This window comes from Rhinoderma darwinii, chromosome 5, assembly GCF_050947455.1.
Source record: "Rhinoderma darwinii isolate aRhiDar2 chromosome 5, aRhiDar2.hap1, whole genome shotgun sequence".
Lineage (NCBI taxonomy): Eukaryota > Metazoa > Chordata > Amphibia > Anura > Rhinodermatidae > Rhinoderma > Rhinoderma darwinii.
In genome coordinates this window covers 326824562-326955545 of record NC_134691.1, presented here as the reverse complement: position 1 = coordinate 326955545, position 130984 = coordinate 326824562, and the positions used below count along the sequence as shown (strand labels likewise).

Sequence of the window (130984 nt, the reverse complement as noted above, 5' to 3'; positions counted from 1 at the left end):
TGCCCTTACAGGTAAATTGTATATACTTTTCTCAGCAAGACGTGTTGTTGACATTGAAAGGGGAGTTATTAGTGATATTTTTAATATTAAGCTTTCTTTAAAATGTAACAGGAAACTATAATAATAATAAGAAAATTAATAATACGATAATAATGATAATAATAACAATGGTATAATTATAATAAAAAATATATATTCTAAAAATATAGAATAATTTCCCTCTATTATTTCGTAATCGCTCTTCAGTGTCACTGTAATATTTAGTATTTGTTTCTCCGCTGCTGATCAGGGGGCTCCGGTTGCGCCTCCGCTAAACATAGATTATTTACATTTTTCTGTTTAATCATCTCTGATTTGCCTCTTTGTTATACAGCGGGGAGATGCGCTTGTTTGTTGAGCATGGCTGTAAGTGTTAAGGATGTTATATAGGGCTCAGCCCCAGAGAGAAGCGTTCTGACAAGGATTTATGTGAGTAGCAGCTGTGTATGCCGTGTACTACAGTAAATATGCTCAACAAACCAATGTGGCTTTCTGCTCGGAGCCCTATGGGACCCCGGCAAGGGTTTTGCGGTGCTAGATCTTTTAAATAAGATATGGAAAGGAAAAAAAATCCTTCATCTTCTGCTTATTATTGCATTATGGGTTGTGCACTATGGGCCTCATTTATGAAAACTGGCCTTGTAGCCAATCAGAGCTCGGCTTTGATTTTCTAAAATGGTCTGGAAAAATGAATGCTGCACTCTGATTGGTTTCGATGGACAGTTTTTATGAGGCCCCTATGTTTATTTTTGATATTCATTGTATTAAGACAACTCTTTTGCATATATCATAATGGGGCCACAATTTTTGCGCCACAACTTGGGACCCCCTTTTATTAGGCGTACTATTAAACATACTGCCTACATTTCAGCAGTAACATCAGGGAGACAACGCAAAGAGCTTTGATAGACGGCAACATTTTTCACCTATGCCCTGACGGTTTATATAGTCCATTTCATAAAGCTCCGAATACACATTTTTTGTGCTGATGTCACATCCAGAGCCAGTGTGGATCTCTGTATTGAGTGATACAACAGATAGGAGATTTTTACACATCCCACACTTTAGCGCTCTCCAGGGGTTTGCGTGGTCTACTTCTTCGTGGCTGATTTAATGTTGCTACTAGACGCATTCACTTTACATTAATAACACTAAGGGCTCAGGGCTGAGGGGGGTCCTCACTGAGTATTATGCATTTATCAAAGTCTAAAATTCTGTGCTAATTAATTTTTTAATAGATATGTTTTGTGTTTCTATTTTTCTGAGTTGATAAATTATATATTTCTGGCTACATGCATGCATTTACCACTAGGGGGAGCTGACTGCAAATAGGTTTGTACAGCAAGTATTGAATCCAATGGGATCTATATAAATCTGTATACAGTCAGCTCCCCCTAGTGGCAGCGGCAGGTAGTAGCTATGACAATAAATTAGTTCAGAGATGGATCTCCTTCCACCATTGACCCCAATGCAGTCATCTGCTCTCCTTCTATGGTAGTCACCCCACTGATCCAATAATAGCAGTACCAATATATTCCATGCATTGTGTTGTCGAAATATTTTGAAATGATACCAGATTCTTCCTTGAACTTGAGGCAAACATTCTTTAAATGAATAATTACTGTGTTAGATGCAAGCAACTTTGATTATTCAAACGGCAGCCGATGTATCAGAGGTAATGTAGCTATTAAGATTCACCATCTATTTGCAATAAAAAGAGAAGCTAGGCAAATAACTCTGATATTCTGCAAAATAATGTCATGCATTCTTAATTTCCAGCTCGGCTAACAGAAAGAAATAAAAGGAGCATTGTGCAAATAAGAATTTCCAAATCATACTGTTGAATATTAATGTTGCACTTCAATGTTAACATTTTAATATGTTTACTTTTCAATGCACGTCTGTGGAATTATCTAAATTGGATATTGGAACTGAACACTTCATTCTGCCGCATGTCTTAGAACAAATTGTAGATAACTAAATCCTTTATTAGGATATGAAAAAAAAAATCTGTATTTAATGCCATGATCCAAACGGCTTCTGCTTTGTCCGGTGTCATGATCCCTCAGACATACAAATCATAGATGTGACAGACCCACCTTATAAGTGAGGTCGCCTTGTCGTGGCGGATGGGCTCACATAATTTGATCAAAATGTGCACTAAGAACCTCACTATTGTAAGTAGAATCAGCAGCAATGCATATTTATTTATTTATAGTGTTTAGGAGCCATTAGTGTTCACAGTGTGCGGTCACTATTTTCCTGTGTATTGTTTTGCAGTCACAGGCGTACCTGCACCTGTATACACGTTTTGTTATTTTGCTGGAATGTGGTGATCAAACTTTCTTGTGTTCTATCTATCTATCTCATATCTATCTATCTATCTCATATCTATCTATCTATCTATCTCATATCTATCTATCTATCTCATATCTATCTATCTATCTATCTCATATCTATCTATCTATCTCATATCTATCTATCTATCTCATATCTATCTATCTCATATCTATCTATCTCATAATCTATCTATCTATCTATCTATCTATCTATCTATCTATCTATCTATCTATCTATCTATCTATCTATCTATCTATCTATCCATCCATCCATCCATCCATCCATCCATCCATCCATCCATCCATCCATCCATCCATCCATCCATCCATCCATCCATCCATCCATCCATCCATCCATCCATCCATCTGTTGCGTCGCTAGCATTGGATCCCCGGGCAACTGCTACATTCAGTCGAGTGGCTATTGAGATCGCAGCGGTCACAATTGAGACCGTGCCCCGAAGCCAAGGGGGTCCGTGGCCCCCAACACCGCATCTAAAAAAAGTTACTGGGGCCTTTGTAATAAAATATATGAAAAAAGGGGGGGGGGAAGGGATAGAGGGGAAAGTAGTATGATCGTGTTGAATTGAAAAATAATAAATACTTTATTGATAAATGGTTAAAAATGGCAATGTTAGATGTGGAATATGTAATAAAATACATGTGCCCCTGTTACTATAGTGATGACACTATACTTACCCTCCTCCTTACGTCGTGTGATCCTGTCTGCTGGGCCCCCTGTATCTAAGCCTATCACATGGTAGGCTTAGAGATACATGGCCCATGTGTAATCCTCTCCTCCGTTAGACCTTTGTATATACATAGTAGGCTTAGATGAAGGGCCCCAGCAGACAGTAACCTTATACTGTATAAGATTACTGTCTGCTGGGACCCTGTATCTAAGCCTAACATGTGGTAGGCTTAGATACAGGGTCTAATGGACAGTATCACACATGGTAGGCTTAGATACATAGCCCATCAGACAGGATCACACATGGTACTACGGAGCCACACAGCCTTAGTGTGCTGCTTTTAGGTGACTTATGTATGGAGATATTCTCCTCTAGATGCAATGCAGGAAATATCTCAGTATAAAAGGAATCCAATGGAACATTTTTTCACAGACAGATCCGGACAGAAAAAACTCCCTATGGCATATGGGGGTACAGTGGAGGCCTCATGCACCTCAATCAGAGCCCTATTATAGCCATGTATATAAGGCAGGGGCGTAACTAGGAAAGACTGGGCCCCATAGCAAACTCTTGACCGGGCCCCCCCCCCGGGTGCCACAAGCAGCCCCCCTTATAAGAAGTGCCCCCTGAAGAATGTGCCATACAGCCCCCCTGTAGACAGTGCTATATATCCCCGCCTATAGACAGTATAACACCCCATTTGTAGATAGTTCCCCCACCTCCCCCTTGTAGATAGTGCCATACAGCCCTCCTGTAGATATCGCCATAAAGCCCCCACTGTCTATAGCGCTGTACAGCTCCCACTGTATATACTGCCACACAGCCCCCTCCCTTGTATACAGTGCTCACAGCCCCCCTTAGTAGAAAGTGCAGCACACAGACCCCTGTAGATTGCGCCACACTCAGCCCCCTGTAGATAGAGCCACAGCGCTCCCTCTTGTAAATAGTGGCATACAATTCCCCCATGTGTATAGTGCCACACAGCTCCCCCTTGTGTATAGTGCCACACAGCTCCCCCTTGTGTATAGTGCCACACAGCCCCCCCCCTTGTGTATAGTGCCACACAGCCCCCCCTTGTGTATAGTGCCACAAGGCAATGGCGCATCCGAGAAAGTTGTATCAGTCAGAGAGATGTCACTCAAACATAGAAAGGTGAGTTTGGAGGCAGGACTATGTGACTCTTCAGGATAGCGGCACCGCCCCATGACCCTCTAATGAGTAATTAGCATATGGTGTGTGTCGTTTTAAAAGTGGATTTTAAGGATTTTGCGGCATCTGAAAAAAACATACAAGGGAATGTTTGGAAATATTGTCACGTCATGTATTACCACATGGTGGCGGTTCAAGGGGTTAAAACTACCTGACAGATTCCTATTAAATTTACAATGAATTGAGAACAATTCCATCTGCCCTGCAATTTTGTTATTATAAATATATCCTACATAACTACAGATCCAGAACCAAGCTCTGACATATATACAGTACCACAACCAAGCTCAGTACATAAATACAGCACTAGAACAAAGCTAAGTACATATATACAGCACCAGAACAAAGCTCAGTACATACATAGAGTACAACAACCAAGATCAGTACATATATACTGCACCAGAACAAAGCTCTGACATTTATACAGTACCAGAACAAAGCTCAGTACATATATAAAGCACTAGAACCACCCTCAGTACATAAATACAGCACTACAACCAAGCTCCGTACATATATACAGCACCAGAACCAAACTCATTACATATATACACAGCACCAAAACCAATCTCATACGTATATACAGCACCAGAACCAAGCACAGTACTTACATACAGCATCAGAACCAAGATCAGTACATATATACAACACCAGAACAAATACAGCTCAATTTAGTGCAACCACCTCCGTATAGGTTTGTATGGCGTAAAACTACAGCTCCCAGCATGGCCCGAACAATGGTAAGGATATGCTGGGAGATGCTGTTTCACAAAAAAATATCATATCATAATCATCTCGCTGCAGATCGCACAGTGACTACAATGCTGATTAGAGGCAGAATCAACATTTACATTAAGTGACTCACCGGTGACGTCTCAGATTCTAGTTCTTTTCTTCTCCCTCCGGTCCAGACCTCTATGATGGATTTCTACCGGCCATGACCCATTTCTGTCGTTTTCCGCTCAGATGTCTTCAGCTTCTCACTTTTAAAACATTTCTGCACCTATAAACAAAGTTAAAATTCTCAACACCTCTAAATATAATAAAGCACCATACACTGCACCTCTGACTATAATAGCGCCATACACTGTGTCCCTGATTATAATAGTACCATACACTATGTCACACACACCGTGCCCCCTGTAGATAGTGCCCCCATAGCCCCCTGTAGATAGTGACCCCCATAGAGCCTCTGTAAATAGTGACCTACATAGAAGCTCCTGTAGATAGTGCCCACATATGGACTCCAGATCTGCAAGGCAATAGTGCTAACCACTGAGCGACCGTGCTGCCCTACATATAGCTTCCCCTGTAGATAGTGCTCCATGTATAGCCCACCTCTGTAGATAGTGTCTCACATATAGCTCCCCCTGTATATAGTGTCCCACATATAGCCCACCACTGTAGACTGTGCACTACATATAGCCACCTTGTTGCTAGTGGCCCACAGGTAACCCACCCCTGTATATAGTGTCCCACATATAGCCCACCCCTATAGAAAGTACCCTAAAAATAGCTCCCCTATAGATAGTGCTCTACATACAGCCCACCCCTGTATAGTGTCTCACATATAGTGCCCCACATATAGACCCCCTGTAGATAGTGCCCTGCATATAAACCCCCCTGTAGATAGTGGCCCACATATAGAGCCCCCTGTATATAGTGGCCCACAAATAGAGCCCCCTGTATATAGTGACCCACATCCCCACATATAGACCCCCCTGTAGATTGTGCCCCACATTCCACATACAGACCTCCCCTGTAGCTAGTGCCCCACATATAGACCCCCCCTGTATATAGTGGACCACATATAGACCTCCTGTATATAATGGCCCACATATAGAGCCCCCTGTATATAGTGGCCCACATCCCCACATACAGACCTCCTCTGTAGCTAGTGCCCCACATATAGACCCCCTCTGTATAGTGGCCCACATATAGACCCCCCCTGTATATAATGGCCCACATAAAGACAACCCCCCCTGTAGATAGACCCCCCCACTATAGATAATGCCACTCACATTTTTATGAGAAAAAAATATATAAACTTGACATACTCACATGATCCCGTTCCCATGCTGTTCACTAACGATGCAGACATGCTCTCTTCTGAGCATGTCTGCTGGAGCTGAACGAGCGTCGTCCAATGCTGCAGATTGGTGGGGCAGAATGACTTGCCCCGTTATTTAGCACCTTCCAAGCATGGAAGCGGCGCGATGATGGCATCGCGCCGCTAGCCAATCAGTGTCATTGTAAGGCACTGAATGGTCGGAACATGCCCGGCCATTGGGTGCTAATGCATGTATTTGGCTGCCACTAGCACCGGGGCACCCTCCGGTGCTAGCGACACCTATAGGCATGAGAGGGCCTGTGTCGCTCAGCCCATACTTGGAGGCTCGGCCCCCATAGTAGCGATGCTACTGCTGTAGCAGCCATAACGGCTGCTAGCGGCGCCACCGAGCATATGGGGGGAGTGTTGGCTGGCGGCACGGGCCCCCTCAAGCCCCGGGCCCCGCGGTAGTTACGCCACTGATATGAGGCTTAATGTTCAGAGAAGGTTCCGGATTGTTCTGATGTCGTTGTTCTACTATAGAACAAGTACAAACTAAACCTATTTGTCCTTTTATGAAATAGTGTGAATTATAATTATTGTTATGATAATGACGATGATTATTAACTATAATAATGTATATTAACAAATCCTCTAAATCTGGGTCTAATGGGAGCAAATTATTTAGCGTTATTGAATTAATTGTCCTCAGAATTCATTCTCTTTCTGTTGGTGAAGTACAATGAATAACATTATAGTAATTATGTTTTGTAATGAATTATGGGTCAATTATGTATTTTGTGTGGCTTTATTCTTGAGTTGTTTGAGTGAATGCCCTTTAAGATAATTTTCCTAGGTTTAGTAATTATGTGCAAACGCTTACATTTACTTCTCAACTTATCTTGTAGAAGTAATTGTACTGCGTAATGGATCAGATTTTCTGCCTTAGGTTCCAACAGGAATTATTCCATTTTCTATTTATTAAAGGATCAGGTCATTCTGATAAACTACTGTACATGGAAATTAGGTATTACTCCAAAAAAACTATAAAACAGGGCCGGCGCCAGCACTCGGCTTGGTCGGGCAAATGCAGGGGGTCCAGTGCAAGTGGAAGGCATCACTGCTGTCTGTTCTGCATTTTATTTAAAGTCTATGTACACCATTGAAAGTGATTTTTTTAAAATTAAAATGTGTGTTGGGTGCAACTTTCAAATTAGTTTTTATTAAAAATTATTTTTACTTTTTGAGATACAGCTGCTTTGTATCCTGTATATAGAGCAGCTGTATCTAGTGCTGAGACCTGAATCCGTCAGTCCTGCAGACCTGACGGGTTCACTGTCAGCATGTCCTGCGTATCTCTGACACACAGGATCCACCTGTTATCCATCACATCTATGTTTTTTTGCAATAAAGATCACGTTTCTAAAAAATGACGGTACTAAAATATACAATAAATGCATTTGCTTTTAAGACACATTGTTAAAAAACATCACAAAACAGTAAATGACATAAAGATATTTGGCATCCTTGTACCTACCCGTACAAAACAGTTCTCGCTTGATTTATAGGGATTGTAAATGGCATAAAATAAAACGGCAGAATTGCTTTTTTCTGCATTTTCACCATAAGAGAAGTCAATATAAATGAAACACTTACTTATCTGTAACAGAAAATGACGCTAAAAAAAACCCTACCGCTTGATTCATAAAATACAAGACTACATATAACCTACGTAAAAATATAAAAGTCATAGCTGTTGTAATGTGGGAAGGCAAAAGCAAAACAAAACAAAAAAAAAATACAGCACCCAAATTTCCAGCAGTGATAGTGTTAAATTGTAAATGTGTATGTGTATGTAGCTACCTCTTTCCCTCTTAGGATATATTCACACATTTTTGCTGTGTTCTTTAGTAAAAATTACAGGAAAATATTTTTAACAATTTGTAAAAAAGCGTGGCAAAAACACCACGTGTGAACATACCCTTAGTGCCACTGGTGTCATTATTGGCATATACAGCAGTATACGTGGTAGATGAAAGATGCTGAAGCATAAGTGGGCCCACTGTGACTCTATCACCCAAGGGCCCACATAAAGTTAGTGCCGGCCATATTATCAGATAAGCAGGGGAGGGACGAGCTCTAGTTGTTAAGATTGTGTGGATTAGAAAAATAATTTTAATTACCCTATTAGTGAATTCTGAGTTATCCGAGGGGGATACCCTATTCAGGATTCTCATCTATCAGCCAGAGTGACAAGAGTGCCTCTTGCTCTGGAGGTCCCAGTACATCCATGCATTATATGGACACGTCATTGATTTGAATGTAAACTGTGTAATGCTTTGTTTCTCCTGTGGTGGCGCTGCAAGGGGAATTGAACACTTATTGCTGGATTCCCCTACAGATTACAGATGTTTGTGGGTGGTCCTAGCAGAGGGACACTCTGTGATCTGCTTATCTTCAGGGGACTCTTTTAAGAATGGCCAAATCAGACCACTCCTTTAAACAAGATTAAATATCATGGGTGTCTCCAGGACATTTACCATGGATGAGACATACATTTCTAATATACTTTATGATATAAGCTGATCTTCATGATCGCTGGGATACTACCATAAGGATCTATGTACCTATTCCATTCTTATGGTCTGGCTCAAGGGAATTCATACCATAACAGGATCTATATGGAACCTGGAAAGAGAGGGTCTCGCTAAGGTTGACTCCATACTTTTCTACTGATGGGTGGCGAGAATCTGTACAGTACTTCTCTCTATATAGGCACTGTAAAATCACAATACAGGGAGAAGTCAATTAACCCAATCAGGTGTGGTGTGGTGGAAACAAGCACTAGCCACCACCAACCCCCCTCTGTTCTGGGCAGCGTAGAGTTGTCGTGGCTGGAACCCAAATTTTGTTCTGGGTATTTCATAATACAACTTTTTAGTAGCCAGAGCCCTGTTTTTGTGGCACAGAGGTCCAAATCTACCGCATAGCCATAGGGTTAAAATATACAATTCTGTCTGATTGCAGCCACTACTAGGGGGAGCTTAGGAGCTTACCGCATACTATTCGGAAAAATACAATAGAGACCCTGGGTAGTTGGCGGGCATAATATACAACTAACAACAAATTGCCTTTAGGAAAAGAACCCTATTTCCCAACTACCATAAAAGTAAAATAAATTATTTATTATGCTATATATAGCAAAGAGACAGACCACACATAAAGATTAAAATTGTCACTGCATGGTACCGGACAAAAGTGTAAAGGGTTACTGCATATGCAGCGGTGTGCAACACCTAACGACCAGTGTGAGGACCGCTATTATGGCAGTCAATTAGTTGAGTTTGTCCAACAGTAGGTCCGGCAACAGGCAGGAATTAAAATAAAAGAAGCCCCCCCGACATGTTTCGCTACTGCTGTAGCGTCCTCAGGGGTAAACGGGGCTAATGGCGGCGCGCCGAAAAAACTCTTCCTCTTGTAAACATTTCCTATGACGTACATCGGAAGTGTGTCAATGCGGCTGGCCAATCAGAAGAGGTAGAAGAGGACCGACCCCCAGAGAGAGTGGATTGGCAAATAGGGAAGAACATGAGATGAACCAATCAGAAGCAATAGAATGCCCGTGCGCAAGCATGGCAAATAAGGACATAGTATGAGTTGTCCATAAGCCATTAGCGCATGCTCAGTGAGTATATTAGAATCAACGAAAGGCACGCATGCGCAGACGGGCAGTAGCGGGACTTAGATTAAATCAGGTAAATAATAAAAAGTCAAAAGTCAGCGCATGCGCATCAATAAGATATAGGACTTAGTGTGACAATACTCAAATATTGCGAGGTGCCACAGGTAAGTATTATAAGATGATTGAGTCTATTTAAATAAAACAATATAGGGGCCATGTTGAAAGGAAGGAACAACCCGTGTGTGTCAGCATTCAATGTCAAGGATAATCATTCAATGAAAGGTGCACATGGTCTCCCCTATAAAGGCACGGGTGGGTCCTAAAAACTATAGGATGTACAGAAACATCTGATTAGATGATAGCTGATCGACGGGCATGGGGTACGGAACATGTGGAAGAGACAGGGAGCCGCCATACTTGTGTGGTCTAAAGTCATAAAATTGACTATTTCTAATGTAGGAGAAAAACTTCTACATAATTATAAGTTATATATATATATATATATATACATTTTTTATATATATTTTTATGGTATTTAAAGCAGGTGCAGGGTTAGGCTATCCAACAAACTGTGTTCACAGACATGGAAATAAACACGATATACACACCAGAGAAAGATTTCAGATCAAAGAAAGGAAGTAAAGGTGAAGCCTTCATTTAGACCCAAAGGGGTCATGGTGTTCAGGCGGTGAATCCACCGTGCCTCTTCTTGCAAAAGTGTCCGATCTGGGTTACCAGCACTGGGACCCAATTTGATTTGGGCAACACCCCAAAATTGAAGTAATCGAGTGTTGCCGCCATGAAAATTGTGAGTATGTCTTGATAAAGTGGTGTCTTCATTATTATTAATGGTACTGAGGTGTTTGGAGATTCTTCTCCTCAGTTCCTGGATAGTCTTACCCACATATAGCTTGGGACAGGGGTATTTGGTTATGTATATGACTCCACTGCTTTGGCAGTTCATGAACTGTTTGATCTTGTATGATTTGACATCAACTGGATTGATGAAGTTCTTGACTGTTGGCAAAGGGGGCAAAAGGAACATCTGCCACAGGGATGAAATCCCTTAATTGGCAATTTTAGCCATGTGTGTTTGTTACTAGGTCGTCTGCAATAGTGACTGTGTACTAGAAATTTCCGCAGATTTTTCCCCCTTCGGTAAGTGATGCTTAGTCTTGTCGGAATGGCATCTTTCAAATCAGGATCGGCAGTGAGTATGGACCAATATATTTGTAGAATATCAATGACCTGAGAAGAGCATACATCAAAGGTACCTATACATCGTATGGCACTGGATGATCCGGGCACTACAGGTTTGGTTCCCCTATCTGAAAGTAAAACAAGCCTATCAGACGCCCTGGCCCTGGCATAGGCTCTATGTAACCACTTTTTAGGATATCCTCGTGCCAGGAATTTATGATAAAGACCATTACATTCTGCTTGGAAGGATTGTTCATTAGAGCAGTTTCGCTTAGCTCTAAGGTATTGGCCTATTGGAATTCCTTTTTTTGAGGGCAGGTGGATGATAACTTTCCCAATGTAGGAAACTATTGGTGGCCTTTGCCTTCCGGAAAATGTCAGTTTGGACACTGCCACCAGGGTCCAGGGAGATCTTGAGGTTGAGAAAATTGATCGCATGATCATGTATCTCATGGGTGAACCTCATTCCAATGGAATTACCATTAAGTATAGACATGAAATCAGTGAATGTATTGCCATCCCCATCCCAAAGAATGAGAATGTCGTCAATATATCTCCCCCAAAATAAAATGTGGCATGTGAAAAAAAGTAAATTGTCAGAAAAAACAATTGTCTTCCCACCACCCCAAAAATAAGTTTGCGTAAGTGAGTGCACAAACAGTACCCATGGCCGTGCCCTTTGTTTGATGATAATATTTTTTATCAAAAACAAAAAAATTATGTGTAAGCAGAAAACGTAAAAGTGATAACACAAATTCATTGTGTGACTGAAATTGGGTGCCTTTTGTACTCAAGAAATATTGGACTGCAGAAAGACCCAGATCGTGCTGAATATTGGTATATAATGATTCCACGTCTATACTGGCTATCATGGTAGTAGAAGTGACGTTGATCTCCTGGATCCTGGTGACAGTCTCCTTAGTGTCCTTTAGATAAGAGGATAAGGAAGAAACAAAGGGTGACAATATTTCGTCCACATAGAGACTAATTCCCTGTGTTAAGTTATCGTTCCCTGACACAATAGGCCTGCCACGGAGAGGGCGAGTGGCCCTATAAACTTTTGGCAAGGTATAAAATGTTGCTAAGGTTGGAGTAGGATTATATAAACATTTAAATTCATCCATAGTAATTAGGTTATTCCTTTTAGCTTCAGTAAGAAGAACATGTAGTTCTGATAGGAAACCAACAGTGGGGCTACCCCTCAGAATGACATAGGTGGTGCTGTCATCAAGTAATCTACGGACCATGATCACTATATTTCTTCCTATTATAGAAATAGTAAATTTTATGACTTTAGACCACACAAGTATGGCGGCTCCCTGTCTCTTCCACATGTTCCGTACCCCATGCCCGTCGATCAGCTATCATCTAATCAGATGTTTCTGTACATCCTATAGTTTTTAGGACCCACCCGTGCCTTTATAGGGGAGACCATGTGCACCTTTCATTGAATGATTATCCTTGACATTGAATGCTGACACACACGGGTTGTTCCTTCCTTTCAACATGGCCCCTATATTGTTTTATTTAAATAGACTCAATCATCTTATAATACTTACCTGTGGCACCTCGCAATATTTGAGTATTGTCACACTAAGTCCTATATCTTATTGATGCGCATGCGCTGACTTTTGACTTTTTATTATTTACCTGATTTAATCTAAGTCCCGCTACTGCCCGTCTGCGCATGCGTGCCTTTCGTTGATTCTAATATACTCACTGAGCATGCGCTAATGGCTTATGGACAACTCATACTATGTCCGTATTTGCCATGTTTGCGCACGTGCATTCTATTGCTTCTGATTGGTTCATCTCATGTTCTTCCCTATTTGCCAATGCACTCTCTCTGGGGGTCGGTCCTCTTCTACCTCTTCTGATTGGCCAGCCGCATTGATACACTTCCGATGTACGTCATCGGAAATGTTTACAAGAGGAAGAGTTTTTTCGGCGTGCTGCCATTAGCCCCATTTACCCCTGAGGACACTACAGCAGTAGCGAAACATGTTGGGGCGGGGGGGGGGGGGTGTTCTTATATTTTAATTCCTGCCTGTTGCCGGACCTACTGTTGGACAAACTCAACTAATTGACTGCCATAATAGCGGTCCTCACACTGGTCGTTAGGTGTTTCACACCGCTGCATATGCAGTAACCCTTTACACTTTTGTCCGGTACCATGCAGTGACAATTTTAATCTTTATGTGTGGTCTGTCTCTTTGCTATATATAGCATAATAAAGAATTTATTTTACTTTTATGGTAGTTGGGAAATAGGGTTCTTTGCCTAAAGGCAATTTGTTGTTACTGCATACTATTTACACATTGAAATCAATAATACAATAGTATGCAGTAAGATCCTAAGCTCCCCCTTGTGGTGACTGCAGCAATCCATAATTGTATCTTAAGATACAATTATGGATTGCTGCAGTCACCACAAGGGGGAGCTTAGGATCTTACTGCATACTATTGTATTATTGATTTCAATGTGTAAATAGTATGCAGTAACAACAAATTGCCTTTAGGCAAAGAACCCTATTTCCCATGGCTATGCAGAGGATTTGGTGTGCTGAATAAGAAAAATTGAGCTCTGACTGCTATAAAGATGCATTATGGAATTATTCATATCAGAATGTTGGATTTAAAAACAACATGTTGTTAAAAGGTGGAGATTCACTTCAAGGTAGAATGAAAAAAAGGAAAACAAACGGCTGCATTCAACCTTAACAATATAGTGTAATGGGAATATTCATCAGTGCTGTTAATGCTACCTAACATTCTACTTAACAATTCTACTTAACAAATTCACTTTTTGGGAATGTCTCATAACGGATATTGGTAGCATGTCCCTGGGAAAGCTAAAACGATATAGCAGTGCCGCTAGGAAAGCACCATGCCACTTTATGCCCTGTTGGCTCTGCTTTCCAAGTCAATAGCTGACCATGTGGCCCCCAGAGATAAAGTGGCACATTCCTAGCACCACTGATACGTTGTCCTAACAATCTGCATTTGTCACAGGGATCAGACCCCTCTGATCAGATATTAATGGGATTTCCACACCACGGTCTATGCTGAGACAATTAGGAATGAGCTTGGACTATGTATCTACATCTCTGATGACTGTGCATAGACCGGGCTGACTTATGCAAGCAGTATGTTCACTTTCTATGTTTTTTGGCACAACGATACTTTAGGGTGCAGTCCACTTGTGGGTGTACCTCTTGGGAGTCTAGAGTGGGTGTGTTTGGCCCTTAGGCAGCATCAGACTGGGGTCCCTTAGGCCCACCAGAGGGAATCATTCTGAGGGCCCACAAACCATCTCTGCAGAAAATGTGCTCATCCACCTGTTATTATACACATAGGACATATCGTCAGTAAGGTCTAATAGGTTATTTGTGAATCACTAATAAGAAATAGACTCTAGTGGCAAGTGGTTGGATCCCAAGTCAGCCCCAAATGGAGTTGTCTTCTGTTAGACCTTTTGAGACCCATTATTGCATCAAAATCTGGGCCCACCGGAGGATCCTCTGGTACTCTGGTGGGCCAGTCTGACCCTGCTCATAAGACCCCTACTCACCCTCCAACCCATCTTCCTCTGGAGGAACCAAATCTAGATTGAGATCTCCGCTTCAGGGAGGGGAAACCACTTTTTTCCTGATCCCTGGGGGTCTTATGGCTCAGAGGGTTGGAGAATAAGTCGGAGACCCTTCTCGATTTAGAGATCCTGCGGTAGACCGCAAACTCATGTACTTTTTTCAGTTGCCACAAAGCACTATCTCTGTAAACTATGATACCTATATTCATACATAAGCCGCAATATGTTGCATTTCATACCGTACATGCATTGTATATGCTAAAGTCAAAAACAACCACAAGATGTCTCCCTTCAATAAAACAAACGCTGCTATTCATTCTAGTAGCAGTAATTGTACAGATCAATGTTTGCATTATCCATCTGAGCAGAATTAGTTTAGCCCCGTAGATGGATATTATTACTCATACTGCAATGAAGTTGTATGTATTCTTCTAATGAAAGCTGCTGTACTTTAGTGTGAGTCAGCACTAGATCTACAGGTTGATATTGATCGTCTGCTCTCTGTTCCGTTACTAATGAATTGACTTTCTTACAGATTAAATATCAGCATGAGTTTTCTGTAATTGTAACAGAAATAATATGTTTGTATTGTTTTTTAGCTGTAGCCTTTTATTATTTTATTTTTATAAAACGTCTCTGGAGGCTGCTATATTAGAGGCACACACTTCAGTCCTATATTATCTATGTGCGCTGTATGGCAGTTGCAATAAGTGTTAGTTGAAAAGTGTCAATAGACTAATTTAGCCTCGAGGAAGTGATCCCCTCTCCTAGAAACCAGTGAGTGACATGGGAGCTGCATATAGAGCCTTATCTGTGTATATAGTGTTGCTGTCCTGCCTTATCTAAACTTCCAGCAGTACAATAGAGCTGTCATTAAATCTTTCACCCTCGAATGAGAATGAGATGACTCTGCTCATTGTGTTCCAGTCTATACAGCAAAGCAGACAAGTGAGCTGCAGAAAACAGAAAATGTCAGCTTATTGTGTGTGATCCTGTGGCTAGTGCAAAAGCTGAAATAAACATCTAAAACACTTTGTGCATGAGCCCATAATGTTAATGTCTGAGTTTTCGAAAACTAAAGTGTCCCTGGGACATGAATGCCTGTTTGATGGTCTGTTTCACTTGCATTGAGAGCTCCTTTGACCTCATGTTGTGGGTTTACAGCAACAGCTTCGAAATTCAAATGCCACACCTGGAATCAACTCCAGACCTTTTACCTGCTTAATTGATGATGGATTAACGAGGAAATAGCCAGTGCAGCCCATTAAATAGCTTTTGAGATAATTGTCCAATTACCCTTGAAAAAGAGGCAGCTACATATTAAATAGTTGTAATTCCTAAACCCTTCCTCAAATTAGGATGTGAATAACCTTAAATTAAAGCTGAGAGTCTGCACTTTAAGCCCATAATGATTATATAACTGTATATTCAATATGTTTTGGTAAACAGCTAAAATGCCAAAACTTGCGTCCAAATAATTCTCGTCATAACTGTATGTAATTAACCTACCTTTCACTAGCAAGAATGCAGTTATAATATTAATTTTCACAGCAGGCTGTAAAACAACTTCGTTTTTTTTTTTGTTAGTCTGGAAAGTATCATTCTGGAGTGTTGCTGACCTCTAGTGGTCAAGATGAAAACTGTAATATTCCATAATTCATGGTCAATATTTCATTGTCACATTTTTATTGTAACTATGAAATAGAAAAAAAAATACAAAAATGTAATCTAAAACTCTGAAACATTGTGATGATATTGACCTTATAAATCATTGGGTTAGGGATGGAAATGTACATATAGTGGCTTGCTAATATTTTGTTTTTAATAATGACTAAACCTTAGCCAGAAGGACAAGAGTTATTCTATGACAAGATATTTGGCGTAACCAAACACTATAATATTGTATCATAATGTTCAATGTCTGATCCAAGCGCTTTCATGTATTACTAAGTTCTCTATTATATTATTTTATATTTCATAGCCCCCTCTAGTGGAGGCCGCAATAATTGTATCATTTCACTCCATGACTGTGTGACGGGAACTTACACCTCTATAAAGATGTATTATGTAATCGCACTGTCGCCAGTGACTAATTTCCCTACATGCACCTTCCGATTTCACAGGAAACCAATTAATCAGCATGTTTTTGAAGAGTGGGAAGAAATAAGAATACCCTGAGAGAAACCCAAACAAACAGTGAGGACATACAGATGTAGCACAGTTGAGTTTGTCACTTGGTGATAACACAATGGATCATAATTGGTGTTTAGGCTCAGCGCCATATTTATCAAACTCCCCTTCCTCCCACACTCACACTTTCTCTGACACTAATTTTCCAAAAATGTCAGAAAAGGGAACATATTTACAAAAGATTTCCACCACTTTCCTTACAGAAACATGGTTTTAATCCGATGTAGCTCAGTAGCTGCAACATATTCTTTAATCAGTATGTGTTATGTTGAGGAATATGACACATGTTACTCTACGATTCCATAATGGCGTGCCACGTACTAGTGAATATGCCTGAATGTGTTATATATTTGTCCACTCTTACATTTGCTTGAATGTGGTTAAGTAGACCAATTCCTAATGAAGCAAATTCACTACAATATCGTGACATGCTAGGAAAACCCTTGACAGGCTGCAATTCACATCACAACCACTGGGTTACCAAACATGGACGCATATAGCATAGACATCTCGTGACATAGTATCACAAAATATATATATATTTTTTAAAGTTGGTTATCTCAGGATATATTCAGATATGAGGAAAGGTAAGGAAGGAAATATCTGTATCTGTGGTTTTACATAGGACTGCATTTAAAGCTGTTAAGTTCTGATAGTTATCACAGTGCATAAAATATTTTTTACATAACTAGCTAAACTCTATAGGGGGTGCAGAGGTAGGAGTCACACTTCGGCCCTGGCACCTGAATGGGCCCAAAGGTCTCTATGCCACATAAGACTACGCCAGTATTACAAAAGGGAAATAGTAGATGCCGGACCCCCTCCCTGCTCAGTGACCTCTGCACGTGTCACAAAGCATGCCCACTACACCCTTCCATAGAAGTCAGTTTGATTCATTGAACTCTTCTGCTCTTCGGTATCACATGTAAACTTTATAAATTAAAGTCATCATGTACCTTACAAACTAAAGACCACCAGAAACATTGCCGTATTTATTCTAATTAATGCTCTGTTAAAGCTGCTAAATAACGGTTGTTCAAACAATGTAACCTCATTATTTTACAAAAACATATACCCCAACAACAGGCTGGTGCCGAATCAAAGCCGCATATTTCATTGTGCTTTCAATTTGTCTCTCGCCATCTGCTTTAGTCATCTGTTCTTATATTATTTTATTATCTCTATGTATTATTAAACTGTAAATGAATCAAGAGAAGAGAGACATCTGTGGACAGTTAGTAGTTAATATCATGACATGCAGCTAGAATTGTAATTAATTAAATTTCGCTGCTGTGTGTGTTTGTAATTGTATAATGAAGACACATCTGCATAATTGCATATTAAAATCTGCTTGAATCAAGCCGTTCTAAAATAATCTTGTTTTTACAAAAATGATGGAGAAGTCTGAGATTCTGGTGGATTGTCTAAGAGGTGTCAATCGCGGAGAAGAAGGATCAACAACGTAGAGTCACCACAAAGAAGGAGCGCCGGTTTGAGCCGCAGGTTGCCTTAAAGGGAAACTGCCACTAGGAGAAATCATTGTCCTATCACGGTTTAACTACAGGTTACAAATGAACATATGTGAGGACCAAAAATTATTAGCAGTCTAGTCCCTGCAGTATGTGAGTACATTACACTCACTAATATACATTCCGGTCCCCCATGTCCCTGATTCTGATATTTTTATAGCGCTGCCGAGGGAGCGGAAGTTTAGTTGCACAGTGTTCTTTGATGACTATACAAATCTTCCAAAAAATACAATATTTGAAGCAGCACAAATCCCGTTATCAGGAGCGGTGTCACGCTGTAAGATTAGACAAACCCAGTCTGACGTAATGTAATCTTCCGAAAAAGCGTGGTGAACAGCAGCACACGGCTCCCAAGTTTCAATCAATAAGTTATTTTATTGGTCAAACATCCAGTAAAAAAATGGCCATCCTGTTTCTATGGTAGTTACAGCAGAGGAAGCGTAATCTCGCGAGATCACGCTTCCTCTACTCTAACTACCACAGACAGAATAACGAAGTGCAGAGATTGTGAATAGACATCCCGTGGAATGTCTATTCACTGTCTAAACACTTCAGTATTCTTAATGTGTAAGTATAAGACAGCACATAAGGATCTAGCAGGATCCCTATGCGCTGACTAAATGAATGGAGAGGAGTGCATGATGCTGATTGGTCAGCGTCATACACTCCCCTGTACAACGCCCACTTGGTCTAAAGTAAAAATACGCCCACTTGGGCATTAAGCAACTCATTAGCATAAATCTAAAATCGCTAATAAAGTGGTAAAAATAGATCGTTTTTTTTAAATAAAAAGCATTACTGTCACCTACATTACAGCGCCGATCTCCTTATATAGGAGACAGGGCACTTATAATGTGGTGACAGAGCCTCTTTAAATATCACCCCCCTCCAAAAAAAAAAAGGGGGATATAATATAGGAATCCTTCGGACAGTTTTGCACCAGCATAGTACAGGCGCATTTCTGAGCTTGTATAACGACACCAAATCCCGGCCGATCATCACGGGTCTGATGTCCGGAACGATCAGAATTATAGGGATCTATGATGCTGTTAGTTAAGGTCATCAGACCAGTGGTCAGGCCAGGATTTGCGGCCATATTAAACTGATGAGAAACTTGCCTTAAGGAAATCTATCACTAAAAAATGACCTATTGCTTAAATCAAGTTTTTGACATATTCTTTAAAAAAAAAATAGAATTTTATTATTTTCTGTGTCACTTATATATATATATAACACTTAGGCCCCATGCACACGACCGTGCCCGCAATCACGGCCCGCGATTACGGGCACGGCCGGCCGCTGACTGACAGCCGCATTTTCGGGCCGTGCTCCCATACAAAGTATGGGAGCACGGCCCGCAAAATGCGAAAGAACGGACATGTTCCATAATTCCCGGAACATTTCCACGGCACGGACACCCTTCCGTAGTGCTACGGAAAGGTGTCAGTGTTCAATGAAAGTGAATGGCTCCGTTTTTGCGGACCGAAATTGCGGTCCGCAAAAACTGAGGTTTTTTACGGTCGTGTGTGCATGGGGCCTTACACTGTTTGTAGAGTCAGCAGTCATCACATTATCATCTGCGGGCAGAATTACAACAAATAGAGATGATTTTGCTAAATTAATTTCGGGCCAATTCGAATCTGATACGATTTATATCGGCCGCCTTATTCGATCTGAATACATTTTGATGCAAATCGAAAGTGCCCAGATTGCCCTGAAAACTCGTGTCTGACTCTCTGATATCTTCTAGGACTGTATCCGACCCCTTTCAAGCTCTTTAACTCAGCATTAGTAATGTTATCCACCTACGCCCCTCAAGATTGGCTGTGCTAGAGGGAGGGATAACCAAAATGCATTATGAGGAAGCCACTCCAAGGTCATCTGATTCTTTTTATAATCTGTAAAATGGTGACTGGCGCTTTTCGGGGCTGCCATTTTGCCGTAGACCTCAAAAGTTTCGGATTCCGAGGAAACTTTTGGGAAATTTGGACACAATTTGATTCATGTCGAATCGATTTGCTCGTCTCTAGCAACACAGGTTACATCTCTGTTATAAAGATGGAGGCAGATTACACAGGATCACAATACTGACAGTAAGTGATAATGACAGCTCAGCTCCTCCTCCCTCCTCCGTACCCTGCACAGTGACTACTGCTCATGATATAGAGCATGCTCACTGCACTCCCCTGTAGAAGTCAATAGGTTGTTTTGTTTTTTTACTTAGTTTTCCTATGTCCAGGTGCCAGTCTTAAAGTAAACCTCTGGAATTGCTGTTGCGGCTGCCTCCATAACTATGTAAAGAAAATAGAATGAAAATATACAATCATAAAATATAAAACAGATTACAAAATAAGAGTATGTTTCAGTATAGATTTTAACTAGTAAATATTTAAACATAAAGTGATACTGTACTTTCCCTTTAAAGAAACCCTCAAGCTATTTTATTTTGCTCCTCTAAGGGAAATTATTATAGTTACATATCCCATTTCATACCTATGCAAGGGCTCGAGCATTCGCATGGAGAGGACACAATGAATGCACATGCTGTGATAGGTTTGTGACAGTCACAGTCCACCGTAGAAGAGAAGGCCACAGCCACCCATGATGACAAGTATTTACAAAAAAACAAAGCAAAAAACTTCACACACACTTCCTCCACTATAAAAACAGATTCCTTTTTCTTCCAGGAAGTGAATTGTCAGTGGCCTATCAAATGGCAGTCAAATCCTTCCTCTTCAGGTGCCGATCAGCAGAGGTCAGACTCAGCACCGATCAACAGAGGTCACACTCAGCACCGATCAGCAGAGGTCAGACTCAGCACCGATCAGCAGAGGTCATACTCAGCAACGATCAGCAGAGGTCAGACTCAGCACCAATCAGCAGAGGTCAGACTCAGCACCGATCAGCAGAGGTCAGACTCAGCACCCATCAGCAGAGGTCAGACTCAGCACCGATCAGCAGTGGTCAGACTCAGCACCGATCAACAGAGGTCAAACTCAGCACCGATCAGCAGAGGTCACACTCAGCACCGATCAGCAGAGGTCATACTCAGCACCGATCAGCAGAGGTCACAATCAGCACCGATCAGCAGAGATCAGACTCAGCACCGATCAGCAGAAGTCAGACTCAGCACCGATCAGCAGAGGTCATACTCAGCACCGATCAGCAGAGGTCATACTCAGCACCGATTAGCAGAGGTCAGACTCAGCACCAATCAGCAGAGGTCAGACTCAGCACCGATCAGCAGAGGTCAGACTCAGCACCCATCAGCAGAGGTCAGACTCAGCACCGATCAGCAGTGGTCAGACTCAGCACCGATCAGCAGAGGTCAGACTCAGCACCCATCAGCAGAGGTCAGACTCAGCACCGATCAGCAGTGGTCAGACTCAGCACCGATCAGCAGAGGCCAGACTTAGCACTTATCAGCACAGGTCAGTGCTGATCAGCAGAGGTCAGAAGTGAGGGGGATTATTGTTGGGGTAGGTGTGGTTAGCAATGAACAACTTTAACCAAACAACTGACAGGCAATAAAAGAGCAATTGCCATTCAGGGTCTGTAAAAGATGAGTGACCATTTCTACCAGAACTGTAATTAGTCGTTGTCCTCCATTATCTGTCATCTACATTATGTAGATAATTAAAGGGGCTCTCCAAAACTTAATGACCTATGCTTAGGTGGAGCTATCAATGTTTGACTTATGGGGGTCTGACCTCAGGGACCTTCGGCGATCAGCACAATCCGAGAACCGAATCTCCATTATTGTTTACACAGGCACAGCAGCTCGTCCATGCATATCGGGTGAGTACAGTTACAGGTCCAGCCTGTGTAAACAATGAAGGGGACGCGGAGCTCGCAAGAGAGCTGTGGCCTCATCGTTGTGCTGATCGGCGGGAGTTCCAGTGGTCGGATCCCCACCAATCAAACATCAATGTTTACATCCCGGAAAACCCCTTTAGTAACTTCGTTAGTATTTTAATAAAAAACGACTGTAAAAAGAAGACAACCCCTTTAATGAGTTATATTTCTTGATATTTTTTCTTTATATTTGGGGAAATGACATGAAAATCAGAAGCACGTTGGTGGCGTTAAAAATGCAAGGGCTCGAGCATTCGCATGGAGAGGACACAATGAATGCACATGCTGTGATAGGTTTGTGACAGTCACAGTCCACCGTAGAAGAGAAGGCCACAGCCACCCATGATGACAAGTATTTACAAAAAAACAAAGCAAAAAACTTCACACACACTTCCTCCACTATAAAAACAGATTCCTTTTTCTTCCAGGAAGTGAATTGTCAGTGGCCTATCAAATGGCAGTCAAATCCTTCCTCTTCAGGTGCCGATCAGCAGAGGTCAGACTCAGCACCGATCAACAGAGGTCACACTCAGCACCGATCAGCAGAGGTCAGACTCAGCACCGATCAGCAGAGGTCATACTCAGCAACGATCAGCAGAGGTCAGACTCAGCACCAATCAGCAGAGGTCAGACTCAGCACCGATCAGCAGAGGTCAGACTCAGCACCCATCAGCAGAGGTCAGACTCAGCACCGATCAGCAGTGGTCAGACTCAGCACCGATCAACAGAGGTCAAACTCAGCACCGATCAGCAGAGGTCACACTCAGCACCGATCAGCAGAGGTCACACTCAGCACCGATCAGCAGAGGTCATACTCAGCACCGATCAGCAGAGGTCACAATCAGCACCGATCAGCAGAGATCAGACTCAGCACCGATCAGCAGAAGTCAGACTCAGCACCGATCAGCAGAGGTCATACTCAGCACCGATCAGCAGAGGTCATACTCAGCACCGATTAGCAGAGGTCAGACTCAGCACCAATCAGCAGAGGTCAGACTCAGCACCGATCAGCAGAGGTCAGACTCAGCACCCATCAGCAGAGGTCAGACTCAGCACCGATCAGCAGTGGTCAGACTCAGCACCGATCAGCAGAGGTCAGACTCAGCACCCATCAGCAGAGGTCAGACTCAGCACCGATCAGCAGTGGTCAGACTCAGCACCGATCAGCAGAGGCCAGACTTAGCACTTATCAGCACAGGTCAGTGCTGATCAGCAGAGGTCAGAAGTGAGGGGGATTATTGTTGGGGTAGGTGGGGTTAGCAATGAACAACTTTAACCAAACAACTGACAGGCAATAAAAGAGCAATTGCCATTCAGGGTCTGTAAAAGATGAGTGACCATTTCTACCAGAACTGTAATTAGTCGTTGTCCTCCATTATCTGTCATCTACATTATGTAGATAATTAAAGGGGCTCTCCAAAACTTAATGACCTATGCTTAGGTGGAGCTATCAATGTTTGATTTATGGGGGTCTGACCTCAGGGACCTTCGGCGATCAGCACAATCCGAGAACCGAATCTCCATTATTGTTTACACAGGCACAGCAGCTCGTCCATGCATATCGGGTGAGTACAGTTACAGGTCCAGCCTGTGTAAACAATGAAGGGGACGCGGAGCTCGCAAGAGAGCTGTGGCCTCATCGTTGTGCTGATCGGCGGGAGTTCCAGTGGTCGGATCCCCACCAATCAAACATCAATGTTTACATCCCGGAAAACCCCTTTAGTAACTTCGTTAGTATTTTAATAAAAAACGACTGTAAAAAGAAGACAACCCCTTTAATGAGTTATATTTCTTGATATTTTTTCTTTATATTTGGGGAAATGACATGAAAATCAGAAGCACGTTGGTGGCGTTAAAAATGATATCTAAATAATTTCTTATTTTTTTCAGTCTTGGCTGCTTCTTAGCTTTACTCTATATGGGCACAGCTGTGATAAGTGACTAGTAATCTAGGCTGAGAAGCAAGTCTAAGGTGGACTGAATACACCTCCTATTTTATCACCGGCTGTCCTATCTGTCCCCCATGCTTTACACTGCATCTCTGCTGTGTATAAGCTCAAGCTTACCAGCCATTCCACAAATCCTTATGTAACATTTTCGCATCCTATTCACCATCATGCTTTATGGCAAAGAATCATACTCAAACAAATGCCACTGCCCCATTTTCAGTCGCTGTCACTTTTTTTGCCTTCTTTGGTTTCCTGGGTTAAGAATCTGCAGTGCGGGTGATGTTTATATTCTGATTAATGTGAACAATGAGGCTCAGACGCCGCATGATTTTTACAAATAGGCAAATTTAATTGAATCTTTACTAATGGTTCACGTTCCAGTGAAGGTGAAGCTGCAGCAGCGATTTTATGTTTTGCTATTTTTATCGCTTGAGAAGTTAATATGTAACCAATTCCATTTTCTCACTTTTTGGTGATTAAGTAACTGCAGGAAAATGTGTCGCTTCTATTGACTGGAAGAAAAGCACGCAGTATAGACTGTAAGTCTGAAGCTGCAGAGTCTGGTTCAATATCCCAGTCTGCTTGTTTGTTACCTTAGACAAGTCACTGTATATTTTTATGCCTGAGCCTACTGAGATGTATGTCCAAAGGTGCTGAACTCTTCATCATTCCCTAGCGCGTTACACAACCTCATTATGAGTCATACCCACCCTCCGAATACAGACATCAATTCCGTGATCTTGTTATTGGCATGCAAAGTATAGATGTAGCAGAGCTGAGTTTATAACTTAACTCTGTGGAACTCTATTGCTGTGCACCATGATAACTTTAAGTTACAGGCAGTCATATGTAATACTACAGATAACACATGGTAGAGCTGTAAAAAAATAACAAACTCAGCTCACCTTAATCTTAAATTTAGAACTGCTACATCTGTAAATTATATGGAAATACAACCCTGAATGAATCACTGTAACATATAACAACTATCATAGCAGTAGACGGTCAAGTCCCCCCTCATGTATTTTAAGGGTATGTTCACACGCAAACTCACAAACGTCTGAAAATACGGAGCTGTTTTCAAGTGAAAACAACTTCTGATTTTCAGACGTTTTTGAAGCCACTCGCGATTCTCGCGGCGTTTTTTATGGTTTTTTTTGGAGCTGTTTTTCTATAGAGTCTATGAAAAACGGCTCCAAAAACGTCTCAAGAAGTGACCTGCACTTCTTTTTCGCGGCCGTTCTTTTACGCGCCCGTTTTGAAAAACGGCCGCGTAAAAAAACGGCCCATCGGAACAGAACGCCTTTTTTCCCATTGAAATCAATGGACAGATGTTTGGAGGCGTTCTGCTTCCAATTTTTCGGCCGTTTACGGGCCGAAAAAACGTCCGAAAATAGGCCGTGTGAACATACCCTAATATGTAATGGTATTTAGTGCTATGGACTAAACATCATAGGTTAAATAAGTCTCTTCATCTTATAAATGAAAGAAAACCTGGGAAGTAATACTAGAAGAATAGTAATGTATAGTGACATCCTCAGTTTGATATTTAAAGGGGACCAATCAACTCTCCTGACATGTCTGTTATAGTAAATACTTGCATTCCCAATAACATAATGATTCTGGAACATCTTTTCTTATAATTCTGCATTGTCCAGTTCCTCTGGGGCGTGTCTCTACACATTCGGAAGCTGCCCAATCACAGTGCTGCAGTGTCAGATTTGTAGGTCCTCACCCAATTGATAAAGGAAACCCATTTGTCAATTTATTCTTACATTTCCAGGAGAAATACGTAAAAGAAGAACTGCATTATTTCTTGGCAAATACAAGTATTTACTAAAACAAAGCTGACAGGTGCTCTTTAGGGTATGTTCACACGGCGGGGGTCCGTAACGGCTGAAATTACGGGGATGTTTCAGCCTGAAAACATCCCCGTAATTTCAGCCGTACCGGCATGTGCAGGCGCTTGAACGCCGCGTCCATTACGGCCGTAATTAGCGCTGCTATTCATTGGAGTCAATGAATAACGGCTCCAATTACGGCCAAAGAAGTGACAGGTCACTTCTTTGACGCGGGCGTCTATTTACGCGCCGTCATTTGACAGTGGCGCGTAAATATACGCCTCGTGTGAACAGACAAACGTCTGCCCATTGCTTTCAATGGGCAGATGTTTGTCAGCGCTATTGAGGCGCTATTTTCGGGCGTAATTCGGGGCAAAAATGCCCGATTTATGTCCGTAAATAGGCCATGTGAACATACCCTTAGAGTGAAGCTTAACCATGTAGACACTGTAAGGGCCAGTTCACACAGAGTTTTTTGCAGGCAGAAAAATCTGCCTCAAAACGACATCAGCAAAAAATGCTTTCACCGCCTTCCGTTGATTGCAATGGGTGGCCAGAGTCGGAACCGCGGGAAGAAAGAGCATGCCGCTTTTTGCCCCGGTAGCGTTTTCTTCTGCTCGCTGACTTTTTTTGGCGCCGTTTCTGACGCGGTTTCCCCGTCAAAAACAGCGAGAAATAACGCTGTGGTCACACCTTGCCTTAGTGGGTTTTTCAAGTAATACACATTAAAAATATGTATTATACCTGTAAAAATGCGGCCAATGACCGCATCGCAGAACCATGACAATTTGGGGTAAAATTAACTACTGCAACGTCTTAACGCAGCCTGAACATTATGGCGGGGGTGGGGGGGGGGGGGGTTATGAACCTTTGGCCCTGTTCACACAGAGTTTTTTGCAGGCAAAACAAATCAGCCTCAGAATTCCTTCAGGAATTTTGAGGCAGATTTTGAGCTGCATGCACGTATTGTCCCTCGTTTTTTGTAGTGTTTTTCGCCTGTGGCCATTAAAGCTAATACAAGGACCGTGGGCAGGACTCTTTCTATGCCAGTTTTTTGCTGTAGGTAAGTGGCAAAAGTTGGAAAGGGGCGTGGCTTTGAAAAAGTAGGTGGAGTTAAAGCAGCCCGACAAATTTATTTTAATTAACGCCAGAAAGCGGGCTTAAATTATACTGAAAATCTACGCTCACCTCACTACTCCGCTTCTCCCCTTTGAGTCCCCTCAGTCTCCCTCAGCATGCCGCGGTTCATACAACGTACTGATACCGGGCAGCGTCAGGACACTGTATGTGACGCAGCACTGATGATGTTGAAGGCGGCGTCGCATATAAGGCCCCGACGCTACCCCACATCAGGACATTTCATGAGCCGCCGCACGCTGAGGGCTCCTGCAGGTACCTGGAGAGGAGAAGAGGGGCATCAGGTGAGTATGCTTCATTTTTATTTTATGTTCGATGACACGGGGAGGGAAATAGATGGTTCATGGCCGCGGTAGTTGCCCCACACGGCCAATAGGAAGATACAACAGATTTATTAGGAGGAATGCGCCTCTTAGTAAATCTGTCGCATCATACTCCAGATAGCTAAGACTTGTGTATGAAGCGCCAATCTTAGTAAGGCCCCATGCACACGACCGTGCCCGTAATCAGGGTTAGTGATTACGGGCACGGCCGGCCGCCCGCATTTGCGGCCCGGGCTCTCATATAAAGTATGGTAGCACGGTCCGTAAAAAGCAAAATATAGGACATGTCCCATCTTTTGAGGAGGCTTTCTACGGCCTGGACACCTTCCTGCAAATATATGGGAAGGTGTCCGTGGTCAATAGAAACGAATGGGACCGTAATTACGGACGAAATCTACGGTCGTGTGCATGGGGCCTAAATCTGTCTCATATCTGACAATTGCATTATCACCTGGAGCCATTACAAGTGGGAACAATTCCCCGCAGCTGCTCTCCCGTCGCTATCAGCTGAATAAGTGCTGTTTATAATAGTTTGTATTTCGGGACTAGAGTGGGCAGAGGAGCTATCAGTGTTCTGCAGGACATTACATCAGCCTCTGTGCCCTCTCTATTTGCAGAGTACAGGCTGCCCTAAATGAAGGGTATAATCTATAATATCCATATACAGTAGAATCAGCAGAAATCAATATGTAGTAATAGAAGACTAAAGGCTATATACTGCCAGTTGTAGTACACATATTGACCTCATGCACATGACAATGCCATGTGCCTGGACTTGTACCTGTACAGTGGCATTCAGTGTGCCTATAAGCGAACAGGGCTGAGCTGCAATACCAGAAACAGTCTTTAGACTAGAGTGGCAGTGTTTCTGATAAAAAAAACAAAACAAAAAAAAAACTGCCAATTTTTTATATTACTGGACACTCCAAATGTTATAGTAACTATTGCCATTAACCTTGTAAATGTGGCTGTCAGGCAGCTCATTCCTAGTAACCAGTCTATCATGGACAAACCATATATTCGCTGACCTGGATTGGCATTAGAGGATTGTGCCATGTATAATACTGGTGCCTTTTTATGTGGCAGAGAGGCCATTATGCTCCTTCAGAAAAACAGACAGAGAGGCAGCACTTCCAAAATAAATAGCAGTTTTATTCACCCGTGCAACGTTTCAGTCCAGCAGGACCTTTCTCAAGCACCTTTAGGCACCAGGACCCGGGTGTGACTGCTAACGCTGCACCCCTATAGCTGCGCCACTGATTGGCACTATATAGAAATATAGAAAGCAGGCAAGTTACGCTGTGCCTTATCTCAGCCTGTATCAGTAATCAGATTTTTCTAAAAATAAATTAGGTTTTGAGGACAGAGAACAAGCATTATGACCTAGCAGCATTAACAAATGTCTTTATCTCTTAGTACAATATTAGGCCTCATTTACACGAACGTATTATACGCGCGTGCGACGCGCGTGCTTTGCACGCATGTCGTACGCACCTATATTAGTCAATGGGGCTGTTTAGACGATGCGTGAATTGCGCTCATTGCGTGTGCGCAGAAAAAAACTCACGACATGTTCTATAATCGTGCGTTTTTCGCGCACTCACGCACCCATTGAAGTCAATGGGTGCGTGAAAACCACGCATGCCGCACGGAAGCACTTCCGTGCGAACTGCGTGATTCGCGCAAGAGCTGTCAAACTCCTGAATGTAAACAGAAAAGCACCACGTGCTTTTCTGTTTACAAACATCCAAACGGAGTGTCAAATTCGAGATGAGCGCACCGAACTTCACCGGGTTCGGCCAAACTCGTTTTGACCGAAACCGGTAAAAAATGTTCGGGTACGCGACGTCAGGAGACAGTCACTGTCCACGGTGCTGAAAGCGTTAAACTGGTTCAGCACCATGGACAGTGACTTCCGCTCCGAAAATCCATGAACCTGTAAAAAAAAAAAGACGTTCTGACTTACCGATAACTCCGGTCCGACCTCCCGTGATGACAGTTAAGTCCAAGTGACAGCTGCAGCCAATCACAGGCCAAGCACAGGCTGCAGCCAATCACAGGCTGCAGCGGTCTCATGGACTGCGGCGTCATCCTGGGAGGTGGGGCCGGATGACAAGAGTGGGACGCGTCACCAAGGCAACGGCCGGGAGCCCGGACTGGGGGAAGCAGGAAGTTCTTGGTAAGTATGAAAGTCTTTTTTTATTCACAGGTTGGTGTATATTGTGTTCGGCATTCACTGTCGAGGGTGCTGAAAGAGTTACTGCCGATCAGTTAGCTCTTTCAGCACCTTGGACAGTGATGGCCGTCGACTAGCCTCATCTCTATGATGGCGGCTGCGCGAAAATCACGCAGCCGCGCATCATACACGGATGACACACGGAGCTGCCAAGTGCCTTTTGCGCGCGCAAAACGCAGCGTTTTTTGCGCGCGCAAAACGCACACGCTCGTGTAAATGAGGCCTTAATCAGATTTTTGTAAAATTACATTTAGAAGAACACTTCAGGCAAAACTGATACACTGTGTTATGCTTAGTGCAGAACCTAAGGGGGCGGAGCATGACACAGGGATTTAAAGAATATCAAAAAGAGAATCCCTGTGTCTTGCACCGCCCCCTTAGGCGCTGCACTAAGCATAACACAGTATATGTGAAATTTCGGTACATAAAAAAAATATTATCATACTGCACTTAGTGAATGTACACTTCATTATATTGCAAAATAGCCAGGGACTTCATCATATTTATTGGGGCATAGAATACAATGACGTTCTTGATGTATCTGTTTACAAGGACAAAGGCCAGGACCAGATATTTTTTTCACCTTCTTCCCAGAAATAAACCACCGGCTTTATTGTAGCATTTTTCATTTTAGACGTTGCAGAAATAACAAATCTGAGCTAAGCATACCTCGGGTGTCCCTGAAACCGCGAAATAGGATCTCATAAATTGAGAGCGTGCGGGCATCAGCAGTGTGTGCTAAACACTGTCTCACACAAGCTACAGCACTTAAAATAGAGGGAGAAAAATTTATTTGGAGATCTTTTTGGATACAAAATAATCCCAAAAAATCCACTTTTTTTTTCTTCTATGTATTACAGAACACTGTTTTAGCTGAATAAGATGGTGCCCTGTTTTAGTTCACAGGATTGGCGCGGAAGCTTAGACTGAAGGTGAGTATTATCTTATCTTAGTAACAGTCTGAGGTCATGTACTCCGCATAAAAATAAATGCAATTATTTTAAGAAACCGTCAGAGAAATTCATCCCTGCTTTGAATTTTACATCCTACTTAACTGGCATCCAACATCTATTATTTTCTTTAAAGAGAACCTGTCACCAGAACTTACAGAATAGGTTACTAGGGTGTAGCTTTAGCGGGTGCAGAGGTAGAAGTCGCCTGATGGGGGGGCCAAAGATTCCTCTGCTACATAAAAACACCCCAGCATTATAATTGTCACATGGTAGGTGGGGGGTCCTGTTACAGATTTTGCATTGGGGCCCAGGAGCTTCAAGTTCTACCTCTGTTCCACCCGGAAATGCACCCAAGTGATTCAGAGTGCCAACTTTTAAGGCAAATTTGCATATACTCCACTCCTTTCACTCTACAGTTTACGGTATGATCCACACCTGTGCCTATAGGTGGCCCAAGGGGAATGGCACCTGCTGAAAGGGCAGCTTACATATGAATTGATTGAAAAGTGTGTGTGTGTGTGTGTGTGTGTGTGTGTGTGTATATATATATATATATATATATATATATATGTATTTATATTTATAGTATGAGGATTTATTTGGATACTATGTGGTATTTATTTGTATATTGTGTGTATTTATTTGTATATTATGTGTATTTATATTCATATTATGTATATTTATTTGTATAGTATGTGTATTTATTTGTATATTATGTGTATTTATTTGTATATTATGTGTATTTATTTGTATATTATGTGTATTTATTTGTATATTATGTGTATTTATTTGTATAGTATGTGTATTTATATTATGTGTATTTATTTGTATATTATGTATATTTATTTGTATATTATGTGTATTTATTTGTATATTATGTGTATTTATTTGTATAGTATGTGTATTTATATTATGTGTATTTATTTGTATATTATGTATATTTATTTGTATATTATGTGTATTTATTTGTATATTATGTGTATTTATTTGTATAGTATGTGTATTTATATTATGTGTATTTATTTGTATATTATGTGTATTTATTTGTATATTATGTGTATTTATTTGTATAGTATGTGTATTTATATTATGTGTATTTATTTGTATATTATGTGTATTTATATTATGTGTATTTATATGTATATTATGTGTATTTATTTGTATATTATGTATATTTTTACGTGAATTAGGATCTTGTAGGGCTGTCGACACACAAGGAAGGGCAATGGGAAAGCTGGCGAAATATTAGAGCTTTTTCAAGGCCGAAAAGGCTTATTTAGACTATTTTTTGCCGACTAACATCATGAACAAGCATGACCAATGGCAGATATTGTGGACAAGCCGATCTGCTGTGACTTTTTTCTGTCGTCAGGTGCAGTCCTTGGAAAGTCATTTATGACAAACGACAGATCTGCAGTCCATCACTAGAAGCCCAGACCAGGCCACAGATCACGGCAGAGATCGATCAGCGATTTGTCATTTTAACATATGGCGGTGTCATCCAGAATGACAACCTTCGCAGGGCAACCATAAATGAGAAGTCATAGAGAAAACCACTGTCTGATACCACTAATGTATGGCCAGCTGAAGGCTGCAGTTTACACTATATGTTGTAAAAATCACATTGCAGCATTCTGCTTTATTTTGTCGGAGCAGACATATATGTTAAAGACTGTGTTCCCGAAGACACTATTATGTCACCGACACCGGGTCTCCTTAAATTAGTCATATTCAAGTTGAAATATCAGGCCCAACTGTACACACTGGATGCCTTCCCCTTAGGGCTCATACATGCCATGGGCCCACCCTGTACCGACGTGAACCTCTGTAAGTTCAATGGGAACTGTATAAATCCGAATGTAGTGAGCTCCCCCTAGTGGTGGCTGCAGGCAGACAGAATCTTATTATGTAAATCTATGGCTGCAAAAAAGAAACATAGATATAAAGATATGTTACAACAGGAATGGTTGGTGCTAAACCTACCCTAGACCTTCGCAACCAGCCTAGAGTACCACATAAATTATTAATTTCTTTATTACCCTAAATTACTCAAGGGATATAAGATACAATGACTAACCCATACATCACCCTATGTAAAAAAAACTTATAATGTGGTACGTACATGTAGAAAGTTGGCAAAGTGATTATAATGGGTAAACATTGTGTCATCTCTGCTTCGGGCACCAATTAATTTGAAAAACCCCCTTTAAAAAATCAGGCTGCCAGAATCATCCCCCACCATTAACCCCTCAATGACCAGCCTATTTTAAAGAGGCTCTGTCACCAGATTTTGCAACCCCTATCTGCTATTGCAGCAGATAGGCGCTGCAATGTAGATTACAGTAACGTTTTTATTTTTAAAAAACGAGCATTTTTGGCCAAGTTATGACCATTTTCGTATTTATGCAAATGAGGCTTGCAAAAGTACAACTGGGCGTGTTTAAAAGTAAAAGTACAACTGGGCGTGTATTATGTGCGTACATCGGGGCGTGTTTACTACTTTTACTAGCTGGGCGTTCTGATGAGAAGTATCATCCACTTCTCTTCAGAACGCCCAGCTTCTGGCAGTGCAGATCTGTGACGTCACTCACAGGTCCTGCATCGTGTCGGCACCAGAGGCTACAGTTGATTCTGCAGCAGCATCAGCATTTGCAGGTAAGTAGCTACATCGACTTACCTGCAAACGCCGATGCTGCTGCAGAATCATCTGTAGCCTCTGGTGCCGATGTGTCCTCGCTCGTCTGACACGATGCAGGACCTGTGAGTGACGTCACAGCGTGATCTCTCGAGAACACGCTGTGTCTGCACTGCCAGAAGCTGGGCGTTGTGAAGAGAAGTGGATGATACTTCTATACACAACGCCCAGCTAGTAAAAGTAGTAAACACGCCCCGATGTACGCACATAATACACGCCCAGTTGTACTTTTACTTTAAACACGCCCAGTTGTACTTTTGCAAGCCTCATTTGCATAAATACGAAAATGGTCATAACTTGGCCAAAAATGCTCGTTTTTTAAAAATAAAAACGTTACTGTAATCTACATTGCAGCGCCGATCTGCTGCAATAGCAGATAGGGCTTGCAAAATCTGGTGACAGAGCCTCTTTAAACCTTAACGACCAAGCTATTTTTTCCATCGCCGCATTCAAAGAGCTCTAACTTTTTTATTTTTGAGTCTAGATAGCTGTATAAGGGCTTGAATTTTGTGGGACCAGTTGTTCTTTTTAATATCACCGTTTTGGAGTACATATAATTTATTGATTAACTTTTATTAACTTTTTTTGGGGGGTAATAGGAAAAAAAACAGCAATTTTACCACTCTTTTTTTGCGTCCTTAATCTATGGCGTTTATCATGTGGTGTAAATAACAAAATAACTTTATTCAGCGGGTTGTTACGATTGCGACAATACAAAATTTATATAGTTTTCTTGTGCTTTACTACTTTTACACAGTAAAAACACAGTTTTTTCAAAATTATTTGTTTTTGTGTCTCCATATTTGAAGAGCCATAACTTTTTTGTATTTCTGCCGATGCAGCTGTATGAGGGTTTTCATTTTGCGTGACAACTTGTAGTTTTTATCGGTACCATTTTGGAGTACATGCAACTTTGTGATCACTTTTTATCACATTTTTTTGAAGGCACGATGAACAGAAAACAGCAATTCTGCCATTGTTTTTTATTTAATTTTTTAGGGCGTTCGCCGAGCGGGTTAAATAACATAATAGCTTTATAGTTGGGGTCGTTATGGATGCTGCGATACCAAATATGTGTAATGTTTTGACTTTTTTTTTCATAATAAAAAATTTTGTAAGGGGAAAAAGTGGGGTTTTCATTTGTTTTTTTCATTGGGGTTTTTATTTATTTATTTAACTTTATTAAACTTTTTTATTAGTCCCACTAGGGGACTTCACTATGCGATCGTCCAATCGCTTCTATAATACACTGCAATACTTCTGAACGGCAGTGTATTATTGCCTGTCAGTGTAAAACTGACAGGCATCTGCTAGGCCTAGCAGCAGGGCCGATTCTAGCTTTTTTGCTGCCTGAGGTGAAAATTGAAATGGCACCCCCAGCCTGTTCTACATCACTAGTAGTCTGACAAAAAATAAATAAAAAAATCATACCCATCATCTCGCTGCAAATCATACTGACTGCATTACTGATTAGAGGCAGAATAAACATTTACATTAAGTGACTCACCGGTGACGTCTCAGGTTCTAGTTGCTATTTTTCTCTTTTCTTCTCCATCCGGTCCAGACCTCTATGATGACTTCTCCCGGTCACAGACCATTTCTGCAGTTTTCCGCTCAGATGTCTTCAGCTTCTCACTTTTCAAACATTTCTGCACCTATAAACGAAGATAAAGTGCTCATTATGTCACGGCGCGGGGTGTGGACCCACTGGGCCTTACCGCGTAGCGGGGTAGCAGCTGGCCAACAAGGTACAATACAATGTGCATAGTTCAGAACGGGTACCTGAGGCAATGTAGACAGTAGCGGAAGCACGACTTTACTTTCACAGCAGGTATTACTGTGGATGCAGCGGAAGACACGACTTGACTTTCACAGCAGGTGGCACCGTGGCTGCAGTGGAAGACACGACTTGACTTTCACAGCAGGTGGCACCGTGGATGCAGCAGAAGACACGACTTGACTTTCTCAGTAGATACGATAGCACAGGATACAGGGTACAGGCAGCAGGAACGGGTAACACTGGGAACTGGAAAACACTGGGAGACCATTTGCAAGACAAACTTAGGTATACAACAACGCTCAGGCGAGAGCCCCTTTTTATAGTCCAGCAGCTATTTGGGCTAATATTGGTTGGTGACAGCTGGACGCGTATTGGCCCTTTAAGGCCGTGCACACGCGGGCCCTGCGGGAAACAGTCTGAGGACCCGGAAGTGAGTACCGGCGTCTCCCTGGAGGGAGCTGACACCGAGACGACGGCCCCCGGCCATAGGCGTTACACCTTATACCACACACTAAGTATAATAGCTACTCATAATAGCACCATACACTGTGTCCCTGATTATAATAGCACCATACACTCTGTCCCACACACACACACACACACACACACACACACACACACACACATACACATACACACCGTGCCCCCTGTAGATGGTGCCCCATAAAGTCCCTTGTAGATAGTGCCCCACATAGAGCCCCCTGTAGACAGTGCCCCACATAGAGCCCCCTGTAGATACTGCCCCCCATAAAGCCACTGTAGATAGCTCCCTGTAGATAGTGCTCCACATATAGCTCCCACCCCTGTAGATAGTGCTCCACATATAGCCCCCACCCCTGTAGATAGTGCTGCACATATAGCCCCCACATACAGCTCCGCCCCCTGTAGATAGTGATGCACATATAGCCCCCCACATACAGCCCTACCCCCAGTATATAGTGCTGCACATATAGCCCCCCACATACAGCCCTACCCCCAGTAGATAGTGCTGCACATATAGCCCCCCCACATACCGCCCTACCCCCTGTAGATAGTGCTGCACATATAACCCTTACATACAGCCGTATCCCTCTGTAGATAGTGCTGCACATATAGTCCCCACATACAGCCCTACCCCCCCCCCCAGTAGATAGTGCTGCACATATAGCCCCCCACATACAGCACCACACCCTTTAGATAGTACTGCACATAAAGCCACCACATAAAGCCCTACCCCCTGTAGATACTGCTGCACATATAGCCCCCCACACTATTAGCAAAAAAAAACAAAAAACTTTACATACTCATCGAAACCCGTTCCCGTGCCATCTCCTTGCAATGCAGGTCTGCTGGGGCTGAACGATGCGACGATGAGTGGCAGGGAAAGTCATTCTGCCCAGCCAATCAGCGCCTTTCAATGTTGCATTGTTGAAAGTCCCTGATTGGCCGGCTGCCTTGCCATGTAATTTAACAATGCAAGCAGCGCGATGACGACATCGCGCCGCTTACATCAGTGAAAGGCGCTGAGTAGCAGGACATTCACCGCTTATGCATGGAATTGTATCTGAGTCCTATAGACACAGGTATAATTATAGTGCAGGAAGGGGTGGCGGCAGCTGGTTTCAGTGGCACCGCCGCCCCCTTAGAGAGATGCTAATCTCGCCTCATGCACGGTGCGGCTCTGCCTTGCAGGCATTAACTAGAGGCAGACCTGGAGACGGGGCAAGGGGGATTCTGCTCAAGGAGTAGTCACTGACGTCACTGTCCATATATGGACAGTGACGTCAAGGGCTTCCCCGAGCACAGCGCTTAAAGTAGTGCTGTGCCCGGGCGTCCTCGGCGATGTTTCCCTGCTACAGAATTGGGTTCAACTGTATCTACATCCTGAGGGCGCAGATACAGTTGACAGCTGGACATGCCCCCGGCCGTCCGGGACAGCGAGACACCGCCCGGGATCTGGGACTGTCCCGCTGAATCCGGGACGGTTGCGAGGTATCGACACAAGCGTGAGATTTGGGCAAATATTTCTGTGTCATCGCCATAGCCTGGCGACGTCAATCCGGAGGAGGGGAGCGTGTTTGCCAGCAAATAGAGGTGTACTTGTAGTGGAACGACCCACCTGAGTGGCACTTGCAGCTAATTTGCATATAACAAAAATGTTTGATTTTTCTCAAAAACTACTTGGAATTGCAGTATAAAATGGGTATGTGGGCCATCAATAGTAGATCGGTGGGGGTTAGACTCTCGGCATCCCCCACTGATCAGGTGTTTAAAGTGGCAGCCGCGCTCATGCAGCCTCTTCATTGTTTACATCGGGCTTCAGGCTTGTTCGTACTGCACGCGCCATCATGTTCGTCGCGGCTGTCCATGGTATTGCAGTGTTGTCTCATTGAAGTGGATTCTAAGTGTGCCTCATTGTACCTAATAATTCAGTGGTATAAGGACAGCTGTTTTAGGTCTATAACGGTGAAAGTTTTTATTTAAATAGGTAACTATTTTTAATATGGAATACGGCTAGCAATGCTACTATTATTATTTTTATTATTATACTTATAATAATCGTCATCATCAGTACTCATAATATGAATCCTATTCTAGGGCTGGCCCCCTATGGCAGCTGATAACTCTCAGGTTGTGCCCATTAAAGTAGATAGATCTTGTTTCAAAGGAATCATTTTTCACAACTAATGCTGAATCTGATCACTAGAGGTCACTCCAGACTGGAATGCAGCCCATGGTCATTGTAATATCATAAAGGGGTTGTCTCATTAGGACATTCCCTGTTCAAATACCCTGTTAGGGCATATGGACGTAATAAAGTTGGTTCTCGCTCTGGCAGACCAATTTATTTGCTGAGGGAATGTATGGCCAGTCTGTGTTTTCCCAGGATTCACTTGTGATCGCTGGGATTTACTAAAGTCGGACCCGAGCCGCTTCACTATATAAAAAGGGTTGCCATGATAAAACAAACCCTTTAACTCATACCGGAGAAGTTCTGTAAGTAGATTATTTTTTTTTAAGCTTTAGTCCAGAGCTACATGTCGATTTATCAGAATGTTACTACTAATACTCAAAGGGATATTCCATTTCTTTACATTTATTACTTATTGACGGGGTAGGTGATAAACGTTAGATTAGTTGGGGTTTAAAATGCTGGAACACCCACCAATCGCTAGAATGGGGAAACACTACATTGTATGGAGTGGTTGCTGAGTTTACATACAGCCGCGCCATACAGCAATATTCTCTGTATTTCCCATAGCGTTATATGGAGTGGACAAGTGCATGCTCCATACAACTTCTCTTCACTGCAGCCTTCATCATGGGGAGGCAGGGCCGCCATCAGGGGGGTATTACTGGTACTCCCGTCAGGGGCCCGGCCACATGGATGAAGTAAAAGGGGCCCGCCGGGCTGCCGTCGCCCCCCCCCCTCGGACTGTTGCCCCCCCCCCCTCGCAACGCTTACGGGCCCCCCTCGCAACGCCCGCGGCACCCCCCTAGCGACACCCCCCTAGCGACACTCCCCTAGCAACACTCGCGGCAGCCCCTGCATACCTGTTGTAGCTTCACTGGAGGGGAAGATGCAGCATGTGCTGAAGCTGCGTGTGGAGATCCCGCCCCCCAGCTCCTCTACACTGCCGACAGGACCTGCAGGCTGGTGAGTATGTTCCCCTATCCATTCGGATTCCCATCCCCCTGACCCCATTTGTAGATTGTATAAAGTTGGTTAAAAAGTTTTTTGGTAGTTTTTCATTTTCCTAGCGCTTTTTTGCCGCGATTTTCGTAATCGCGGCAAAAATGGCGCAGTTTTGCCGCGATTATATAAAAATCGCGGCAAAACCGCGTGATTTGTGCCGCAATTACGAAAATTGCATAAAAAAAAGATACAAAACATGAAAAGTGCTGTTAGGCTATATTCTCACAGTGCGGTCAAGTCACGTTTTTTTGCAAAAATTGTGGCAAAAAAATGGGATTTCACCGCACTGTGTAACTAGACTAAGGCCTTATTCAGACGGCCGCATTCGGTCCGTGACATACGGAGCGTGTATCGGCTGTATCTCACAGGCTGACCACAATTCATGGTGCCGGACTCCTAGCATCATAGTTATCAGTGTTGCTGGGAGTCCCTGCCTCTCTGCGGGAATACTGTCCCATACTGTAATGATGCTTTCAGTACGGGACCGGGGACAGTATTCCCACGGGAAGGGAGGGACTATGATCATAGATAACTGTGATGCTAGAAACCCCGCTCCCTGAACTGTGGTCGGTCCGGGAAATATGGCCGATACACGGTCCTTATATCACAGACCGAACATGGACATCTGAATAAGCCACTTACTTGCCTCCTATTTTTGGTGCGGATTGTGCACTGAAAATTCACTACAAATGACAATATAAGGCCTTATTCACACGAACGGGTTATACGTCCGTGATATTTATTACGTCGCACGGACTTATTCATCTGAATAAGCCCTAACAATAAGGCCCAGTTCACAGAGTTTTTGGGCCTTGATATTGACTCGGACACTGCGTCAGAATCAGCACCAAACAACTTCCAAAACCGCCTCCCATTGATTTAATCTGAAATCAATGGGAGCCAGACGCGGAAAAAACAAAAAGCAGCACATCCTTTCTTGCCGCGGTTCCGCCTCTGACCTGCCATCGAAATCAATGGGAGGCAGAAAATGCATTTTTCCCTGCGTTTTTTGTCTGCTGTCCTCAATCGCCGCGGGCAAAAAACGCGGCAAGATAGTTTGGGCAGGTCAAAATCTGCCTCAAAATTCGGTGCGCAGTTCGCGGGTGCGCATGCGCGGGAGTTTGCGGGTGCGCGCGATCGGTCGCACGGGCGGCAGTGTTTGACGGCCCCCATGACGACCCCCATGCTACCCAGGGCCGCCATCAGGGGGGGTATTATGGGTACTGATGTGAGAGGCCCGGCCAAACCTAATTGAAAGGGGGGCCCGCAGCTCACGACATTCTTTTGGTGAAAAAAACAAGCCCCATTGCAGGGGCCTGTTTTTTTTTTCTACCAAAGGCAAGTCGCGGCAGTTGCCGGGCCCCCCTTTCAATTAGGTTTGGCCGGGCCTCTCACATCAGTACCCATAATACCCCCCCTGATGGCGGCCCTAGGTACCATGATATGGTGCTGGACGGAGTACCGTTAACAGGCGGTGCCACGGTAGGGGGGCCCAGAAAATTTAGCTGTAGGGGGCCCTGAAATTCCTGATGGCGGCCCTGTGGGGAGGGACATGGGTCCCCCATTATAGTGATCAGCGCGGGTTACAATGGTAGGACCCGCTCCAATCTAACATATACCGCCAATCACTTGGTTAGTTGCAACTGCACCGCGACTGTCATGCTACTTCCCCACTAACTGTAAGCTCCTATGGTTTTTACCCCATATCCCATGTATATATATATATATATATAATTTTTTTCTTCCTTTTTTTTTTTTTTTTTGCTTAGCATTCACATGGAAATCTCATGAAATGTACCTATTCTAATGTACTGTGGCTGTCATCCTACAAAAAGTCTGTATGTGCTCCCAGTCCCAATATCCCAAGGGAAGAGTAAGGGCTTATTCAGACGAACGTGATATACGTCCGTGCAACGCGCGTGATTTTCACGCGCCTCGCACGGACCTATGTTAGTCAATGGGGCCGTTCAGACAGTCCGTGATTTTCACGCAGTGTGTGTCCGCTGCGTAAAACTCACGACATGTCCTATATTTGTGCGTTTTTCACGCATCACGCACCCATTGAAGTCAATGGGTGCGTGAAAATCACGCGCAGCACACGGAAGCACTTCCGTGTGACGCGCGTGACTCGCACAACAGCAGTAAAAACTATGAATGAAAACAGAAAAGCACCACGTGCTTTTCTGTTTACAAACATATAAACAGAGTGTCATAATGATGGCGGCTGCGCGAAAATCACACAGCCACGCATCATACGCTGCTGCCACACGGAGCTGTTATGTACCTTTTGCGCGCGCAAAACGCAACATTTTTTGTGCATGCAAAACGCACACGCTCGTGTGAATCCGGCCTTAAAAAGGTCAGTTTGATTGTGACTCCGCCCTAAAATACTATTTTAGCCAAAGGCTGGATTTTTTTTTAACCCCAGGTTTGTCCGGTTGTGGGAAACCCTTTGATTCTCCGAATTAGTAGGGGTCACAGAGGTCCGATCCCACTGATCAGAATGTTATAGCCATTACATTCTATGATGGTAATACCGATCTTCTCTATAACTGCACATAGTCCCTGAGAAGCCACTTGTACTAATCTGTAAATGACACTATCCTGGGAAGAAAACCTGTTATCTCATTACACACAATACTACACATTTATGTGTTCGCACAATACACAGGTGTGAGCTTGTCCTGCCACAAATAACTGCACACAATAAAGATTAATGTGACCTAAATATGCGTCGCACACAGCTGCCCAACTGATCCCACAAGGGCTCCCAGAGGTGACAGATTTTTAGGATTTTTAATTACCAGGCCGTTAATCAGCTAGGCGTGCTGCGGGCACCAGTATGCCATCATTGATTAATTACATTTTATTCAAATCCAAAAACTCTTTAGGAATTCATAGGTTTCCTTAGAACTGGTTATTGTAAAATCTGAACAGTTTAGAAAATCACCTAATGTGAGTCTCAGTGGGAAAAACATCTCCTCATTTTTGCTAAAGGAGGTGTTAACGAACATAAAACCCTAATTAAACAGAACATGCTAATTTTGTCCTCCTGTGCATCAATCATTGAGATTGTAGCGAGCGCTAAAGCTCTAGACAATTATCTTCCTCATTGGTGCACCACCACTCCTAACCAGTAGTAGGCGCTGCATAAAGGGCGGATCATAGCTCTACCTACTGCATGGTATAACATCTTTTTCTTATGATAATAACTCAAAAGCATCCGCTTTCGACTCACTCACAGGTTTCATTGTAAATTCATTAAATCCACCATGCTCAAAAGTGAATTTACTAAAGTGACAGTGCTCTCAGTTGTGATACTGTGGATGGACCTCCGTGAATCACAATTTTCAATTAACATGCCACAAAAGTCATGGACATAGATTTAAATAAACCTCTGCAAGTGTTAATGGATGTTGCTCTAGCTGAGGGACAGACTGTTGGACTCATTGTCGGCCATGTTGGATGTTATGGTGTCCTGACTTTGGTCACTCGATCACCCAATCAAGTATGCCCAAATACTTTGGTGCCGTCTCGTACCCCTCTCCATGTTTGGCAACTTTGTGTATATTATTCCAATAATCAAACCCAATAATTAAGTACCTGCTGTGCCTACTGTATAAAGGACCTTTTACACGGGCCAATGATCGGGCAAACGAGCGTTCATAAGAACGTTCATTCCCGATCATTGTCTTGTGTAAACAGGGCAATGATCAGCCGATGAACGAGCAAACGCTCGTACATGGACGCTAAAATGGTCGCTAGTTGGCAGCACTTCTCCCTGTGCCGACATAATGGAAATGTATGGGGAGGAACGATCATAGTTCCGATCGCTCGTCCCTATACTTAGCCGATCGTTGCTGCTTGTGAAAGGAGTAAATGAATGCCGATCAACAGGCTAACTCGTTGATCGGTGCTAATTTTTATGGCACCTATCGGGCCGTGTAAAAGGACCCAGAGAGAAGGCACACTTTCACTCAAGTAGAAATGTTGCTATGGAAGCCCACATGCTTCATCTGAGTTTAGAGTCCACACTCCTCCTCTTCAATTTCAAGAGGAAGGATGACCCAGCTATGATTTTAATAGCTCACCCTAAGGCCGGATTCACACGAGCGTGTGCGTTTTGCGCGCGTAAAAGGTCCATAACGGCTCCGTGTGTCAGCCGCGTATGATGCGTGGCTGTGTGATTTTCGCGCTGCCGCCATCATTATGACACTCTGTTTGTATGTTTGTAAACAGAAAAGCACGTGGTGCTTTTCTGTTTTCATTCACAGTTTTTACTGAGGTTGCGCGAATCACGGGCGTCACACGGAAGTGCTTCTGTGTGCTGCGCGTGATTTTTACGCACCCAATGACTTCAATGGGTGCGTGATGCGCGAAAAACGCACAAATATAGGACATGTCGTGAGTTGTTAAGGGCTCTACCAGGACAGACACTAGAGGGACAAAATATATTTGCATACTGTTTATGACATAATAAGATGAACATTCTATATTAAAAAATGTGGGGGGATAATTGGTGTAATCATAAGGAAATCATTACATTACATTATTTAGGGGCAACGGAACAGAAGGAGAATGGAGGTCTCCTAGCCCAGGCAGAAGACCTGAGACCTGTCTATGTAAAGCGGCTCAAATATTTCACTTGCTGCAAAGAATCATGTTTTTTGGGTTGTTTTTTTTTATCAGCCGCCCTATGGGGAATATCTGGATGCCCATGGCTTCCCCATTAAAAATTTGCTGTTTGTCGGGGGTCTCCGGAGCTGTTATATTAAAGGGGTTATCCGTGATAAGACAACTCCTTTAATAAACCAAATTTTTTAGAAACATTAATTCTTACAGACTTCAGCGGTACATGGGAAGGATATGGGCTATAACTTACAGGGTAGGAAAATAATTTATGCTTTTTGTAAATGTTCTCATTAAGCGATGATGGATCAGCAGTGGTAAAAAGTTTCTTCCTAAGTATATAATATGTCTCTGAAAATGACTTGCATGGGAATCATTTCGTTTCTGTCTTTTAGCTGACAAAATAAAATCCTTCAGTTAATTAACAGCATTAAGCGTTATTTCACATATTCACATTTTAAAATTTTCACTTGGGAAAGTGAAGTGTTTTTTTTCTTCTACAAATATAATTTTATCATAGTAACTCAGACAGCTGACATATCGGTCTATATGGTAGCCCACTGTTAAAGGAGTTGTTAAGGATAAGGATAAGGAAAAAATTATATTTTTTTTTTCTAGAAACAGCGCCACTTTTGTTTATGGGTTGTGTCTGGTATTGCAGCTCAGCGCCATTCTAATTCTTTGCAATACCTTGCGCTCACTTAAAACCTGCAACAACAGACATAGCCCACGGATAAAAGTGGCACTGTTTGGCATAACAAAGGTATGTGCCTTTTATCTTATGCCGGAGGCATGGCTTAATAGGTTTCCTGTCAGTGTATTACTATTAGGCAATAATTCCTTGGATTAATAAATTGCACCTTTAAGCGGCCAAGTGGGAATAAAAAGAATTTAAAATAAAATGTCCCAATTTTTTTTTCGTTTTTTTGGTTAGAAAGGAGATTTTAAAGGATTTCCTTATAAAATATATTTTTATATGGATACAAGCAGCATTAACTATGACTAAGACTCTGTTCACATCTGCAATGCAGATTCTGTCATATTTGCCGGACAGTGCAGTGCAGCATGCAGCGTTATTTTGTCTGGTAAAATGACAGAAACTCGACAGAACCCATTAATGGGTTCCGTCGAGTGCGGTTGGTTTACGTCATGCAACGAATATGGCGCTTTGGTTTTTCTCTTTTTTCTATGACAGAACAGAAATACGGAAAAGCAGCGCAGATATAAAGAGAGCCTAAAGTGAAGGCTACTAATCAACAATGTGGGTTTGGGGTATTCAACAAATGTGGTTGGTGCCAGGCACCAGGCGACAGAGGCTACAGTTGATTCTGCAGCAGCATCGGCGTTTGCAGGTAAGTCGATGTAGCCTCTGTCGCCTGGTGCCGATGTGTCCTCGCTCGTCCGACACGATGCAGGACCTGGGGCAGGAAGTGACGTCACAGCGTGATCTCTCGAACACGCTGTGTGTCTGTGCACTGCCAGAAGCTGGATGTTGACGAAGAGAAGTGGATGATGCTGATTCGTCAGCATCATACACTCCCATTCACAACGCCCAGCTAGTAAAACAGGTAAAAACGCCCAGATGTACGCACACAATACACGCCCACTTGGACATAACTTTAAACACGTCCAGTTGTACTTAAGAAAGCCTCATTTGCATAAATAGAAAAATGGTCATAACTTGGCCAAAAATGCTCGTTTTTAAAAAAACAAACAAACGTTACTGTAATCTACATTGCAGCGCCGATCTGCTGCAATACGAGATAGGGGTTTGAAAATCTGGTGACAGAGCCTCTTTAAGTCCCATAGAACTGAATAGCTAAATAATATCAAGAAAAAAAAGAACCCGCACATAGTGCATCAAACAATACAGGGACGTGAAAGAAAGTAGGTAGTCAATTTGGCCAACATGATAGAATTGTGCTCGGAGCACAACATCCACTGAGGCAATGTTGGATGAGCCCAGCTGGGCTGTAGGTCGGTGTCGGTTGCAGCCTGGGTTCCGGACTGAAGCGAGTATGTCCAGAGATATCACAGAGAAAGCAGTAGTAAAAAAACTGATGGCTCCCTGGCGCAGCCGGATACGGTGAGTGTCCGTCCCTGTTCAAGGTGAAAGACCAAATAGTGGGGAATATAATCCAACCAGATTTATTAATTACACAAACATAGAAACAAAGCGTTTCAAGGCCGGACCAGCCTCTTCGTCAGGTAAAGGTGCAAATGTTAAAACAGTTACTTATACAGGCAATTTATATAAAACAAGGGCTGGAGCCTAGACAGCCGATAACACCCAGCCAGATCGTGTGAAACCAGGGTCAAAGGTTGCAGCCATCGGAGCCGATCGTCAATGTATAGATCAGTTTCACACAAAACAAAGTCAAACAGGAATATTCAATTCATGAGAGCTATTTAATATAATTAGAAATATAATAAATATATAATAAAAGTATGATAAAAGTACAATTACAAAGTTAAAAAAAATATTTATCTATAGATGTCTTACATATTTATTTTTTTAAATAATAAAAATAAATATATATATATAAAATATCAATCGTCGTTTCTAGCAGATACACTCTTCATAGGAGTACTAATTGTGATCCTAACACGCTATTTAACTGTTTCGGAGCCACGGTATCCACAACGTTAAAAGAAAGACTAACAAAGTAACAATATACAAAATGTTTTTTTAACCAGTCTATTTCAAACGGACTGTGATGGAAATGTAATTGAATATAGATTGTTGTTATAGCAGCCCAACACTAGAAGAGTAATACGGAAGCCTGAGGGGCTCAATTCAGTGCATTAGGACATCGGGACTCTCTCTGGATCCTGAAAATCGTCGAACATTCGATAAATTGGACCAACAACTCACTGTTGGAAATGACATGCGATGGAGATGGGTGCAGTTAAGTGACTTGGTCCCAAGATCTAAACGGGACAAGCTCCAAGCCATAAGAATGACAAAAGGACATAGAATTGAATGCTAGTTATGGATACAGCGTGGCTCGCATGCTACACTGCTTCCGTAACTGCCATTCCCTACTATGGGAGTTACGGAAAGAGCATGGCTCGGCGAGCTATGCTGTTTCCGTAATTCATGGTCGGAAATCAAACGCTTCAGCCACAACACAGAGCAGTAGAACGGGGATTAGGGGGCCCCATTCTAGAGATAGGTGCAAGTCCCAGAGGTGGGACCCGCATCTATCTGACATTAATGACATATCCTGTGGATATGTTATAAATGTCTCTGATGGGAAGACCCCTTTAATAACAGGGAGCAAGGGAATTAATTGTATTGCTAAAGGCTTAGCTAAGACCATCAAACAGGGCTAGATCCTTATCTAATCAGAAATGGCATTGAGGGTTATAAATAATTTAGCAATCAATGATGTATTATTGATCTGGGAAAGGTTGAACTTGATGGACGTGTCTTTTTTTCAACCAAAGTAACTATGTAACTAAGACAGCATAAAAACACTGACTTCCCTGTCAATCTCTGATCTCTGGGAGAGGGGCTGTACTGTTCTCCCCAGAGAGTGTAGTGTTCAATTTCCCTGCAGTGCCACCAGAGGGGAAAATATGCATTACACTGAGTCTCTTCATTTCAATGCGTTGTCTGCGTAATACAGGGTAGAACAGTTCCTCCAGAGCGAGAGACGCTCTCCACTCTGGCCAAGAGATGAGGATCATAATCAGGGACACCCCTGTATTAATTTAGAATTTCCAAACAGGGTGTATAAAAATGTGAATAAGGTGGATTTGACGCGGATCTCACCCTTAGGCTGGGTTCACACGACCTATTTTCAGACGTAAACGAGGCGTATTATGCCTCGTTTTACGTCTGAAAATACGGCTACTATACGTCGGCAAACATCTGCCCATTCATTAGAATGGGTTTGCCAACCTACTGTGCCGACGACCTGTCATTTACGTGTCGTCGTTTGACAGCTGTCAAACGACGACGCGTAAAAATACAGCCTCGTCAAAAGAAGTGCAGGACACTTCTTTGGACGTTTTTGGAGCTGTTTTCTCATAGACTCCAATGAAAACAGCTCCAAAAAGGGACGTAAAAAACGCTGCGAAAACGGCGCGAAAAAAGCGAGTTGCTCAAAAAACGTCTGAAAATCAGGGGCTGTTTTCCCTTGAAAACAGCTCCGTATTTTCAGACGTTTTTGGCACAGCATGTGAACATACCCTTATTCATTAAAAGGGTAAACCATGCATTGAAAATCTGCAACAAATCCGCGACACGTGAACTCATCCCTTAACTGCACAACCCCTTTAAGCTATGTTCACACATCGAGATTTTAATTCAGATTTGTGAGACACAGTCAGAAGTGGTTTCAAAAGGGATGGAAAATGTAAAGAAAGAACTTATACTTCTCCTGCCTCCTGGATCTACTTTGGCTTTGGCTCAAAAATCATCATCAAAATCTGCACCAAATCTACAACAAATCGTGATGTGTGAACATAGCCTAAGTTTCTAATCAAATGATGGGATCAGTAGTAATTTTACAACTACAGATGCTGTACTGAAAAAAAAACATGGTTTTTATCTTATCATTTAAGATTTGAATTTAATTGTAACTTGCTAACTTTTAGTTTGAGAATAAACGTTTTGAAAGAGAAAAAATAGAACACATTTTATCTGATTCGTTGACTGCCTTTGCGTTGCTTATATACAGTAAACAACCAATCTGAAACATTATAATTTGTTAGAGATTTTGTTTCTGTTTGTTTACAAATTGCAGATTTCGGAAAACGTCATAAATGACATTTTCTGGAAAATTTCCATTGTCATGTTAATGTCTTCGCTTCCACAGCTGCCCATTTTTATAAACGTCTTTGTGGCAGCTTATAGTTAACAAACAGAGCAATTGTGTAGTAAGTAACACACAGGCATACAAAGAGATGTCACATGGGAATTCAACACAAATCTTTTTTTAATTTAGTGGCTGTATAACAGGTAGAAATTGCAAATGACTAAGTCCTTGTTTTACCAATAATAGTAAATTCTTAAAGTGAATGTCCGTCCACCTTTGAACACCATTTTGCTTTTTTATCTAAATAGATTTAAAATTTTGTGCTGAATAATTTCTTAATATATCTTGATAGCGGTCGGCGCTTTAATTTTTCTGACACAAAGCTCCAAGTCCTCTGTATAGACATAGGGGGGATTTAAGAACGTTAGTATGCCAGTTTTCTGGCGTAGAAAAATCGCAAATGTCCCAAAATGCAAAAATGTACCAAAAACTTTTACAAAAAGTGGGCGGAGCTCAGCAGAAGGGGCATGTCCACCCGTGGACTGCTGCATTTACTATAATTTAAGCCAGGAGGTGGCGTATATTATGGCGAAAATCTATGCCTGCTCCAAGCCAAAGACGTGACAAAATTATTAAGAGGCGTGTGCCTCTTAATAAAATTGGCCCATTTTCCTCCATCTTGATTCTTATTAAAAGTGGCGCAGTTTTAATAAATCTCCCCCAAAGACTTTAAAAAAAAACTGCTTGCCTGCCTACAGCCACCACTAGGGGAGCTCCATTTTTGGCATTCAGAGCTCCATATCCTTTGCATAAACAGAGGATTAAATGATACAATTCTGTCTACCTGCAGCCACCACTAGAGGGAGCTTAGGAACTAACTGCATACTGTTTATACAGTGAACTCAATAATAAAACAGTATTCAGAAAGCTCCCCCTAGTGGTGACTGCGGGCAGACAGAATGTGATGTTTAAAATCTATGCAGTCTAGCATGAAGGCTAGCCAGTCTGGTCCGATCCCACACAAGAGCTACTGTAGCACAAATTGCTGATAAAGTTACTGCTGGTTATGATAGAAAGGTGTCAGAACACGCAGAGCATCGCAGCTTGCTGCGTTTGGGCCTGTGTAGCCGAAGACTAGTTTAGAATGCCTATGCTGACCCCTGTCCACTGCCGGAAGTGCCTACAATGGACATGTGAGCCTCAGAACTGAACCATGGAGTAATGGAAGAAGGTGTCTGGTTTGATGAATCACGTTTTGTTTTACATCATGTGGATGGCCGGGAGCATGTGAGTCACTTACCTTGGGAAGAGATGGCACCAGGATGCATTATGGGAAGAAGACAATGCCGGCGGAGACAATGTGATGATCTGGGTAATGTTCTGCTGGAAACCTTGTGCCCTAAGGTTCATGTGGATGTGACACGTACGACATATCTAAACATTGCTGCAGACAAGTACCCCCCTTCATGGCAGCGGTATTCCCTAATGGCAGTGCCCTCCTTCATCAGGATGATGCCCCCGTCACACTGCAGACATTGTTCAGGAATGGTTTGAGGAACATGACAAAGAGTTCAAGGTGACGATTTGTCTCCAAATTACCCAGATCTCAATCCGATCGATCATCTGTGGGATGTGCTGGAAAAACAAGTCTGATCCATGGAGACCGCACCTCACAACTTACAGGACTTAAAGGATCTGCTGCCAACGTCTTGGTGCCAGATACCACAGGAACCTTCAGAGATCTTGTGGAGTCCATGCCTCGATGGGTCAGAGCTGTTTTGGTGGCTTGAGGAGGATCTACACAATATTATGCAGGTGATTTTAATGTTATAACTGATTGGTGCATTTGTCACCATTGTGTTTTCCTTCTTATTCCATAAACCAGATAGATATTGAGAAGTGGTAATGCCACAGTCATTTATATAAAATATGAATGGCACTTTTTACTCTACACTTGAAAACAGCTATGGTGGAATTTGATGCGGTGTAGAAGTCCCAGTCCCCTAATGGGGGGAAATGTGCAATGCAATAGGCAGTGGCGTCTCTAGCACCAGGCATCCGGGCCTGTTGCCCCTGATCTTTTTAGACTCTAGCAACACCCTGGAAATAAAAGCACACAGGATTTTGTAACAGTATGGTATGCACACACACTTGATAGATGCAGTCAGTGCCTTTATGAAACAGTGAATATATAATGTCGCTATGCAGTGTGTGTAGATTATGCTGCCATACTGTACACATAGCTAATGCTACTATACAGTTCACATAATTAATGCTGCCATACTGTGCACTTAACTAATGCTACTTTACAGTACATATAAATAATGCTGCCATACTGAACACATAACTAATGCTAATATACAATACACATAAATAATGCTGCCATACTGTACACATAACTAAATATACTATACAATTCACATAAATAATGCTGCCATACTGTACACATAACTAATACTACTATACAGATCACATAAATAATGCTGCCATACTGTACACATAACTAATACTACTATACAGTTCACATAAATAATGCTGCCGTACTGTACACATAACTAATGCTACTATGCAGTTCGCATAAATAATGCTGCCGTACTGTACACATAACTAATGCTACTATGCAGTTCGCATAAATAATGCTGCCGTACTGTACACATAACTAATACTACTATACAGTTTACATAAATAATGCTGCCGTACTGTACACATAACTAATGCTACTATGCAGTTCGCATAAATAATGCTGCCATATTGTACACATAACTAATACTACTCTACATTTAACATAAATAATGCTGCCATACTGTACACATAACTAATACTACTATACAGTTCAAATAAATAATGATGCCATCCTGTACACATAACTAATGCTACTATACAGTACACATAACTAATGCTTCCATACTGTACACATAACTAATACTACTATACAGTACACAAATAATGCTACCATATTGTACGCATAACTAATGCCACTATACAGAGCACATAAATAATGCTGCCCTACTGTTCAAATAATATAAAAGGTTTCAATTAACATTGACTTACTAGAATGCTCTCAATAAGCAATAGTGGCACCAAAATGTAATGGTACTTTCTGGGGGGGGGGGGGGAAGCGGTGTCTAGGGCAGTAGATATGTTAATGTGGGCATCCCTGGTAACCTAGGATAGTAAGAAAGTTAAAGTATAAATATAATTTTGCTTTATTTGTTTAAATACGTGCGTTCTGAAGTAGTCTATGCCGATTCATTTCATAATATATAATTTTTTTTTAGGCTTTAGAACTGTTTTTCTAATCCATAGCTCCACATCCTTCTCATTCCTCCACACAGCCATAGAGTTACTTGATTCAAATTTGCCTGCCTACAGCTACCTCTAGGGGGAGCGCACTGCATACAGATTCATACAATTCTTATTGATGTCAATGGGAGCTGTGTAAATGCATTTGTGGTAACCCTCCTAGTAGCAACAACCCACAGAAAGGCTGTATCATAGACATAGGGTTATATGAGAACATCCCGGCTGCCTGCTGCCACCACTAGAGGGAGCTTAGTGCCTACTGTTATGCAAAGGATACTGAGCTCTGCGTGACGAAAATGGAGCTGTAAACGCTCTAATGATTTATTAAGAAATTAGTCAGCACAGAATTTTGGGTCTGTTTAGGTATATATATATATATATATTTCAGTGTAAGCTGAAAAGCTGATCAGGCCCTATGCTTGGTAGACTGCTAGGGGTCCCTTTTTTCTAGAGATCAGTGGGGTCCCAGCTCACGGACCTCATTAAGTTATCTTCCGTTACAAATGACAGATCTCAGATAAGATAAAAGTAGAGATGTATTGTAACGTACTGCTATCATTGTAAGATCTATTGTACTTGTTTGAACAAATGACTTTACACTTCACTTTGCTGATTCTGCTTTACGTATACATCTGAGTTATACAATGTAACACGTGTATCTCTTTCAAGTGAGCAACATTTCACAAGAAAATAAGCCATTGACCTTGAAACAATCTTGTGAGGTTCTGTAAATGTGCAATTCTTAGAAATACACAATATCGGAATAAAGTCTCATCTGGTGATTCTGATGCTACAATCGTGGGAAATTATGATTCAGGCAGAAGGGAAGCTCTGCAGAAAAAAGCTTAACACACAAAGAATTGCTTGTAGAAGGCGGAATTGTCAGTATAAGGCGCTAAGAAGCAAAAATGTTACAAACATACAACAGTAATAACAATAACAGTAGAAATTACAGCACAATGGGGGAAATAAGGTGAAAATCATACAGAGAAAGCTGAACATCTGGCATCTAAACAGCAACGTGCCAATGGGTCACTGAGCCCTAGTGCTGAAATTGTCATGAACGAGATATCTGAAATATCATGATGTGCAGGGAACTCAGAAATTCTGCTTTATATAATTTACTGTGTCCAATGGGTCTGTTAGGCTCTGTTGACATAAAAATTTTTCCTTAACATTTGGTGTAGGGACCGGGAAAGCTCCCGCCACATATGGCAAACGTTTCCATAGGGCCCCATTGACCTGACATGCCATAAGAGTATGCATCGGCATACCCTTTTTTTTTTTTTAAAGCAGTTGTCCTGTTTCAGCACATGAACGTTATTTTTTGCATAATTAAAATGTCATGGATTTGCCTGACACAGCTTCTTTGTCGACGCCCGTGGTTAAACAGTCTGCATCTGTGCCTAGGTCTGTTAGAGTGACTCGATCTGCTACCACTCAGGCTGGTAGGCTGAGGAGTGGGAGAACCTATCACAGCCTGGCCAGACGGCACTAGCTCCCGCCCTCTGTCTATTTATACCTTCATTTGCTGCTCCTCCTTTTCCTGTGATTCTGTCTTGTTTCCTGGCTCTGCTGCTCCTGCTAATACTATTGACCTCTGCTTCAAATTTATTGACTACTCTCCTGCTCTGCGTTTGGTACCTCGTACACTCCTGGTTTGACTCAGCTCGTTCACTACTCTTGTTGCTCACGGTGTTGCCGTGGGCAACTGCCCCATTTCCCTTAGCTTCTGTGTACCCTTGTCTGTTGCTCTGTCGTGCACTTATTGAGCGTAGGGAAAGTCGCCCAGTTGTACGCCATCGCCTAGGATGGGCCATGCAAGTAGGCAGGGATTGAGTGGCGGGTAGACTAGGGCTCACCGGTCTGTCTCCCTACCCTGTCATTACATAAAAGTTATACAATTTTGCAATGTGCTCTTTGTATTAATTCTTCATGGTTTTCAAAATCTCTGCTTGTTGTTATTCAGTAGGAACATTCATTTTTTACTTCCAATGGATAAATGTAACGTCCGCGGTCGCTGACCACGAACTCTTCTCATCCTGCCAACGCCTTTCTCTCCAGAGATGCCAGCACATGCGGCCATCTTGTCCCGCAGTGACCACTAGGGTGCGGGCGCAAGCTCAGTGCAGCCTTAAATAGCCAGAGCGTACACATGTGTGAGATTGAGATGATTGCTCCCAGATCACCCTGGACTATAAGATGGGCCCTGCCCCTTCCTTCATTGCCTGAGCGTTGTTTGTACCTTCCTGTGTCAGTCTTTGCAAATGGTCCCTTGAGTGTTCTCCAGTTCCCAGTGTTCCCGTTCCTGCTACCTTTATCCTGTTTCCCGTGCTACCGTGTTCCTGTGCTGTACAGTGATGGAGTCATGTTGTGTCGCCTGCTACACCCGCTGTGTTTCACCGCACCTGTTGTCTGTCTGCTGCTAGAGTTCCATCCGAGCCTAAACCACCGATACCATTTGAATTGCCACAGGTACCTTTATCCGAACTATAGACATTGACTTTGTACCCTGTTTGGCCAGGTGCTATACCGCTACGGCGGTACGGCCCAGTGGGTCCACATACACACAGATTGTGACAATAAAAGTCTGTCCATGGTCATGTGATGGACAGTCAGGTGCTGGGATAGTTAGAAGATACAGCTCTGATGCATATACTGTAACTGTAACGAGCTGTGCACCTGTGTGATATGTTTTTTTAAATTCAACCAAAGATTAGTAAGTTGAAACCAGAGGCATACACATAAGTCATAAGGGCCCATAGGAAAATGCAGAATGGGCTGCCTCTTTTATAATCGATCATTTTATTATTATTGGGTCTGAAATTCTGATTATAGGGGAGCTCTGTTACTCTGACTATATAAATGATATAATTCTTCCTTAATGCAGCCACCACTAGGGGGAGCTGACTGCAGTATTGAACTCCATGTGAGCTGTATAAATCTGTATGAAGTGAGCTCCCCCTATTTTTCCTGTTTATTCTGTTCTGTCCTGCAGCAGAAATATAACAACATTCCTGGAATAATTATTTGAAAAGATTTTTGGTGTTTTTGAAATGTTTTGTTTCATGTTTCCGTTGCTGTTTAGCGGTTGGATATTTTTCCTCTGTAAATATGTCACCAGTTTCCGTGGCAGATTGCTTTTCTGCAATGTTCCATTTTCTAATTAAGATAAATGACTGATTTAGAACAACAGAACACAGGTCATTGATTATCTGTCTTTAATGTTGGAGGATTAAAAGATTTTTCAGATGAGTCTATTGTTTGAGATCTGCAGCAATAATAAAGCGGCAGCAGTAAGAAGAATTATGAATATTGCTTAAAAGGGGCTTTTCAAGCACTTCAGGAACGAGCTATAAATGATGTGTATTGATGTTTTATGCTTAGAATAGGACTTTGTTTGCGGTTGGGTTGGGGGTGTTTATTACTGAGAACAATATGTAAATCTACTCCAAACACTATTGTGTTTATGTTGACACTTTGTGGATTTTAATTCCCTTATCCCCTAACAAAATGAAGACCTTCAAGAGTAATAATTTACGACTTAGGAGTTCAAAGCTTGGATATCACAGAAGATGGTACACTAGAGGGCAGCATAGCCGTAAACCATGGAGTCATTTCGTTACTTTCATTTGGATCTCTCGGATCGGTTTTAACGGAGAAGCTAAGATGGTCTCAAAGAATTACAATTTTTTGTTTCCTAAAAAGAGAACCCCATTGCAAATATGAAAGTAGACTAACTCTACTGGTGATAGTTCCGACCACCACTGCCAACATTCCCAGAACAGTAGGTGCCTGTGCTTGATGTCCTCCAATATGACCTTTGGCCGGATCCTCCCGCGTTTGCCTATGGAGAAAGGCGGCTTTGGATGTTCATCGGCCATGGAAAAGTAGCTAGGGGGCCAAGCTGATTAGGATCCTCGTCTCTACCAGTGGTCCCATTGAAACCGCAAGGGGTGTCTCTAGATGGCAAAGGGCTTGCAATAGAAGAAAATAAAATTCAAGTGACCCGCATGGAATCACAAGAGGGCACAAGTATTAAACTTACCATTTACATTTACAAGTTATAATTTATGGCTTAACAGTTAAAGGGAATGTGCTGTTAGCAAAAAATTTTTTTTTTTTTTTCAGTTAAACAATTAGTGTGTGGGTGATTAAACATTGTTCTAATTTTTTTTATTTTTTTCACGAGTCAGGAAATATTATAAATTGGATTCAATTTATAATATTTCCCATTGCTGGTCACTAGATGGAGCAATTCCCAAAATTGCAGCATTGCATGTGGTAAAGCAACCACATTGCTTTATGCTGCAAAATTGGGAAAAAATCCCTCGCTCTAGTGAGCTCTCAGAATCCCCCCCTCCTTTATCCTGGCTAGTGCCGGGAGAAACGAGGGGAATGAACGGTCTAACCTCCTACACTGTGTGTCGCCATTTTTTGTGCTAACACACAGTGTAGTAGGTTAACATACAGTAGTAAACACACACTGAAACACGAACATACATTGAAATAACTTACCTGCTCCAGTCGCCGCCGCTCCCTCCGGTCCGTCCGCTCCGTCTGCTGCCGCTGCTCCATGTGCACAAGTCCGGAAGCCGCGACTTACTGTCCGGCCGCGACTTCCGGTCCACAGGAAAATGGCGCCGGACGGCGCGCATTTCAAATTGGACTGTGTGGGAGTGGCGCATGTGCTGTTCCCACACACACGGCGTACACCATAGTGGATGGAACGGGCCCCGTTCGCATTCCCTATGGGACTGGAGCTGCCGTATTCCATGTCTGTATGTGTCGTTAATCGACACATACAGAAATGGAAAAAAAAATGGCAGCCCCCATAGGGAAGAAAAAGTGTAAAAATAAAAAAAAGTAACACACAAACACACAAATTAATACAAACGTTTTTAATAAAACACTAACATCTAACTGATATTAAAAAAAAAAATTTGGTGACACTGTTCCTTTAAGGAGAACCTTTCACCTGCCCATACATGTGCACCATGGAACAGGCACTGCTGCACAAACCTGTTTTACTTTAAAAAAAAATTCTAGCCTCCTTCATTATTTAGATATCGGTCCCGTAATATTAGGTGCCGAATATATAAATAACCACCTGATCTGTCAATGGGGCGTGTAAATAGCAAGGGGGCGTGTTACTATCGCTGTGACACTGTCCAATCAGTTACGGACAGTGTCACAGCGGCTTGTGCTGTGTGATCTCCCTTGCGAGATCACACAGTCTTGTCGTCCCTGTCTGCCAGGAGCTGAAGAGTAAGAGTGCGCGCACGCACAGCTCAGACGCCGCTGCCGACGATACTCCTGACGCCACGAAACACAAGAAGAATCCACATTCGGTGCAGCGGCGGAACAGTGCGTGCGTGTGTGCGCACGCAAGCTCTCCTCTCTCCAGTTCTTGTCAGACAGTGAAGGAAAGATTGTGTGATCTCGTGAGAGAGATCACACAGCACAAGCCGCTGTGACACTGTTCGTACCGTGTCATAGTGATAAGTAACATGCCCCCATGCCATTTATATGCCCCATTGACATTTCAGGGGGTTATTTACATATCGGGCACCGATATCTAAATAACGGCACCGATATCTAAATAACGGAGGAGGCTAGATTTTTTTTTAAAGTGAGACAGGGTTTGAGCAGCAGTGCCTATTACATGTTGCACTCAGCTGCACATGTATGGGCAGGTGAAAGGTTCTCTTTACATAACTCAGGGCACTTGGACAGAACATGATACACTAGTGGACTTCATAGCCATAAACCGTGGAGTCATTTGGAGCCTCTCTGTTGGCTCTCTCTCTCTGATCTTCTGCAATAGAGAATCCTACAGAAGGTCTTTAAGGATTCTAGGAAGGTCTCAAAATTCGAAATAGGTTTCGGGCAATGAAGCCAAGAGAGAAGAAGGAACTCTATGGCAGAAAACACTGTACAAACTCTGCAATAGTCAACCAGTAAGAGTAGTTCGTCAATATAATCCCTGTCTAGGACCTTCCGTTTTTTCCAATGTTGAAGTACCTGTAAGGTGGTGGTGGTATTAGTGGCTCATATCGTCCATGATTAATTAAAGTGTAGCTAAACGTTTGACAAACTTCTGACATGTCATAGTGACATGTCAAAAGTTTGGATTGGTGGGAGTCCAAGTACTGAGACCCCCATCAATCGCTAGAACAAAGCAGCTGAATCTTCGTGTCTGTTCGCCTTTTTCCGGAAAGCCGATGTATCGGTGTATGGGGCTCATAGACTTTCTATTTAGTCCGTACACTGGTACATTTATTTCCAGAAAAACCCAAACAGACACGAAGCGGCTGACTGCTCACGCGAGCGCTTCACCTGCTTCGTTCTAGCGATTGGTGGGGGTCTCAGTGCCCGGACCCCCACCAATCCAAACTTTTGACATGTCACTATGACATTTCAGAAGTTTGTCAAACGTTTAGCTACACTTAAAGATAGGACCCCTGTCCTGGCATCCTAGGGACCACAGGGTTTATTTCAAGACAACACCTGTCCATATAACATTTTATTCTTTATATATTTTTATCTAAATAAGTCCAAAATTATTAGCAATTTCTTAATATATCCTTATAGTCAGAGCTCTTTTTCTATTACGGAGCACCAAATCCCCTGCATACAGTAAACGTAGGGTTAGATAGAATTCTACCACCACTAGGGGGCGTTTAGGAGCTTACTGCCTGCTGTTTATACATTTAATTCAATAACACTGTATGCAGTAAGCTCCCCCTAGTGGTGGCAACATTTTATCATTTACCTTTATGGCTATGCAGGGGATCTGTAGCTTTGTATCCGACCGCTTTAAAGATATATTAACCCCTTAGTGACCAGCCCATTTTAGGCCTTAATGACCAAGCTATTTTATTCGTTTTTCTATAGTCGCATTCAAAGAGCTATAACGTTTTTATTTTTTCGTCTACATAGCTGTATGAGGACTTGTTTTTTGCGGGATTAGTTGTGCTTTTTAATAGCACCATTTTTGGGTACATATAATTTTTATATTAACTTTTATTAACCTTTTTGGGGGGGATTATAACAAAAACCTGAAATTCCGCCATTGTTCTATGCGTTTTTAAATTGACGCCGTTCACTGTGCGACGTAATTAACATGTTACCTTTATTCTATGGGTCGGTACGATTACGGCGATACCACATATGTAGAGGTTTTTTTATGTTTTACGACTTTTGCACAATAAAAACACTTTTGAACTAAAATTATTTGTTTTTGCATCGTCGCTTTGCAAGAGCCGTAATTTTTTTATTTTTCCATCAATGTAGTAATTTTTTTGGGCTTGTTTTCTGCGGGACAAGACGTAGTTTTGATTGGTACTGTTTTGGGGTGCATGGGACTTATTGATTCATTTTTATTATGACTTTTTTGGGGGGCAATGGAAAAAAATTGCAATTTCGCCATGGTTTTTTGCGTTTTTTTTTACGGTGTTCACCTTGCGGTTTAAATGACATATTAACTTTATTAATGGAGTCATTACGGTCGCGGCGATACCACATATGTGTACTTTTTTTTTTTTTTTTTACACTTTTACTAAATAAAACCACTTTTTATGGAAAAAAATGATTTTATTTATTTTTTGACTGTACTTTTTATTAATAATCTTTATTTCACTATGATGACTTATTTTATTAGTCCCACTAGGGGACTTTACTGTGCGATGTTCCGATCGCTGCTATAATGCTTTGGTATACTTCGTATACCAGAGCATTATTGCCTGCCAGTGTAAATCTGACAGGCAATCTGTTAGGACGTGCCTCCGGCGCGTCCTAACAGGCATATGTCCAGGGCAGACCTGGAGGCTTTTATCAAGCCCCCGGCTGCCATGACACCCCATCGGAGACCCGCGATTGCATTCGCGGGCCGCCGATGGGTGACAGAGGGAGCGCACTCCCTTTGTAAACCAAGTTAAATGCCACGGTCGCTATTGACGGCGGCATTTAACGGGTTAAACGGCCGCGATCGAAGTAAACTTCGATCGCGGGCGTTGGAGCAGGAGCTCAGCTGTCATCAGACAGCAGAGCCCCGGCTCCTGCCTGCACGGGAGACCCGTGCAGGACTTAGACTAGGCTGACGTGAAAAGGCGTCAGCCTAGCCTAAAGCCCATTAGTGACTCACGTGAAAAGGCGTATTGGTGGTCACTAAGGGGTTAACAAATTCATCAGCACAAAGTGCTGGACCTAAAAACGACATGGTTCTAAAAGGTGAACGCTCCCTTTAAAGGGAAGGTGTCGCGAAAAATATTTTTTTTATAGAAATTTGCTTTTAGTATGTTATTAAAATAAATTTTATTTATTTGTGTTTTTGTGTTGTACTTTTTACTTTTTTCTTACTTTTACTTCTCTATTGGGGCTGCCATTTTTTTTCTTCATCTCTGTATGTGTCGATTAACGACACATACAGAGATGGGATACGGCACATTCATCCCCATAGAGAATGCGAACGGGAGCTGTTCCATTCACTATAATGTACGCCGTCTGCGTGGGAACGGCGCATGCTCTGCTCCCACACAGACCAAAAGGAAGGTCTTCGGCAGAGCAAAATCCGGCGCCATTTTCATGTGGACCGGAAGCCGCGGCCGGACAGTAAGATGACTACTTCCGGTCGCGGCTTCCGGACATATGTTCCAGGCAGCGAAGACGTGAGGAGTAGGAGCGGAGGCAGCAGCGCCGGCAGGAGCCGGTAAGTTATGTTCGTGTTATACTGTCTGATTACCACTGTATCTAATCCTCCTACACTGTGTGCCGCCATTTTCTGAGCGAATGCACAGTGTAGGAGGATTAGAAGAATCAACCACCTCCTTCTCCTGGCACTAGCCAGGATAAGGGAAGGGGGATTGTGTGTGGACACTAGAGCGAGTGTCTCTACACCAAATTTGCAGCATAAAGCAATGAGGTTGATTTACCACATTGCAATGCTGCAATTTTGGGAACTGCTCCCTCTAGTGACCGGCACATGGAAATGTTATATATTAGAATCTAATTTATAATATTTCCTGACTTGTGAAAAAATTAAAACAATGTTTAATCACTTATATACTAACTGTTTAACTGAAAAAATAAAAAAAATAAAAAAATTCTAGCGACACATTCCCTTTAAGTAAAGGTTACATGCTCCCTGATTCTTGTGTATTGGATAGGGGGTTTGATGATTTTTCACATGGCCGTGGCTGGGATGTACATTAGGAATAAACCTCACATCTTAATTTAAAAGAAGAACGATGAATTCCACTTAGCTGGATAAACCCTAAAATAATACATTTAAATGATTTAAAAATATTGTGATTTTGTTCTATCTTCGTCTGTCTGCAACAATTAACACTTTTCTAATGTGAGAATGGGATTATATTTATGGCAATCATAACCAAGGTTTGTTAATTAGATTTTCTAAAAGTAAATCACCAGTTCAAATTAATTGACTGGAAAACAGTGTTAATTCATTTGTTAGCAGGTAATAAATACAGTAAATTCCTTTACTCTTTCATTCGTTAATCCAGATAATCTGATAATCCAGAAAATCTAATAATCTTGCTGTACAAAACTGCTGATAATATGGAATTTCACAAGACCAGGAGGAAATTCTTCTGTCTTCCCTGTATTTCCACCCTGACAAGTGAGTTTTATATATGTTTCTATGGCCGTCCGATACTCCAGAATATTTGATAATCCAGAGCTCTGAGCTGGTCCTATAGTTTCTGGATGAAAGGAATTTTACTGTATTACTTTTTAACAATATCCCAGGCTGGTTCTATTCCAGCAGCTTGTTGTAACTTAACAACAGAGCCTTCCCTAATAAAAGGTGCACTCTCCGAGGAACTGACCGGATTAGACCTCTCAAATAATCTTTGGTTTAATTATGCAAACTTGCTATTTAAAAAGGACATGTCCATGTTAGTAAAGGATTTCCCCATAAAACAGAAATTCTGGAGTGTCTTAGAACTCTGCCTTGTTCCGTTCCTCTGTTATTCCTCCTGGAAATATAGGAAACATTTACAACAGTGCGTTACTGCTCCTCTTGTCAATAGTTTCCCTATATAGTCTTACTTTAAAGTGAATGTCTATCTTTTAACGGCATGTTGTGTTTAGGTCCAACATTATATTCTGATTGATTTCATAATATAAGTTTGTAGCGGTCAGATATAATTTTTCTGACTTAGAGTTTCAAATCCTCTGCTTGGACATGCAGTCACCACTAGGGGAAGTTTAGCAGCTCATATAATACTTTGTTATTACTGACTTAAATGTATAATTTGAATACGGTAAACCACAGACAGATCAGTTATTGATCGTTTATCCCATCAATATTACACTTCCGGAAAATCCCTTTAAATGAGGGCATCAGTCACTAATTAAAAAAATAGCAAGTGGATACATTTGCACCAATAAACAGCCTCTTGAAGTAACATTTCTGGGGGCAAACAATTCTGTATGTGCTACAGATGTAGCAGAGCTAAATATTTCATGAAATTAAAGGGACCCTCCGGCCAAAACTAAACATTCTCATGTGTACGATTATGGTATTACATTTGTCAGTCTCACCTGTTATTTATCTCTATATATCAGACTGGGATGGTTGCTTAGCAGCAGTGTGAATCAGGCTCGGTGACTACTTTCTCTACTTGAGTCTATGGAGATCTATGTGTCACCCATCACAGGCTTCAGCAGTTCCTGGACCACACTAGTATTACACAGGGGGGGCAGAAACTTCTATCGTCAGCTCCCACTGATACTTACACAGGTTCCTGCCACACAGGTGCAGAAGAATATAGTGCAGCCTCCCTGTCTGTATACTTATGGTTTCTCAGCTTATTTAGGAGAATACAGAGAGAATGATAATTACAGTGTCCCCTAGCATGCAGATATGCTTATGGCCTTTAGCTGGTCATGTGATGCTGTGCTGAAGCATCATGGGATTGATAGCAAAGCAGAGAGGAAGAGAAAGCTGGTAAAATCTAAGAATAAAGATTTTTATAAAGCACAGACAAGGCAGAAGCTCAAAATTCAGTAGGTTTACCTGGAAACCACAGAAAAGGGCCCTTCCGCATTGCACTTTCCCTATTCTTTGACATATGCATCGGCCAAACTCATGGCGCATACATCAAACATACCCATAAGCTTCCATTATAATGGCGGAGGCCAAAAGTGTTCCTTTGGCCTCAGTTGGGAGGTATACGTCGAGTATACAATATTTTTGCCGGTAAGAATAGCGCACTGGACTACAGTATTCTATCCAGAGGCATCCAGTAAAAAAAACATATATGTTAAATATATATTTATTTTAACATGGTAGCTTATGGGTGACGGATGCCACTGCATCAAATACATCACAGGAATCCTTTATGGGTTTTTCATGATGGATGCGTTAAACAGATGCCTGACAGGGGCATTCGTCACCCATAGGCTATATTGGTATCTGTTCAGTGGATACATCATAATAAGGGTCATGAGAGTTCCCGGTAAACAGATACCAATATAGTCTATGGGTGACGGATGCCACTGTTAGGCATCTGCCACAGCCTGCATTTAACGTATACCGTGGGAGCTTTTCCCGGTGTACACGTCAAAGGGAGACCATTAAACGCAGTGTGAAGAGAGCCTAACACAGATAGTTGTCGTATATAACAAACTCATCTCTGCTGTATGTACAGAGGCAAATAACGCCTGCTTTCACAGAGCTATATGGCCATTTAGAAGCACTAAGACAACTCATGTGTCCAGGTTTCCCATCCCTTATATTTCTTCAACAGAGTCTATAGGTATGTGCAGTATAAAATGTCATAATTTATATGGTCTTACCTAGTGACTGCTTTAATCTTCGCGAAAAACTAAAGTCCTATAGGGTCCAGAGCAGATTTGTGACCTGGGCCTTCCATCATTATAGCGAGCCCATTTAATAGCGACCGATGCAGCACACATAATACCGGTGTACATAGTCCGACCTAAATGCGAAATAAAACAATCATACAAAGGTCGTGTTTTGTTGCAGAATTGCAAAAATTACTCCAAAAAATGTAATAAAACCACAACGTATGTAGAAAGGTTGAGCGGCCTAAGTCCCACGTGGGCCCGTTATGTTCATCATGACACAATTCTTGCTATTACTATGTGGCATTTACTTGGTCATTAGGCTGCAATCTCTCTGACTATTTACAGGATTTCCCTGGGATTATTCATATCCTAAACTCCTGCACAGAATATTAAGTTTAATTTTATTTTGACCTTCCATTATTACGTTACATCAAAGTTACTGTAGAGTTTCAATCATTTTAATTTACTTAAGACTAATGTAACGACCACAGATGTTTGTGCTTATTTAGCCACCGCGTGACATTTCCCGCTGCGTTTTCTGCAGCTAAGCCTTTTTCGCTTTGTTGTTTTTACAACTTTAATATTGCTTCTATAATATTTTATATTACACAGCAGAATTGTATCCAATTAAGGTTTATTATTGTTGACCCTGGGGGGCAACGCTTGTAAAATTTCCTTAACGCCTCTTCCAAAATGGCCATCTGCTGCCTGACAATTCTGCTCAACATTAAAATTCTCCAGAAGTATGGAAGACAGAGAGTGCAATGATCAGCAATATTTTAATACAACCAACTAGTGACCGGCGGCAATAATTTATTATTGTAGCAATTCTAGAAATACAGTCACCCAATGACCAGCAGAGTATTATTACCACAACCACCTAATGACCAGCAGAGTATTATTTGTAGGGCCATCTAATGACCAACAGAGTATTATTAGTATGGCCATCTAATGACCAGTATAGTAGTATTAGTAGGGCCATCTAATGACCAGCAGAGTATTATTACTACAACCAACTAATGGCCAACAGAGTATTATTACTACAATCACCTAATGGCCAGCAGAGTATTATTACTACAATCACCTAATGACCAGCAGGGAATTAGTACTACAACTATCTAATGACCAGCAGCATATTATTACTACAACTACCTAATGACCAGCAGAGTATTATTACTACAACCACCTAATGACCAGAGGAGTAGTATTAGTAGGTCCATCTAAAAACCAGCAGAGTAGTATTAGTAGGACCATCTCATGACCAGCAGAGTATTATTAGTAGGGCCATCTAATGACCAGCAGAGTATTATTACTACAACCACCTAATGACCAGCAGAATATTATTACTACAACCACCTAATGACCAGCAGAGTATTATTACTACAACCTCCTAATGACCAGCAGATTATTATTACTACAACCAACTAATGACCATCCGTATATTATTAGTTGGGCCGCCTTATGACAAGCAGATTATTATTAGTAGGGCCACCTAATAACCAGCTAGTAGGGCCATCCAATGACCAGCAGAATATTATTAGTTTGGGGACCTAATGACAAGCAGAGCAGTATTAGTAAGGCCACATAATGACAAGCAAAATATTACTAATAATCACCTAACAAATAACATATTATTATTTATAGCCAGAGGGGTTGCAGAGGTAGAATTTGCACCCAGACCCTGGTGCCTGAGGTGCCCAAAGACTTGTTTTGACACATAAGAAGACGCCAGTATTATAAATGACACATGCAAAGCCACTTTAACAACAAGACAAACGGGGCGTCCTGAGGCCGTGGATAAAGTTGAAGACTATGGTGGACCAGGGAGCACAGGCGTCTGGGATCAGGGTCCATCAGGCTGTCAACCTCCTCTGCGCTCAGCTGACAGAACAATCGAAAAGAGACCCTAGCTGCTGCGCTCGTCGTGGGAATGAGACTTTTTAATTTTCAGTGGCAATATTACTGTGCGGGAAGCACAAACGTTGGCAATAATTGTGTGGGGGTACAGAAGGTGCATTATTGTGTTAGGGCACAAAGGGGGCACTATCACCTTGTAGTTCCTAAAAGGGAGCATATTTACAGTTGGGGCCTAAAATGGGGCATTATTACTCTATGGGACTCTAAGAGGAGCAGTATGGGGCCTCATGCACACGGCCGTGGTCGTAATCACCGACGGCCGCGGGCAGCAGCCCCCATTTACTTTGAATGGGAGCACGGACAGTAAAAAGCAAAAGATAGGACATGTCCTATCTTTTGCGATACACTTCTACAGCATGGACACCTGTCCATAGCGATATGGAGAGGTGTCCGCGGCCAATACAACTGATTGCGTCTGTATTTGCGGAACGTATTACGGTCTGCAATTGCGGAGAATTTTTACGGTCGTGTGCATGGGGCTTGAAAGTGTGGGGTCTAAAATGGGCATTTTTACTGCATGGGGACCAAAATGGGGCACTTAGAGCAGCACTATTACTGTATGGAGCCTAAAAGGAGACAATATTATTGTGTGGAGCAATCATGGAAATAATAGACACCCATGTATGTATATAGCAGGATTCTTAACCAGTTTAGTAGCGATCACCGTTTTAGTCCCTTTGCGTTACCTGGACGATACAATAACTTACCGTTAAAACTTTGTTCTGGTTGCCCGTGGTGACTTCTATAGTGACACAACAATTCTAAATCATTTTTGTAATTAATTTACGGTATCTATCTATCTATCTATCTATCTATCTATCTATCTATCTATCTATCTATCTATCTATCTATCTATCTATCTATCTATCTAATCTATCTATCTATCTTTTTATCTATATTATTGTATATATTTATCTATTATTTTTATGCTCTATAAATTATTAGAATATATGGCTATGCATATTTTTGCGGATTTTTATATAGTCACTCATCTTGAGTGCAAGAGCTAGCATTACTTAAAGGGTTGCCCAGGCATGGGCCGTTTCTCCATACTGATGACCTATCCACAGGATAGGTCATCAGTATATGATCGGTGGGAGTATGAAACCCGGACCTTGCACCGATCAGCTGTTCCGGCTGCTTCCAGGCACCAGAATTAATTTAGTGGTCGGTGCCACAAGCAGATGGTTCCAGTCACAGTATAGCGGCCGTGCTGTAGTACTAAAGCTCTGCTCCTATTCATGTTAAAATGAACCTGCCATATTTTACATGCTGTCAAATTTGTAGACAGCATGTTATAGAGCAGGAAAAGTTGATCAGATTAATATATAATTTTGTAGGAAAAGTATAACGAAAAATAAATTATTTGAAAATCCTACTAATTTTGGGCTTAGGAGTCCAGTGGGTGGAATGATTCAATGATTGACAGCTTTCCCTGTATGAGTATGGATAGTGTTAGCTGTCAATCTAAGTTTAGGACCGCCCACTGGACTCATAAACCCAGAATGAGCAGGGATTTATATTAATATATTACAAGTTATACAGATTTTTTCCCCCACAAAACTAAATAATTACCAGCTCAGGTCTTTCTGCTCTATTACATGGTGACCATACAGTAGTTTGTACTGTTTGTTCAATATGTCAGGTTCCCTTTAAAACCTGTCCACCAAAATGATGTTTCTGGATGATTCACATTCCACAACTTTTTAGATCTCTTCTATCACAACTGTATGAATTTTTTTTAATCACCCAAGTGCTGGGAACATTATATTCATGGATTTGATATTCACAACTTTATGATTTACCGCAAGGCATCAATTTTTCTTTACTTTTGTTAATTTGAATTTTCCAGTCACTAAATATGAAAAAAAAAGTGAATATAAATTTTTAAAGTCTTAGGAAATTATTAAAACATTTATCAAATCAGATTTTAGAGTTGGATTGACTAATGGTTGCTATAAGTGAATGAAAAATTAAATATTAATTTATTAAGATAAACACATCAAATGTGATAGATGATAAAAATAAATGTTTAAATTACAGCCCTATGTAAGCACATTAGACCTTCATTTGTCTTTCAGGAAAATATGAAAAAAAAATGATGCTATACATTTTTATGGATGGTTTGTTAAGTGGGTTAAGTGGGTTTTTCACTTTTGGACACCCCTTATTTTCACTTATGTCAACTGCATGAGTGCTCCTCTGAAGATCCCAAGTTGGGCAATGGGACTCTCAGCTAACGTCACATTAGAAGTGGCCAGGTTGGACATCATGGTTGTTAATTCTTATCATTTCAATTTCTTAATAATGTATAGGGCAGGCGATTTTAAGAAATAGTGCAATATATTTTATTAACCAATTCAGCCTCTATTCATTGTAAAACTGTTCTGCTGCCACTATCCTCAGCTACTAGCAGTTGTTAGGGAAAATACGTATTCATCGCCGTACACCCTGAATGCAGCTACTCTGCGTAGGGAACGCTTTATGCTGCCTGCTCGTGAAACCCGATGCAGGCAGCAACGGCCATAAGCTGAACATAGGGGCAACAGTTCAGGAACAATTTTACATTGGAAGGAGGCTGAATTGGTTAATAAAACATATTGTAATATGTCTTTAACCCCTTAAGGACCGGGCCAATTTAGGCCTTGAGGACCGAACAATTTTTTTTACATTTCCCTCTTTGCATTTCGGCTTTTTTTTTTTGCGGGACGAGTTGTACTTTATGTAGGTACCATTTTGTGGTACATTTATATTATCGTTTAATTTATATAAATTTTAATTTTGGCAAAAGTGTAGAAAAAAAGCAGTTCTGCTGCAGTTTTTTGTTTTCTTTCACACTTTACATCGATCATCATAAGTAACATTAAACATGTATTGTACAGGTTGTTACGGACGTGGCGATACCAAATATGCGTCTATTATTTTATGTTTTGTGACTTTTATTTTCAAAAGTTTATTTATTGTAAAAAATCTGTATTTCTGTGTCTTTTTTTAGTATTTTTTTTTATTTAACATTACTTTTTTTTAATTAACTTAACTTTTTTTTAAATCCCATAGAGGGATTTTTTATTTTTAACTTGAATGTACTGGCATATATCTATATACTGATTGTACACAGGCAGTTGTTAGGGCAAACCTCAGTTTTCCCTAACAACAGGGAATTTGTTCAGACAGCCCTGGGATCCTTCAATGGACCCTGGGATATCTGTCCATACCAGGTATAGCCATCAATTGCGTCACAGGAATTTCCTTCTTATTTTCCCCTTGAATGCCGCGATCAGCTTTGATCACATCATTCAAGCGGTTAACAGAGAGAAGAGGTTTCTCTTCTTTCCGCCGTTAGAGCAGGGCTGTAGCTGTGTATTACAGCTGTTACAGCCGTTGCCCCGCTCATCATAGGGCACAGACACTGGATGTCACACAGGACGAGAATACTCGTCCTAATGCGCCAAGTACCCACCACTCAGACCGAGTATTCTGTGTTGGCAACCAGGTAATTGCCTGCCCTCAATGTTATTTAAAATAAAAAATGAAATCATAGTTACCCTTTAAGACTGTCACCAGAGAAGTGGATCCTCGTACCGCAATCGGTTTGGCACTGGCTAAACTGAGGTGTGGAGATTAAGAAATCTAAAAATCTAAAAACAATTGTAAAAAAAAAATTACAAAATAAATCTCCCTGTTGTTAACGAGGTTGATCATTGATCAAGTGAATAGGAGCAGAGCTTGAGTAACCCAGCACAGCCACTATATAGTGGTTAGAGCCTTCTGCTTCTGGCATCGACACCTGCATAGCGCTGGGCGCCCGGAGGCAGCCAAAACAGCTGATCGGTGCGGGGTCCGGGTGTTGGATCCCCAAGAAATATATACCGATGACCTTTCCTGTGGATAGGTCATCAGTATAAAAAAAAGCCCACAACCTGGACAACCCCTTTAAAACTTAAACCCCACAAGGACGTATTGACTTTCCTTGTCAGATTCCGACAGTAGGTCGTGGTCCTCAGAGTAGTCGCCGATTGGCAGCAGGTATGCTGCTGGGACAAGGCAGGGGCGAAGTCAGAAATAGAACAAGGGGACATTACCAGGAGGTCAGGATATAACAAACCAGGGGTGAAGGTGAAAATGTAATCCAAAGACAAACCAGGAGTCAAAACCAAGTGGTCGGACAATACGTACCAGGCGACAAATCTAAAGGAACAAGAAGAAGGCAGAATCCAGACGCAAGGCAAAGGTCAAGCTCACGGTCAGGATGATGGTTGGGAACAAACAAAACTGCTCAATAGGATTATTTCTTATTCACAGGCACGGAGGTCAGGCCAGATGCCACTTAAAATAGACCGGCAGTCATCATACAGCGCCGGATGCCACGTAACCTGATGTGGTTATGTTAGAGGTGAGTGTTGCAGGTTACTATGGCAACCCAATGCGGCCAGCAGCCGAGCATAGAGAAGCTGCGGTCACCAGCGGGAGAGGAGATCATCATGGATAAGTGAGTAACAATGATCATATATAGAGTTGTATCTGAAAGAAGTATAACTACAGAAAAAAAGTTGTTTGACTGATTCAGTGTTGGACTAACCAAAGGAGATGTTGATTAAATACATCCTCCAGCTACATCAAATAAGTTTCTGTCCTTTTTTTAATCTGCCATGGCAACCATCTCTGCTTAATGATTGCTGAAGCTCTGCTACCAGCCGCATTACAATGCCATGGCAAATAGCGCAGCCCAATGACATCCGGTGTTAGATATGTCACTTAAGGCTTCCCAAACATTGCCTGGGCTCCAGGTTGCCTCATAGCATCTAGCCCTCATTTAAAAAAAAAATTCTGGTTTCTGCGCATGTGCCAACTTGTCTTCTCCTTTGGATTGATACCTGGCATCCTTCGGGGTATTCTTAGCACTGATCTTGACTCTTCCGGTTCCATCTCTGGATTTTGTTTGCTTCTTCTCTCTGGTTCCGAGCATCTTCCCGGTATTGACTACGGTTATACTATAATCACACTAATGAAGCTCTAATTACAGGTATCAGTGACACTTATTTTATTTGCCCTTTAGGGATATGTTAGACAGATGAGTGCTTTCAGTTTCCACTGCCAGGGAGAACTGAGAGAGGGAGGTGGGTGGGTGGGTGGGAACCGTCTGGAGTTAATACGATCATAAATCTCAGCACCTACTTTTTGTCCTTGAAGGATGCGAGGAGTCTGAAGAACAAACAACTGAGCTCACACGAGGGACAAGACACAGTTACTGCACATAAGGATTCAAGTATTCATTTTTCGCTGGGGGTACACTTTAAGGGAAAATATTCCTTTAAGGAGTTGTCTGGTTTAGAGAGATAATTTTTAAACAAGCTACTGTATAAGAGAACTGTGATTTACTAGAGAGTGGTGGTCCAACATTTGTGGAGCCCGGTATATATTAGCCAGAGTGGCTACAGAGAGCATCTCTTGCATTGGAGGACCCAACATATCAATTTCTTTAATGGAGAGCCCATTGATTCTAATAGGCACCATGTAATTCTTTATTTGTCCTGTGATGGCACTGCAGGAAAATTAAATCTTTGTTTCTGGGTTATCAAGCAGATTCCAGGTCAGGGGGCTCTTCTTAAAAAAAATGGTTTAAGGTGTGTATCCAATTAAGTTTTCATATATATATCTTGGATGAAGAAATCGATTTATACCTCAAATTAGAAAAGACAGATGTCTGCCTCTCTTTTTTATTAGAAATTGTATACAAAAGGTACATTTGTCATATCAAATAAAATGTAATTGTCTTTCATAGGAAGACAATTCAATTGTATGGAGACGATTACCAAAATCTACCTAGCAGAAGGCAAACACATAAAGGCCTTGTCCCAATAAACAGACAACACTCTCTATCTCACCTTCCAAATGGGCTAGTCCACTGTTATCTAGCATTTGCAGGGTTATAGTTACAACTAAAGGGCTCTGTGCATGCGCCTACAATGGTACTGAGCTGGATCTGACACTCAAACAATAGCACCGATTTGTGTGTCCAGGAATATAATGGAGTCCAACTTATATAAATCAGTCGTATTTTCCATTCCAAATTCATAATGTATCAGAAAACACACAAGGATTGTGCAGATTTTTGAAGACGAGCAAATATATTTCTAGACTGATTCCAAAAACCTAATCCCCGCTTTACTAGAAGAAGTAAAATTGGATTTCTTTGGGTAATGCTAAATCGTAATACAGACATAATTATATAATAAATATTGCATTTAGAAGCGCTAGAAGTGTCCAGTTGTAATATGTGGGGGGAACCTGGCAGAAAGTGTTCAGTTCCCCCACATTGCCAAAAAGGGGGAAAAATGTAGTTGAATTGTGCCTATTATAATCAATGGACTGTCTGGATATTGCAAGGACATGCCGATGGACTCCTCCGTATTAACTCAGAATTCCCTAATATGGTATTTGAAAATAGGTTTTATAAACCAGACAATCCCTTCAAATTAGAGTCCTTTTACACGCCCCGATATGGGCTGTAAAAACGGGCGCGATCAGCGAGCCCCTGTTTACACAGCGAGATGTGCTGCCGACTAGCGACCATTTTATTGGGCGTATAAACGAGTCAATTAGCCAGGCATTTGCCCGTTATATTAACGCTCATTTGCCCGATCATTGGCTCGTGTAAAAGGGCCTTTATGCATTAAATTTGGTGCCCTAATAATTCTTATCTAGAGGGATCATGTGGCTTTATGATACCTTCTTATAAAAGTCATGTAGTTGGTGACAGGTGACATCTCTTCGGCTATAAGTTGAGAAAGGATCTCCTGCTTTAAATACAGTGCACTCTTCCTTTTGGCCCCCTAAACTGTTTTTTTTTGGAGGGCAGGTGAGTGGGTGCTGTAGTACTTACTTGGTTTAATATTATAAGGGATCTAATAAGAGTTAATCCAAGCTGTGAACATCTCTGCTATGGCTTCCGGAAGCCATATCGCCATACCGGATCCATCATACGACAGATGTGAATGGCTCGACTGACCCCAGTAACAAATAATGGCATCTGTCGGTATTCCATCAAGGCTTCCACTAACTTGACGTCAACTATAGTAATGCATGTTGCGCTTTCTTTCCGTCCAAAGTGATGGAAACCTCGACAAAACACACGATGGAAAGTCCGAACGCAGTGTGAACATAGTCGTAGTGACAAATCCTCTTTACTGATGATGAGTTACTGTATATTAGTCCGGAACTTTGTCAATTCATGTCTAACTCAATTCCTGTAATGAGAATACTATGGTGATTTGCATTCTGGAAAGTGTAGCCTTTACACTAAACACTGTACAATAAATAATGTGAACGAACTGTTCCACTGCATTGTAGGAGCTCAGCTAAGCTGTTGGGGGTGTGTCTGACGACAAGTTTGTTGACAGTTTCCAATGACAACCTGCAGAATTGTGAATTTAGGAGTAAAATTACCAAAAACTTTTGTTTGCACGTTTTCTTTATGGTCCTAGGATATTTTTAGAAGAAGATTTGAAGTGTTTGTTGTACTTCTCTTGAAAAAATCCTATTTAAAGTAATTTGTATATATTTGCATACAATATACATGGAGAAATATAGACTGATTTGTACATATCTGTTGATATATGTCTATGACCGACAAGGTTTTCATTCTCAACCATGCAATTAATTTTTAACACATAGAGCATTTGCCGAAATGATGAATGTACTTTAATCCAGCTTAATTGTAGCATAACCAGCTGTTGCGCGTTACACTGGAGAATCTTCATGATAATGGGAATGGATATTTTGCATAAAAATGATGCAGTTAAGGAATGTGTTTTTGTCAATTTGCAGAGAAATAAGTAAGCGCAATATGTAACTCATTAAAATTTGTCACAAATGAGACTTGCAAAGGTCTTTATACATATGTATCCTGCTGCTCTTACATCTAATGGCAGCGACAAGGGATATTTTGGTGGTTAACGTTTATCTTCTACCTTAACATAATATTACAGTAGAAGACAAGAGTGTACATACCATAAAGACACACTATGAGGCTGCTATGGGGCCCCTGGAGGGAGGGGCCCAGCCTGGGTGGTGAGAACCTGTACAGAAATCCACTTTCTAGAGAACCATCATTTTTAGAAAACAATGCAAATTGGCCTAAGGGCCATGAAAAGTGGACACATCCATCCTGGGTGACAAAACCTGGCACCCTTAATGGGGATGAAATGTCAGAGTCAGGGGTGTTAGGCCAGGGGCATTACCCCGCAGAGGAATGGCAGAGAAAAAATTAAGACAATCAGAAGGTAAATTGCAAACACAAACTTTACTCACAAGGAGGTTCAATTCTCGGCGGTTTGTTTCAAGTACTGTCACTAGTTACAATAACTTTACGTTGGTTACGTTTGGTCCTAATGATGGTGGCTGCCTCTCTATTGGTCACTAACTTTTTGGCGCCAGCCTCTGTTTCAGTCAAAGCTCCTCTCACTATGTACAAATAGCGGGGAGGCTTCTTCCTCCACTCACCTCTATCGCTTGCCTACCTCGCAGCGCACTCTGCAGCCGCAGCAATGATCAGACTCTTTGGCCTCGCCTTACTGGGTGCCCAATCTTAGTCTCTTACTAATTTCTCAACACTGATACCTTCTCTTCCACTCAACATTGATATGAAATTGCTGGCTAATTTGTGGCTTCTCCTAGGGTGGACAAGCTTTGCCATACAGGCCTGCGCCCAAGCGAACAACTCCGGACAGGGAAAACTCTTTCTTATATAGAACACTAAACCTCAGCCACTTAACACTGAGGCTTATCTACATCACTACATCCTACGTCACTATAGAGCTTCCAATGATAAGAACTTAGTATTTTTAACCTCTAGCGACTTGGCGCTCAAGGAAGACTCCACGCCGCCATGTTGCTAGCAACACCGAACGCAGATACCCATTTGATTAAGCAACTGCCACCAACCAAACCATAATCTGGGAAATAAATACAATAAAATAAATACTTTACACTAAAGAGCTATGTGATGCACACCACATAACCTTCTGGAAATACCACAATCTTGTCAATCGAATACACATATGTCTTAAAGACATTTAACTAAACATGCCTAAAACCTAAGCATAGGCAGGCGCGGGGCACACCCAACAGGGGACCATTTTGATTGTTAGTAGCCCCTTTCTCTCACATTTACCACACTTGCAAGAGGACAGAGCTTGAGGATCCTACAGATCACCAGAATATCCCTAATGATAATGCTGCACTTTTACATTAAGGCTCAGAACTTCATATTTATTGAAGACCGTTAGGTGTCTATGTAACGTTCCATTCTTTACACTTAATACTTGAACTTAAATATGGACTTTCCTAGTTGTACCGTCTACAGGCAACAGCTCATGTGTAAGAGTCAAAAACAAGGTAACAAGTCAATAGGAAGAGCGGTTGTCGTAGTGGCCGGGACAGGTGGAGTTTGATGTTATCATTACACAAGCCGAGAAAGAGGGTACAGGTTGTGTCTTTCCTTGGAAAGTCAAGAGGAATCACATGCCCTCGTAGTTCATATGAGTCAATAGACAGGGTGTAACTATTGTAGAGGTTGTCATCCAGCCCTGGTGCCGGAGGAATCCCAATGACCCCTATGTCATATAATACTAATACTATACATGCCACAATATATTTGGGAGCCCTAAAACAGATTTTGCTTCTGGGTCCAGGAGCTTTAAGTTATGTGTCTTATTGCTAAGAATATACAATGGAAATAAAAAGTATTCACCCCATTAGAATTCTTCATGTTTTATGGCGTTACAGCACTAAGTTACGGTGGATTTTTTTTCAGTCTTTTGACATTACACAACAAATTGATAAGTTATACTCCCCTTCTATTAGAATACACCCCCGTAGTTAATTCTGCGTTTGATATAGAACTCTTTTGTTCCTAGGTTCTCAACATGAGGTACAGATGTAACAAGCGCCAACTTCACAAACGTCACGCTACTCTATTTACGTAATGCTTTGTCCTAACAATAAGTGTGTTAGAACTGCCCCTTACGTAAATAGCCGTGGGGACCTACGTAAATAGTGTAGTGTGCAATTTGTCAAGGTGGCGTTTGCTACATCTGTATGTCTCTAGTGGTATTCACATGGCGCTCATGCCATGCTACTAATAGGCAGCACACTGTTAGATAATAGACTTGGGGACACTTTGATGTTTTTTAATTTGAGTAGGGGGAACTTGGCTTGTTTTAGAGAATCAGATTGATGTCCTAATTTACATATTTGTCTTATGGAGCGCCATTAGTAGCTTGTATGTCGGGCTGAACTATAGGACGGACAAAAGAGGAAAAGACCCTCGGGTACCATAAAGGGGCTTCCTCCACCCTTCTCAGGATGATCCACAGTAGAGTTTAGCTACTAATATCTGATGCTTGCCCTAAAAACCCAGGATGTGAATTTGTGTACAGTAATACAGTTATTTAGACATTTTTAGGGTAATATTGTTTAGGCATCATATAGCTCTGTTACGTGGGCATAATGTGGCACTATTTGGACAGTGTATGGTAGTATTATTAGACTGCATAAAACTGTTATGTGTACCATCCAATTTACTGTTATTATTGAAAATGTGATTAATGTGCAATTAATGATATGTAATATTGTTGCTGAATATTTTCATTTTTTAACATGTAGCCAGTTTCCCTTCTTCCTTACATTAAAAAAGAAGAGGTGGCCCCACACCATGATTTGCCCAGGGCCTTCCAAAGACCTTGATCAGGCGCTGTTTATGTGAATATACCTGAGCGTACCCGTAGTGACAGCAAGTGTTAACAACATCATTCACTGGGTGGTTATCACAATATCAGAGTAAGGGTCCTATTACACGGCTCGACGTGGGCCATGTAAATGAGCGCCGATCAACGAGACCGTTCTATTAGGTAAAATAACAGACCGCATAATGGAAACCCAACGGAACACATTAAAGTCAATGAGGTCCGTCAGGCGCTGTTGGGGTCCGTCATGTCACAGATCCATCGTTGCACTGTTTTTCGGCTCCTATGACAGAACAGAAGAAACAGAATTCATAATGCAGATGTGAATAGAGCCTAAGAAGGACTTACCAGAATAAATATTACACAGTGCAGATATGAGCCTACATTGTTATCCAATAACAAAAACTTTTTCTAACACTCCTGTGGGGGAGGTGGATGAGTTATAATTCTCAGGTTATTTTAGATCCTTGGCACGAGGTTTTAGAACATGGCGTCACGTTAATTGGCCAAATTAATCGAATCTGAGAAATCTGTATTAACAAACGAAATCATTTTGTCTCGATCTTGATTCAGTGCAAAATGTATTTTTCTGCGGGAGGATGAAAAAAAAAAACCCCAAATTGCATTTTCAGTATTGGATTTAGATGGTAGAGGTGAGCTAATGAGTTTTCTTTTTTTTTTGCTTTCCAAAAGGAATGTGAAAATCTTGTTATATTCTTATTGCAATGTTTCATCAGGAGATACATCACTCATGTCTGGCCTCCCCTAAGAATTATGAAATACATTATAAAAAACAAAGGCTGCCAATAAAATGGATGCGGAAATATTGTCATTTTCATAGCGCTACAACACGGTCGGGTATGAGGAGTGTAATATGAATATTGACTTTTACACCTTCTGTTGTTCACTCAGCAGCATGTCACTGCCTGGCAATGGAAGAGAACACAGCAGGGGCACAGAGGAGGCAGAGGAAGTGTAAAGATGTAGTTATGGGGACACTGTGTTGATACAGTAGTTATGGGGACACTTTGTTGATACAAACGTTATAGGGACACTATGTTGATACAGAAGTTATGGGGACACTGTGTTGATACAGTAGTTATGGGGACACTTTGTTGATACAGACGTTATAGGGACACTATGTTGATACAGAAGTTATGGGGACACTATATTTATATAGTAGTTATGGGGACACTGTGTTTATACAGTAATTATGAGGACACTGTGTTGATAGAATAGTTATGGGGACACTGTGTTGATACAATAGTTATGGGGACACTGTGTTGATACAATAGTTATGAGGACATTGTGTTGATACAATAGTTATGGGGACACTGTGTTGATACAATAGTTATGGGGACACTGTTGATACAGAAGTTATGGGGACACTGTGTTGATACAGTAGTTATGAGGACTCTGTGTTGATACAATAGTTATGGGGACACTGTGTTGATACAATAGTTATGGGGACACTGTGTTGATACAATAGTTATGGGGACACTGTGTTGCTACAGTAGTTATGAGGACACTGTGGCAGTGTTAATTGAGGTACATTATCCCTTTAATTCTTAAAGCATTACATGTCAACTTTCCTAGAATGCCTATGAGGCACTTGAAGAAGCACTCCATGTTTTTTTTTTCCGCTTCCCCTTTTGCACATGTAATGTAGTGTAAAGTGGACCTGTGTATTGATTTACCTGGCGTTCTATTTCATAGGCCGCCGCTCTGTTGCGGGCTGCCGTGGGGTCACGTGATCCTTTTCCTGACTCCCTGTATCCTATGACAGCCCCGATGTGAGTTTCATAAACTTGGTTTGAGAGACTGACATCCAGTTTCTACAGCAGATGCAGATTTGAGTTGTCAGAGTACAGATCACGTGACCCAACGGCGGCCCGAAATGAAGCAAATCGTAAAACGTAAATCAATACACATGCCCACAGCACACTACATTTTATTTGCAAACGGGATGCGGGGCGGAGAGAAAACTCAGAGTGCTTCTTTAAAGTGTACATAAAGTTATATATTTTTTTTTTACGTGTAAACTACTAGTACATGAGAATACTACACTTTGTAATATATATATTCTTCCACACCTTCCAACAACCCGTTCCAGTTTTTCAGCCTGCAGACTATTCAGACACCTCCTTAGTTTGAATTCATATTCAGTAACAGAGTAAATAGCAGACAGGGAGGAGGGGAGAGGAGGGGGATGCAGCTGCAGCTTCTCTCCCTCTCTATCTCTTTCTCATAAATGTGGTGAAACATCTGATTGACATCACTATAAGAATGTGGGGAAAAGGGAATAACTTAAGCACATGGCACATTGGTATACCTACACAGATATATAAACAATCCAAGTTTCTAGCAGCCCTGGTCACAGAAATTGGGTGCAGATCCCAGGGATTTGACTATCATCCCCAAACTTATAAAGAAACACAAAATAGGCAGCACATTCAGTAGTTGGTGTTTAGAAAAGAAATAGCTTTATTAGCCCAAATGAAACATTTTGGCTCAATATCCTAGAGCCTTTCTCAAGCATGTGTTCACAAGTACATTTGGAGGTGTATATAGGGTATATGTGACAAGCAGTTCAAGATTGGTCAATAAAGCAGATTCCGGTATAGTGGGTGATACAAATGGTACTATACAACATTTGAAGGTTAAGGGGTTAGGTGAAGTGACTTGTGAGCTATCACGCCGCTGTGGAGGAGGAGGAAGGGCGGGCTCTATGTGAATAGCGGCCCTTAGGATTTTACTTTGATGCAAAGAATGGGCCCCGGCTCCGTGATGGGACATGTTCCTTTCACCAAAGTGAAATCATAAGGGCCCGTGAGGAAATGAATTCCAGCAGTGAAGCACGGGCCCCCGTTTTTTCACATTTATGACCGGGCCCCTGACAGAAGTACCGCCAGTACTGCCCTGAGGGCGGCCATGCTTGTGAGTACTTAGGTTACAGTAGAAAGTGCATATACATAAACCATATTACAGTGTACATACAAACATAGTTAATAGTATCTGATTGTAGATACCAAACATCAGTGTATTGTTCATAGATAAGGTGAAAAACCTGTGTGGATCCAGCTGATGTCAGTCCCATGATGAGTGGCGTCCTATAAATGTTAATGCGCAAGTCTATGGCTCTAATTATAAATAACAGCTACTGCGCATGTCCACGCATGCGCAGTGCAAATCAGAGGCTCATAGCGGCCATATTGGAAGAGGGTGCCAGCGACGCTATAGGAAGAGGAGGGAATAAGTAATATGTGTCATTCCTCGTATGCGCAAAGAGCGCTTGAGAAGCCGTCGCAGCCTTTTTGGAATTGGTATTCAGCAATGGATAAAAAGTTCTGTATATTCACACGTTTGAAGCGGTCACAAGGTGAGACTGTATGGATGCCTCTGGAGGATTACTCAGTGTGTAACTACACAAAAGGCGGGAGAACCGCAATAAAAATGTACCGTGTGAACGGTAGCGAATGGGGATACAAATGAAGGTCCAAGACAGCCAAAAAGAGGGTAGCAGACAAACCATCACCCACAGTGATGCGAGAGGCGGCGTGTCGGCTCGTATGGGCACCATGTACCATGCGAACCCAGTTGTGGTACACAAGTGCAGAGGTGTGCACACTCCCCAAAGGGAAGAGAGGAAAAGGGGTAGAGGACGCAACCACCCCACCATTAAGTCAAGTGGGTGCACCTCTATTTGGGTACTAAAGATCAACCCAGGTGATAAGTTAAAGCATGTAGGTGTCCAGATAAGACCCAAAGTCCCTGAGTTAGAGATAATTGCTGTCGGATGAGGACCACATAAAGTATCCCGTGGAGGTGACTTCAAGTCTATTGATAACAGTCTACCGTGGAAGAATCAAAAGAGCCAAGGACACGGAAAATGAGTTTAATGTGTATCGTACTAGAACATGCAAAGATAAAGAGGGGACCATATCAATAGAGAAGTCTGGATCCAATTCGGTAGTATTCAAGTGTCATGAAAAGTGATGGGAGTGACAATAGTCTGGCTGGTTATCAAAAATGGGGGCGACCGCACGACGTTTATTCCAGCCAGATACAACACAGCAGCCGCAGCCCAGCATTACCAGGGTGGGTAGAGCCACTGTGTTCGGCCTTTTCCAGCCTAATAAAATCAGTAAAGAAAATACACACAAATGCTCATTTTTTACAAGAAATAAACTTTATTATATATACGTTCCAAAACATAAAATACACATATTTGGTATCGTCATGACTATAACAACCTGCACAACACATTTATAGCATCATTTATGATTATCGGTGCCATAGAAAAAAAATTAATAGAAACTGCAGCAGAACTGCTTTTCTTTTTTGCATTTTTGCCAAAAAAAGAATGTATATAAATGAAACACTAATGTACATGTACCAAAAAACGGCGCCTACATAAACTACAACTCATCCTGCAAAAACCAAAGCCTCATTCAGCTGCACAAATAAAAAAAGTTATGACTGCAAAGAGGAAAAATCAAAAAATTTGCTCTGGTCCTCAAGGGGTAAAGCTACGTACCTTGTACCATTTTTAACACTAATATATTTTTATATTATAGCGCTGCCGTTGGGCCCACTCCGATCTCAGGGCTTGGTGTGACTGTTAGAACTGCGACCCTATAGACACCCCTGCCCAGCATGTTCCTTTAACAAACAGAAATTTTTCTCTGGCAGCCAAGACCAGAATCACTTATCAATATGCGCCACCACCCGCCATGGCCCCTGTTACATGCCGCCTGCCCGAAAACATTCATGTCTCTGCTTAGCAAACAGCACGGCTGAAAAAACCTTTAGTTAGAGAGACTGAAAGATAAATAATAATTACAATCGGAGTTTCTCTTTAATGCTTTCTGTGCAGAACAACTGAAGGTGCTAAAAGTATTCTGGAATAAAATTCAGTAGCATCTCACAATGGAGAGTGGCGCTGCTTGGTTCCCAGAGACGGTAGCGTGCATAATAACCTTTTATACAATGGAAGCAATGGGGCCCTCGGAAATTATTTGAAAATGTTGGAAACTATGAAAAACAGGGATGAGGCGAGACACTTACCAATCTCCATACATCTCGTCCTGCATAAGTGCAGTATGATAATAGTCAGCTGAATAACGGTAATAATCCGCTATCTGTTAGTACACTCATGAAGCAGAAAGAGATTGTTAGACGTGTTAAGAGAACAATGCTTTGTTCTGTTTCCATTTATATGACCGGGGGTTACGGAGGAAAGAGCCAAATACGCAGTTAGGCGCATTCAGAAATATAATTTTGTTATGACTCAAAAGCTGGATCGAAGTTGCTGTAACTTCTGTGTTTGCTATCTCTGTAAATGCTTAAAGTGCACTTTAAATACTAGTAGCAAGGGTTAACCGCATGTGGACAAGATTCACTATCGGATCAGGGGTGACTCTACCATTACTGCTGTCAGAGGTAAAAAGAGAAATGGTATCACATGCCCCAAACTGGAAGTCATACCCAGGGGTGAACCTAGCCCCTCTGCTGCCTGAGGCGAACTATAAAAAGACGCCCCCCCCAATCTATCCGAGTTTTCTCATTACTGGCTTTACACAACAAACACGCAATATATAAAAAAAATTAAATAGGAAAACATTTGTTGTTCATTTGTAAAGTGCTGTTTAATGTATAGAAAAGATTTAAAGAATTCTTCTTACTGTATTACTTTAGTATCATAGATCAGCAACGCAGCATTATCACTGAAAATGGTTTAACATCTTCTATGCCCCCTTTTTATTACCTAATTGACTTATGATTTTAATTGAGTTCAGTGGCCCGGTGTGGACGGCATGATGCAGTGATGTCATCGTGCTGGGTAGTTGATGTCATCAGCGTGCTCACAAACTCTTGTAGGCCTCAGGCCTAAATCAGGCTGTGGCCTACAAGAGCAAACGGCAAAGCAGCGAGTCAATGGCTGGGGTTGGCTGTCAAATATTAGTCTGGGGGGCAAGCACACAGCACTGGCCCAAGAGTAGCGGCAATTGGTGAGTTTGTCCCCCTAACAACGCTTCGGAAGAACTCTGCTACCTGTTAATGGAAAAATCATCCGCCAGGAGGAAAAACGTTTCTTGATGGAGGAGTACAAGAAAGCCTCACCTGGGAATTAGACTTTCTTGTACTCTGCCATGGGGAAATATTTTTCCCTCTGACGGATGACTTTTCAGTTGATAGGTAGCAGAGTTACATGAAGGGGAATTATTTTTCCTTGACCTCTAGTTTCTATTGTGGAAAATTACATTTTTTATACTGCTAACTTTTTTTTGGTAGGTTCCGCTGGTCCGTTTGGACTACGTCGTAGATTCATTGGACTACTTCGATGATTTACTTTTTTTTTTTAAATGGTGAAAGAGGGTTGCATGTGGGAGTTTTGATCTCAATCATTTTTTTTTTTTATGTCTGTTTTTTTTTATATTTTATTATGGCCTTAGTAATGGCTGCGGTCTGATTTACAGCGTTTAATTACTAAGGCTGGGCTTAGCATTAGCCAGTAACAAGGCTATCACTAACCCCTATTATTGCCCCGGTTCCCACTGCCGCCAGGGATACCGGGAAGAGCCGAGTACGATCCAGTACCTGACCATCTGAAACAACGGCTAGGTAGTGGGGCGGCCGCAGGCTGGTATTATCAGGCTGGGACGGGCCAAAAACCGTGGTAATGCTAGGCTGCTGCTGCATGATTGTATCTGGCTAGTTATGAAAAATAGGGGGAACCCCACGTCATTTTTTAAAAATAAATCCCCTTCATTTTTCATAACCAGCCAGATACAATAAAGCAGCAGCCTAGTATTACCAGGGTGTGCACATGCTCTCCTCTCTCCAGCTCTTGCTGTTGACACTGTCCGTAGCTGATTGGACAGTATCACAGCGATGTTACACGCCCCCCTGCCAATTACCGCCCCATTGACAGTTCATGGGGTTATTTAAATATCGGGCGCCAAATATTACGGCACCGATATCTAAATAAGGAAAAAAAATTAAAGTGCCCCAGAGTTTGTGCAGCCCTCCCCATTACACGCTGCACTCAAATGCACATCTATGGGCAGGTGAAAGGTTCTCTTTAAAGTGTAACAACTTTTTAAAAAACTTTTGACATGTCAGAAGTTTTGATCAGTGGGGTCCGAACACTGAGAACCCCCACTAGTCGCTAAAACAAAGTAGCAGAAGTGCTTGGGTGAGCGTGTGCCGCTTCAATTCTGTTTGGCTTTCCTTGGAGCAGTGTACGGGCTCAATAGAAAGTCTATGAATCCGTACACCGCTCACTCGGCTGAAAGTCGATCATAAATGAAGTGGCACAGTGTTCACCCGAGCACTTCTGCTTCGTTTTAGCGATCGGTGGGGGTCTCAGTGCTCGGTCCCCCACCGATGAAAACTTCTGATATGTCACTATGACATGATAAAAGTTTAGTTACAGTTTAAACGCTATGTACACCTTTAAACACGTATTTTTATATATAGATCTATCTATCTATCTATCTATCTATCTATCTATCTATCTATCTATCTATCTATCTATAAAGTTATCTATCAATGCGATTGGTGCAAGTTTTAAATAGTTTTTATTGAAAATTATTGTTACTTTTTGCGATACAGCTGCTTTGTATCCTGTATACAGAGCAGCTGTATATAGCGCTGAGACCTGAATCCATTAGGTCGCCTATTATCGATCAAATCTTAGTTATGAACTTAGATGTGATCCATAACAGCTCGATCCTGCGGGACTCGCTGACACTGAATCATTCAGACCCGCTGACCTGACGGATACAGGATTCAGCGCTATATACAGCTGCTCTGTATACAAGATACAAAGCAGATGTATCTCAAAAAGTAAAAATAATTTTTAATAAAAAGTAATTAGAAAGTTGCACCAATCACACTGAAACCCCCACCCCTTGCAGTATAATAACTATGGGGGGATTATACTGCAAGGAGGGTACTGACTCTGACTGCTGTGGGGGAGTGCTGTGTGGGGAGCGATACTGCGCTCAGCTTCCTGTCCCCACTAATTTAAGTGATGGGGGGCTTGTCTTACTGACAGCTGAGGCCTCTATGGGGTTGAATAATCCCCCCCCCATGGAGCCCTCACTAATTACTATACTGCAAGGTGGGGGTCTGGGCGTTTAACTGACTGCTAAGGGCTCTAAGGGGGCGGATTCCCCTTAGAGTACTCAGCAGTCCGTCAGACGCTCAGATCACGATAACCTTGCAGTATGGTATCTAGTGAGGACTCTATGGGGAAGATTATTCCCCCCTATAGAGACGTCGGCTGTTAGTAAGATGCTCAGACCGCCCCTTGGAGAATCCCCCGCCCTCAAGCGTCGGCCAATCACTTTTGAATTAGCGGGGGCAGGTTTATGGGGAAGGTTTATACTGCGCTCAGCTTCCTGCCCGTACTAAATTAAAAGGGGTTGGCCAACGCTGGGGGGCTGGGGGTATATTGCAAGGGTGGGTCTGGGCGTTTTACTGACAGCAGAGAGCTCTATAGGGGGGAATTATCCCCCCCCCCCATAGAGCCCTGACTAGTTACTACACTGCAAGATTAGGTGGGTCTGAGCATTTGACTGACTGCTCTAAAGGGGTGGCAGAATCCCTCCCCCCATAGAGCCCTCTGCAGTAAGTCAGATGCTCAGATCTCATCCCCTATCCTTCCATTATAGTGATGGGGTGGATTATTGGGGCTCTATGGGGTTGATTATTCCAACCCCAAAGAGCCCTTGGCTGTCAGTAAAATGTCCAGACCCCCCTTGCAGTATAGTCCCGGGTCCCTGTCCCAGCAGCTTCGGCCGACCGAGTTAAGACAGGAACCTCGTGCATCTCGTCCCTTCTCCTCTTTGCTCGACTGCTCCTCCTGCAGACCTGCTCCTCTCTGGCGGCGCGTGCTGCGTACAGCGTCAGAGAGGAGGAGTGTTACAGATGTGCCCATCATGCGGCATGTCTGCTAAGTCTGCATGCCCCCTCCCCCCCGGTCCAGTCCATCCCTGGCTGAATATGCCGCCCCCCATTTTCGGGTAGGTGGCGCCGCCTGAGGCTGTCGGCTCACCTCACCTCATGGCAGGAGCGGCACTGGTCATACTCTCAAGAGAACACTAAGGAAAAATCTGCCTCAAAATTTCTTCAGGAATTTTAAGGCAGATTTTGACCTGCCTGCACTCTCTTTGCTGCGTGTTTTGAGGCGTTCTTTGCTGCATAAAAGCAACGAAAACCACTTTCTCTTCCTCCCATTGATGTCAATGGGAGGTCAGAGACAGAAACGCCTGAAGAAAGGGCATGACGCTTCTTTTTCCCGCCAGTGTTTTTTTCTGCTCGCGGGTAAAAAATGCCTCTGCCTCCCTCTGAAATCAATGGGAGTCTTTTTCGGTCATTTTGTGGCGTGGATTAAAAATAGCACATGGGGTTAATAGAACTTGTGCACCAGGTACAGAGTTAACCCATCAAGGAAAATGTAAAATGAAAGGAAAATAGGGTTATTAACTCTGTACCTGGTGCACAAGTTTGTTATCGGCCTGGATGCAGCTGAAGTTTCCTGATTGGTTGGTTTGAATTTATGATGGGAATATGAGCCATAGATTCATTTGGAGTTCACATGGCTTATTTTCGGCCGACCAGAAAATCGGAAGCAGAACGCCTCCAAACATCTGATCTGACCATTGATTTCAATGGGAAAAACTGCGTTTTGTTCTGACGTGTTCTGACGTGCTGTTTTTTTACGCGACCATTTTGAAAAACAGCTGCGTAAAAAAACGCCCGCAAAAAAGAAGTGCATGTGACTTCTTGAGCCGTTTTTAGAGCCGTTTTTCATTGACTATAGAAAAACAGCTTCAAAAATGGCCGTAAAAAACGCGGTGAAAAATGCAAGTTTGATTAAAAAAAACGTCTGAAAAACAGGAGCTGTTTTCCCTTGAAAACAGCTCCGTATTTTCAGACGTTTTTTGTTAAGCGTGTGAACATAGCCTAACTGTTACACAGTACACTAGAATGTTCTCTAAATTCTGACTGGTTACAACTGATTGGTCTGGTTGAATTTATGGCGGGCTTTTAGGCCTCATGCATACGGCCGTGCCCGTAATCACGGACCGCAATTACGGGCACGGCCGGCCGCGGACAGCCACTTGCATTTTCACAAAGTATAGGAGCACGGCCCGTAAAAAGAAAAAGAACAGACATGTTCCATAATTTTCAGAACATTTCTACGGCCCGGACACCTTCCCGCAAATATAAGAGAAGGTGTCGGCAATTACAGTCGATTTTTACGGTCGTGGGAATGGGGCCTAAAGCTATGTAGTCATCTGGATTTACCTCAGAGGTGTCTTTGCAGTGCCACCACAGTACTGAGCCCCCCTATTTTATGAATCTCCCAGTTTTGTCGCCTGCTTATTAGAGGGTTGGGTCACCCAACTTCAGGACTGGGTGGATTTGAATATTTCTTTATTGTTGTTTATATATGGTTTTGGAGCTTGAGATTGTATGGCTAAGCTCCAAATTTTGTTTACTTGTTTAAATTTATGTAACCCGTAATAAAGCACGACGGCCAAATATTTATCCAAAATGGTGCTGTTTATTGTCTTTATTATTGTTTTACTATGATGTTTTTATATGTATATTATGTGACATAATCCCATGCCCATAGTGGTAGCCTCATAGTAATCCTCATGGGGCCAGCCGCATGTTAAAGTTGTAGTCCAATTTAGAAAACCTGTTTTCTAATACCCTATTAGGGAATTCTGAGTTAATAGATGGGGGGGGGGGGGGTCCTCTGTTCAGGATCCTCATCTCTTGATCAAAGTGGAAATTGGTTATAAAGAGCGTCTCTCGCTCTGGAGGACCTGACCTGTCCTTTATTACACAAACAACCCATTGCTATGAATGGACACTGTGTAATCCTCAATTTCCCCTGTGGTGGTGCTGCAGGGAAATTGAACACTTACTGCCAGGTTTCCGCACAGATTACAGCTAATCACTAGGGGCGGGGTCCTAGCAGGGGGATATTTTGTGATCAGTTTAATGTCAAGGGACCCCTCTGACAAATAAGTTTTCCAAAGTGGAGAACCCCTCAAATATGCATAATGTCTACCAGATAAAAAGTAATTTCCACAGTGCCAGATGTTTTATAATGCCCATAGTGCCACCTGATGCTAAAGAGCAATCCAAGTCAATTCTCCACTATCAGAAGTCGGGAATATACATGTGAGCAGCCTATATGTGATATATGTGAATACGGCATATAATTTCCTCTACCAGAACTGACTTTTAGCATATGCAAAGGCACTGATGTGCCCTCCTTGCCAGCACTTGGTGTCTCGGGTCTGTGCTGCAAATACCAGACTGTGTGTCATCAAACCATGACATCAGTGAGGGCATGCACTGCTCCCCTGACTACTGTCATTACAACATTGGTGGTTCAGTGTGCAAGTTATATGGACAAGGGAAGTAGAGGTGTGCCTTGCGCCAAGTTAAATGCAGTGACTGAAATTTTTATAAAAAAAAAATAGAAAGTTCAAAAACGTTTTTCATCCCCCACACTAGTTAATTATTTTGTCTTGGTAGAGGCCCACCAACCTCTGAGCTTTGTGGATGGAACCAGAGGCAGACACATTGCTCCCATAGCAAAACTTAAAATGGTAGTGGTACTCATTATTCTACCAACCAACCCTTGTAGGAGAGACTAGCATTGAAAACCTTGGGCCAGGTTCCTTTTCCATAGTTTCTGAATGTTGTGAAGGTAGTGAACAGAGGGAGACCTGAACACGTAAATCGGATCTCACTAACCATGATTCTTGAATGGCTCAATAGAAACCGCAGGAGCTACTGCTATGGTATGTGACCATGGATGAACCTTACCACACACAGCAGTGAAGGGACGAAACTTGATGTGAGGCATTTACTGTATAGCCACCATACGGCTTGAATTACACCCCTATAACAATCAACGGGAAATTCATATAAACCATGGCACTTTATCGAGAGCTTTATTCTCAAACCTTACTGTAGGTGGGTTTTCTCTTTACTAAAAATTTAACTGTGATAGAGTGCAGACAAGTGAAGCGAATACACAAAGTAATAAAGACACAATAATTTATTATAATGCAATACAGTTCTACTTTGAATTCATTCTCTCACCTTGACAACCCGTTTCCATATACCCTATTAGGCCAAATTGACGTCATAGAGGGGAATCCCCCACTTAGGCTCCCCAGTCTATGAGACAGAGTGAAAAGCGGCTAACAAGCAGTAGTTTTCGCAGGCCTGACCCAGTCAAGCATTATGTGTGTAATACTACATTTCCCCTGTAGTGGCGGCTGTAGGGAAAATGTATAGCCAGTTGCATCTTTCCTTAGTTTTATCAACTGTTTCATGGGGGATCTAGGGGTCAGCTGATCACTGCAGCGACTCTCACATTGAGGGGTTGTCTGTGACGTGACAATCGCTTTAATTGGTGACAAAAAAATAAAAAATATCCAATATTTTTATCAGTAGAACAATATATTTTCCAGCACAGTATTCTACTCCGTACGAGCCGCCAATGATGCTGTTTACTGTCTGAGCAATTTATATGTAAATATAATGAGAGAAACACGAATAAAAGTAAAAACTAGAGATAGACTGAGGATATTGGAAAGTTTTTCATGGTTTTATTTTAAAATAAAGATAATTTCACACCTTGTCAAATCTCAACATTGTATCTCAGGGCACAGTGATAATAATTATTCAAGAACTCAGAAAGGAACCATCTTGCTCAATCTACCTAGAAATAAGTTACCGTGTGAATTCCTGTAAATTATAATGGCTAGATTTTCTGTAGATTGGGACGATTCCGCTACAAATGAACAGAAAGTAGAAGAAATGTAATATAATGAGGTTGGACGTACCTTGGCAAAGCTGTAGTTCTGAATTATATTGGAGTTGTTCGTAGGTTATAATTAGTGTGGAATTATTTTAAATTGAATTGTACAGAATCATGGTCATACTCTATGTTCAATATTTGGAAACTTAAGTAAATTGGTTTCTTTCTTTCTAAAAGAACAACCCGAAAACAAGTTGTTAAAAGCTATAATAGATGAAGTAAAAGGCCATAACATAAAAATCAGAAATTTGCAATCTCATGTAAAATTTAAGGGACTATGAGTTATAGACCTAAGAAATCTCAAGCATAAGAGACAGGTGAGGGTCTATTCATATAAGAGTTTTTTCATAAAAATAACCTGAGTCAATATGCCCCATTAGGGTATATGGAAGTCTTAGAGAAGAGCCCCCTGCACGAAATCCCGGGAAAGACCGGGAAAAGTTATAGTTCCACGTGTTTTCAAGAAATTTCTCATGAAACCATTTCAATACAATATCGCGACATGCTAGAAAAACCATTGACAGGCTGCAATTCGCATCACAACCAATGGACGGCCACACATAGACCCGCTTAGCATAGACAATAATTATTTTTTTTCAAAGCTGGTTATCTCGCCCCACACGTCTCAGGATATGTTGAGATAAGAGGAAAGGTAAGGAGAGACACATCTGTATTTAAACAAGACAGCCAAAAATATAATGCCAAGGTATGACATAAATAGAATAGAATACTCATTTACCATGCAGGTCTGCATCCACAGAAGAGATGAGCGCATCGATTCTAAACAAATCGAATTCGGGACGAGTTTCCCGATAGATTCTGAATCCGCAAAATCCAAAACGTTTGGGGTTCGCAGCGTGATGTTGGAAAATGGTGGCCGCTGGACGTCATTTTACAGATTAAAAAGAGGAAGAGGGGAGAAGAGGACATAACATCAAAACGAACATACTCACCCGGTCTCCCTTAGTGACACGTCCATGCAAGCCAATTACAGCCTGCAGCGGCCACATGGAACAAAACAATGTCATCCCAGGAGGCCGGCAGGAATGCGTCGCTACCGAAGACCAGGGGAGGTAAGTATGATATTTTTATGTTATTTTAAGGGCGGCATTGCAAGTGCCCCAATTGCCCTGTTTTACTCTCTGATGTTTTGTAGGACTATATCCAACTTGGATCCAGTCCTAGAAGACATCAAAGAGTCAGACAGGGCAATCGGGGCACTTGTGATTCACAGCAAATTTATGAGCAATGTCATAGATGACAAGACAGCGATTCATAATGGGAGTGAGCTCCGGACTTGAATAAAGGGAGGTTTACATCTTAGGGCAGCAGAAGTCCATATAGAGAGCCGGATATCGGACTATAATTCCTCCGTATACAGCGTTCGGCCATATGGCTGGAGCGCCAAGCAGCGAAAGTGTGGGCCAATGCTGCGGGACGAGATGATGTGAGACACAAGTTGACGCGTTTCGTCATTACATAACTTCCTCAGAGCATGTCTGGCAGGATAAGTATGAAAACATTATTTAAAGGGGCAGGCACCTAATAGCAAAAGAGAATGCCATGCACAAAATAAACATAATTAGGTGTAATTAATTCCTTCACATGTACCTTTCCCATCCAAACATGGCGATGCCCCCTCTGGTCAAAAAATAAACAAAGGAAACAAAAAAATGAAAAAAGAAAACCACCCTGAAATGTTTGCAGTATGACCGCAGGTTCATAGAAATACTCGAGATATTCTTTGCAAAATAAATCAAAGGGATATATTGTAATAATGTGTCCCTACACCTGGTTTTTCCATTCTGTTGTGACTTATTGCGTCTTCTGTGGCAGAGATTCTACTTGAAACAAAAGTGTCTTTAACCAGATAAATGGATGTCCTCCAGCACAGGAAAACTATCCTCTTCATCAGCCTGATAAGAAGGTCGCTGGAGCACTGAGGACCCTCAGATTGATTGATGTTCTGCGCACATTTGAAGGAATAAAAATATTTCCCGTGACAGAAGAAAGTGTTTCCCAGATGATGAAGGAAGCCGCTCTATATGGATATATTATGGCATTCTCCAAATATAGTATAAGCCGTGCAATGCAGGAGACGTCAGTGTATGGAGGAAAGAGATATAGGTGTGAACTGCCATACATAATGCAATAGCCCGATCACTAAGACACTACACACAGCATTAGTATAGATCAGCGGACATATCGGTCATATTCTTATCTACCTGGACTCCGTACCATGCATTAGGGGAGATTTTAACCTTTCTGTTCCATGAGGTGGAACAGGATTCTGCGCCCTTAAAGGAACACTAAACCTAGAAAAGAGTGATAAAATTAACCAGAAGAAAAACTTGTCCATAGGGTTTGCGTCTTTAGGACTTTCTGCCACTGTAGAATTCTTGCAGAGAACAGAAGGGGTTAACTCTTGCAGGACCACGCAATTTTCTTTATTTTTTATCTTGGCATTATGGCACTTGCAACTATTTTTTCTTTTTGCATCGAGGCAGCAATGTGGGGTCTTGTTTTTTTGCAGAACAAGTTGCAGTTAATACACCAACCATTTTGGGGGTGCATGTACTTAAGCTTTACATTTTTATGAATTAAAATTTTGGGGGACAAGCGGAAAAAAATTCTGCCATGTTGTTGTTGATTTTTATGTTTCTTTTACATTGTTCACCAGTGAACACATTTATAGTACATGTAAATCTGATTATGGGGATACCAGATATGTTGGGGTTATATTATTTACATAGGTTTAGATAAAGACAATTTTTTTTTAAAAATTATTTGGTGTATTTTTTTTAGTTGTTTTTTTTTACTATATTTCATTTTGCATTTTTTTTAATCTTTTTATTTTGGTCCTATTAAAGCACTGCGTTTATATTATGCTTATGTATATAACTATGCACAGGCACCTGTTTATAGCAATCCACTGGTATATCCAGTCATTACAAGAAACAGACCTGGGGAGCTTTGTCAGGTCCCAGGCTGTCTCCACAATGACCAGGTTTGATTGCGGCACTTAGGGCATGACCACACGTGGCGGATTTCCTCCGCAACTGTCCGCATCAATGCCGCACAGAATCTGCGTTGCAGATTCTGCTGCGGATCTGCACAAAATGTGCAGTAAATTGATGCGGACTAGCTGCTGCGGACTGCGGTAAAAGTACTTCCCTTCTCCCTATCAGTGCAGGATAGAGAGAAGGGACAGCACTTTCCCTTGTGAAAGTCAAAGAAATTCATACTTACCGCCCGTTGTCTTGGTGACGCGTCCCTCCTTCGGCATCCAGCCCGATCTCCCTGGATGACGCGGCAGTCCATGTGATCGCTGCAGCCTGTTATTAGCCTGTGATTGGCTGCAGCCGTCACTTAGACTGAAACGTCATCCTGGGAGGCCGGACTGGAGACAGACGCAGGGAGTTCTCGGTAAGTATGAACTTATATGTTTTTTTACAGATACATGTATATTGGGATCGGTAGTCACTGTCCCGGGTGCAGAAACAGTTACTGCCGATCGCTTAACTCTTTCAGCACCCTGGACAGTGACTATTTACAGACGTCTCCTAGCAACGCTCCCGTCATTACGGGAGCCCCATTGACTTCCTCAGTCTGGCTGTAGACCTAGAAATACATAGGTCCAGCCAGAATGAAGAAATGTCAAGTTAAAAAAGCAAGACGGATCCGCAGCACACATAACATGTGCATGACAGCTGCGGACTTCATTGCGGAACTTAGAATCTCCATTGAAGTCAATGGAGAAATTCCGCCATGAGTCCGCCACTGCTCCGCAACAGACAGAGCATGCTGCGGACACCAAATTCCGCTCCGCAGCCTATGCTCCGCAGCGGAATTTTACGCCTCGTCTAAACGAACACTGCTAAATTAAAGTGTAAGTCAATGGACAAACGGCTCCGCTGCGGATTAACGCTGCGGAGTGTCCGCAGCGGAATTTAAGTGAAATTCCGCCACGTGTGAACCCAGCCTTAAGGGGTTGACTTTTGGGATCAAAGTTATCTCCTATCCTGGCAGTTGCGACTGTGTATTACATCTGTCCTTCTGCCAGTGATAACAACATTCACCTCTTGACATACTATCATGAGGTGCGAGAAAGGGTTAAAGCGTCTCTGTCACCACATTATAAGTGCACGATCTTCTACATAATGTGATCGGCGCTGTAATGTAGATCACAACAGTGTTTTTTATTTAGAAAAACGATAAATTTTGACTGAGTTATGACCTATTTTAGATTTATGCTAATGACTTTCTTAATAGACAACTGGGCGTGTTTTTACTTTTTGACCAAGTGGGCGTTGTACAGAGGAGTGTATGACGCTGACCAATCAGTGACCAATCAGCGTCATACACTTCTCTCCATTCATTTACTTATTTACCGAAGTGTCGGGAGTGTGAATAGACATCGCGTCCTGGCTGGTAGTGATGTCTATTCACTCTCAAGACACTTCAGGAACGTTAACGTGTGAGTATGTGACTGCACATCATAATCTAGCAAGATCACTATATGCTGAATAAATGAATGGAGAGAAGTGTATGACGCTGATTGGTTGCTGATTGGTCAGCGTCATACACTCCTCTGTACAACGCCCCCTTGGTCAAAAAGTAAAAACATGCCCCATATCTGTGTGCAGTGAGCTCCCCCTAGTGGCAGTTACAGACAGGAAACATTTTGAATCTTTTTAAGGATTGGGCTCCGCTGCAACTTTTGTAGAGCAACTTTCCAATTTTAACTGCAGTCCAACAAAATACCTTGCGTTGCATGCCATTTAGTGTACTCCTGTGTGACTGCAGCTGGAAACACTAGGTGGCGCTATAATACATTTATAAAAATGTCGTCACAGATTTTTTAAAAATAAATGTTACTACAAAACCTGTTAAGAATTCAGTGCTTTTTTTTTAACTAAACAATTATTCATGGGAGTCTGACCCCTTTAAGGGCTATAAAAATATTATTTCTCATAGGAGGTCAGGGAGGAAATGCAGTTTTTTTCTATCTTAAACAATGTAGATTCTTTTTGAAATGTCCAACAACAAGTTCGGTTTACCTGGAGGTCCCATCAGGTCAGGATTTATACAACCGAGTCTTATATATCCAACCGTTCCCAGGAATTGGACAGCTGCAGGAAGCGGCGGTGACAGAATGTTCTATTACACGCTGCCTGTGGCTAACTTCTACACAGCAGACGGATACATCTGGAAGCTCCAATAAATGCTTATGTATGGAAAATCCCAATGCAAATGTCCTGTAAATTTGTATTTAATTATTACTGAATGTGATGGCGCAGTGGTGTGCTCGCTAATTACCCATTAATATTGATTTTCTTTCAACATGTGATACTTTATATTATTATAATTATTATACAATTAGTATTGACGTATAATATGTTATCATTTAATTCAATATAATAGTTTCTGAAACAGTATTAACCCCTTAACAACGAGCGATGGATATATCCATTACAAGCAGGAGGTAGTTCCCGCATCGTGACGGATATATCCGTCTCTCTGATCTGGGGGGTACTGCCTCTGTACCCACGAGATCAGCGGCAGGAGCACGGCTGTTATACACAGCTAGGCTCCTGGTGCAGCTGCCGGAATAGAAGAATAATCTGATTTACGCATTATAACCCCCTTAGATGCTGCTGTCAATAACGACCTCTGCATCTAATGTGTTTGACAGAGGGAGAGAGCTTTCTCTGTCACCCCATTGGCACACACGCGACAAGATCGCAGGGTGTCAACGGGTTTCCATGGCAGCCGGGGGCCTTGCAATGGCCCCCAGGTCTGCCTTCAGAAACTGCCTATTATAATAGATGGCCTGTCAGTTTTTTACACTGACAGGCAAAAATGCTTTAGTATACTAAGTTTACCAAAGCATTATATCTAGGATAAGAAGATCGCAAAGTGAAGTCCCCTAGTGGGACAAAAATATTTAAATAAAAGTAAAACAGTTAAATAAAGTTTATGAAAAAAAAGGTAAAAGATTACAGTAAAAATAAAATGTACCACTTTTGTTTGTTTTTTTAAAGTGGTTTTATTTAGTAAAAGTGTCAAAAAAAATTGGTTGGGAGTGGTATTGCAGCTCAGCCCCATTCACTTAAATGAAGCTGGGCTGTAATACCAAACACAACCAATGGACAGGTGTGGTGCTGGTTATGGAAGAAAGCTTTTTCTAATCTTTTACAACCCCTTTTGTGCATAGTTTTAAATACTAGAATCTGTTTTCTTCTTAGTGTATTCAGCAGGTTAAAGTACTTTAGGTTGTCTACCAAAATTTTGACTTCCTTTCGGATGACCATGTCCTCAATACCCACCGTTACACATAGGTATACCATCCAACTGTCCAAGATTCAGTAGGACACTTGGCATAGTGGTTAAAGTCCCACAAGGGTAATTAACTTGGCGGTTACAGCCTCTATAAGACACTTGGCTTGGTGGTTATGGTCTCTATGGGACACTTGGCTTGGTGGTTATGGTCTCTATATGACACTAGACTTGGTGGTTATGGTCTCCATAGGACACTTGGCTTGGTGGTTACAGTTTATGCAGGACACTTAGCTTGGCGGTTACAGCCTCTATTGGACACTTGGCTTGGTGGTTATGGTCCCTATAGGACAATAGGCTTGGTGGTCACAGTCTATGTAGGACACTTAGCTTGGTGGTTACAGTCTCTATGGGACACTTGGCTTGGCTTGGCGGTTACAGTCTATGTAGGACACTTAGCTTAGCAATTACAGTCCTGGGTCCTTGGTTACCCTTGCAGGCAAGGGTGACAAGGCTTTCACCCAACCTTGGTACAGGATTACGCTAGAGTGGACATACCATATGTGTAACCTGTGCAACCGAACTGGTCCTCTCATCAGGTCAAGTACCTGACCTGACGAAGGGACCGAGAAAGAATTTTATTTTACACATTGCATTTATACTTACTAGTCTGGCGCCGTTACCAAGAGACTGCATGAACTTTTTCTTTGCTTCCCCTTGCTTGCAATTTTATCCCCACGACAAAGATTTATCCTTCCAGGGATCGCAGTAGGTGGCTGCCGTCATATACCGATACCATAGAGACTCACGACTGCATGATTCTCTGGTGGTGTGCCCACTACCAGAAAAAGGCTTTCTGCTGAGTCTTTTGGTATAAGACTAATTCCAAACTGCACAAAGCGTGCATAAAATGACATCGCCTCAGAGGAGCGCCACCGCCTCCCCCTTCCATTTTTCGCATCTATAAAATAAGTATACACATTTATAGTGCATGTAATTCTGGTTATAGGGCTACTAGATATGTAGGGGGTAATATTGTTTTATAAAGGTTTAGAAAAAGACAATATATTTAGAAAAAAAATTGGGTATTTTTTTTATTAGTTTTGGCCTTTTCTGGTTATGGAGAACTCTCCCTTCAGACCCAAGTTCTACAGCCGTCTGGTGAGGGTCAAAATACTGGACGTGATCTGAAACCACTGAGCAGGACACACACTTTTCAGCAGGGAATGCTGGCATGACCTAATTCTCTTCACAGACCACCTCAGGTTCTCTTCGACTCTGTCACTCCTGTGCATTACTTCATTGACACCTGCAAGATCCCTCTGTAAGCTACTTTACTATTTTACTCAAACCGCCATGTGTAGTTCCACAAACAAGTCCTACATTCAGGGAATTTGCTCCTCCTTGCACCATGCCAATAGTCAAAATGCCGTGTTCGTGCTCCATGCCCTTTCGCATAATGCAAGGATGAGCAATTGTCCTAGGACGTAGGACTTGTTTGTGGAACTATATATGGCCGTTTCACCAGTAAAGTATTTCTTTCTTTCATCTGTAAAACAGGGGAGATTGGACACTCCGTCCTCGCCTTTACCTACTCCGGCCACTTAGGAGGGATACGTGGTATACATTTTGTCTTCTCTCTGTAAATTCTCTACTTACACTCGATATTCAGACCACACGGCCTCCAGTTTCACTTTTTTGGAAGCATCCATAAACGTGGCATGTGGCAGGCACGTATGGGGGGCATTTGAAAGGCACTATGTATTTGAGGCTGTGATGGGCATTTATATTGGCATGTGGCAGGTATTATATAAGCATTTTGTTGGTGGTGTATGTAGCTGCCACTTTATTTGAGATTACTATTACTATAAACGAGGGAATATCGCGATCGCTGTTTTAGGAGCTCTGGCTGTCACTTTAATTGCACCCTATGTCTGACATTGTTAAAAGGGCTATCCGGGTACGGACAACTGATGACCTATCCACAGGTCATCAGTATATGATCGTGGGGGTCCGACAACTAATGACCTATCCATAGGTCATCAGTATATGATCGGTGGTGGTCTGACATCCGGACTCTACAATGATCAGCTGCTCTGGCTGCCTCCGGGCACCGGATGTCCTTGCCAAGGAAATAGGAACAGAGATGCAATTCAGGAAACCTAAATACAGAACCCTGTCACAACCGTGACAAACGGAAACCTTTTGCAACGTTTCCGTCACCATTGAGATTAATGGTGATGCAAACGGTAGCTAAGGTTTCCGTTTGCCTTTCCGTTTGCCTTCCCGACGGAAACCTCAGACGGAACCCCTCAACGGAAGGGCAATGCTGATGTGAACACAGCCTTAGAAAACATCCAGTCATTTGTTACGGCAATTAATTATTTTGGCTAAAAGTAATCAAAAGTCATGTAAATATTACACTAGACTCTATTCTCTGTGGTGTTTATGGCTTCAGTAAAAAATCATTACTGTACAGCAGAAGTTCTTAAAATAATACCCCGTTCTCTGACATCACTTCCTGTTATGCGGCTATTGGCTGAAGCTGCATCACACAGACTTGCTGCTCTGCCAGCCCCCTGCATGCAGTCCGCACATGATACTGGTAAGGTTGAGATCATACTACTGTTCTAGGCTCCGTTCGGAACCTATGTCGGCGGTTCCCGAAGCAGCATGCAGCACTATTCTTTCTGTCAAAGTGACTGACGCCACGACGAAACCCCCGACAGACCCTATTATAGTCAATGGGGCCCGTTGGGCACCATTGGTGTTCGTTGTAGGACGGATCCAGCACCACCATGATGATTTCCGTTGTTACGGAAACCATGACGGGTATGTGAACAGATCCTAATACTTAGAGGTCTCTGCTCCCTTTCAGATAATGCTCCCTGCTTTCTGGTTCAAATGGAAGAGGAATGAGCTAAAATGGAGCAGAAAACTCTCAGCATTACTAGTGTTATGTGTAGACAGCATGTAAGAGGCGGGCAGAGCAGGAAGTTTGTAAGGTACTCCTTCAACCAATAGCTGCAGAGTAGGAAGTTTGTAAGGTACTCCTTCAAACAATAGCTGCAGAGCAGAAAGTCATGTCAGTGGTTGTGGTGATAAGGATCGATAGTGTACAGGGCACCGTGAGAACTTGCATCAAAGGGACCACAGTGAAATAATTCATGGTCAGGGCATGTTACATTTCGCTAATATGTTAATTTTACCGGAAAAAAAAATTGCTGCTATTTTTAAGAAATAGCACCACTCTAGTCTGTGGACTGAGTCTGGTATTGCAGCTCAATCCCATTCACATATAATACTGCAATACTAGACACAACCCATGGACAAGAATGGCATTTATAGAAAATTGCTGATTATTATTATGTTGTTCTAAGTGGCTCCAAAATGGTTTGACTCAGTAATGCACAAAAATCTACTCCATCTGCAGCATAATATTAGAATAATTCTCTTCCCAGACTCATATTACACTGTTAGTTTGTATAATAAGGCACAATTTGCTGTGTTTTGCCATTACTCCATTTAGAATTTTTTAAGAGCTGTGAAGAAACCATTTTGGAGATTTATTATGGCTGCCTGTGACATTTTCCCAGATATACGCACTTTTAAGTGAGTTTTAGTTTGGATATCAAATGGATTTCAGGAAAAGATTGTTCACAGGCTACATTTCTTATAGAGCAGACGTACGCAAGTTGATCGTCAAACAGCATTTTAAAAATATGTTCTTTTAATGACGGAGGGAAAGGAGCTTTAAAATCAATAACTCTCCTTAATGTGAGTTTAAAGTCTATAGAAAAAAAAGTTTCGAAAGTGAAGGCGGCCGCAAAGTATCTCTTGATGGAAAATTCAAATGATTATTATATAAAGAAAAATAAAGTAAATCCTGTAGGAGTCAGCTCCACCAATAAGGGCCAAATCGATGAAGGATGCCCACGCCGAGATTTCGTATAATTTGTAAGGGGTTGTCTGCTATAGAATACCCATGTGCAAATACCCTATTAGCGAATATTGGGAGGGGGGATCCTCCGTTCTGGACCCTGACCTATGAGCCAGGGAGGAAAGCAACTGCAAAGAACGTCTCTTTTTCTGGAGGACTCGACATTTCATGGCAAGCCCAATGATTACGATGGAATTTGTGTAAAGCCATGTTCACACGTTCCGGATTCCGCACCTGAATCCTGACAGAATCCGCTTACATTCTGCTGGCAATGCATATGAATAAGGTATAAAGTATGTGCCGCGGATTCCGTGCAGAAAGTAGCTCTATTGAATTATAATTGGGCAAATCCGCATGCAAATCTACTGACCAATCTGTAGCTGAAATCCGAGTGTAAGTTGCATATGGCAAACCCGTGACGGGTGAACATACTCTAAGGCCCAGTTCACATGGAGTTTTTTTAAACGGTTCTTGACGCGGAAACCGCGTTGGAAAACGCGCCAAACGTCCGAAAATGCCTCCCATTGATCCCAATGGGAGGCGGACGCGTTTTTTTCCCGAGAGCGGAAAAACCGTCTCCCGGGAAAAAGAAGGGACAAGCCCTATCTTCGGGCGTTTACGCCTCTGACTTCCTGCAAAAAACTCTGTGTGCACTCTAATGTTTCATTTCTCCTGTGGGAGCACTGCAGGGGCGTTGAACAGTTTCTGTCAGGTTCTCCTACAGTTAACAGTTGATTATTGGGGGTCCTACACATCATGTGATCAGCGTTATCATTATGGCGCGCTTTCAAAAAAAGAATTGTCCAAAGCGATTGTAACTATTAACCCTTTAGCGATATCAAATGTGTATAATGTTTTTATGTTTTAGTATTTTTGCATAATAAAAGCATGTTTTACAGAAAAAAAACAAAACGTTTTTTTGTGTGGCTGCGTTCCCACAGCAATAAGGGCCTGTTCACATCACCGTTGCCCTTCCGTTGAGGGATTCTGTCGGAGGTTTCCGTTTGGTCAACCCCTCAATGGAAAGGCAAATTAAAACCTAAGATTACGTTTCACCATTTCTTCCCTTTTCCCGTCCCTTGGTTGAACTTGATGGACATGTGTCTTTTTTCAACCGTACTAACTAACTAACTAACTAACTAACTAACTAACTAACTAACTAACTAACTAACTAACTAACTAACTAACTAACTAACTAACTAAAAAAACTAACTAACTAACTAATTAATTAACTAACCCCTCAGCGGAAAGCGACGGTGATGTGAACACTGCCAAACATTTTTATTTTTTTACCAATGTAGCTGTATGAGGGCTTGTGTTTTTTTTTTGTGTTTTTTTTTGTCGGGGTGCATAGAATTTATTTGTTTTTATATTTTTTTTCTTGGGGTGGTTGGTGGGACCAGCACCATGATAAATTCACAATTGCTTTCTTTTCTTTTCTCTCTTTTTAACGACATTTGCTTTAAAGTATAAATTATATGTTTTCTTTAATTTCTGGATTGTTATTATTGTGTTGATACCATATATGTATTATTTTATGATTTATATTTTATATTTTTCTAAATCAAATAGTTTTTATTGAATAAGAAGGGCGTTCATTTTTTTATTTTGATTTACAGTAGACATTTTTTTTTACATTTATTAAAACTGTTAGGCTATGTGCACACGCAAAATAAAAAACGTCTCAAAATACGGAGCTGTTTTCAAGGGAAAACAGCTCCTGATTTTCAGAAGTTTTTTAATCAAACTAGCGTTTTTTGCTGCGTTTTTTACGGCCGTTTTTGGAGCCTTTTTTCTGAAGAGTCAATGAAAAACGGCTCCAAAAACGGCTCAAGAAGTGACATGCACTTTTTTTTCGCAAGCGTTTTTTTTTACACGGCCGTTTTGAAAAACCGCCGCGTAAATAAAGCCCCGTTAGAGCAGAACGCCGTTTTTCCCATTATAATCAATGGCCAGATGTTTCGAGGCGTTCTGCTTCCGATTTTTCAGCCGTTTTTCTGGACGTTTACGGGCCCTTAGGGTATGTTCACACGGCTAATTTTCGGCCGTTTTTTTTTAAACGGCCTAAAAATCGGAAGCAGAACACCTCCAAACATCTGCCCATTGATTTCAATGGGAAAAACGGGGTTCTGTTGGGGCATGTTTTGAGAAACGGTCGCGTTAAGAAACGCCCACGAAAAAGAAGTTCATGTCACTTCTTGAGCCGTTTTTGGAGATGGTTTTTTCATTGACTCTATAGAAAAACAGCTCCAAAAACAGCCGTAAAAAACGCAGCGAAAAACGCGAGTTTGATTAAAAAACGGCAGAAAATCAGGAGCTATTTTCCCTTGAAAACAGCTCCGTATTTTCAGATGTTTTTTGCTAAGCATGTGAACAAAGCCTAAAACAGAAAAACTGGCCTTGTTACCCACAGCAACCAATCGTAATGCAGCTTTCATTTTAACAGAGCAGCGAAAGCTGAGCTTTGATTGGTTGCTATGGGCAAGACAATTTTTCTGTCAGACAGTTTTGATAAATTAGGTAATTTATTTTACAATTTTTAAATGACTTAAACGTGAGACAATTTCTATGCATATTCTGTACAAATAGTATCAGGCCGCTGATGGTTTGACAGAGGGAGCCCCTTATCTTCGTCAAACTCCTCAGGTGCCTCTGTCGATTTTGACCGCGGCATCTAAGCGTTAAATGTATGGATTTTCAGTGGATTTCTGCCGCTGGTTTGCATGCGGATTGGCTCTATTGAAGTCCAACAAAGATAATCTGCAACATTTCAGCACGAAATCCATAGGAGTAATGAACACGCTGCGGCGCGGTGCGTTCATTGTTCTGTAGCTTGTGAATGGGGAATAAAAAATTTTTTACATTTGCGTGTATCGTCGGCCGAATTGCAGCAGATTGCGGATTTGTGCCCAAATACACATGGCCTAAGACTTAAACAAAGAGACTTCGGAACATAAGTGATATGTAGGGGCAGTTGGTCCGTAATAAAAAGCAATATTTTCCAAGGTAGTAATTATGATATACGTATAAGATCTGGTTATTAAGGCCCTGTTAACATTGCGGGAAACTCCCGACGTACACGATAAATGCGCCCGTAGGGCTCCATTAGCCTGACAGAGGCCAGAAAATGTCCTCTTGGGCTCAATCGGGCTGGCATACGTCGGCATACTTTTTTTTTAAAGAATGAAATAGTGTAGTAGACTACACTATTCCATGCCACATGATCCAAAAAATATATACTTTTTTTTTAAACATGGGTGCATATGGGTGATGAATACCACTGTACTGTATGGTGCCACAGGCATACGTTTAACCTATATGTCATGACCTTTTCAATAGCCTTTTATTATGTATATGTTAAACGGATACCATTATAGTATTTGGGTGATGGATATGTTTAACAGATGCCTAAGGCTGGATTCACACGAGCACATTACGTCCGTAAAGGACGGAACGTATTTCGGCCGCAAGTCCCGGACCGAACTCAGTGCAGGGAGCCGGGCTCCTAGCATCATAGTTATGTACGACGCTAGGAGTCCCTGCCTTGCTGCAGGACAACTGTCCCGTACTGTAATCATGTTTTCAGTACGGGACAGTAGTTCCACGGAGAGGCAGGGACTCCTAGCATCGTACATAACTATGATGCTAGGAGTCCGGCTCCCTGCACTGTGTTCGGTCCGGGACTTGCGGCCAAAATACGTTCTGTCCGTTACGGACGTAATGTGCTCGTGTGAACCCAGCCTAATAGTGGCATCTATTAGCTATAGACTATAATGGTAAGCGTTTAACGTATACAGCATGAAAGGCTGTTGAAAAGTTAATGACGTATCCGTTTAACAGAGACCATTGTAGTCTACGGTGACAGATACCATAATAGGCCTCCCTCACAGCCTACGTTTAACATATACATTGGGAGCTTTTTCCCGGCATAAACGTTAAAACATAGGCCAAAAACTTGATATAAAAACGTTAATACATGCACAGATTTAGTACAGCTGGATTTTCTATCTAACTATAGAAACTTGTTAGATTTAGCAGCAGTCCTACGTAAAATCCCCTACAACACATCATGATATGAGTTTACATCGGTCAAATGACAAACCCAGCTTTGCTACCTTGATAAGTCAATTTATTCTTAAAGAAACACAAAATAAAAATACACTGTTATGCCTAGGGCAGGGTCTAAAGGGGGCGGAGCATAACGTCTATTTTTGGGTCATGCACCACCCCTTTTGGCCCTGCACTAGGCAAAGCACAATGTATCAGTTTTTCCTGGAGTGTTCCTTTAAATCTCTGGATTATGTACAGACTATTATACCTTCTGCTGTTCTGCACTTAGGCAAAGTCTTTTTTTTAAGCGATATATAATAATAACCTGTTTAAATGATCAGTGAGGATAATGTATTCATTTATTCAACAAGCTGAACATGGTTTTTTTTTTCAGACCTGTCACATCACAATCAGACGCCGACGTTTCATTTATGGTGCCACTCAAACTGATAACAGCATTATAATCGTGACAGCATGACAGGAGTGAGTGAGGAGTGTTCAGCAGAGGACGTGAGACAGTCGGACAAGAATCCCTCTAATTCCAGTTAATTGTTCTGATTTCTTAGGTCTTCACAGGAATGACAATTTTACGGATTGCACAAATGAAGGGTATTTATTGTTGGATTGACAGATGTCTCAGAATTAACTCAAGGAGAGAAGTTCCTTGTTTATTAAGAATGTATTCAATTTCCTAATGATGAAAAATACAAAGCAATGACTGAGCTTCACTGGCGCCGAAAACATTAGTACGACGGGACTTGTTTAAAGCAGCGTGATACGACTTGGCTCATGAGAATACAACTTTGTTAGATTATCTTAAAGGTGTTATTCGCTTTTAACTATTTTTTCTGATTTAAAGTGGCCCCTGTGACTAAGCAATCAGCTGTAATCTGTGGAAAACCTAGCAGGCAGTGTTCCATTTCCCTGCAGCACACCCACAGGGGAAATAAAGTATGACATGGTCCCCATTGAAATCAAAGTGCTGTCCGTGTAATGTACAGAAGTGCTGGGTCCTCTTCGTATTGGCTCTTTCCGCTCCGGCTGAGATGAGGATCCTAAATCGGAAACACCATCTCACCCTAATAACTTAGAATTACCTAATAGGATATATGAAATGGTTTTTTTTTGTTTTTTTTACTAGACAACCCCTTTAACAATTATCCTAACCATGCATTTTGTAAACTGGTTTGGGGGACATATGTGGATATATAGCAATTTGCAGCTGCAAATACTATTCTGAACTAATGGCGTCAGGGATATCATTACTCAGAACTTGCCTCCAGGCTCAGAACCATATCACTGTCATTTGGCTCCTGAGTCTGGATCATACACATTACACCCGACACTGTTATACTGGACTTGGCATCAGCACAATATAACTGTTACTTCATATTTTTCTGTATCTGTATTCTTAAATGGTGGTAAATTAATATAATGTACAATTAATGTACATTTAAGGGGTATGTCCACTATTTCTGTATTGCTTTAATCCATCTAAAAAAAATATGAAGCATCTTCTTAAAATATCTTGATTAAAAATCTCCAAACGTTTTGTGTCTCCAGCTGATATACAGACTATTATGTATGTTAATGGTTACAAAATGGCTACCAAAAGTACGTTAGTAAGAAGCAGAAGACGAATGAGAAGGAGTGTGACTGTAGGATCAGACTACACAGAGTATTTTTGTAGTCTGGAACCATGGGGACACAAAGGTCTGCATGAGAGATGTTTATGTTTCTAGATTTTTAATCAAGACTATAGAAAAGTTGCTTCAGATTTTATTTTAGATGCATTGGACAATAATGTTGCCCTCCACCGGTTGTTGTATTTGAATATGGCACTCAAGTTAATAAAAAAAAGCTTGTGGACCACTGATGTAAGATATTTCACCCCCTTTCCCAGCAGTAGGGGTCAACTTGCTGGTCAGGCAACCAGACAGTTCCTGAGGGCCACGACAATGTAATTATCTTTATACCAAGCCTTTCTTTCCTTCCTCTGAAAAGCTATGTGTTACCCGGGGGCATATCTATAGGGGGGTGTAGAGGTTCCGGTACCCAGGCCTTGGAACATGAAGGGGTCCAAAAGGTCCTTCTGCCCTATATAAGAAGACCAGTATGATAATTAATATGTGATAGTTGGGCCCTGTTACAGATTTTGCATTGGTCCCAGGAGCTTCAAGTTATGCCTCTGGTTTTACCTCAACACATAATTACATTCTTAATGTATTCAACTTTCTTCTTTTAAACAGATGGACCTCATTATAACTTGGTGCTTCATTCTTCATATTGTCCAAGCATTGACATTCATTGAGAAAAGCAGAGGCGTAGCTAGGTTCTCGAGCACCCGGGGCAAAGATTCAGTTTGGCGCCCCCCCAACCTCTTTGCCGACATCTCCTTCCCCCTATCCATGTTTGTTTTCTCTACCAATCAATGACGTGTCATTTCTTTTCCACATTTATTTTTATGTAACTCGAGCATAAAAACATTTGTACATTTTACAAGCAATATAGTTCTATACACAACACCAGAACCAAGCTCAGTACATATATATAGCACCGGAACCAAGCTCAGTACATATATATAGCACCAGAACAAAGCTCATTACATATATACAGCACCAGAACCAAGCTCAGTACATAGATACAACAACAGCACAAATACAGCTCAATTTAGTGCAACCCCTGCCGTATAGGTTTCCACTAATTTGTTTCCAGCTCCCAGCATGGCCCGAACAATGGTAAGGATATGCTGGGAGATGCTGTTTCACAAAAAATAAGTCATATCATCATACCACCCATCATCTCGCTGCAGATCTTACAGTGACTACAGTACTGATTAGAGGCAGAATAAACATTTACATTAAGTGACTCACCGGTGACGTCTCAGATTCTAGTTATTTTTCTCCATCCGGTCCAGACTTCTATGATGACTTCTCCCGGTCACAGCCCATTTCTGCAGTTTGCCGCTCAGATGTCTTCAGCTTCTCACTTTTCCAACATTTCTACACCTATAAATAAATATAAAGTTATCATTATACCACACACTACGCCCCTAAATATAATGGCCATACACCATACACTGTGTCCTACACACACACACACACACACACACACACACACACACACACACACACACACACACACACTGTGTCCCCTGTAGATAGTGCCTGCCATAGAGCCCCCTTTAGATATTACCCCCCATAGAGCCCCCTGTAGATAGCGCCCCAATATAGCCCACCCCTGTATATAGTGTCCCACAAATAGCTCCCCTTATAGAGCTCCACAAATAGCCCACCCCTGTATATAGCCCCCCTGTAGATATAGTCCACCCCTGTATATAGTGCTCCACATGTAGCCCAACCCTGTATATAGCTCTCCTGTAGATATAGCTCACCCCTGTATATAGTGTTCCACAGAGAGCCCACCCCTGTATATAGCCCCACTGCAGGTATAGCCCACCCCTGTATATAGTGCTCCATAGATAGCCCACCCCTGTATATAACCCCTTGTAGATATAGCCCACCCCTGTATATAGTGCTCCACAGATAGCCCACCCCTGTATAAAGTGCTCCACAGATAGCCCATCCCTGTATATAGCCCCTGTAGATATAGCCCACACCTATATATAGTGCTCCACAGATAGCCCACCCCTGTATATAGCCCCACTGCAGGTATAGCCCACCCCTGTATATAGTGCTCCATAGATAGCCCACCCCTGTATATAGCCCCCCTGTAGATAAAGCCCCCCCGGTAGATAAAGCCCGCGTAGATAAAGCCCCCCCGTAGATAAAGCCCCCCCGGTAGATAAAGCCCCACCGGTAGATAAAGCCCACCTTGTAGATAAAGCCACAGACTTTTGTATTACAATAAAATAACAAACTATTCAAACTCACCTTAATCCCGCTCCCACGCCGTCCGGCAGCAATGGAGACCTGCTCTCTTCTGCGCAGGTCTCCTGGGGTTGAACGAAGCATCTATGAAAGGCGCTGATGGCTGGGTAGAATGAATTTCGCTGTTATTCAGCACCTGTCAATGACGCAAGCGGCGCAAAGTATCACGCCGCTTCACTCGTAGAAAAGCGTTAAATGGTCGGGCAGGTATAGTGTTTCTAATTGTACCTGTGTCCTATAGACGCAGGTACAATTATAGTGCATGAGGGGGTGGTTCTGGCGCCCCCCTCTAAGTTACACCCGGGGCACATGCCCCGCCTGCCCCCCTTACCTACGCCCCTGAGAAAAGTTGTAAAAGCAATGGCTGCCAATCTAAGTCACATGTCTGATCAGGGCGAATACAAGGGGATGGTGTCATAGGGCGCCAATGAGAGAGGCTGGAGCGTATGCAGTAGCAGCTGGAGGCAGCGGACCCTACTGATGATATGCGGTATGGTGGCCCGTTGGCACTACTTTGAGAATTGGAAAGTGTGGAGTGTCCTTCCAGCTGATGTCTTGATGAACATCAGTGACTGAGGGTATTGGGCACGCTTTAAAGAGAGCTTGTCCCATCCATGTGCTTATTGTCAAAGCAGATAAACTAGGAATTTGGTTTGGTTCCTTGTACATCTTAATCATTCTGGAGTATCGGCTGTCCGTAAGAGGATCATCTATTGCGGAGAATCAACCTCCCGCTCACCTTGAGATATCACCAAGTAGTTGAGAGATAATTACTCGCTGATCTATGAAATACAGCAGTAAAATATTCCTCACGTTAATAAGAACTATACAATTTAGCATATTCAGAAAATAAGTGCAACACACTTTAAAGTCACTTTCCCAATTCACTGTCATGTTTGAAGCACATAAGGAATATCCGCATATTGGTGATAAGTGTCCCATCTGTGGGCCAGACTTATCAGAATGTGACAGCTATAGGAAAGATGTCACTCTTAATCCGGATAAAGCTGCCACTTGTCAGCCAGAGGTGAGACATCATTGAGGACGGGTCAAGGAGTTGCAGGCAGTACGACAATGACTTCATAATCATCCAGATTTAACTCTGAAGTGTAATTCACGCATTAACCGGTTTGACTTTTGATGGACTATTTTCCAAGTTTATGATGAAAATAGAATCACAACGTTCTCGAATGAGACTCCGGGACCTGGACAGAAATTATCTTTATATGTTGTCATTCAATTATTAAATTCACTCTTATCTTTTAGATTTGTCAGACACACATTGATCTGATTCTATAAATTCATATTGCTGTCTCCCTAAAATAAATGTATATCTCCTACTAGAGCCATCACATTGAAAATGTACATAATATGGGAAAGTTATAGTCAGATGGTGCCCTCCTTTTTGGCATTTCTGCTGCGGATCTGCCGATTCCCGGTCTCCTCTGCATTCATCTAAAATGATCACCAGCTTCTCAGACTACCCTATGCATACTGTTCTTCGGTAGTCTAAGACACTCCCCCCTTTTCCAGTGCCCCATTGCTGATGACATCATTACTGGAAGACACAGGATGGACACAGTGCTGATGTCATCAGCGTTGGTCCATCTCAGAGTAAGGGTAGTAGATATTGGCGATAGTAGCAAATAATAGGAATCTACTGAAGCATAGTGTGGTTAGGGTAATCTGAGAGGGTGGCAGACATTTTCGATGATCTGAGAGGGAACAGACAATCCGGTCAGAAACACTAAAAATAAGGACGCTACTTACTTTAACTATACATTCCCCACATTATGTAAAGTTTTTTCTGGAGAACCGAAGGGTCGCTTCTGGAGAACTGACGGGGCCATCGGAACCCTAAATTATCACTATCACGCTGGTTCACCCCTTCATACCATCATCTCCATACCACTGCACGAGTCCCTGTAGTCGCTCATGTATTACATCGGTTTTTTATACAATACTATATTTTTCAAGAAGAAGTAGCCGGGGGTGCCGTCTACCATATTAAAGGGGTTGTCTATGGTATCCCCTTTAAAGGGTAAACCTGAAGTGATGTGTTGGTGAGATTTCTGGAATATTTAAGCAGTTGATGCAAACAACTGCTCCAGACTCGGTATATATACTAGTAATTATTTTTATTCTCCAATCTAAGGTCTCATGCACACGACCGTGCATTTGCGGCCATATACTATCTGCAATTGTGGAGCCGCAATTGCGGATAGTATAGAACCCATTCTATCCTAGGGGCCAATGCATACGACCGTGGTTTCCTCGGTCTCTGCCTTCCCCGGAGCCCAGACCGAAAAAAAATAGGACAAGTCATTATACGTTCTGCAATTGCGATTCTGACTCATTGAAGTCAATGCACATCTTGCTTGTGCACGATCCGTGATTGCGGACGGCCCGTGGATGACACTCCTCAGCCCGTCCGTGCCGTAATCACGGACCGTGCACACGCCTACGGTCGTGTGCGTGAGTCCTAAGTCAGGGGCTTAGTCATCTTTGTACAGTACAAATAGAAGCTGACTCTCAATCAGACCCCATCGTGTATTCTGTAGAGCAGCGGCATAGCTGTTGATGTATTATAATTAAAAATACTGCAATCTTGTCATGTAAGCTTCTACTTCATGAGGATTACAAAACAAATTATGCAACATCTTTTTTTATTCTCCTGAATGTTTTGTGCTTCATCAAACTTCTTTGTCTTCGTGTATTAAAGCTAATCTTGCATTCACAAATAGCTACGAGAGGCTGAAGTAGACCAAGTAATTATTCATTGGCTACTGTATAATTATAAATACATGTTGTGTAGAGCATTATTGTTACAATAAAATACATTGAAGTTACCTCTATTTCTCGGCAGCGTTATTACCTCGTGAATGGATACTCAATGTTCTGAGACGCCTCTATCAGTGTGTACTTTTGGCCTTTTACCTTATTATTCCTTACGGACATTAAGAACTTGGTTCATATTTATATTTATTTATTTTCTACTAGTTTACTAAGTTTTTAATAACAATTTTATATATTATTTATTCTTTTCCTTATGCAGCAGAGATTAGTTTTTTAAATCTAGTAGAGTCGAGTTATTTATTTTATGCTTCTTACGTAGCATCAACATATTCGGCATGACTGTGCAGAGATTGTCACCATTTATTACATTCCCTGTCCCATCGAGGCATAGTATCAGACTTCAGAAGATGCCCTGTGATGTCTGGCACCAAGAGGTTATCAGCAGATCCTTTAAGTCCTGTAAGTTGTGAGGTGCGTCCTTCTATGGATCAGATTTGTTTTCTAGCACATCCCATAGATGCCCGATCGGCTTGAGGTTGGGGGGAATATCTCTTTCCTAAGTAAACGATGCACTCACACCCAAACCGGCCACATGATGTAAAAGAAAATGTAATTCATCAGACCAGGCCATCTTCTTTCATTGTCCCATTGTCCAATTCTGATGCTCACGTTTCCACTGTAGGCACTTTCGGCAGTAGACAGGATCCAAATAGGCACTCTGACCCTCTGCGATGTGCTGCGTGTACTGAAACTGTTGTATCATAGCCAATAGTAAGTTTTTCAGCAACTTGTGCTACAGTAGCTTTTCTCTGGGATCGGACCAAACGGGCTACTCTGAACTGAATTCGCTGGGCAACAGGTAGCCAGGAAAGGGATTAAGAGGCCGAGGTGAAACAAGGGGAGAGGTGGATTAACCTGGCACCAGGGTTGAGAGGGGCAAGAGTGTTAGACGGGAGGCCACAAAGAGGGATGTAGCAGTAGTCTAGATGGGAGATAAGCTCATAGATAATGAAGACATGTAATAGCATTTTTGTTGACTCCAAGTTAGGCTAAGATCACATTACCGTCATCTTCCGCTTAGGTCTCTTCCATTAGAGGAAGACATGACCAAAAGTCCAAGTGGAAAGCATCGCTTTCATTTGAATTACCATTGACTTCAACGGTAATTCTTTTGTTTCAGTTGCATTCTGTTTGTCTCCGTTCGCTTGGTTTCCGCTGCAGACTGCACTTTTGCTTCCGTGAAAAATAACCCCAAAAAAACGAAACCTAGCGAACGTAAACAAACGGAATGAAACTGAAACAAAAGAATTACCATTGCATTCCATTTGGACTTTCGGTCATCTCTTCCTCTGACAGAAGAGACCTAAACGGAATATGATGGTAATGTGAACTTAGCCTTAAGGAAAAAGTGTATTTGAGAAATGTTTTTGAGGTGAAGACGGCAGGAGATAGCAAGGCCCTTGACGTGCGGTTTGAAGGGCGGAATCAAAGGTTATCCTGGGGCAGCAGACTTTTGAGAATTGGTAATGTCTGGATTCATTAACTGCAATTGATAAGGAGATTAAAGGGGTTGTCCACTACTGAACAACTGATGACATAGCCACCAGATAGGTCATCTTTTTTTTATTGGTGCGGGTCCGACACCCTGACCCCACACCGTTAAGCCGCTCCGGCTGCCTCCGGGCACCGGATGTTATGGCCCAATATGCGATGTACGGAGCCAGAAGCAGTTGCCCATTTTTCACGTCCGAGTTGCACCATCCCTATAGACTTGAGTCTATCGAGGGATCTATGAAAACGGAAGATAATAGGACATGTTCTATTTTTAACTCAGCCTTCACACAGGCCATTGAAACAACTGCCGTGTGAACTACATGAACCCATATGCCGGCCGCTGTTTTAACGGCCGTCACAATGACGTATACCACGGTCATCTGAATTCGGTCTCAGAGACACGCAGCACCCGCTGACACTGAACATATCAGGTCCGCGGAATAAACGGATTCAGGTCATAGTGAACGATATAGCTGTTCTGTATAGAAAATACAGAGCAGCTGTGTCTCAAAAAGTAAAACAAATTTTTAATAAAAACTATTTAGAAAGTTGCACCAATCATACTGACTGACCGTTTTATTTTTAAAACGAAACCTAGCGAACGTAGACAAACGGCTTTTAATGTTTTTTATGCACACCCAGTAACGGCAAAATAAAACGAATAATCCCTAAAATGAGGGTCTTTTCTAGATCACCATTTCCCCATTATCTTTATAATGATAACGTCGATTATTAGAAATTTACAATTGAGCAGGATTATATGAATTTTGCCTCATGAATATTTTATATAGGGCCAACTTGTATAAGAAGCACTAGATACACAAAGCAATTGCAACAAAGCAAACAATTATTGTCAGTGAACCAATCTTCTCTTAATCACTGGAGACCAAATTAAAAGGGTGGGACTTATATAAGGGGTGGGGTTTAGTTTGTCCTGCTTCCAATTGCAGAGAAGCAGGGGAAAGTCTTTCTCCAGTGTGCACAGGGGCAGCACGGGAGAAGTCTTGCAGGAGAGAATAGTATCTAATATTAATCCTTGAATTTTTGAATTTGCATTAATAGTCTTCAAACTTTTTGTTTTGTCATTGACCATTACGTAACATTCATAAATGCTGGCAGAAATTGCCTCTATAACTCTTCTAAAGCCGTTCACAACATGATGGAAGAAGGTCACAGTTAAGGTCAGGACAGATAGAGCAGAGCCCATCAACTCACTGTACAATGTAAATAAGAAAGTTCCTGGCTCAGCAATGATCTGAGACACTTCTAAATTGCTGTCAAAGGGTAGCCCGTGTTTTCCATTAAGTGTTTTTGCATTTGCAGACAACGAGCACGTTACTGTATTGTTTGTCGTCTCTGTTGAAGACAGCCGCCGGTATAACAGCAGCTTTCTTTTACATCTTGTCTTATTTGTTCTGAAATTAAGAATATTAAGGAAACATTGAATAAAACAAATCTGACTTTCGAATGTGTAAAGTTATGCATTTCTTAACCCTTAAGAAAAAAACCAGAGTGTCGTGGAGAAAACCCATAGTTCATAATATGTAAACTGGAAATTATAAGGTATGTTATGAATTACAAAAATATAGCACAAACATATCCTCAAAAAATATATATCCCATAAAGGTAGGTAGACCATGTGGACCTTGCAGTTGATGTCAGAATATCCCTATGTCTCTTTCCTTTGGGCTGTGTGACTGCACAGGGTTCCCCTCTCTTGAAACCGTGGTGTGAGGCTCAATAGGTCTTCCTGTCCTGACATTGAGGCGTAAAGGTATAAACCAGTAACAGCAGAGTAAGGCTCTGTTCACATCTGCATTGTGGTTTCCATTTATAACAGAACCCATGATGCAGTGCTGGATCTATTGTATGACAGATACCACTGCAAACGGCGGACCCTATTGACTTATAATGGGGTCCATTGGATTTCATATTGGTGCCCATGGTGTTTCATGTAGCAATATTCCTCCCATCATATGTGTTGGAATCTAAAACGGAGGCTCTGAACTAAATATAATTTATACACATCATATAGACGTGTCCACCGTTACCTATGCATGAATTTGGTGAAGGACTCCAATTTCTCCTGAAAAAAATTCAATACAATATCGCGACATCCTAGCAAAACTCTTAACAGGCTGTCGTACACATCACAACCACTGGGTGGCCACACATATACAAAGCTGGTCTCGCACCACACATCTCATGTACATGATAGCCGCCAAGGGGAAGTATGGAGCGAGCTCAAGGACTGAGCATTATCCATAACCAACCATTCAACCACTAAATTGCCGTGAACATTAGCGACCTCAGCATGTAAGCCAGTAGAAAGAGAACGGCACCATCCAACAGCCCACCCCCCAAATTGATTGCGGAGTGCCGATGGTTGTCATGGCAGCTTGGGGGACTAATGAAGACTAGCTTGATAGGACCCTGTAAATAACACAACATACTGCAATACCTAAGTAAAAAAAATAAGTACAAAAAAAATGTAAATAAAAAAAAAAACCCTGTCTCCATTTTCCCCCTAAACCAATGTCAAATTTTTTTACAAAATTAGTATCACGACATCCGTAAAAGTCCAAACTATACTAATAGAATAGTATTCAACCCGAACGTTATAAAAAAAAATAAAAAGCACTCGAATTTCTGCTTTTCGGTCACTTTTTCTCCCCAAAACATTAAATAAAAAGTTATAAAAAAGTTGAATGTACCCCTAAATAATACCAATAAAAACTACAGCTCACCCCACAACAAACAAGTCGATCTAAATTTCGTATAACTGCTATCGTATCGACATGTAGCATAAAGTAAACATGTAATTTCTACTGCACAGTGAACGCCGTCAAAACACAATAAAAAAACCAATGGAGGAATCACAGTTTTTTCCCATTTCACACCGCAAATAATTTTTTTCTAGTTTCCCAGTACATTATATAGTAGAATAAGTGGTGCAGTGAAAAACTATAAATCGTCCTGCAAAAAACAAGCCCTCGAACATCTACAGATGTAGCCAAGTTTATCTTGACTCTGAAAACTTGCTGCAGCGTGATATCACACAACAAAAGCCATTGAAAAAATCAAGTTAAAGTTTCCTGACACTGTGTATTTAATGAGATAAAGATGGCTACCTCTGTATATGGATAAAAAAAAAAAGATGGCTTTTGGAATGAGGGTAGGAAAAATTTAAAAGGGAAAACCGAAAAATGGCTGTGGCGGGAAGGAGTTAAACAATATGAAGTCAGCTCCTAAGCTCCCCCTGGTGGTGACTGCAGGCAGCTAGAATTTTATCATTTTATTATATGTCTATGCAGGTGATTTGGAGCAATGAATCAGTAACAGTGTCAACCGCTATAAAGATATTGTATATTCTGAAATTAATCAGCACAGAATTTTAGTTTTAAAATACAAAATGGTAAGAATTCCCTTTTTTACATACAGTATTACAAAAAGGAAAGCAGCAACTTTTCCAGTTCAAAAGTAGTATCACATTATGTGCCCTGATTTAATGGAGCTTAGAAATCCTGGTCTTTGTAGTTTATAAATCAGTGCGTTCCTTTCCTTAGAATATTTCTGTTTAGAAAGATAAAATTCTAGTTGAAGCAATCATTGTAAGCTCGGTATTGTATTGCTGGACTTTAAGAATACTGCAGTGTAAGCAGAAAAGCCTGATTGCTGCATTTGTAAATTAAAGATAACTTTAATCTTCTTCTGCAGAGATTTAGGAAATATTACTCTGAAATTATGTTTCCTACTCAAGAACATACTGAGTTTTAGTAAACAAAAGCGATTCAAAGAAACCTATAGATTACTGCGACCGGTGCGCGGGAGGAATTGTCTGGAGTTACATTTTAACGTAACATTGAAAGGTTGGTGCCTTCAGGTGACTTTAAAGGGAAATCATTTACCAGGCCCCTTTATAAAGAGGATCTGTCCCCTCTCCTGACATGTCTGTTCTAGTAAAAAAAAACTTTTATTTCCCATAAAATAACAACTCTGGAGCATCTCTTCTTAGAACTTTGCATTGTAACTTTCCTCTATTATTCCTCCTAGAAATGTATAAATAAATTGAAAACTGGGTGTTTCATACACCAGTCTTAATCTGAAGTGCGTTGGAATAAAATATGCCAAAGAGGTGCACTTCTCTTAATAAATTTAACGCATTTTATGTTTTCCTAAGTCCAGCCAATTCAATCTGTGCCTACTATGGGCAGGCTTATATTTGAGCCACTTTTTGTGCCATTTTCTGGCTACATCCGAAAAACTCCATGTGGCCAGTGCCAATCATTGTAACATAAAGTGCCACTGTGGTATACACAGTGTTGGACTGGAGTTCCATTGGTCCACAAGAAAAAATTAGGGCCACCCTCCATCTATACAGCATGTCCACTGTTAATTTCATCATACACTTTTCTGTTATCATTGTACACACAGGACGTATCATCAATGTGGTCTAATAGATTATTTGTGAGTCGTCCCATAAGAAATACGTCCTAGTGACAAGTGTTTGGCTCCAAAGTTTGTTCCAAATTACATAGGTTGTCTTCTGCTGGACCTTAAGGACCCATTATTGTGTCAGAGCCTGGGCCCACTGGAAGATCCCCTGGTACTCTGGTGGGCTCATCCGACCCCGGTTATACAAGATTTCTTATAGTGCATTGTTTTATGAAGCACTTCACTCAAACCTATTCCACCTAGCTGCAGAAAGACACTTATTTCCAATGAAATGCGTTTCTCACTTGTTTTCTAATTATTTATTTTCAGATTGTTGGCAGTTCACCAGATTTTTCGAGCCATTTGAAAGCAGTGTTTTGACAACATGCCAAAATATTTTATGTAATTCTCTTGTTATACCATCTGGTCCAGGAGCTCCGATCAACGTAAAACAGAGGAGAAAAATAAATGAAATGTCATAAAACAGATTTTTCTGCTTAATCCTGGTATACTTGTCAGCTTGTATGAATATCCCTGCAATGAAAATGCAAAGGACAGGCTTCTCCTCATATTACAAGGAACGTTATTCCCAAATGTGAGCAACGGCATTCAAAATAACATTGAGCTTTAGTGGGACTGCGTACAGTGATAGCAATGGATAATGATAACATGACGATTAACAGATTTACACGAGTTTGGAAAGTTTTTTTCTTCTTCAAACAATAAAATTGCTTATAATAAGGGAAGATAGTGGCTCCTTGGTTAGTGAACAAGTCCAAAAGAACATCTCCAGACGCATAAGTTTATAGGTCATGAGGCCCACTGGTGATCATCTGGACAGTCCCACTAGTGAACAGGTCCACAGTCCCACTAATGTACAGCTCCGCATTTCAACTGCTTCACACCAATTCAATCTATTTATTAATGATATAGAGCAGGGATGGACAACCATGTCAGATGGATTACTCTCAAGGGCCACAATAAAATTCAGAGGGGGATTTCCATTTGAGACATATTTGGGATTTCGACAATTTACGCCATAAATGTCTGATAGAAGGGTGCTATACTTCTGGGACTTTGGCACGCTTAACTTTGGCAACCTGCTCCTTAGTAAATAAAGTCTGGGGTGGTGGCATCGGGGCTCACAGAATAGCCATTCACATGTACAAGTAATTTCCTACAAAGAAACATGCTAATATACTGGAGACACACAAGGATCTGAGAAAATGTCCAATATAGTTGGTCGGAGGAGAAGAACAGGAAAGGAAGCAAAGAGGAGATGAGAAAAGAGAGGACATGAGGAAAGAAGGGCCAATACCCCAAAGCCCATCTAGCTACAGGTAGTGGACCCAAGTGTCTTGCTTAGAGAATCCATTATCAAATAACCTACTAGATGGTTCCTCATTAATCTATTAGCTAGAATGGAGAGTGGCTACAAAGAGTCTCCTTCTGCCTGGAGGACCCAGTGGACTCAGCATGTCAATCTATTATTTTCACAGCCCAGTGATTTCAATGAGGACCATGCTATTCTTAATTTATCCTGCGGTGGCGCTGCAGGGAAATTGAACACTTGCTGGGGGTTGCATCCCAGATTGCTACTGATCTCTGGCAGTTCTAGCAGCTTAAAATTAGTGGACCTTTGTGACAAAAACATTTACCTGGATTGAAACTAAACTTTATCCACAAAAAGTTCAAACTGTTTTTACAGAAACAGCATCCATCGTGTCCAAGGGTTGTGTCTGGTATTCCAGATCAGTCCCATTTACTTTAGTGTCCATGTACAGGAGTGGTGCTGTTTTTGGAAAAAATTAACTCTTTTTCTAATCTTAAACACCCTTTAAATATGGTGCAGGATCACCAAGATGTTGCTATAGACGTTTTCCTTCAGTACATTTAGCTAGCGGTACATTGAGATGAACTTGCATCATCTGACAAAAAGGAATATAAACATACCGTATCCAGAATCTCCACATTTATTTAAACTTTTGTAATACATTTGACGTCTTCATAAACTACCGCTAGCATTCTTAGAAGTAAATATGCTAATTTGACACATTAACGAAGATTTTATAATTTATTTTCACACTATTTTATAAAATCTTCTAAGGATTTTGAAAGAAGAGAAATCAGTATGGCAGAGCAGAGTGTTTTATAAAATAAGAACTTATTTATTTCCTATTATTAACTAGATTCACATACAGAGGCAAGAAATTCACCGACTGTGCCGTATAAAGAAGCCCTCTGTATTTTATATGTTATTTATCACAATATGCTTTTAAATACGTTCTGACAAATGTTACATAAATTGTATACAAAACAGAGTTTCTTGTTTGTCATCACCCTTCAAATTAACTATAGTGGTTTGTTTCTCTAAATATATGGAATTTTGCAATATAAAGTAAGTGTATATTATTTCGGAGCTTTGTTTACTTTTACATTTTATATTTGGTTGAAAATGTAAAGGTTTTTATGAAATCTGAATACTGCGTAGAAACTGCGGAGGAAGGTAACTAGAATGATTAAATATGTTTCATAATAGGAAATTAAACTTTTTACAAAGTTTATGCTTGCAAACAATGAGGTGTCTCTTCTGGAAACCAGCATTGTGTGTTTCATATGAAAAAATGAGCGTTATATTTTTATAAATGGTGATTATAGAAGGGTACATTGACAATAAGCTGATCACAAAGTGTCCACCAGCTGGTACCCTAGCAATCAGCTGCAATCTGTGTGGAAACCTGGCAGCAAGTGTTTAATTTCTCTACAGCACACCCACAGGAGAAATTAGGCATTACACAGTGCCCATTCACATCAGGTCCTTCAGAGATAGAGAAACTCTTTGTAAACGCTCTTCACTGTGGATAATAGATGAAGATCTAGTACAGGCGGACAACCCCCCTATTAACCCAGAATCCCCTAATAGGGTAAGTGAAAATGTGTTCTCTCAACTGAACAATCGCTATAAAGTTAATGGACACCATTTTTATTTTTTTAGGGAAAAAATTCACTTGTTTTAATGTTAAATCTGTCCCTGGCGCCGGGTCTAAAAACTTCCTGGTCCTACTACTCATCCTGGCCGCCAGCGTCTGCTGTCTTCCCCTGCTCGTGGCTGTATGACTCTTAGTGCGCCTCCTAAAGGGCCATTCACCTGGTGCCTGAGTAACATAGGTGAAACCTAGTTGTGTCCTGCAAAGGTTCCTGTTTGCATCTGATTCCAGTCTGTACTTGCTATCTATTATCAGCCTGTATTCAGTTATCTGCTACCAGCCTGTATCTAGTTATCTGTTATCAGCCTGTATCCAATTATATGTTACCAGCCTGTATCCAGCTATACGCTATCAGCCAGTATTCAGCTATCTGTTATGAGCCTGTATCCAGTAGTTCGCTACCAGCCTGTATCAAGTTATCTGTTATCAGCCTGTATCCACAATTATCTGTTATCAGCCTGTATCCAGTTATCTGTTATCAACCTGTATCCAGCTATCCGCTACCAGCAATCTTCTACAACCGGTGTCGTTATCCGCCCTCAGTCTGCACCCAGAATGTGACAAGCCTAAAGCTTCCTGCCTATTTCAAACTGTATCATCTAATCTGCATCCATCTGCCAGCACCTGTACCCTCGGTGTGCTACACTGTTGTATCCTTGTACGCTGGGCCAGCCGCTACTATCCCTGGGATCACCACAAAAGGTCGCGACCTGCTAGTTTTCCAGCAGCGAAGTCCAGATCCCCGTATGGGGGTTAAAGGGTGAATACCGGGGAGACTACTTAGATAATGCCCTTAGAGGTGGCCCTGTCAAACTGGTGGACTATACCAGTGGGTCCACAACCTGCTGGTCATAACAAATATGTTTATGAATCATGTTTAGACATGTACATTGAGTAACAAGACTGTACATGGAGAATACAGAAGATCATATGAAGCTTTTAATTTAACATAAATAGAAACATTTGTTGTAGTTTAGGCTTCGTTCACCTCTGCGTCGGGACTCCATTCATGGGTTCCGTCTGAGATTTCCATTAGGGGAACCCATGAACGGAATTCAAACTGAAACAAACGGAAACCATAGGTTTCTGTTTGCATCAACATTCATTTCAATGGTGACGGATTAGATGCGAATGTTTTCCGTTTGTCCCCATTGTGTAAGGGTTCCGTAGTTTTGATGGAATGAATAGCGCAGTCGACTATGGTGTTGATTCCGTCAAAAGAACGGAACACCTATACAACGGTGACAAACGGAAACCATTTGCACCGCATCCGTCACCATTGAAATCAACGGTGATACAAACAGAAACCTATCGTTTCCGTTTGTTTCAGTTTGAATTCCGTTCATGGGCTCCCCTGACAGAAAGGTCCGACGGAACCCATGAACGGAGCTCTGACGCAGATGTGAACGAAGCCTTAGGGAGAAGAAAGCTGTATTGGGAAATAGCCATAATATTGAAATGGAAAGAGGAATCAGTTAAATGCATGAACATACTGTAGATTTAAAAAGTTTCATTAGTTTGGGTAATATCTACTTAAAAGAGTATAGAAAAGACCTTGACAATTAAATGTCAGAACCCAAAAAAATACAGACAAAATACACGTCTAACTAGGAACATTATTTTGTTTTTATGTTCTAAATTATGTGCTAATAAATTATATAATATATTTACAAGGATCGAAGCCCTAATTTTCTTATACGCAGCTTCTCCTACTCACCTCTCCCTGTTCCAAAGGCGTGCCCCCACTGGTGTACTGGCTCCAGTCGATGGCCGAATCTGGTTGATGGGCAACCTGATTCCTTTGCTCCTCCAGTCTACGGCTCTACTTCTTTTCACTGCTGTCGGCGTCGGGTAGCCATGGCAATCAGCGCTACGGGATCACGTCAATCCAGTAGGGCTATTTAAAAGAGACTGTGTCCTGAACCCCTCATCTGCAGATTAAGCTACATCCTTGTTTGGCTCTTTGATCCTTCTTCTGACCTGTACCTTAAGGGTATGAACAGACGTGGCGTCTTTCTGCAGACACTGTCCGCATCAATGCCGCACATAATCTGCGTTGCAGATTCTGTTGCGGCTTTGCCTAAAATGTGCATTAAATTGATGCGGATTAGCCGTTGCGTATTCAGTTGAAGAGTACTTCCCTTCTCTCTATCAGTACAGGATAGAGAGAAGGGACAGCCCTTTCCCTAGTAAAAGTAAAAGAAATTCATACTTACCCGGCCGTCAGTCTGGCTATAGACCTAGAAACACTTAGGTCCAGCCAGAATGAAGAAATATGATGTTCGTAAAACCAAAACGCTACGCAACACACATAACATCTGCGTATTTCATTGCAGAATTTTGAATCTCCATTGAAGTCAATGGAGAAATTCCGCAATGAGTCCGCAACAAGTCCGCTACACGTCCGCAACAGCCAGTGTATGCTGCGGACACCAAATTCTGCACCTCAGCCTATGGTCCGCAGAGGAGCTTTCCGCCACGTCAGTACAAACCTAACTAAAAAGGTGTGTAAACCAATGGAAAATATGTCCGCTGCGGATTACCTTAGCGGACTGTCCGCAGCGGAATTCCAGAGCAATTCCGCCACGTCTGGCCATCTAACACGGATTCTGACCCTGGTTCTGTTTAGGATTTCCCTTCTGTCTTGCTCCTTGGATTTGTTGCCTTGTACCTGTTGCCCTACTCCTGGTTCTGACTCTCAGCCCGTTCTCTACTATGATTCCCCTCTCATCGTTTTGGCTTGTCGCATGCTGATTGTTTCTATATTAGCTTTATTCCTGACTAAGCTACAGTTCCTTCAGCAACACTTGGCACCAATTACAGACTATTCTGGGGGATACAAGCTGGGAATCCAACCGAGACTTTTCATACCTCCTTGTAGGATTTGAGGGTGGAGAGCAGGGTGAATTCTTAGACTCCCCAGTCTAGCCTGTGCCAAACTAATTGTGGTTAAGAGTGGGAACTCCACAGCTCCAAATCACCTGTTTTCTTTTCCTTCAGAGTTGAATAATAAAATTCAGTCTGCCTGTAACTACAACTTGGGGGAACTCACTGTATACTCAATTAATGAGTAAATATTACACCCAAATGCAGATCTGCTGCCTTTTTTGACAAGAAAGTGAAGTCTACTGCTGAATGAATGAACGAATGCTGTTTTGCCATCCTGTTGTGTCGATGATTAACTCCATTGGAGAACACCATTTATGGGTCCAATGTGGAGTTTTCCTTTATAAAGATAGACTGGCATTGTGTTAAAGAGATTTATATACTAAATTAAAAAACAGTGGGTAAAATTTACATGGAAAAGGACTTGGGGATATTAGTGGACAGCAAACTTAACTGTAGCAACCAATCTCAGACACAGGGCCGGCCTTAGGGTGTGCAACATGTGTGAGTGCAGAGAGTGCAGCAGCCTCCCAGCATGTAGGGGACGCCACTTTGCGGCCGTTTGAACTCTATATTCTCTTCTCCTTGTTACACACACTGAGGGAACAGAGGCAGAGCAGAGCAGGAAGCTCTGCCCACAGTCCGTCCTGCAAGAAACCTGTGCAGCAAGGAGAGATGGTAAGTTCCTTTCTGTGTACATATGTCTGTGTGTATATGTTCCAGTATGTGTGTGTCTATATGTGTATATATATCTCTGTGTATGTGTATATTTTTCTATGTGTGTGTCTGTTTGTATATGTGTGTGTGTGTGTGTGTGTGGTTATCACTGTGTGTTATTTGTGGTGTTACATAGGACTACAGGTAACACTAGAACATTATCTGTACTCAGAGAGCTATCTCTGTGTGTTATCTGTGGTGTTACATAGGACTACAGGTAACATCTACATTATCTGTACTGTGTATATATGTGTGTGTGTGTGTGTGTGTGTGTGTGTGTGTTTATGTATACATACCTCATGTGTGTGTATATGTATACATGCTGTGTGTGTGTGTGTATGTATATATTTATATATGTATACATGCCTCCTCTGTTTGTGTGTGTGTGTGTGTGTACATGCCTCTTATGTGTGTGTGTGTGTGTGTGTGTGTGTGTGTGTGTGTGTGTACATGCCTTATGTGTGTGTGTGTGTGTGTGTGTGTGTGTGTGTGTGTGTGTGTGTGTGTGTACGTACGTGTATATATATATGTATACATGCCTCATGTGTGTGTGTGCATATATATATATATATATATATATATATGTATACATGCCTCCTCTGTGTGTGTGTGTGTGTGTATGTGTGTATATATAGGTGTACATGCCTCCTGTGTGTGTATACATGCCTCATGTGTGTGTGTGTGTGTGTGTATGCATACATGCCTCATGTGTGTGTGTATGAATACATGCATCTTGTGTGTGTGCATGTATACATGCAGCCTGTGTGTGTGTGTGTGTGTGTGTGTGCGTGTGTGCGTGCGTGTGTATATGTATACATGCCTCCTTTGTATGTGTGTATATGTATACATGCCTCCTTTGTGTGTATGTGAATGTGTGTATACATGCCTCATGTGTGTGTGTGTGTGTGTGTGTGTGTGTGTGTGTGTGTGTGTGTGTGTGTGCGTGTATATATATATATATATAATATTTTTTTTACTTTTATTTTGGCCTGTATGTCTAAATATATCTTTATGTACAGTATATTTGTGGTTCATTTTTTATTTGTGGAGGGCGTCCAACCTATGGCCAGCCCTGGTCAGCCAGCTGCTGCCAAGGCCAATACAATCATGGGGTGCATCAAATGGGGAAAAATGCACATCACAAGCATATAGTTCCCTTTCTTTACCAATAATAAGTCACACTGTATAGTTTTGGCCACCAGTTTACGAGAGAGACATAGCAAACCTGGAGCAGGTTCAGAGGCAGGTAACCAAAGCAATAAATCAGTAGACTGCAGGAAGATTATCAGACTTGAGGTTATTTCGTTTGGGGGAAAAAATTGGCTTAGGAATGACATAATAACTATATAGAAATATATAGAAATATATCAATGGACAATACAGAGATTTCTCGCATGATCTATTTATTCCCAGGACTATAACTATAACAAGGGGGCATCTTCAAGGTCTAGGGGAAAGAAGCTTTCTACTTTGTCATATACAGGGATTCTTTTCGGTCAGAGCAGTGAAACTTTGGAACTTTCTGCCAGAGAATCGTTACTATTAATTCACTCAAAGGGTTTAAATACTTGCCGACTAATGACGAGTATGCTCGTCATGAGCGCCAGACACTAGCCGGATCATGGCGAGCATAATACTCATGCTGATCACGCGGGAATTGTTACTGTCATCGTTTGTAAAAAGAAAGACACTGCTGGGGCATTTCTTTTTTCAGTGTTTTTGCCAAAATAAAAATGTATATCAACACTAATGTGTGTGTACCAGAAGATAACACACAAATAAAGTACAACTTGTCCCGGAAAAAAAACAGGCCTCAGTCTTCTACGTCGAACAAAAAATGTAAAAGTTATGACTGTTGAAATGCAAAGAAGCAAAATCAAAAAATTGGTTAATCCGCAAGGCCAAAATAGGACCAGTCCTCAAGGGATCAAACGGGGCCCGGATGCCTGTCTTGAAAGATATAATATTAAAAGTTATATGTGCTAGATTACTAGGGATGCGTTGTTTCAGGGATTTGTTCTGAATTCCATATTTGGAGCCGGGAAGGAATCTTTCCCCTTATGGGGGTTACTTTGCCTTTATCTAAATCAGGGGTGCTTAAAGGGTAACTAAACGTTCAACAAACTTCTGACATGTCATAGTGACATGGTAAACTGATTATCCACAGCACTCACTTGGTCGGAATATCTCCATTAAATTTCAGCGGGATGCAAATTCCAAGTCCAGGCAATGCTTGATAAAGTCTCCTGCAGAGTCAAAACGTAGCACTTTACTGTTGGGATGTGTTAATAAAACACCTTTTACTTCTTTTCCATACGGATACTGTCCTCAAGTGTTTATGTCATAGTGACATGTCAGAAGTTTTGATTGGTGGGGGCCCGAGCACTAGGAGCCCCACCAATCACTAAAACATAGCAGAAGTGTTCGTGTGAGCGCTCAGCCACTTTGTTTCTGTTGGGCTTTTTCCGGAAAGCCGATGTATCGGAGTACGGGCTCGTAGACTTTCTATTGAGCCCGTACACTGCTACATTGATTTACGGAAAAAGCCGGACAGGAATAAAGCGGCTGAGCGCTCACACGAGCACTTCTGCCTCTTCATTTTAGCGATTGGTGGGGGTCTCAGTGCTCGGACCCCCACCAATGAAAATTCTGACATTTAACTATGACGTGTCAGAAGTTTGTTAAACGTTTAGTTACCCTTTAACTAGTTTTAATAAAGATCCGCTTACTTGGGTCTGAAGGTCCGAGCTGAAAACCAACAGTAAAAATGTAGAACTGTCTACAAACTTTGTAGAACTGTTACATCAAGATGTATTATTATTCGTTAGTGGGAATAACAGACCAGACCCCTAAATTAATTTGCTCCAGATCCCAAAAATAGGACCCCAGACTCTTAAACTCTTTCAGATCTTATACCAGACCTCTAAGCTATTCAGACCCCAGACCAGACCGGTAAACTCATTCAGACCCCAGACCAGACCTCAAAACGCATTCAGACCCTATGTCGCACCCCTAAAATAAATTCAGATCCCAGACCAGTCCCCTTAAGTAATTCAGTCCCCAGACCAGATGAAAAATAAATAAAAATATAGACTTACTTCTCCCAGGCTTTTTTCTCATCCAGGTGCCGCTGCACCAAACAACCGGGCGCTGACCAGCCTCAGGACCTCATGGGCCGGGCCCCCTGGCGGTAGTTTTTTTGCTCCCGATGGGAGACCTGCTGTCATACATTGGAGTATAAACTACCCTCGTCTGCGGGGTCCAGAATTGGTCTGCGGTTCGCCAGTTGAGAGCCGTTGCTTTAGATCAACACTGTAGGATTATAGGCAGAACATGATAGACCTTACTCACTATATTACGAGAGCTCCTCTAGTATCATGATAAAGACTAGCACAGAACAGTCATTGTATTGTTGTTACTTACATATATTATCCTCCAGAATATTCCAAAATTTCTGCACAGATTTAAAGAAACGGATGCACCAAATCATTTTCTGCTTCTGCACATGACACCGGTATTAATCTACATAGGTAGCACGTTACTCCGGGAAGAAGAAACATGACTTTGTTTAGAAAATATCATTCTCCAAGTGAAATACTGCTTTATTATTTCTGCATACAAATGAGATCCGGGCAATGATTTATGCACATTTAAATGTCAGATTTGCATTGCTGCCTGTTTTGGTCCTTGTGTAACATCAAGTCGTTCTTTTCTACTTTGACTAATGCTCTCTGATAAAGTAATTTTCATTGACTAATGCTACATTAAGATTAATACCTTGTCGATGACAGTTTTAAGCTACATTTATGGAGTTAAATGCAAATGAGTGCAATGATACCAGCGTCTGCAGTTATTTGATATATATCACTTGACTAATCTGTTCCGTGTTCTTATGTAAAATATGAATTATGCAAACTTCTTACAAGCATTCTTGAATTCAAATTGCTTTGCTTGCTTCTTTTAATTTCTATGTAATGGATGACAGGCAATCTTCTGGATCTATATTAGGAAATAAATTTAGAATAAGTATTCCAAACAGGGTTTAATAAAAGCATATGGTTTACCAATGCCAGTCTAAATATTGTAATGTTGCTCTTTGCTCCATGGAAATTGACACAGTCGGGGATATGGAAAGTGAGGCTAAAAGGTAGAAATACATGGAAAAAATATGAAATGTTCTATCTATCCATCCTTGAATACCATTTTGTTTTTAGAAATTAAAGTATGTCCAAAATTCTGTGCTAATTCATTTCTTGATATATCTTTGTAGCGGTTGGAGTTCCAACATATTCACACGTCGCAGATTTGACGCAGATTTTCAAATTGGATTACGCACTGAAATCCACAACAATTTATAATATAATGCAAGTGGATGAGGTATTCAAATCTCCATCTACATGTAAAGAATAAGATTTCGAAATCTGCAGAAGGTCAATTCTGACCGTTTGCCGATTTCACAGCAGAATTCACCCTTTGCATTACATAGGGGTAAATCTCCGGTAGCAAAGGCCGTATGTGTTACATGTGGATTTTCAGTGGAATCCGTGGCAGAAAAATTCATCTAGTTGTGAACTTAAGGCCCTTTTACACGGGCCAATTATCGGGCAAATGAGCGTTCATATGGACGTTCGTTCTCGATCATTGCCCTGTATAAACACCTGTTCATCGGCTGATCGTACCATCTATACAGCGTGAAATATTATTGTTGTTGGCAGCACATCTCTCTGTATATTCAGGGAGACGCGCTGCCGACATAATAGAAATGTATGGGGACAAACGATTGTAGTAAAGAGCGCTCGTCCCTATGCATTGCTCCTTGTGAAAGGAGCAAACTAGCGGTCTCGTTGATCAGCGCTCATTTACACGGCCCATGTCAGGACGTGTAAGAGGACCCTTACCCCTAATTTGAAACATAATATGGTGGCTGCCAAAAGCTGCCTCTAGAGGGAGCATAGGAGCAAACTGCATACTGTCATACATAGAACTCAATAGAACTCATAGAACTCAATAATAATCCCAGTATGCAGTTTACTCCCTCTAGTGGCGGCTGCAGGCAGCCACAATATTGTGTTTTAACCCTCATTATAACCCCTCATTTGACATATACTTACAAGGGGAAGTATGGAGCTAACTGACGGGCTGAGCCCGCTCCCTACTAGGTGGGTACCAGATTTACACTTCACTGCCATTAGAGGGATCCTGCTCTTTAAACCCCTTAGACGCCGTGGTCAATATCCACCTTGGTATCTAAGCCTTTTGAAAGAGGGGGCAACTCGTTCTGATGTCCCATTGCCCCCAAGACGCGATCGCGTGGGTGCTGATAAAGATAAAAAACAGTAGGAGATTTAAAAACAGGATTATTTGCAATGTTGCTTAACTTTTTGGACGGGTGACAATATTATACATGTTCAGACTGAGTCCCCCAGAGTAGGGGCGTCTCTTTGTAGTTACTCTCCGCTCTGGTTAATATGCCATAATTGGAACAATACTTTCAGTTTTGACTGAAAAGCCTATTCATTTGAGACAGTCCGGTTGCTATGGATACCGCCTTATATGGGTTGCTAGGCTAGATGTCCCAAGCAACCATTTGAGGGTATTCTAAGAGATGAACTACAAAAGTATATAGCAGAAAAAAGTCTAATAACTGATGACCAGCATGGATTCATAAAAACAGGTCGTTCCTATCCAACAGGATTGGTTTCTACGAGGAGGTAAGTGCAAATCTGGACGTTGGTCAAGCGGCTGATGTGATTTACTTGGATTTTGCAAAAGCTTTTGATACTTACCACACAATATAGTCTTGTTCTGAAGCTACAGACACAGGGAGTGGTTGACCATGTATGCAAGTGGGTAAAGAGTTGATTAAAGGGAATGTGTTGCCAGAAAAACATGTTTGTTTTTTTTAAATTAAACATTTAGTGTGTGGGTGATTAAAAATTGTTCAATTTTTTTTTATTTTTTTCACGAGTCAGGAAATATTATAAATTAATTCTAATTTATAATATTTCCCATTTCTGCTCACTAGATGGAGCTATTCCCAAAATTGCAGCATTGCAAAATTGGGTAAAAAGCCCTCGCTCTAGTGAGCTCTCAGCATCCCCCCCTCCTTTATCCTGGCTAGTGCCGGGATAAACGAGGGGTTTGAACGGTGTAACCTCCTACACTGTGTGTCGCCATTTTTTGAGCTAACACACAGTGTAGTAGGTTTACATACAGTAGTAAACACACACAAACACGAACATACATTGAAATCTCTTACCTGCTCCTGCCGCCGCGGCTCCCTCCGGCCCGTCCGCTCCGTCTGCTGCCGCTGGTCCAAGTGCACAAGTCCGGAAGCCGCGACCGGAAGTAGTAATATTACTGTCCGGCCGCGACTTCCGGTCCACAGGAAAATGGCGCCGGATGGCGCCAATTTCGAATTGGACTGTGTGGGAGCGGCGCATGCGCAGTTCCCACACAGACGCCGTACACAGAAGTGAATGGGACGGGAGCCGTTCGCAGTCCCTATGGGACTGTGGCTGCCGTATTCCATGTCTGTATGTGTCGTTAATCGACACATACAGAAATGGAACAAAAAATGGCAGCCCCCATAGGGAAGAAAAAGTGTAAAAATAAGAAAAAGTAAAACACAAACACACAAATAAATATAAACGTTTTTAATAAAGCACTAACATCTTTAACATATAAAAAAATAATTTGTGATGACACTGTTCCTTTAAGGGACAGAAAACAAAGAGTCGTTATAAATGGAACTTACTCAAAATGGACTGTAGTCCTCAGCGGGGTACCACAAGGATCGGTGTTAGGCCCAATTCTTTATAATCTCTTTATTAATGACCTTGTGGATGGGATTGATAGCAAGGTGTTCGTTTTTAACTCAGCTTGACTTTAACATTTTACAGAAAGACCTAGATAAGCTGGCAGCATGGGCAAAAATATGACAGATGAAATGTAATATTGATAAATGTAAATTAATGCACTTAGGACGCAATAATAGCATTAATTCATATACATTAAATGGAGTAAAACTGAGGATAATGGAACAAGAGAAGGACCTGGGTATTCTGGTAACAAATAAGCTAAGCAGCAGCACTCAATGTCAAGCAGCAGCTGCAACAGCAAAAAGGATTTTGGGGTGCATAAAAAAAGAGATAAAAACCCAGGATTCAAATTTAATATTACCACTCTATAAATCCCTTGTAAGGTCACATCTAGAATATGGAATTCAGTCTTGGCCTCCACATTGTAAAAAGGACATAGGAGAACTGGAGAGGGTTCAAAGGCGGGCAACGAGATTATTAAATGGGATGGGAGGTGTCGCTTACAATGAAAGGCTAGAAAAATTGGGCATGCTCAGCTTGGAGAAAAAGACGTCTTAGATGGGATCTTATTAACATGTATAAGTATATGTGTGGTCAATACAGAGAAATAGCACATGATCTGTTCCTTCCAAGGACTCTACAAAGGACAAGGGGACACCCATTGCGTATGGAAGAAAGATGTTTCATTATAGAAAAGGGTTCTTTACAGTTATAGTGGTCAAGCTATGGAATGCCCTTCCCCAAGAGATAGTCGTGGCAGATACTATATCAGCATTTATAAAAAGTTTCGGTGATTATTTACTGACAAATTGCATTGCGGGTTATAACTAATCTAGTAATGAATTACGAGTAATTTATTGAGAAAGGATTAACCTAATGGACCGGTGTCTTTATTCAACCTATGTAACTATGTAACCAGTCTGCCTCAGATTACTCAGATATTCAGCTCAAACCTGCATTGGCACTGAGTTAAGGGCAAAGAATTGACAAGGAGTTGTGTTTCTCCATCTAAGGGTGTATACAAACAGTCATGTCACAGACCCTGTACCGTGTACCCTGTACCCTGTACCGTGCACATGAAGATCCATTTTACGGAGTGCATGCGCCCAAAAAACTAACTTTGAGGAGGAACAGTCAGCTCTCCTGACTTTTCTATTAAAATAAATAACTACATTTACCATAAAATAGCAATTCAGGAGCATATTTTCTTATAACTCTTTGTTATGTCCTTCTTCTGTTATTCCTGGAAATATATGAATAAATTAAAAAATGCTTGTTACGATTCCCCTTGTCAATAGTACATTTACCAATATACTCTGGTGATATCCAATGAGTGCTGATAGTGTCACACTGTATAGGGATACAACCTATTGACAAGGGGAATAGAAATGCCCGATTGTGAAGTCTTCATATATTTCCAGGAGGAATAACAGAGGAACGACACAATGCAAAGTTCTATAAAAAGATGCTCCAGGATTTTTATTTCATGGGAAATACAAGTATTTACTATAACAGACATGCCAGGAAGAGCGGATCAGATCTCTTTAAGGTCCTGAACACAAGAATGTAAGGAAGTAGAGTGAGTACAGTTCGCTTATTCCTGCCATGCAC

The 130984-nt window shown here is 41.7% G+C and overlaps 1 long non-coding RNA gene across 2 annotated transcripts; it reads left to right on the top strand.

The window, feature by feature from the left end:
* The first annotated feature begins 38811 nt into the window (after nucleotides 1-38811).
* LOC142653039 (uncharacterized) lies at nucleotides 38812-116415 on the top strand. Of its 2 annotated transcripts, XR_012848024.1 has the most exons (4): nucleotides 38812-38920; nucleotides 61182-61297; nucleotides 103683-103897; nucleotides 116293-116415. It is a non-coding gene; the product is annotated as an uncharacterized LOC142653039 (long non-coding RNA). The 2 variants fall into 2 exon arrangements; XR_012848025.1 differs by lacking the exon at nucleotides 61182-61297.
* Nucleotides 116416-130984: the final 14569 nt, after the last annotated feature.